Raw genomic sequence first — 135,156 nt, 5'->3', positions numbered from 1 at the left:
CCCCCCCGCCATCATCAGCCAGCAAATATTAATAACAACCCCAGCAATAGCCTTTGCTTTTATTCCCTCGCTTTGCTGGCCCCCGCTCTGCTGATCTCAGCTCCTCCAGCTCCAAAATGCCTTTTAAAATTGCTGGAGAGTGGAGACCTCTGCAAACACTCTGCCCCCGGCTGCCCCTGCCTCCCTTTCCGTGCCGGCACCCACACCGCAGACAGCAGCACCCATGTGCCATGCGGGGAGCTGGGTGCCATCCGCCCCGGTTATTTAAAAGGCGCCAGGCTGGGCTTGATTAAAACCAAGTAAAAGCCAGAGCCAGGGCAGAGAGGGGGATTAGATCGCTCGGGGGAATGTTAATGGACTCCAGAGCTTTCTGCCGGGCTGGCGGCTGGGCCAAATCCAGCCCGAGGTGGCTGGGGACGGGCAGGCGCAGCCCTGCGGTGGGTGCGATGAGTGTGCCGGGGCTCAGCTGGCCCCTGGAGCGGGGAGCGCAAGAGGGAGCCCAGGCTGCTGCTGGCGGAGCGGAAGGAGGATGGGGGGGACACAGGGGGGGTGGAAATATCTTCCAAGGGCCTGGCCCTTCCTCTGGGAAAAGCAGGGGTGGTCTGGTCCTCCAGCTGGGCTTTGCGCCGCCCCCGCTGCCGGCACAGAGGCCATTTCTGCAGCGAGGATGCGGGCGGCACGGGCTGCCTGTGGCGGGATGACCCTGGGGAGCATCACTGTCGCCCCGCATCCCTGCCCTGGCTGTCCCAGAGTGGGGGGCAAGGACAGCCCAGGGTGACACCAGCCATGGGGGGCTTCAACAGAGCTAAAGGAGTTGTTCGCAGAGGTGCTGCTGGCAGGGAGGGCTGGTGCAGCAGCAGGGGTGTCGGTGTTGGGGCGGGGGCATTGGTGGTCCCCAGCACGAGATGCTCCCCACCCTGGCTGCCAGATGCACTGGATTGCAGGTCTGACGTGGGAAATCGCCTCCCTTCCTCGTTAGCTTGTGATTAGCATGTCAAGTGGTTGAAGTTGGTGGGTATAAAGGATGCGAGCTAAGAATAATGGCTTCAATTTTCTTCACGGCACAGCCATTAATTTGAAGGAGAAAGGGGTGTCCAAACCTCCCCAGCAGCTCCAGGTGGCTCTGCTGGCCCTGGCCCTGTGGGGTGAAGGCAGGGTCCTGCTGCTGCCCCCCATCCCCAGCCACAGGGCTGGGGTGGGCGACATGGCCCTCACCCTGCTCCGGATGCCAGTGAGCAGCAGCTGAGCCGGGTGCTGGGTGCCAGTACCAGGGTGAGCTTGGCACGGGCATCCCGTGTGCTTCCTAGTGCTGGGGTGATGGTGCAGCCAGGAGTGAGTGTGCAACATGTGTGCATCCATGCATGCTACCCTCTGGCACAGCATTCCCTCCCTGGGAACAGGGCACTTCCCCAGGCTTGCACCCCCCAGCTGTCCTCGTGTGATGGGGAGGAGGGCAAATTCCTGCCTTGTTTCCAAGGGGATGGAAAAAGTCGAAATGGCGGCAAAGCTCCCTTCCTTCTCGTGCATACCAGATCCCGGCAGCAACAGAACAAGCCTGCTTGCAGCCACGCTGCCCATGGCACATGTGGGCAAAGCTTTGTCTCATTGTGGCACAGTGGTCAGTCCTGGACCCCTCTGATGGTGCCCGGGACATGGAGCATCCCTCATCCCTCTGTCCTGCAGCATCCCTGGGCTCCGAGCACCAGCACCGGCTTCAGCATCGTTAGCACCATGAGTGGCCAGAAACCTCCTCCCAGCAGAGCTGCTCAATTAAAATAATCATTTCCATCCCAAGGAGGTGGCATGGCCGAGCAGGTACAGCCAGGCACCCAGGGAACAGGCTCTCCTTGCCCCACTTATCCTACATCCCCTGGGCACCGCGTGGCACTGTGGCCGTGCCAGGCTCACCCCAGGTGCCTCCACAAGCAGCTGCCAGAAACCTTGGATAAACCTGGGCCACACAAATAACGTAGCAGTAAAACAACCATTTCCCCACCAAATTTTGAAGTCTTTTCTCCTTTCCACATACACGCCCTCCCCTTCCCCAAGCAGTCTCTGCTGGCAAAAGCCAGGCGATGCTGGGTGCGGCAGCGATGCTGGGCTGTGCTGATAAACCCCCAGCAATCAGCCCAATCACGAGGCTTTTCAGCCTCAGAAATGGCACACGTTGCTTGATAGATTTAATTGAGTCTTAAAAAAAAAAAAAAAAAGAAAAATAAAATAAAAAAACATAAAATCAAGCTGTGCTCCAAGCAGCCGGCCATGCCCGGTGAGGTGGTGGCCTTGCCAGGCGATGCCTCCCAGTGGGATTTGCCTCCCAGTGGGATTTCTCTCCTGGCTCACCCTGGTGCTGCCAGCAGTGGTCCCATGCTCGTTTGCACCCACCTCACCCGGGCATTAATCAGGCCACAGCAGATTCCATCTTCCTTCGACACTGCTTTTTGTGTCCTGAAATCAGAGAAAAAATGGGGGGGTAAAAGAGCAAACTGGATGGTTGTGGGAAGCCTCGCGTTGGAGCCAAGGTGGGAATGGTCATGCACCCTCAAAAGACACCCCAGGAGTGGCCACGTGGGAGCTGGCTGGGGGGTCCGGCATCTGCAGGGTGGGCGCAGGGTGTGGGCACAGCCATGGCACGGGCAGCGCGGCAGGGAAGGCCGTACTCCCCTCCCCTGCTCACGTGCCTCAGTTTCCCCATTGAGCAACGGCACGGTCAGGGGTGTTTGGTGCCCACCAGGGTGAGAGCACAGCATCAGGGTGGCCCCCTCCGCAGGGTCCCCCTTTCGCCCCAGCCACGGCACTCTGCCTCGTGTGTGAGCACCGTGGCAAGGGGTGCTCCAGCCACAACCCCCCCCCCCCCCCCAACCAGCAGCCACCCAGTCTTGCGGCCACCCTGGGGTGGGGGGGACCCACCAGCTGTGGGGAGCAGCACCGCCAAGGTCAGCAACAGCTGTGGGGTTCTGGTGATGGCCTGGATGGGGCCACTGGGTGCCCAGCAGCGGCTAGCCCATAGCAAGCAGATAGAGCTCGCTGGGTGGAGCTCCAGGTTGTGGTGGTGTTGGAGGTGCAAGTGGCCCCCCAAGACCACCCAGCACCAGGATGCTCACAGCACGTGTGGCCGGTCCCTAGGTACCCATGGGACCCTAGAGTGGAGGGGCAGCATCCACTGCAGGGCATCCCCTGCATTAGCAGAGCCCCCCCAGCCCTCCTCCATCACTTCCACCAGCAGCATCTCCCCCAGCTCACTCCAAGGGTCCTGCCCGATGGTGGGGGGCACCTGGGGGGACCACAGAGGAGCAATGCCCGCCCTCCCCCCAGTCTAGCCCCTGCAGAGATGTGGTTGCCTTGAGGGACTCAGCTCATCTGCAGCAGGCACACCCCAAGCACACACCCCCCCCCAGCCAGACTGGGGGGTGGGAGGTCTAGGAGCTGGTGGCTCCCAGCCCCCCCCCCCCCCCCCCCGTAGCCCCCACCCCGCTGTGCTCAGGGACACTTGCAGAGCCTTGGGGTGGGAGCTGGAAATACAGTCCCCTCTAAATACCCAACCACTTTCACCTGGGGCACAGGGACTGGCAACCGCCCCCTCCCCCCCTTCCCAGCACCCCCGGGGTGGGGACACACACCTGTGAGCCCTGCTCTGTGCCCACCTGGGTGCCCTTCACACGCCGTCAAGGGGGGGCTGCATTGGCCTGGACTCCCTTGGTGTGTCCAGCCAGTGTGGGGGGCTTTGCTGGTCCCCCAGCCCAGCAAAGTGGGGGTCCCCCAGCATGCCCCCCCCCAGCTCTCCCTGCACAGCACCGACATCTTCCCAGGCTGCAGCAGCGCTGGCAGCCCCACTCCCCCCGCGTCCCCCCCCAGCCATCAGTATGCACCGTGTGTGCTTCTCCATAGCAACCTCCTGCCTCCCCCCCCGGCCCCCCCAGCGCTGCACAAGCACTTCGCTGCAGCAGCCCTGACCCCGCCGGGATCGCTAACCTCTCCCACCCACAGGTAGCTGGTTCCCCCTCCAGAGCCCCCCTCTCCTCGCCCAGAGGATGCTGCAGCCTTCATCTTGCCGGTCCTGGAAGTTGGTGGATTATTTTTTTTTTCATTTTTTTTTTTTTTTTTTTTTTTTTTTTTTTTTCCTTATTTTCCTCCTTTATGGTGTCGGTGCTTTTCCCATCCATCACCGTGAAGCTGCCTGCAGCCCTGTGTCCCCCCCGGCTGCAACCCAGGGTGCCCCGTGGGTGCCAGGGAGGGGTGGGCACCCATCCTGCATGGCGAAGGAAAGCCCCCCGGGATAACTGGTGCTCCCACAGCCCTAAGCACGAAACCAGTGGCGAGGGCAGCAGGTCCCTGGCAATGTGCCCCAGGACCCCCGCTGCCCCCCCCCCATCCCGGGGGAGCCGCAATGGGACCCTCCCCGCGCCACGCTGTACCCTGATTTGTACCAAAATTCACCTTTCTCACTGCAATTCCCACCTTAGGCCAGATCCTGGCATCCCCCTCTGAATGCAAGGGGGGGGTCAGCCTCCCTTCAGCCCCCCCCCCGGGGCACAGCCAGGCCGTGCCACCCCCAAAGACAAGCAAGAAAGCAGTGGGCATCGCTCAATATATAGGTTTCTTTTTAATATAAAAAAAGTGCCTATTAAAAATTCCTTCCTAAATAACACAAAAAGACCAGTTGAGGGGAAGAGCGGGGGCCGCGGGGGGCCGGGCACGGGGGGCTTGCTGAGGGGGGGCTTACCGGGGGGGCCCGCTCCGGCCAGGGCAGCACAAGCACTGCGCAGGTCAGCTGGGGAGGGCAGCACGGGGGGTGGGGGTGGGGGATGGGGTAGGGGGGGTGGCTGTTTTGACCAGGTAGGGGGTTTTCCCTTTTTTTTATTTTTTTTGCATTTTGCCTTTTTTTTTTTTTTTTTTTTTCATTTCAGGGTGTTTTTTTACTTTTTTTTTTTTTTGTTATTTTGAGTTTGTTTTGTGTTGGTGGTTTGGGGTTTTTTTTTGCACAATCCACAACGCTGTACAGAAGTTGCCAAACCCTGGGGGGGGGGGAAACACACACAGGGGACTGGGGGGCAAGGAGAGGAGTCCAAAGCCCCCCCCTGGCACCCACGCACGCACCCACACCCTGAGCTCATCACCGCCGCCGCACCGGGGGCCACGGGAAAGCTGGTGGCCCCCCCTTTGCCCTGGCCCTCCCGGCTCCCCCTCCCCACCAAGAGGGTATGTGATTGATTTCTCCTTTTTTTTTCTTTTTTTTTTTTTAATTTTTTTGTTTGTTTTTTTTTTTTTAAACTCCTTTTTTTTTTTTTATACAAATTTGGATCTTTGGGTGTGTACTGCCAAAAAAAACCCGCCTCGTTCTTCTTAATAATAATAAAAATAAAACTCAAATCATCGTCATCGTCATTAAAAAAAGGCAACGGAAACCCAAGGAACCCATGCGGAAGTTGCACACCACAAAACCACAGCAGATGTACAGAATGCAATATACAAGACACGATTTATAATAAAACATTATATACAATAAATAGGTTATTGTTACTTTTTTTTTCTTTTCTTTTTTTTTTTTTTTTTGTCGATCGATCTGTAAATAAATTTTTCTCAGTGCATACTGGTGGGTTTTTGCTCTTCTCTCCTGCATATTTGCCTCTCGGTTGCTTTAGGTCTGTTCTCGGTTGCTTTTTGATTCTCCCTCTGGTGCGTGGCTCTCCTTTTATTTTTTTTTTTGTGAATTTTCAACTTTTTTAATTTTTTTTTTTCCTTAAACCTTTTTTTTTTTTTACTTCTTTTCTTCAAAAGTATTTACAATTGCTGGTTTTGTGCAGAAAATGAAAATTAATAAAATAAAAAATAAAAATTAAAGAGTCCCTCTGCTTCTGGCCGGGAGGAGAGAGAACGCGGCGCCGGCGCCACGGCCGAGGCGGGGGCCGGCGGGCGAAGCGGGGGGCGATGGGGCTGGGGTACCCCGCCGGCAGCGGCCCCCTCCTCTCCTCTCTGCTCCGGTGGCTGGGACGGGTGGGGGGCGTGGAGCCGGGGGTGCTGTGGCTGGCGGGCAGGCTGGGGGGTAGAGGCGAGAGAGGGGTGAGTGTCCCCCCGCCACAGCACCTCGTCCTGGCTGGGGGTGCCAGGTGTGAGGCGGGGGCTCGGCACTGCGCCAGGGCACCCACTCGGTGGGGCTGGTGGTAACTGGGTGGCAGGGAGCCCTCCCCACGCCGGCTCCCTGCGGTGGGGGGATGGAGCTGCACCCCGCTGTCTGGGGTCCTACTCACCCCCCATCTGGCACCCACGTACCCAGGGGTCTGGGGTCCTGCCCACCCCAGATCTGGCACCCATCTATCCAGGGGTCTGGCACCCATGTACCCAGTGGTCTGGGGTCCTGTGCACCCCCAGGCTGTTACCCACATACCCAGGGGTCTGGAGCACCCCACCCCACTCAGCTCTGACACACTCGGGCTCCAGCACCCAGCACCCCACCACCCTGGGGCCCAGCACCCCACACCCCAGGATCCATCATGCAGCATACCCAGGGGCTCAACACCCACCACCCTGGGCTCTGGCACCCCACCACCCTGGGGTCCAGCACCCACCACCCTGGGGCTCAGCACCCACCACCTTGGGCTCTGGCACCCCACCACCCTGGGGTTCAGCACCCACCACCCACCACCCACCACCCTGGGGTCTGGCACCCCACCACCCTGGGGTCCACCACCCACCACCCTGGGCTCTGGCACCCCACCACCCTGGGGTTCAGCACCCACCACCCACCACCCACCACCCTGGGGTCTGGCACCCCACCACCCTGGGGTCCACCACCCACCACCCTGGGCTCTGGCACCCCACCACCCTGGGGTTCAGCACCCACCACCCACCACCCACCACCCTGGGGTCTGGCACCCCACCACCCTGGGGTCCACCACCCACCACCCTGGGGTTCAGCACCCACCACCCACCACCCTGGGGTCTGGCACCCCACCACCCTGGGGTCCAGCACCCACCACCCTGGGGTTCAGCACCCACCACCCACCACCCTGGGGTCTGGCACCCCACCACCCTGGGGTCCAGCACCCACCACCCTGGGGTTCAGCACCCACCACCCACCACCCTGGGGTCTGGCACCCCACCACCCTGGGGTCCAGCACCCACCACCCTGGGATCTGGCACCCCACCACCTTGGGGTCCAGCACCCACCACCCCAGGCTCCAGCCACCCACAGATGCTGGGGCAGACGGGGTCCCCAGTTTGATGCTTGCCAGTGGGGCAACACCTGGGGCAACTGCTTAGAGCCCAGAAGGGTCCATGGGCACCCAGTGGGTGAACCTCACTGGGTGCATTTGGGTTAGAAACCCCACCGGAAAGCGCGAAGCACCCACTGCACCCCACTGCCCACCAGCATCCCGGCCCCCAGCCCCACCCCCCCCCCCCCGGGGAGCAAGCATCAGGTGGGGACGGGGCTCAGATGGCACTTACCGGGCGACAGTGGCGTCTCCGAGCCCTGCTGGCGAAGCTGCCAGAGCCTGGTGGGGGTCAGCGCTCCTAAACACCCATCGGCATCCATCCGGCAAGAAAAGCACCCCCGGCAAGCGAGCGGACGGGGAGGGAAAAGAAAAAAAAAAAAAACCAAAAAACCAACCCCCAACCAGACACCCCGTCCCGGGGCGGCCAAGGGGGCTGCCCTCACCCCCCGGCCAGGCTGCGGGCAGGGGGGACCCCGCCGCTGACCCCCAGGCCCCATGGCCGCCTGCTGCCCTCCCTGCCTGCGCCCCTGCCCTGGGCTCGGTGGGGGCCAGTGCCGTCCGTCCGTCCGTCCGTCCGTCCGTCCGATTGTCCTGCTGCGGGGCGGGAGGTGGGGGCACAGTCCGGGAAGCAGAGCCAGGTGGTTGGCAGGTGGAGCGGGTTTGAGTGCGGAGTGGGGAAAAAAACAGGGCTTTTCTTCGTCCATTATTATTTTTTTTCCTTTCGTTTCACTTATTTTTTAACTTTTTTTTCCTTTTTCTCCTTTTTTTTTCTTTTTTTTCCTTTTTTTTTCTTTTTTTTAGAAAACAAACAAACGATTCCAATCCCAGTTAAATACAGAACTTGAAAAGTGTTCCAGAAAAAAGTGCTGGCTAAATTACCTCTGAAAAAAAAAAAACACAACACGGAGGGGGGGGAACATGATGAGAAAGGGGCCCGGGGGTGCCCCGTCCCCCCTTGCCACCCCCTCCCCCTTGCCCCGAGGGGCTCCCCCACCTACCCTGTAACAAAACCTCGTTGTCCGGTTGGCACGTCAGCAGACACTACAATGAGGTGACCGTAAAAGTGTCCTCGGGGTGTTGTTGCTCTACCATGGGTCCCAAAAACCCGCTCTTCTGGGTGGGGGCCATGACGGGGTGCCCTTGGGGTGCAAAACTGGGGTACCTGTAGTTGTCCTGCAGCTGCAGCATTGAGTCTCTCGGTACGGGGGAGATGTTCAAGTCATTGATCAAGGGACAAGCGTAGGGTCCTCGGTGGTGAGCCCGGGACATCTCCAAGGGCTCCTTCTCGCCCTTGGAGGGGTGGGTGCCGCTTGGGCTGCTCAAGTGGGGGTTGAGACACGAGGGGTCCGTCCTGCCCATGAAGTCTACCAGCATACTGGCCCCCGCTTTGCCGTCGTACGAGGGGCTACGGGTGCTGGCATTGGGGGAATACCAGTACGGGGGGTTTTTGCAGCTGGGGGAGTCGTAGTGCGGTTGAGGCATGGGGAGATCGCGGCAAGCCAGGTGGGGGGCGTGTGGCAGGGCCCCCCCCTGCATGCTGTGTTTGAGCGAGTCGCAGGCAGGCAGCTTACGGATATTGCCTGCCCGTAGGTCCTCCTTGAAGGCCAAGGTTGGGGAGCAGTTGGGCGAGAAGGCTTTCTGCAAGCTGGCCTCGAAGACAGTCTGCTGCCCGGGGGCTGCCAGCTGGTGCGGGAGGGCAGGGAAGTGCTTGCTCTCCAAATCCGGCTGCCCCAAGCCGGGGGAGTCGCTCTGAAAACCCTGGACGAAGGTCCCGTCTGAGGGGGTGGAGGGGTTCATGGAGTAGGGGCCGGCGTAGTCGCAGGGGTCCCGCTCGCCCACCCCGAAGCCCCGGGACTGGGAGGGCAGAGGGGACATGCTGCTGTCCCCGCTGTAGTAGTCCAAGCCCAGGTCTGTGCTCTCCTGGAAGAGGGGGTTGACCGCCTGCGACTTGGTGGGGAACTTGGTCTTGCCCGTCCCCCTCTCCTTCTTGGAGGCACAAGCCCCCCGGGAACCCCGGGGCTGGCGGGGTCCCGTGCTCCTCTTGGAGGGATACACGGAGGAAGAGGAAGAAGAGGAGGAGAAGTTCAGGTGAGAGGTGTCGAACATGTCCACCTTCTTCCGTCGGCCTCGACCGGGCTTGGAGTTGCTCTGGAAGAGGACGCTCTGGTTCCAGTTGTAGCCCGGGGCGGAAGACGCCTCATTCCAGTCCATCATCAGCTTCTCCAGGCTGGAGAGACTGGACTGGCCCTCGCTGGAGGAGGCCTCGCTGTTGGCGCGCCGGTAGCTGGCCGGCTGGTTGAACTGGGTGCTGTCAGAGGAGGATTCAGAGAAGGTCTCCGAGACCGTCTGCTGCTTGGCTTTCTGTGGGGTGTAGTTGGAGATGTCCAGGATGACGTTGGGCTCGTTGAGGTGGCACTCGAAGCCCGGGTTGTACAGCTGGCTGAAGGCCTCCGAGCTCCAGTCCAACCCACCATAGCCTTGCCGGAAAGCCCACGGTGCGGCGCTGGGGAACTGCCGGCAATTTTCGGGCGAGGGCTGGAAGGAGGCCGAACCCTTGGGCACCATGTAGCCGCCGGGCGAGACGGTGCTGGCGCGGCTATCGCAGCGCAAGGGGGTGTGCGCCGCGCTGGAGAACTGCCCGCCTTGCTCGGCGCTGTTGAAGAAGGCGGCTTTGCCCAGTGGCAGGCTGGGGCCGGCCGTCGGCGGCGCGTAGCCGGCGCTGTGGGCGCTGCTGGGGGAGGACGGGAGGCTGCTGCCGCTGCCATAGGCGAAGCTGCAGTCCTTGCTGTTGGGGCAGTCCTGGGCCGACGGGTACTGCTTCCCCGGTGGGAAGACGCTGGCGGGTGCCACGCTCTGCCCGGTGCCGTAGCTGCCGTACGGGGAGTAGCCGGGGGTGCCGCTGGCCGCCGGGTGAGTCGTGGGCGACCGGGAGACAGCCGAGGGCGGCGCCAGCTTGGGGAAAGCCTCGGCCCCCCGGCACTCCGAGGACCCTTGGGCCACCCCGTAGCCAGCAGCGGCGGCGGCACGGCTGGGTGGGAAGGCGGGCCGGCCCTGCATCGCCGCATGGAAGGCGGCCTCGGTGCCGGGGGTTGCCGCCGCCACCTTGCCACCCCGGGCCGGGTAGGCGGCCAGGCCACGCTGGCCCGGCAGGGCGGCCGGAGGGGCCGTGTAGGCGGCCGCCGACTTGCGGGACTCGGAGCGGGAGGCTGAGAGGGCGAAGTCCAGCAGGTCGGAGGAGTCGTCCGAGTCCAGCAAGGAGCGAAAGTAGCCGGTGAAGAGGCTGTGCCTCTCCGGGCCAGCCTCCGTCTGCGAGGACGGCGCGCTCCCGGCGTAGAAGTTGGCCCGGCTGGAGGAGCCCGACTCCAGCCCTGCGGCGTGGAAAGGTCTCGCCTCGGCCCCTTGGTAGCCACCATTGCGGCCGGCCTGGCCACCAGGGTGGCCATGGTGGGGGGCCCAGGGGCTGCCCTTCTCCCCACCAGCCCACTCAGCAGCGCTGTCGCCGAAGCTCTGCCCAGGGTTGGGCTCGGGGAAGAGCGCCCCGTTCTTGCGGGCCCGTCGCTTTCGCTTGGGTTTGCCCACGGGGTCGGGCTCCGGCCGGCCCCGCTTGCGCGGGTGCACGGGGTCAGCGTGGAGGGCGGCAGGGGCTTTCTTCTTCTTCCCGATGCCCTCGAAGAAATCGCTGAAGGAGCAACGGGCGGCGCGGGCGGCGTGCCCCCCCCCGCGCCCGCCGAAGCCCCCTGCCTTGCCACCGCGCCGGCGGAAGCCCTGGACGCGGTGCAAGAAGTGGGAGATGCTCTGGGTGTCGGGGGCTTGGTGGATGGACTCGGGCTCACTGGGGGTCCAGCAGCGGGGTGGCGAGCAGCGCCCCGAGGACTGGCTCTGCCGGTTGAGGAAGGCCAGCTTGGCCAGCACATCCGAGTAGTCGGCCTTGCTGTCGTTGGTGTCGGCGATGTAGGAGGGCTGGGGCGAGGCCAGCTTCTGCTTCCTCCTCCTCCTCTTCTTCACCTCCGGGGTGGGCTCCTTGGGCTTGGCTTGGCCCAGCAGCAGGTTCTTGGGAGGCCGGCCTCGCTTACGCTTCAGAATGATGGGCATCTCGCCGGGGGGGAAGACCACCACCACGTTGCGCCCGTTGTTCTTCATCTTGAGCAGCGGCGTGGGCTCCATGGAGCTGCTGGCCGCCAGCTCCTTGCCCTCCAGGTTCAGGTTGCTGCTGAGCGATGACACCTTGTAGGTGGTCTTGTTCCTCCTCCCCAGGGACACAGGGATCTTGGCCATCTTCACCACCATCTTCCTCACCCCCCGGCACTTGCTCTTCTTCCCCGTCGCAGGGGGCTTGGGTACCTCGTCGGGGTCCAGGGTGCTGGGGGGCGGTGGTGGGGGGGCCAGCAGCGGTGTGCTGGGCTCCTCGGGCCCAGGAGGCACCTCGGCGGGCAGGGCGAGGGGGGACAAGACGCGGCTCTCGGGGGTGACGTCCGCCCGGCGCCCTCGCCCTGCCCTCCTCCGGCGGCACAGCATCTTTGGCTTGTCTGTCCGGCGCAGGGCATACTTGCGGTGGTCCTCGCCACACCGCCCGGCCCCCCGGCCCCCGCAGGGGCCCCGCTTCACCACGCTGCCCAGGGGACACCCCCCTAGCCGGGGCTGCAGCCCGTGGGGCCGCAGCGGGTCCCCGGCACCCGGCTGCGCCTCCAGCAGCTCCGACACGGGCCCCAGCGTCTGCGGCTCCAGCAGCGAGGGCTCGGCAGGCAGCAGTGGGGGCTCCAGCGCCCCGGGCAGTGGCTCCAGCGTCTGCAGCCCCAGCGGCTCTGCCAACGGCTCCAGTGACTGCAGCTCCAGCGACTCGGACAGGGGCTCCAGCGACTGCAGCTCCAGTGACTCAGAGAGCGGCTCCAGCGACTGCAACCCCAATGGCTCCAGGTTTTGCAGCTCCAGCGACTCCGGCAGCGGCTCCAGGCTCTGCGAATCGAGCAGCTGAGGCTGCGACTCGAGGGACTGGGAATCCAGCAGCCGGGACTGGGAGTCCAGCTCTTGGGCTGGCAGCAACTGGGGCTGCGGCTCCATCGCCTGCGACTCCAGCAGCTGTGTCCCTGGGCACGCCAGGGAGGCCAGTTCGTTAAGGATGTCCGCCTCGGCCAGGTCCGAGTAATCACCGGCATCAGGCTGGGAGCAACCGGCTTCCTCTGCCGGCGCTTTGGAGCTCCCCCCCACACCCCCGCTGTGGCCGGGGGGCTGTGGGGCACTCCCCCCACCGCCATCAGCTTCTCCATCACGGGCCGGGGGCCGTGGGTGCCGCGAAGGCTCGGTTTTGCAGAGCACTCCCCGCTCCTCAGGGCTGCGGATGCTGTTGGCCAGGGAGGGCGAGGAGAAGAAGCTGTACTGGAGGTCACGGTCGGCGGGCAGGAGGCGGCTGTCCTCGTGGCCACCGCCGCCACCACCGCGGAGACTGCCGCAGTCCAAGTGCACCCCGCTGCTCTTGAGGTCCTCGGAGAGGCGGTTGAGGTCCTTCATGATGTCGATGAGCTGCACCACGGGGTGGAGGTTGATGTGCCCGTTGCCGCACTTGCTCCGGAGCAAGGCGAGGATGCTGTCGATGTTGCAGCGGCCCGAGGCCAGCGTCGCGTTGGGGAAGGTTTTAGGCGCCCGATCACAGGCGGCTGCCTCCTCCGCGCTCCCCCCCAGGATCCGGGGCTCGCCGGCACAGCCCAGCAAGTCCTCTGCTGCCTTGGTGCCCCCGTGCAAGCTCTGGCACCGGTCGGCCGGGTCGCCGTGCAGCAGCGAGCCTGCCTGGTGCTCCCGGCTGAGCGTGGGGCACGAGCCCTCAGGGAAGCTCAGCACGCTGCAGGATAAGGCCTTTTCCGCAGGGCAGGCCGGGGGCCGCTGCACCGGGTGTCCCGGTGGGTAGAACTTGGGCTCTCGGACGTAGTCGGGTGAGCCACGCACAACGCTGGTCGTTACCACTGGGCCCGGGGGCTTCACGCGCATCCTGACCTCCTCCTCCCCCGCGTGCCGCTTGGCCGAGCAGTTGCTGACATGGGGGTCAGGGAAGGTGAGACCGGGACCTGCGTGGGGCAGAGAGGGGCACAGTGAGGCTCCAAGGGCACCACCGGCCTGGAGCAGCCGGCAGTGCCTCGCTCCGTCCCCACCGGCCTCAGAGAGAGAGTGCCCACACTCGTCCCCTGGCTGTCGCCCCTGCCCTGTCACCAGCCAGGACCTGGCTGGCACCACAGCAACCTGCCCTCTTGCCCGCCGCAGCGGTGGGGAAATGGGGTCTGGCCCCCTCCCCTACTCAGGGGGGGCTGGACACCCACCCCACAGCAGGACCAGCCCCCGCCTTGCCCCAGCGCGGAGCCACCTCCGGGGGAAGCGGGGTGGCTGGTGCCCGGGGGGTCCGGGCTGCCCCGTCCCCCCCGTGGCGCAGCGCTGGGGGGTCCAGGGGCATCCCGGGGCCGGGGCTGGGACTTACCCTCTGCTTTGCTGCTGCTCCTGCTATTGCACTTGAGCTCTCTGCAAAGGAAGGGGGGCGGAGGGTTAGCCCCGAGCCGGGGGGGGGACCTGGGTGCCCACCGCGCCCACCGCTTCTCGGCAGCGCCGGTCCCTACACGGGCCATACCAGGGGCCGGTCCTCCCGAGCTCCCACAGCCGAGAGGGCAGCGCCCGCCCATCACCCTGGCGTCGGGGCTGCGAGCGGGGCGGGGACGGGGAAAGAGGGGGGGAGGCTGCCTCCGATCTGGGGGACAGAGGGGACAGGTTTACCTCCCCAGCCCCCCCAGCCCGCCCCCCCCCAGCCCCCTCCTTTCCTCCTCAACCCCTCCGGTGGGGCGGGGGGCCCGGGGGGGCGAGGCGGGGGCCCTGCGGCCGCGCTGCCGCTAGGTGTCCCCGGTGAGCCGCGCTCCCGCCGCCCCGGCCCGGCCCCAGCCGCCCCGGGCGGGGGGGCTGCCCGCCGAGGGGGCTCAGCATATTCCGCCCCCCGCCCCACCTCCGGTCCCACCCCACGCACAGCTGCTGCCCCCACCCGATGTGACACTGCCCGGTTGCCAGCAGCCCCCCCCCTCCTCCCGAAACCTCCCTCCCTTCCCCCGCCCCCCGCCCCCCCCCCCCCCCCCCCCCCCCCCGCCGCAACGCTCCTGCCTCAGTTTCCCCTGGCTGGCAATGGGGTGAGGTCTGTGGGGGGGCGTATGGCACCCATGGGTGGGTAAGGGGTGTCTGGCACTCAGCACGGGGCCCACGCACCCACTGCACAGCCCACCCCGCACACCACGGCGGGAGGGCTGCAGGCACCCCTATGCAGCCCCCTCCCCGCCCCGCCAAGCCAAGAGCTTTGCAAAGCCACCAAGCCCCACCCCACCCCCCTCCAGGGATGCTGTGCAGCCCCCCCACCCCCGCCAAAGCAGGGACAGGCAGAGCAGAGCAGCAAGATTTGCTGCCAAGCCCCCGACCCAGTGCAGCCCCCGCTCCCCGCTCCCCATTCCCAGGGCGGGGGTCCCCCCGGGTACCTGGGCCGCGGGTGCTTGCAGTGCAGGTTCACTCTGAAGCTCCTGCCGTCGCCGTCGCTGCCAGGCTGGCGGGGGCCTGAGCCCTGGGCGCGCGGGAACCACTCGGCTGGCGGGCTGGCACCGTTCTCCAGTGCGACGGGCTGGCAGGCGACCGAGCTCCCATCTGCTCAAGCAAGCACAGAGACCCCCGCGTGTCAGCCCGGCAGCCCCCTCCCCAGGGAGCACCCCCTGTCCCCTGGGTGCCCGCAGGGCTGGGCATGCTGTGTGCCCCCTGTTCACGCCTCCCCCCTTGAAGCCACAGCCCACCTGGGGACCCATGCTGTCCCCTCTGCCCCACAGGATGGGGTCCGTCACAGGATGTATGGGGTGGCATTTTGGGGCAGGACACCTCTTTTCCTGCCACTGTGGCCATGCCTTGAGCTGGCAGCTGCCCACCCAAGGCAGGGCATCTCCCCACCAGGCTGCGGGCACGTGTGTGCGTGCGCACAGGGATGTGCGTGTTGCACACATGTGTGCGTGCACCTTTGCCTGCTCTGGCCCCCCACTCCCCTGCATAATGCCAGCGTGCTGGGGGTCCAGGCACGCGCAGCAGCTCCCCACTCAGCACAGGGGTGCACGGTGGAGCCCCCCCAACCCATCGCAGTCCCCCAGTGCCAGCACGTCCGCCTGTTCCCCCCCCAGAGCCGCGTGTGATCCCTGCCTGTTGGCTCCCTCCCCCAGCACACACCCGCAGACACACACACGCAGCCGCTCGGCGTGATCCAGGCTCTTCCCGGCGTCTGGATTAGCGTGACAACTTATCAACAAGGCAGGGAAAGAGAATTCAAACCTGTCAGTCCATCCGCATCCCCCCCCCCCCCCCCCCCCCCCCCCGCCTCTCCCCATCTCCCCCCCAGCCTTTGGGCGCAGCGCTGGCATGGAGGCGATGCGGGCACCTCGCTGGCAAACGCCGTGTTGCCTGCGCGGTGTTGAGTTACACCAAGGGCAATGTGGAGCAGGAAAATATGTGCTAGAAAGACCGGTCTAGTCTCTGATGAAGCTGCTAATGTGCCCGGAGAGCTGTTGGAGGGGAGGCAGGCAGGAAGGAAGCAAACGGGAGGTTTTCCAGAACAGCCGCTGGGAACCGGTCCCCGCCGCACACGCTGCGCATAGCTTGACGGGGAGGACCAGGGTGTCGCGAGGCACAGGCTCCCCCCCTGCTATATCTGTGCCGGGTGTCCCCCCTGCGTGGCCAGGGCGCACGGAGCTGTGGATGCATTGGGAAAACCTGTGGGATGCCCGTGAGGTCCCCAACGGGGTGCATGGCACCCGCCGGAGTGCACCCATGGGTGCCAGAGGTGCTGGGCACGGCCCCCCTGCCCTGCCCTGCCCGTCCAGCCAGCTCTTACCCCACACTGGCCAGTGTCAGGCTCCTGCCCACGGACCCGCTCCCGGCCCCACCAGGGCCACGTGTCCGGTGACAAGGCGGGGGATGCTCCTCACACTGTGCCAGCGCTCCTCCCTCACCCCAGCCGAGCCACCGCCAGCCAGCTGCCCCCCACGGCGGGGACCACCTGCGCCCCCCACCCGGCACCCACTGCAGCCCGCTACGGGGACTGGCGGCACCCACTGTCCCCACATCACCGCCCACCTGCGGCACGGGGCGCAGGATGGGTGCCCGGCTGCGGGCGCTGGGGAGGGGGCTGTGGGGGGGCAGCCGGGCGCGCTGGGATGCTCGCCGCGCCGCCGCGCTCACTTTCACCTCCCTGCTCAGCCCCAGGCAGCGGCCACATGTTTCGCATTAGGCTCTCCGGACTTCGCCATTCCTGGCTTGCTCGCCAGGGGTAGGGCCTTTTTCCTCCTTTTTTTTTTTCCCCCTTCTTTTTTTTTATTTTTTTTTTTAATTTTTTTTTTTCTCCTCACTGGTTACAAAACACCAGCCGAGACCACACAAGCGAAGAGGGATGGAGGGAACGAAATGAGAAGGAGAGATAGATGGGCGCCGCGGGCGGGGGAGAGGCGGCGAGGCCGGGTGCTGCGGCGGGGCCGGGGGGTGTGCGGGGAAGGGGGGGGATGCAGGCGAGATTGCAGTCACCTCCGCTTCCCACCTCCTGACCCCACAGCCCTGCAAAGATAACAGCCCCCGAAGACTGCTGACTCGCCTCGCAGAAATCCAATATCCTCGCCTGGTGAACTAATCGACTACCTGGGCTCGCCACCTCCCCTGCCCGGGCTTAATCCTGCTGCTGCAAAGCTTTAATTAGTTTAACGGTTTCAGGCTTGACAGAGGTTGGCGGTGAGCAGCACGGCCCCCCCTTCCCTGCACCCGGCCAGGCTCCCAGGGGGCTCCCGCTTGGGTGGCAGGGGTGCCACGGGGAGGGAGAGGTGGCACCATGAGGATGCAGGGGGCTGCAGACCCCCCAGGTCCTCCTGAGGCTGCTGGCACCCGGCCCCAACCCCCAGCTCTGCCAGGGGCGGGGGGGGAGGGAGCACGGAAGGGCTCGCTTGGCACCGGCGTGGCGGCAGCTTGCAGCAGAGGGATGGCCCCGCAAGACACGGACGTGGTTTGGTGCCCAGCTCTGAGGCCACCCAGACGTCAGGGTGGGGCCGGAGATGCCACCGGGAGACAGGCAGGCGGCAGGGACCCAGCTGCCACACAGACGGGGACACGCCGGCCCGCTGCCTCCCACCCCGCTGGGCACTGTGCCGAGCTGCCTGTGGCGGCAGAACTGGGAATGGGGGGTCCTCCCCATCACCCCACCACCTCCTGGGACCCTGGGCACTGCAGGGTGCTGGGAAAGGTCAGGATGGCCCTAAATACCCCCTCGTGGGTGCACTGGGGTCTCTGGACACCCCCATCACGCGTGTCCCGCATACACAGCTGTCCCTTGCGTGTGCACAGACACACATGGGACACGGCAGAGGTGACCCCCCTTGCACACGCACACATGATGTGGCATCAGGGGGGTATCCTGCTCCTGCATCCACCCTTGCACAAGCCTGGGGCCGCTGTGGCGGTGCCTCTCCCTTGCACACTTGCACACATACACATGCACATGGTGGGGGCACGGCGGTGGTTTTCCTCCCTTGCATGCACACATCTGCGGGCGCCACGGAGGTGCAGCTCCCTTGCACGTGTACACACACCTGGGGCACCAGGGAGGTGCCTCCCTTGCATGTCCCCCTGCTGCCGCTGTCCCCGCTGTGCCCTGTCCCCTTGCACGCTCCCACACCCCCCTTGCTCACTCACACGCACTCGCCCCCCCTGCCCCATGAGTCCCCCCCGAGCCTGTCCTGCGCCTGCTGACACCAATGGAAAATCCCCTCCAGTGACAGCTTCCTGGCAGGCGCTTTCCGAGGGTTTCCGTGTTCCCCAGCCAGGCCCCCCCCCACCCCCGGCCACCTCCTCACTGAGCCACGTGGGGGGTCGGGCAGGCAGGAGGAACCCCCCGCCTTCGCCCTTGCCATCCCGACCTCTGCACCCCCTCTGCCCAGTTCAGCATCACAGCCCCCACCCCAAACACACAGGTCCTGCTCCCTCCTCTTCCTCCCTGCAAGACGTCACCCTGCCTGCACCCCACGTACCGGGCATCCCCTGCCATGTCCTGCCCTCCTCCGACACAGGGGCACCCAGCAGCACCAGGGCTGGTTTGGGTTCCCAGCTAGAAACCCCCTGCCCTGGTACCACTGGCAGCTCCCAGGGCACCTACCCACCCCGGGGACCCACCGCCCTGCGATGCCACCAGCGCACGCGTTGGGAGCAGGGCAAGTGCTGGGGGTCTGGAGAGGTAGGTGCAGATGGGTGCTGGGGCACAGGGAGCTCACAGGCAGCCTTGACCCCTCCTTCCACTGTCACCCCGCTCCCACCATGGTGTGAACCGGGCTGTCACCATGTCCCCCCACCGCCCTGCCTTCTCTGCCGTGCTTGTAATTAGGAGACAGAGCAGATGGCGCCTGGGTTTCATCTTAGGTAACGGGTCCAGCCAAGCTGCTTGGCCGCCGACTCCCTTCGTGGGGCCGTTGGTCGTCAGAGCAGAGGTTTTTTGGGTTCCCCCCCCCCCCGCCAGGCTGGGATCTGGTGGGGGAACACCCCCCACAATGCAGTGCCGGGATGTGGTGCCACTGCGGGAGGAGACAGAGGTGCCGGAAAAGGCTTGGCTGGCGCATGGGGAAAACACACCTGGGACATGTGGCTGCAAGGGAGTGCTGGGGCTGGGAGCCACCCTTCCATGGCAACCTGTGGTGCCCCAGCCCCCGAGCAGGCTCAAGCACCCACCCTGGCACCAGGGAGGGGGGACAGGGACCACTAGGCTATAAGCAGGGGGTGCTTGCAGGTCTTGGCATCCCCATAACCACCCAGCGCTGCAGCAAAGCAGGGTGGGAAACTCACTGCCAAAGCAGCGCCGAAATCCCGGCTGGCCCTGGCAGCAGGGACCCTGGGGACACTCCTGGGGACAATGCTGAGTCAGGGACACAGCCCTTCTCTTGGGCCTGGCCTCAGGTGTGCTGCTGCCACTGGGGTCTCCTGCAGCACAGCCCCCAGCCTGGCTGGTGGCATCCTCCAGGCCTGGTGGTCCAGGAGCTGGTGGGACCCTTGATGGGTTCAGCCCTCAGCCCTGTAATGTGTCACAGTGCTCTCAAGGTGGGCAGTGGGGGGGGTGTCTGGTCAGGCCCCTATTCCTGCTGTTGCAAGAAACCATCTCCCCTGCAATGACCATCTCCCATGCAACAACCATCTCCCCTACAACAACCGCTGCCTCCACAACATCCATCGCCCCTGCACCAACCATCTCCCTGGCACCAACCATCTCCCCTGAACCAACCATCTCCCCTACAACCGCTGCCTCTTCAACAACCATCTCCCCTGCAAAAAACATCTCCCTTGCAACAACTATCTCCCCCCCAAGAAACCATCTCCCCTGCAACAACCATCTCCCCTGCAAGAGCCATCCCCCCTGCAACCACCACCTCCCCTGCAATGGCCATCTCCCCTGCAAGAGCCGTTTCCCCTGCAACCACCATCTCCCCTGCAACGACCATTTTCCCCTGCGACCTCCCCTTGCAAGAAACCATTTCCCAGTGCAAGGACCCTCCCCTCCTACACCACAGACTTGGGTGGCCACAGCCTCCGCGCAGGGCGCATGCTGCCCTCCATGCCCAGGTGCCCCCAGCCCCAGCGGCATCACCCAGCGCAGATGCAGCCCCCTCTCACACCCCAACCCCCTTGGCCCCAGAGGGGTCTGACCCCCCTCCCTGGCTGGGGGGGGGGCAGGAGGCAGCGGTGGGGTCGGTGGGGGGGGCGGGGGAGGTTGGGCCGTGAAACCGCTCGACAGATGGACTGCAGAGACTGTGGCACCTCGGCCGGCTGGAGCCCAGAGCCGCAGTTCAGAGCTAGCAGGGAAACGGGCTAAATTTAGCTGCTTTCCTCGGTGCCAGCTTTGCTCCCCCGCCCCGTCGAGCCGGCGCAGGAGGCGAGCAGCCAGCCTGGCCCCCTCCTCTGCCCCTTCTCTGCTGGGGGGACACACAACATACCAGCACCCACCCCTCGGGGTGCCAGCTCGGGGTGCCAGGGGCTCCCGGGGGTGCCGGGGTATTTTGGCACGCACACCTCCGTGCGATGGCTGTTCCCGGTGCTGCCAGGGGGTGCTTCGCCCCAGCGTGGTGAGTGCGCTGCCGAGGCCCCCCCATGAGCCAGCAGGCCTGAGGCTGCGCAGACGGCCGCGGCCCCCCTCTCCGGGCTCCCTGTTATAGCCACAGCATGAGTCACAGCCCCGGTGTGTCCCTGCCCAGTGCCGGCCATGCCGGGTCATGTAACACCCGCAGCCGCGCCGGCGCGCAGGGGAACTCCATCCCCTGCCCACGCCACCCCCTGCCCGCAGCCCACGGCACCCAGGGCAGCTCTTCAGCCCCCCCAGACCCTGCTGGGGGACTCCTGGGGACACACACGGAGGTGATGCGCTGCTCCCCCGGTCCCCAGCCGGCTGCAAGGCCGCGGTGCGCTGCGGGTTAACGCCAAGCGGGGCCGGGATCCTGCGAGGCCAGTAACATTTGGAAGGCGCCAGATGGACGCGTGCCAGTGCCGAAGGCTCGCTTGGCACAGCCATGCTCCCCCGGCGCTGGGGCTGGGGGGCTGCCCAGAGCAGCAAAGGGGCGCCCGCTGGGATGCAGGGATGCCGACCATGTGCCCACCGGGGTCCTGGACCACCCAGCACCCACCCACATCAGGCACTACCATGGCCCCACTCGCTTGCAGTTCCACCGAGGGTAATGGTGGCAGCGGGGATCCGGAGCAACACCACTGCACCCCTTCGGTGCGGACACCACGCCGGGGTGGCCAGGTGGGGACCGGGGGTCTGAGCAGGGGGAGAGCAGCCAGTTGCCTCCCTTGGCCAATTTTAGAAACTGGCTAGACAAGAAAAGCAGAATGGGCCGGGCAGGATTAAGGGCCGGGCTGGTGTCAGGGTGGTTTTTTTTTTTTCTTTCCTTTTTTTTTTTTTTTTTATTTTTTTTTTTTTTTTACTGTGGGAGGCACACATGAGTTGAGCGGAAACTCCTGGCTGCGGATCCTGTTTCCTGGGAGATGCAGTGCAGTGCAGGGCCGGCTGGGGCCGAGCTGGGGTGTGGGAGCCACTGGGGACGATTCCAGCACTGGCATGCGAGGGCATGGGTGCAGGGAGGGGGGCAGCCCCACGGAGTGGGGCACACCAGCAGCCTGGCACCCCACACACAGGTGGGCATGGAGGGGATGCACCCACCAACACATATGGGTACAGGGGTGCATGTGCATGGGGCTGCACGTGTACAAGACGGCTGCGCACACGTCGGTGTGTGCACAGGTACATGCATGGCAGGAGGATCATGCACCCGCAGGTGCACCCATGAGGAAGACTGTGCACACATGGGTGCACCCTTCCAGACAAGCACAGGTACAGGTGCATGTGTACCCCTACATGGGTGCTGATGCACGCACGGGTACAGGAACAGGCACAGGCACTGGTGTGCACGCAGATGGGTGCACATGTGGGTGCACACACGTGTGTACACATACAGATGTGCCAGCATGTGGATGTGCAGCACCCGCCTCCCATGCACACACAGGATCACATCCGGTGTGCAACGCAGCGACAAGCACCACCGTGGTCCTGCACCCTCCCACCCACACAGCACTGGCAGCACCCATGGGCTCCCACAGTGCGGGGACCACTCAGGCCCCTGAGATGGCCAGGCCAGAACCGCGGACCCCCGTCCCACACGCTGGCAGCGGCAGAAGCAGGAGCCCATTGACAGCTCCTGCCAGGGGCCATGCTGGGTTTTGCCTCCATCAGACTGGGTGACCCCAAAACGCAAGTCACCCTTCGCCCTTTGCGAGGCTGTGGTGGCCCTCAAAAAGCTGGAGGTGTGGGGAATGTGCAAGCCCAGGGAAAGCACCCGGGGTTCGGCCGCGATATGCAGCGGGGGCATAGGTATGTGGGGGGAAACTGAGGCAGGGAGCAGGGCAGGCGGTGCCCGGGGTGCGGATGGAAACAGGGAGCTGCAGCCAACTCTCCCAGAGGACCCAGACATCCTGCGCCACCCCAGCCCCCTGCTCCGCTCCCACCCAGCTGCCCTCCCAGCTCCAGTTACAGCGGCTGGGCCAGGCTGTGGCATGGCGTGTCCCGGGGACGGGGGATCAGGGCACCCAGCTCCCCCTGCACCCAACCACGACCCACCGGCATCACTGACCCAGCCACGGGGGAGCCTCAGAGCACGCACACCTATAGATACACACCTATCCCCCCCCCGCCCCACCTCGCCGGGGAGCTTTCCATTAAAATTGCAAGAACACAACTTGCCGGCAGAGCCCCGGCACGGATCGTACACAGCCTGTCACTCACACATCACTTTGTAGATGCCCATAAATTGCTTCATTACCTCTTCTAATTGAGGAGAACGCAGCTGCTGTGGGGCGGTGACAGAGCGCCTTCCCTTTGAAGGATGCCTCGCTCTCCAAAGACGGGTCCGGCAGAGCCGCAGAGCCCCACCAACATCCCAATAATAATAATAATAATAGTAATAATAACGATAATAACAGTATCCAAGCAAAATCCCTTGGCAAAGGGCAGCAGGAATCATGCGTGCTAGAGCCCACTTGCAGGAGGGGGATGAGGTGCTTGGCAGGCCCTGCACCGGTGGGGAAACTGAGGCACAAGGGACGTTGCACCACGCATGGGGAGAGGGCAGGGATGCAAAGCCCTGTGTTGCACCAGGACCCTGTGGGGGACCATGGTGGTGACAGCGTTTAGGGTCAACCCCACATTCAGGGGGGCAGAGGATGGAGCATCTCCCTGGCCCATAGTGAGGATCTGGGGGGTGAGGGGGTCCACAGGGCACAGCGCTGCCAAAACTCCCTGGGGAACTTCCCACCCTGGTCAGGGGCTACATCCTCCCAGCTTCGCCGGCACGAAGCCAGGGGTGCCTGCCACCCTCCCACGTCCCTGTCCCTTGCGCCCCGTCCCCACATGGGCCCCCCGGCTTTGTCTGGCAGGCGGCGAGCGGCTGCGGCTGGGCTCGGTCCCCTTGCAGGATACTGCAGAAGGATTTACTGTATTGCAGCTTGTGCTGGCTGCAGCCCAGCGCACAATAGATTAGCTGTAGCCCAGGGCAGCACGTTGCGGGGGGAAGGAAGGTGGGATTCATTCGGATGCAGATTGCAGGGCATTTGCTGCAGTATACTGCAGGATCCGGCCACTCACTCGGGACCCCCCATCATCCCACTCCAGCCCTGGCAGAGGGGCTTCGAGGGGCTCATGCATCCCCTCCTTGTCCCCACGCCGTCACCCCTGCCAAATTTTATGGTCTGGATGTTTGCTATGGCCATGGGTGCCCATGCAGGCTGGGGGACACCCCACTTGTCCCCCATCCCTGTTCCAGGGGTCCGGAGGGGCTGCAGTCCCCAACAGCACCCGTGTGCTGCTGGGGATGCCGGGGCCCCCCTCACCGGGTGCGACGGCACAAAGCTGGTGCAGGGAGGAAGCCGGGGACTGCAAGCAGCACTAATTGATCGCAATTAATTCAGCTCCTACCTCCCCGGGTGGCAGGGAGAGATGCTGAGACACAAACCCAGCCCACAGAGCTCCCCAAACAGGCTCCACTCTCCCCCGTGCCCACTCCTTCCCCCAGCATGGGCACCCAGGCTTAGGGGAGCCACACCGCCTGTCCCGGGGGATGCGGGGGGGTTCTGGTGGGTGCCCAGCTCCTGCTGCTGCCCCAGAGGTGTGGGGTGCCCATGCATGTGGTTTTGGGATGGGTCCCTGTGGCGGACCCACCTCCCCCAGGGTGCCTTTGACTGCTGGTTGGGTGTGTGTGTGTCCTGCTGGCACCCCACATCTCTCCCCACCCCGCTGGGATGCAGGGATGGAGGCACACCAGGAAATGATGCGCAGGCGATGGCACGGGGGAGCAGATGTGATAGAGGTCACCAACAGCCTCATGGTCACACCGTGGCACCTTTGGCAGTGTCACCAGCTGGTGGGTGCAAATCAGGGGACCTAGCAGTGCTGCTGCCACCTCCTCTGGCACCCAGTCTCCTCCCCAGCAAGGACCGCAGCATAGGCAGGCACCCCGTGGGCAGCTCCGCTGTGGGCACCGTGGGCGGGGGGGCTGGCATGACAGACGGGGGGGGGGGGGAACGGGACACCCCAGTGGCCGTCTGGATTTCGAGGGGACTTTGGAGCCTGCGGATTCAGGCTCCATAATCCTACGTGGGATGCAGTTTCCACAGCAACAGCGGGTCAGAGGGCAGCGAGGGGAGCTGGCTGCTCCGCTCGGGATTGCAATTGTGCCGCCGCTGCCGAAAAGCCGCCAGGGCGAGGTGCTGGGGCGAGGTGCCGGGGTGGGGTGCTGGGCTGCATGGCAGGGCTGCATGGCAGGGCTGCGTGGCGGGGCTGCATGGCGGGGCTGCAGTGGTGAAGGCAGGCGGCGGTGCGGGGGCCGCACGGGGCGCGGGGGCGGCCAGGCTGGTGCTGCCGGGGAGGCAGCAAGCGGCTCAGTGTGGCGTTGTCAGCAAAGATGTCACTAATTGTCTGCAGGAGCAGCAAACTCTCATTAACCCTTGGGCAGCCAGCGGCGGGTGTGCTGCTGAGGCTGGGGGCACCCAGGGACCCACTGCTGAGCACCCCGTGTCTGTCCCACCTCTGCCACTGCCCCGCTTGCATGGCCCTAGCAAGTCATCGTGCTGCTCCCGCACCCACCTTCCCCCAGTGCAGCTACTGGGACTCCAGTGCGTCCCAGCTGGTGACCACAGGCAGCAGGGTGACCCCAAGCACCCCCTTTCCTTGCCCCACAGGTTCTGGTTTTGTCCCCGCTGCCTGCGGTTGCAACAGCACTTGGCCAAGCATGAGGACAGAGGTGAACGCTGGCAGTGCCAGGGCCACCGGGACAGGGCCACCTCCACCCCTGGTCACCTCCATCCCCAGCCACCTCCATCCCTAGCCAGTGTCCCCCCAGGCACACCCAGTGAGCACAGTGGGGTGCGGGTGCAGATGGAGGGGGGCGCAGCACCCACGCCACGGCCACCACCCAACCTGCGCCACGCTCTGCACCTCACCACGGCTCCATCCCCATGGGAAAAGGGCACATGGCCCCGCAGTGACACTCGGGGACAAGGCATGAGCACCCACCCTGCCCCAGGAGGCTTTTGCTATGGCGTGGCAGAGGCAGAAATGGCTCTTCCACCTCCCAGCCGGCTCCTCTACCTGGGAGCGCTGCCGGGAAGCGCTGACGTCGGCAGGAGCGGGTGGGGGTGGTGGGGGGAGGCCGGGGCTGGGGCAGCCAGAGCAGGGTCAGCAGAAAGTCTCTGGCTCTGCTCGCCCCTGCCAGCCACCCTGCAGACCTTTTGTTCCCATTCAGCACCTTTCCCAGCACCTCCTGGCTCCTGCCGCCTCCTGGGGCTCCTCTCTGTGGGGGGTGCTAGCACAGGGTCCCCCCCCCAGTACCGTGGGTTTCGGTGAGCAGATGGCTCCTGGGCAAGGCAGGAGGTGCCCAACAGGGTTCACGGCACAGGGAACCCATGCGGTGATGGGGATTTGGGCGCATTCTGCCCAAAGATGGGGTGACTGGGAGAGGTGGGGGCTGCTCTGCGTGGGGGATCTGAGCACAAATCAAAAAACCCGACACCCTCGATCGCACTGGGATGCGGCGGAGGGAGGGGGTGAGGGGAGGAAGGCAGCACGGCTCCCCATCCCCATGTCCCTGAGCATCACCCGGGTCCCCAGCTGCTGCTGCAATGCACAGCCAGCCCCCTGAGCCCAGGGGATGGTACCCCGGAGAATGGGTACAAAACCAGTGCTCCCACTGCAGACAGACACAGGGACTGGGAGGACACAGGGCACAGCCCACTGCCCCCATCCCCAGCACCCCAGCAGCACGGTGGGGACACTGAACCGCCACCCCCGGGCAAAGCCCATCTTGCAGGGTGACAGCGCCCAGGACCCCAGGAGAGCCATGGGGGGTGCAGGTCTCCCGACCCCCCCCCCAGTTGCCGCTGGTGCCCGGGGAGGAGCCGAGGCTGGGCAGGTTTGTACAAGGCCAGGGACTCTCCCAGCCTCCAAGGACTTTCGGCTGGGATTTCCTGAGCAGGACACGGGTTTGCGGATGTCGCAACGCTCCGCGATTTCTGCTCCATGAGCTCCTCAGACCCACGCACACAGTCAGCCTCACGGGTGCCTGTCGGCAACGAGTCCCATGGCTTGCACCCACAGCCACCCAGCCTCCCCCCTTTGCCAAGCCCCTGGCCCGGCACACTGCCCCTCGACCTGGCTGCTGGGGCCTCGCAGAGCTCCCAGGGTAGCACTGCCAGACAGGGCCGGGACAGCAACACCCTGCCCGGTATGGCTTACTGGTCATACTGGGCATCCTGCAGCTGGCACCAGCCCTAAGCAGTACCCCCAGTTTCAGCACTTCCTGGGGACCCACTGTCCCTCGGCATCCCACTGTGCGCCCTCCAGCTGGGGTGCAAACCCAGCCCTGGGTGCAAGCCTGGCCACAGGGTGCTGCACCCCGTTACATCGCCTCTCAGCCAAGCCCCAGCACCCTTCTCCTTCCCCAGCTGCCCCAGCCCAGTGCCACCCCGTGCCCCCACGAAGTGCCGCAGGTCCCGTCCCCCCCCCCCCCCCCCCCCCCCGCTGCCAGCCTCGCCCTCCGGATACAGCAGACAGGTCTCTTCCCCCCAGGCTCCCTGCTCGGCGTCTGGCTGAGCTAAGCGTATTTAGCGCTTTTAATTGTTCTTAATAAATCAATCCCGCCAGCCCCTTAAATCATTTTTGTGGCTTCCCTCTCAGCCGTCCCCGCGGCCATGCTGGTGCGGAGCCTGCTGTCTGCAGCGCTGCCGGGGGCTGGGGGGGGCTGGCTGGTGTTGGGGGGGGGGGCTGGGATGCACCCTGCCTGCCCCAGCACCCACCTCACTGCTCCTCACCAGCCTGGGGTGGCTGCAAGGCTCCAGCAAGCACAGCACCGGGGGACAGGGTGCTCTGCCTGCCTGGTGGGTGCCTGTGCCTCAGTTTCCCTCTCTGCAAGGGCTGCTTTGGGGACGTGCTGGCTGCTCGCCTGCTCCCTGCTCGGTGGGTTCAACCACACCAGTATCACCGTGTTTTGGGGAACACTGAGGGAGCACAAGCCCCTTCTCTTGCCGTGGCCAGGGCTCTGCACTCCATGCCTCTCAGGGCTGGGTGCAGCGGGAACAGCCCTCTGCTGGCCTCTGCCCGTGCACCACGTGCCTCAGTTTCCCCAAAAGGCACAGCCCTGACAGGAGAAGCGCTGGGGCTGAGCAGGGGCTGGGAGGCGGAAACGCAGTGCAGCAGGACCCCAGTGGGTCCCTGGCCAAAGCTGAGCCTGTGCCCAGAGGTGGTGACAGTGGATGTCACCAACATGGCCCTTCTGTCCCAAGCCAGCACATGGTGGTGCCGGGCTTTACCAGCATAGATGGACGCGTGCCTCCTCCTCCTCCAAGCCCACCGGTGCCACTGCAGAGCCCAGGGACACGCACTGTCCCCCTGCCCATGCCCAGCCATGGGAGCACCGAGGGTGCAGGCTGAGGCCGGCCCCGCTTGTGACACCCCAGGTGGGATCAGCGCAGCCCCCAGCCACCTCCTGGTGACCTCCTAGGGCTCGGTGCGACACAGGGGTGACGGTGACACCCAGCTAGATGACAGCACTCCTATTCTTGGGCACGCACCACGCACCCACCCCATCACCAACACCCCGCAGCATCCCCAACCCACCAAACCCTGCATCCCCATCCATCCCAACACCCAACCGCACACCCCATCCATCACCCCACCAACCGCTCCAGCCCCACTGGCATTTTTTATGGAAGGGATGAACACCCAATACCCACGCCGGCTGCTGGGGGGATATGTCACTGAACAGCCTGTGCTGGCTTTGGGCGAAAAACAAACCCGGCAGGGCTTGGAGGGAGAGAGCTAACCTTGACACAGTTGCAGCAGTCACTAATAGCAGGCAATATGCCTGTTCTTGGGGGACTGTTGCAGTTGCTAAGATACTGGCAGCCGTGTGAATGGAAATGGGTCAGTAAACCTGTGGAGAGATAGTGTGACACTGTAACCGGCACAGCTGTTGCAGCCTACATCGAAATCCCACCCTTTTAATATTTATCACTCTCCGCCTTCGGTTCCTTCCTCCCAGCAATTTTCCACGTTTGTTTTTCCCGGGGTTGGTGAAAGCACCCCGAAGACTTTAATGGGAAGAGAGGTGGTAGAGATGGGCGATGGGATGGGGTGGGAAAGGCGAGTTGGTGGTGGATGAGGAGGGAAATTAAAGCCCCCTTTGGGTGGGTGTTGTTCCCCCACCCCCCCACCCCCCCCCGCACCACTCCATGAGCAGGATGGAGCCAGTTCTAGGAGAGATTTAACAGGAAACAGGCTATAATCCCCCTGGTAGGAAAACGGGTTAAAAGGTCAATTTACTTCTGTCCCTCGTTTAGGCACTGTGGTGAAATTACACACTCACAGGAGCCGCTGCACATGGCTGGGAGAGGAGGGAGCAAGTGGTCGCGTCCACCCTCGGCCGTCCATCCCTTCCTGCCCGCCACGCTCCTCGTGCCTTCCCGAGGTGCCCCGGAGCACATGGCTGGGAAGACATTCCCGCTGGAGCGCGAGCGGTGTCCAGGCGGCCTCACAAGCAGCATCCGTGCAGCCCAGCGCCTCGCCCCGCGTGGCTCGACACGCGCGTTGCACATGCACATGCACCCGCAAGGGACCCGCATGCACATGCATGTCCCGAGGGACACACATGCACACGCATGTCCTGCCCCTACCAGCCTGCCCCGGCACTGGGGCAGGTGTAAACCAGCAAGGAGCACTGTGCGTCCCGCAGATGCTCCGGTAACGCCCCCCAGTGCTCCAGCACCCCCACTTAAAATGCTAAAGCACCTCCCCAAATGCTCCAGCAGCTTCCCCAATGCTCCAGCATCTCCCCAAGGCCTCCAGCACCCCCACACCAAATACTCCAGCACCTCCCCAAATGCTCCAGCAGCTTCCCCAATGCTCCAGCATCTCCCCAAGGCCTCCAGCACCCCCACACCAAATACTCCAGCATCTCCCTAAATGCTCCAGCATCTCCCCTAATGCTCCAGCACCACCCCTCCAATACTCCAGCAACCCCCATTGCTCCAGCACCCCCCCACCAAATACTCCAGCATCTCCCCAAATGCTCCAGCATTTCCCCAAATACTCCAGCACCCCATCCAATGCTGCAGCACCCCCAACCTCAGCCGCTCCAGCATCTCCCCAAATACTCCAGCATCTCCACAAATGCTCCAGCACCCCCACCCCAACTGCGCCAGCATCCCCCCAAACGCTCCATCAACCCCCAAACACGAAGCCCTGGTGCTGCAATCCTGTTCCCGACGCGCTGCCCCACGCACACACCCCGGGATCAGCTCCCCACTGCCTTTGGGGCTGTCACAGCCCAGCTGGGGCAGGATGGGTTGGTACTGGGGAGCACTGGGAGCCAGGGCCCGGCCACATGGGAGGACGCCGTTAGCTGTTCCATTCCCCGGCCGCCGGCCAGGTGCGGGGCAGGGGGGATGCCGGCAAGGCGGTGTCCGTCCCGGTGCGGCTGCGGCGAGCTGGCTCTGGCCCGGACCTCGCCGGGGGGAGGAGGGCGAGAACATCTGGTCGCAGGGAAGAGGGACAGTCCGGGAAAATGTGCAGAGCTGTTGGAAGAGGCCCTCACCGCCAAGGCTGGGGTGGAGCGAGCCCCGGCATCCCTCCTGCGCTGCAGCTGCGCCGGCGCTCGGTGGGGAGCGGAGGCGCCCGGCGGGCGCGGGGGGCACAAGCCCAGGTAGGGGCTCGCTGCGCCCCAGCCCCTCGCTGCGGGGAGGTGAAACTGAGGCACGACGGAGCCAGATGATGCAATTTGGAGTTGTACGAGCCACCAGCGCCAGGGTCACCCCTGTCTCCCAAGCACATCCCGAGTGGCTGGAGGAGCATCAGTTAGCGCCTGCGCCAGGATTTATAGCCCGGGGCCTTGTACCCCGGGGGCGAGCAGGGAGGGGAGAGGGAGGCTGTGGCAAGCGAGCGGCAAGCGAGCAGCGAGCTCTCCTCTCTCCTCCTCCCCAAAGGCACTCCCTGCCACCACCACCCCCCCACACACCGCAGGTGGCTGGAGCAGAACGGTTGATATGGAGACAGGGAAGCACAGACTGTCTGGGTAAGGTGACATTCGACAGATGCCAGGTTCAGACTCGCTCCAGCCAGTATCCCCCCCTCCGCCCCAACATCGCCTGCCCGCAGCCCCCACGCCCGGGCGGCCGCCCTGCCAACCAGCCCCCAAGCAAAGGCATGTGCAGGCAGGGAGCCGGGGGCCAGGGTGGGCAGGGGGAGCTGGGGAAGCGGGGGCACCCTGGCATCTGCTGGTAGGGTTTTTGCACAGTGAAATGCCACCCTGTCCCCATCCCGAGGGCACCCTGCCTGTCCCCGGCTGGCGTGCCCCGGGGGAGGAGTGGCATGCTCGCAGTGCAGGGCAGGGTGCCACGTCCCCTGTGGGCACTTGCACCAGGATCCCACCCAGAACGATGGGAGACCCTGCCCCATGCCAGCTAGGCATGACCAGGGGCAGATCTGGGGGGCACCCCTGGGGGAAGGGACCCCCCTGCCATTGCACAGCTTTGCAGAGGGGCCAATGAGCAGCTGATGCCTAATGAGCAACACCCCAAGCTTGGGGTGAGCAAGGGGCTTCACATCTCCTGCCCAAGCAGGGCGACATGGGCACGGCAGCCCCTTGTCCCCAGGTTCATTAGCCAGCGGGGGTCCTGGGGTGCCTGACCCCCCCACCTGGCTGCTGCCCTGGCTCTCTGCACCCCAGCTGGGCCCCTCTCGCCCTCTCACCCCAGCCGTGCCAGAGATCAAAGGGCGGCTGCCGGCTTGGCCAGCAGGGCCAGGAGGGATTCCTGGCATGCAACCGGCCGAGAGAGCCCCCACTCCATGCTGGGCAGGGAGGGACCAGGCACCAGCATGCCGGGGGCGGGGTGGGGGGGCACGGGCACCCCCCTGCACCGAGACCATGAGCTCACGGGCTGCAATGAAGGAAACCAGGTGCTTTGGCAGGGAAGGGGCGGGGGGGAGAGGGAGGAAAAACCGCAACGGGGTGCAGCGCTGGGTGGGGGGCGCCCCTGGGGAGATCCCCATGCGGTGATGCTGCACCCCCACACTGGGGGACAAGCACGGCAGGAACCGGGATGGCTCACAGGGCCCAGGGAGCAGCACGGCGGGGGGCCACCAGCCCACACAAAGCACCTCCAGCCGCGCTCCCCGCGCCCCCGGCTGCTGCTCTCTGACCCCCTGTGCTGGGGAGCCTGGAGCCTGCTAATGAGCTCAGCCCTCTCTCAGCATCCCCATCCCCGGCGGGGCCCTGGCAGGTGTGGGTCACTGATCGCCCCGGGATGGCAGGGACGCCGCGGCCTGGAATCGGTGCAAACGGGAGGCACTCGGTGAGGGGGCTGCAAATCCTTCAGCATCGCCTGGCCACACTCCAGCACTCGCTCAGGGGCTGCTGCCTCCTCTTCATCCCCCTCTGGTCCCCCCAAATGCCGCCAACCTGACTCATTGTGATGCTCGACAGAGTCCTGGCCGGGGCACAGCATCCACCTGGGGACACCCACTGCCCCAAGACTGGGGGGGACGCAGCCCCTCTCCCTCCTGCTCCCTTCATTGCATCTTTCTCCCTCCTCCTCCTCCTCTCTGCCCTAAAGCAAGACGGATTTCACTGCTCTGCTGAGCTCCAAACTCCACTTCCAGATTTTCAGTGCGACCTTCTGGCTACCTGGATCCAGCACTGCAAGATGCCCCCTCTGATCTCCCCTCCCCTCCGGCCCCCCAGCATCCCCGGGGGAGCCGGGGCTGGATGCAGCCAGGAGCTGGATGCAGGGGGGAGCCGGGGTGGCCGAGGAGGAGGGAGAGGTCGGGCTGCACCTGGATGCAGCGCTGGCCTCGGGGGCTCGCAGCCTGCCTGGGGATTTGGGCTTGTTGTGTTTAACCCAGCCTGGCCCAGGGAGAAGCAGGAGAGTGGCCAAAGGGCACCTGGCAAACTCATGGCATGTGTGGGAGCTGCGGCCATGGCTCCCCGGGCAGCGCCTGCCCTCGCTGCCTGCACGGCGGGTCCCCCCCGGGTCCCGCTCCCCCCCCCGACACCGTCCCACAGGGATGTGCCTGTTCTCCAGGCTTCTCCTGGCTCCCTCAGCCCGGATCTGGCCCCAGGGGAGAGGCAAGGGTCGGTGGGATGCCCCGCCCCGGGACCCCTGGCCGCGTGCGGGATGACCGAGGCGGAGAAGGGAGGGAAGGCGTCGAAACCCCCAAACACAGCAAAGCCCGGCTCGGGCAGGGAGCAGGCAGGGGGGAGTGGGGCCTGCGGGCGCGGGCAGCACCGCGGGGCACCTCCTTCAAAAAAGCAGCAAAAAAATAAAGGCAAAGAGATGGAAAAAGCCCCGAAGCGCCAGGTTCCCCCCCTGGCACCCCCCACCTCGCTGCCCCCTGCCCTCGCTGCTCTCCCCGCCAGTTATTTCAAGCCCTCTGCATGCTCACCCCCCCCCCCCCCCCCCCCCATTCCCTCCCCGGCACCCTGCTCTCCTCCACTCGCTCTTGCATTCTGGTATTTGGTGTGTTCCTCAGCTGCAGGAAATTCCTGATGCTCTCCATCATGCAGCCTGCGCTCGCATCCCCCGCCCTGCCGCGGCTCCCCTCCAAAGGACAGCCATGTGCTGGACAGCCAGCACCACGGCCGCCGGCATCGCTCCCCTCCCCGCCGGGGATTTGCTTCTCCCTCTTCGCCTTCTCTTTCTCCTTCAGCCTTTTTATTTTAAACTCTAACCCTGCAAAACGAAGCCCCCTCCTTCCCTGCCGGGGTCTGAGGCCGCCCAGCCCCGGCCGTTCCCCTGCCTGCCTTTCCCTCTTCGTCTTCCTCTCTTCGCAAAACCACTCCTGATCTTATTTTAATTCGTCTCAGACGGTGTTGGAGTGTTATTTTAAGAGAGAGGATATGCACAGACATTGTGTTTTCTGCTTTTTCCTGGCCCCAAGCCAGGCTCTCTGGGCTGTCAGCTACCCACTGTGTTGCAGTCACGTGTGGGAAGAGGCAGCCAGAGCCAGCCTCACAACTCCTGGTAGCAACATGGAAATCAAGTGTGCACTTTCTTCCCTCTGTATGTGTCTGTATTATTAATAGCGTCTCTCTCTGTGAGTTATCCATAATGTATCTTAATACCTGTCCGTCTGTAAATGATGTATTACGGTGCGCACACACAATGGCAGTGGTGCCCGCACCCACAGCTCCGCGTGCTGTGGGGGTGAAGGCGTCGCGATGGTGCTGTCATCACCCCCGGGCTGCGACATGGGGATGGGGGACGGGAGAGAGGGATGGGTGCTAGGATCCGGTAGCCATGAGCGGCTCCAGCCCTGTCCCAGCCTGCTGGGAGCACGGTGAAATTGGCTTGTGGGGAGTGGTGGGATGCTGCGGGAAGGATGGGGCCAGCTGGTGCAGGGATGGCGCTGAGTGATCCCCATCACCGGTCAGAAGGTGCCAGGTGACACCGATGTCCCACCCCATGGACACCGATGCCAGCTCCTACAAGCTCATGCAGAAACATGATGTGTCACCACACACCCGAGGGACCAGGGGGTGAGGCTTGCACACACGTGTGCGAGGTGAGCACACGCGCAGGAGGTCGGTGGGCAGGGGAGAAGGCGCAGGCTGGATGGACACGGGACAGCGCAGCGCAAGACCCAGGGCTCGGCTTTGCAGGATCCAAGTGTATCCCGCAAGGCTCCGCTTCGGCTGGGAAGGCCGAGGTGCCCGGAGCGGTCCGGGGGGCTCCCAGCCCTGGGGGGCTGAGCAGGGCTCCCCCCCACAGCCATGCACCTGGGTCCGCCTGCAGCACCTAGGTGCCCATGGGCAGGGACAGCTAGTGCTGCCCCTCGTCAGGCTGCTGGGGTCCCCTGTCCCCTCTGCATCCTGGGGACAGAGGGACATGAAGGTAGGGATGGGATTGGGAAACACCGCAGGACTGGTGTCCTCCCAGTGCACACCAGTAACACTGAACACGCAGCCCATACATTATTGATACGTACTGCGCCTACACCCTCCTCTCACATCTACAAAGTGCATGCATCCGTGCAGGAGCACATAGATATGTGCATCACGCCCACCCTTGTGCACCACCTAGATACACAGATGTGTGCAGATGTTGTCTGAACTTGCCTGTGCATGGTGCTGCCTGCAATATCCCCTGCCCGTAGGACCCCCTGCCTAATGCACAACACTGCTGTGCACACCGGGCACATCCCCATACACCGCACACCGTTCATGGGTGCTGCAGCATGCAAGGGCATAGGAGCACCCCAACCCTGCAGGGTGCCCAGGCGGGCCAGCACTGCACCCCGACATGCTGTGAGCAGCGTGGGTGCCCCATGGCCAGCACCCAGCCGGCCTCCCGGGGCCACGGGGAGCAGGAATCCAGGAAGGCAAACTGGAGCTCAAGGCTTCGCATTTCTGGATTCTGGTTCCCGTTTCTGCTCCCGGCTGTTTCCATGGAAACTGGCGTCGGACCTGGGAAAATAAGGTTAGGGTTTGCAGAGGAGGCCCTCCGCCAGCGCCTGCCCACCTCTGTGCCCTGCCTGCCCTGCCACCCCGCCGGGGGCACGCGCCCGGGCACCCCCTGCTCCTTTGCCCAGCGGCGATGCTCGGGTCCAGGGGCTGAGCAGCCCTGGTACCCTCTGGCATCCTCCATCCTTCTGCCTGGTGACCCCTGAGAGCCCAGCACATGCTGGGTGATTTGGAAACCAGCACCGCCATGCTGCTCCTTGGCACCCTGGCAAAGGGCACCCCTCTCCCTGGGTGCAGCCAGCAGTGGCACCCACCGGCCCCACGGCCATTCCCTGCCATCCCACTCTCCTCCCCGGTGCTCCGAACCTGGCACAGCTCAGCCTCAGCGGGAACTTTCCGATGATGATGCTCATGCGCCTGCGACACCCTACCAGCCCCACTGGGACAGGGGACGCTGAGACGGGCTCCAGAAGCCCTGCTGCCACGTCCCCAGCTTTCACACAGAGCCAGCGCCTGCCGGCAGCGTCACCCTCCCCTTCCCCGGCTCAGGATCCCCACTTGCTCCGGGGAAGGTGGGGAGTCAGAGGGGGGAGAGAACCAGGACACGACACCTCGGGGGAGCCGTGAAGACTAATGAATGGAGGCTTTTAAAAAGCACTTTGAGTGAGAAGTGCTATAGTAGGAACTAATTATTCCTCCCGCCTGCGCGCACACTCGTACGCACACGCGCGTCCCGCTCTCTCCCGGAGTCACAGCTGCAAAATCGCAGCCAGCCCCGGCACCCAGCACCACGGCAGCCCCTGCCTCGCCAACCAGCACTGCCGCAGCCGGGAAGATGTCCTCCAAAGCTCTGGTTCTCCTCCTGCCCCCCATGCTTCTGTGCCCCCAGCGTGGCCACGCACCCCCCTTTGCTGCCACTGCCCCCCCTCCCCGCCCCCAGCGAAGCCGGCACAGCCCCAGGCTGGGAGCGTGGGGAGATGCTCACCCTCCTCCTTGTGCTCGGGTTTTGGGAGGGTTTCCTTTGCTATTAAAAAGCCGCCATTTTACAGCAATGGAAGGCCAGGCGGCCGGTCCCCGGGGCTGCCTGGGGATGGACAGCACCTGGCGCGGCAGGGTGGGCAGTGGGGCTGGTGCGGCCCCCCAGCCCCTCGCAGGTGCGACCCTGAGCCCCGGCACAGCCCAGCCGTGCCAGGCCAGCGGGACCAGCCCTTTGCCGACGCAATTAGGGGCTGGCTTGGAGCGCAGCCCAGCTCCCAGCAGCGGCCGTGGGCAGCAGGCAGCAGGCAGGCACGGGGGCTGAGCCTGCCCCCCACACACATCGTCCTTCATCTTTGGCCCCACTGAACATGGAGGATCCCCATGCTGCTGACTCGGGGAGCCCAGAGCTTTGGGGGCAGCATCGCCATTGCACCCCATCCCTCTCCGCTCCTCGAGCGGGACCCAGCGGGAGCCCATCCTGCTGTCCTGGCTCTGCCCGCTGCACCATTTTGCATTCTGGTGCTGGCCGGCCCCGCTGCCCTCCCACTCCCACCCCCACCCCGGGCTGCGTTTCAGCTGTTCTTGAAATCTGTCCAGGCTGGATTCATCACAAGAGCCCTCAAGCGGCTGCAAACAAACAGAAAAAAAAGCGAGCAGGAGCGAGCAGAGCGATCGATCGGCGCTGGGGGGGCCTGAGTCCCTTCGGCGACGCCAAACTGGCCCCAGATCCACCACTTCGAAAAGAAAAGGGGCTCTGGGGATGAGGGGCTGGGAGAGGGGGATGGAGAGCACAAGGACCACCACCCCCGAGACCCTGCCGGTGAAGCCCCGCGGTGCAGTGCTGCGGTGATGGGTGGCAGCGTCGCGGCGGCTCTCCCTTCCCCGTGGAGCTGGGCTCCTACCGCTCCAAAACTTCCCTCTTGTGGTTACTGCAGTTAAAAAAGCAAACAGGAGGCTCGGGCGTATTAAGAAAGAAATAGGAAATCGCACGGGGCGAATTGGGTCGGAGGGTGGGGGCACCCGCGGGGACAGGGGTTACCCAGCACCGATGGCGCTGGGGCTGGGACGGGTGCAGGGTCAGGGTGCCCATCCCTGGGGCTGGGGCACCCTGGGGCTGGGCCAGGAGCGAGCCCACACGCCAGCACTGCAGAGGGGACCAGGCAGTGGGGACATGGTGGCACATGAAGGGCAGCCGTGGCCCTGAATCCAAGCCCAGGGGTGGAGGGTAATGGCCAGGGAAGTGAACGCCGACACTGCTCCGGTGGGAATTACCGCCATCAGAGCCCGCAGGGTCGGGTTGCTGTGCCTGGGTTTTTAAGAGGGGCTGGATAATTTTTACCATCACTAACGATCCCATCTGTGCCTGACACGCTCCAGCTCCAAGCCCAGCACTTCGGCAGGGCTCCCCCACCTCCCTGCCCAGCCACGTTGATCCGCCTCCCCTTGCCCCGACTGCTGATGGCTCAGGGCACCACGGCTATGTCCCGTGCACGGTGCCGGTGGCTGGTCTGCGGCACCGATACGGCAACGTGCCGGCCACCGGGCGGGAGGGCGGCTGCAAAGGTGACTTCAAACAGCATGCCAAGCCCAGCTCCTGCAGGCTGATGAGCGGAGACACACACGAAGATTTACTGCTAATTACCTGTGCCGTGGCTGTGCTCGCAGGCCTGGGCAGGATCAGAGCATGGCGGGGCTGGGGGAGGCACGAGGGGAGGCTGAGCCCTGGCCAGGCACATCACGTTTCTAGCATCTCCTGGTGCCACCGCCATACCCACCCATGGTGCTCCCAGGGATGGCGAGTGGCAGCCGTGGGGTGGCCATGAGGTGTGCAGTGCCCAGCGGGGATGGGGTGGCAGTGACAGGGGACACCGCACAGCCTGGGGATGCCGAGGGACCTCTCTGGATCGCACACGTGGGAAGCAGCTAACAGGATTTTTTTGGTGGTGGTCCCTTGCAGGGGTTAGCAACCCGCTCCCACGGACACATGAGGGGCTGCTCAGGGACCGATCCTGCCTCCTGCCCACGGCCAGCCCTGCGCCGCGGCTCGGCCGGCTCGGGTTCAGGGTGCCACAAGCTGCCCCCCCTGCCCAGGAACAAGGAGCCCGGGATGTGCTGGCGGCAGCCGCCCTCCTCCCCGCTCCGAACAAAGACCTGCTGGAGGACACTGCCTTTTGGGGAAGGGGTTTGAAGCATCCTGCAACCCATCCTCCCTGCAGGACCCCCCCCAGCCCACCCAGGCAGGAGCAGAGGGGCGCAGGGCCGGTCTCTGCAGCACAGGGCTCCTCTCCCTGCAATGTCAACCTGCTGCTCCGCATCCGCCAAGGCTGCCCTTGGAAAAGCTGTCGGCTGCACTGGCTGGTTTGCCAAGCCCAGGACAAGCTCTTTAGCTCGACTCTGCCAGAACAGATGCCTGGGCGACTGTAATTCTTCCTAGCATGGATGGGGGGGTGGAAAAAAACCCAACCTCATTTAAGCATTGCAGTGGCTGCTCCTCCCAACCCCACCCGCTGCAGTATCGAGGCTCCACAGAGGGTCCCCCAAAAGCTGGGGGGTGAAGCGGGGTAGTGGTGGGAGGCTGGGTGATGCCAGGAGGGGAGGCGATATGGGGTGGGAGGACGGCGTTGCACGGCACACACTGGAGCCAAACACAGCTCTGCTGCCAGCTGGGGAGGAGAGAGCGACCCGCTGCAAGGACAAGTGGGAACCGCAAGCTCCGCGTGCCACCGGTGTCCTTGCAGCCGCTCGCCTGCTTCGTGTCGATGCTCCCCACAAAACAACGATCCTGTTCTCATGGCAATGTCCTCTGCAAAGAGCACGGTGCCAGGAGGACAACACCGGAGCAGCAGTGGCGGGCACTGAGCTCGGGAGGGTCCACGCTCCTTCTCACGCTCGTGGCAAGTTTCTCCTTATGCCAAAAGTCTCCCTCTGCACCCGAAACCCCCCAAAGCTGCCTGGGCGCAGGGGCAGGAGCTCCCAGCCCAGCCGGCCCTGAAACAGCCATTGCACTGTGCGGAGGAGGCCAGCAGCATTTCCACACAGATATTTTCTTCCATTGGCTGCAGTCTGGGGCTGCCAAAAGCCAAAACAAGAATGGAAACATCCCATTTTTTTGGCAGAAATTCAATGCAGGGGTTTGGGTTTTTTGGGTTTGGGTTTTGTGTTGTGTTTTTTTGTGGGTTTTTTTTGTTGTTGTTGTTTTGGCTTTTTCTTTTTTCTCTTGTCTTTGGTTAGGAACGGAAATTCCCTGCCATGAAAACATGACGCAACCCCAAACCAAAACACAGCTCGGACAAAACCTTCACCTGAGTCCCCGAGGATCCCACGTGGGGCAGGTCCCAGGGCTGGGGCACCCCCACATGGCCCTGGGACACAAGACTGAGCCCGGACCCCAACACCGGCACCAGCCACATGCAAGGCAAGGGGACATTGTGCTCCTGGGATCTCTCCGGCAACCCGATGTGATTCCCCACTTGGGATGCACCATTTCCCAGCTCTGCTCTGCACCACCCTGCCTCCAGCATCAGGCCTGGCAAGGCACCAGTTTGCCCATGGGAAGTTGGTCCCTACACATGGAGCCAGGCAGGGACTGGGCACATGGTGCCAGCGGCTCCGAGTGTGGCGTTAAGGCAGCATTTACTCACGCTGCCGGAGGGAAGGTATTGGTGCCTGGCTGCCCTGAGCTCCCTGTGGATCCCGGAGACCTCTGGGCTCCTTTGCAAGAGCAGTCACTGGGAATGGCCTCATCCAGCCTGTCCCAGGGAGTCCGGATCCGGCTGAGCCCCAGGGCTCGCCCCTGCAGCACCCCTGGCGTTCCCGCCCCCCAGCCCTGCTTTCCACCAGATGTTGGGGCCGGAGGATAAAACGGCTTTTCCCACCCCAGTCCCTGCCGTGTCTCTCTTCGGCTCCCGTTCCGGAGGCTGGATCTGGCCACGCAAGCTGAATAAGGCTCTGCCTTTGTCCGGCTCCCCCCACCGCGCTTCCCCTTATCTAGCCCAGCCGCCTTGCCAAGAGCAGGCAGGAGGACGGCAGCAACGCCGAGCTGGTGAGGGAAAGGCCTTTAACTCTTCTCCTCCGGCTCCAGAGCCCCTGGGGCCACCGTCACCCCTTGCAATGTGCCGCCAGCGCCTTTCCTCCATCCCTGCCTGCTCCCCAAAACAGGGGGACCCCCCTCATTGCTCAGTGCTGCACCCCAAACCACCTGGCTGGGCACAGCAGCATCCCCTCTGCATCCCCCATCTGCTCCTCTACCCCGGGGGTCCGAGCATCCCTGGGGGGCTGCAGCCAGCGCAGAGGCTGGGCAAGGCGGGTGTCCTGGGGGCAGCGCGGAGCCAGGCTATCTGTCTGCAGAGCTCCGCGCGCAGCAATTAACCTCGAAAGAGCAGCCGCGGCTCCTGCCAAGAACCACATTAGGTGTGTGTGGCAGCGTCTAGACATGCGAGAGACCAGAGGCCTTGATCTGGAGGAAGGCAGCTCCATCCCTTCCCCCACCTTGCCTGCCTCCCCCCGAGGACCCCCTTGCAGGGGTCCGGCCAGCCCTGGGGCTGGAGCATCGAGCACTGGGGACAATGCAGGATGGGAGCATGAGGTTGAGCTCAGCCTCCTGCATCCCTCTGCGTGGGTGTGGGTCGAAACAGCACCATGCTGGGTTTTTAAACCGGGGCTTTGCTGCTTGACAAGCATGGCATGGCATGGCACGGCACAGTACGGCACAGCGCAGCCGCACCACCACACATTATCCCCACAGACGCCAGACCCCCAGGTCACCAGCCATTGGTGGGAGGAAGAAGGTTGCTGCAAGTGGTACCCAAGCCATCTCCAGGAGATGCAACAACCATCCCAGGGAGCCAGCAGCAAACCCCGGGATGAGCCCTGGAGCTGGGACAGAGCTGGGAAGACACCTGGCTTGCTGCCTCCTGGTGCCCATCCCAGCAAGCGGGTGGGTGGTGACAACCTGTTTGCCTGGGCAGGTCAGCGCAGGTGTGGTGGAGCCAGGTGGGCACTGGGGGGCTGGGCAGCCTCCCCGCCAATGCCCCTCACGCCTGCGACACCCCCTTGCTCTCGCCTCCCGGGTGCAGCCACCCCAGACGGCTGCAGGATGCTCGGGAGAAGAGATTTTCCCGATGTTAATTAATTAAAATAAACAGCAAATTAAATACAGCAAAATTAAAATAGCTCCGGAAATTAATTTTCAACAAAACCCACCTGGAAAGGCTGGATATTTAAAGAATTAATGGAGCCCTCTGAGACCATAAAGAACCGCTGAGCTCCCGGCATCCACCAGCCCCCTCCAAACCTGCTGGGGACCCGGGGCCGTGAGGAAGTCAGGATGGGACCCCCCCGATCAGGGCCCACCCGCGAGCCCAGCTCCCACGTCCCCATGCCAGACACCTCCTCCGCATGCTGCCTGCGTGTCCCCACCGGCAGCCGCCTCGCCTCGCCGCTGCCCGCACGTGCCTGCATGCTGCCATGCCAGCGCGCCGCGGGGAGGGAGGGATGCAGGCGAAGGATGCAGGCACGCTCACCGCAGTCCCACTGGAGGGAAGCAGCAGCCCCAGCCTCGGCACAGCTGGGCACAGGGCTGCCAGCCCCCTGCCCGGGGAGGCTCCGCAGGGATGCTGGGCTCCCACCTGCTTCACCCCATGGCGAGCCAGGAACAAACGCCAGCAGTGCCTGGTTAGCAGGATCCGCTCTGACTTGAGGACATCCCCATCATCCTCCCGGCCAAAACTTGCTGCACCGAGGGAAACCCCGACCTCCAAGCGCTGGCTGCCAGCCCCTGGGTGCTCCGGGCCCCCCACAGCTCTCCCCACGCGTAATCTCCCTGGCCGAAGCGGGATTACCATGCAAACCGGCCGCACAGCCGGGCAAAGCTCCTTACCAAGCACGAAAGGCAGACAGACAGGCTCCCGAGGGGCCTGGCGGGGCGCAGGCGGAGCGCTGGGTGGGCAGCAGAGGTGGTGAGGTGGTGGGGAGCATCCCCACCCCCCACTGGGCTCCAGCCCGAGCCCAGGCACAACTTGTTGCAGGGTTGGGGCACGTCAAACCAACCACGGCGGGAAGTCCCGTCCAGCGCACGCCAGCCCCGCCACGGCACCGGCGGCGTTTCCTCTCCCTGCGCACGGGTGTGTGCACAGGCGCAGCGACAGAGACACCGGCGAGCGAAAAAAGGCTCCGGAAGGAAATGGAGAAAGCAAGAAGAAGCTGGCAGGTGGAGAGCAGGAGGGGCTGTGGCTGCCCCCACCCTGGCACAGGGTGCAAACGGGCATCCGGGGCTCCCCACCTCGCCAGGGTGCACGGCCGCGCTGCCAGCACCGCACTGCTTTGCAGGCAACTCCCCACCTGGGGAAACTGAGGCATGGCAGCAAGCAGGGAGCAAATCTGCACCCCACGGTCTGTGCAGAGCCCCCCACCCTCCCGGGGAGGGAAACACTCCCCCCTGCCACGGCCGGGATGACACCAGCTCCCCGGCCTCCTCCCGCTCCACCCTGTTCCTGCAGGAACCCAGGAGTCCGGGCTCCGGGCAGGCAGCCAGCGCCTCCCTCCTGCCTGCACCTCCCGCCCTGCCTCCCCTGCCTGCACCACGAGCGCCCGGGGCTGGCTCTGGCCCTCAGCACCCGCATCCCCAGCCCAGCTCGCACCGGCCTCACTCCCCAGGCGCGCACCTTCCCATGGCATGTCACGGCGACCTTGGAGCTGTGCCGCGGCCACTCCGCGCCAAACTTCCCTGTACTCAGCGGCGATGCCCGTGGCGGAGCTGGGGGTGATGGATGGGAGGATTTTTTCCCCCCGTTTATTTATTTGTTGGGTGGTTTTTTTCTCCTTGCTGGAGACAAAGGCAGCCTGTGCGCCCAGCCACAGGGTTCGGAGGGTGCTGGCAGTGCCGGGACCCGGTGGCAGTGCCAGGCCAGCCGCGCCGGGGGCTCTGGGTGGCCAGTTTCCTCCGCACACAGATGGCTGTTTCGACTCAGTCGAGCGCTTGACCTAAATCTCCTCCTGATCCACGGGAGCTGCAGTCCCTCGGCAGCACAGCTCAAGGCGAGGAGGAGGAGGAGGAGGAGGAGGATGAAGGCGGGGGGGGGGGGGACGACGACCAGGGCCAGCTGCGGACCGGCGGGAGGGTCGTGCCGGAGGGCCCCCACCCCGGGTTTGGCAGCAGGGCCAGCGGAGGCGGCAGTGGAGGGAGGGAAGGGGGGGGAAAAAATCTCCCACGCTTCAACCTCCAGCGCCGGCTGCCCGCGCCTGCGTGCTGCACCCACCAGGGCTGGGGCAACCGCCCCACCGGGCTCGACGCCCCGGCAGACCACTTCCTCGGAGAGGGGCCCTGGCGGAGGAAGCTCCAACGGCTTGAAAGTTTCGACTGTGACTCAACTGCTGGCTGGGGTGACTGAGCGGGCCCTGGCAAGGGGGGGCTCACAGGACCCCGGGGGTTCGGGGCACCAGGGTGGGGGATTTTATTTTTTTTTTTGGGTTCCCCAGACGAGGGCTGTCTGCGAGGCATTGTGCTCCACCCCCAGCATCGGAGCAGCCCAAACCGGCTTCCCAGCGACAGCAGAAAGCTTTTAAAATCCCCTACGCGCGGCATGACTCACTCCAGAGCCAGTGCCCAAAACAAGCTCCGACACGGAGAGGAATGGCGAGAGCAGAGATGCTGGGGGCGGGCAGGAGGGGCTGGGGAGGGCCGGGGAGGGGGAAAGGGGGAGACAGAAGGAGGGAGAGAAAAGAGAAGAGGCAGAAATAACAGCATCTGAAACTCTGCCTGCTGGAGGCTAATTGGTTCCGGCACAGCCTGGTTTGTTTGGCAATGTTTCCTCTAATCCTTCAGGCTCCGCGCTCCCAGCCCCAGGGACATGGGGACATCTCGCCGCCCGGCACCGACACCCGGCCAGCGCCTCTGCAGCACTCCTGGCTCCAGTCCCCCCCGCCCGGGATGCAGCGGGGTGATGCTGGGACCCGCTCTGCCCACCCTGGGGTGCCCCTGGGGCCGCACCCCACCGCAGTGACATCCTGGGGACGGTGTCCCCTTGTGCAGCACTGGGTGTGAGGATGCTCGGAGGCCCGGGCATGTGATGGCTGAGGTGGCGGAGGGAAGGGACAGGAAGGGAGGGGAAGGGAAGGGGGGGGCCCCACGGCCCAGCATGGCCGAGCCAGAGCACTAGCCAAGAGTCGGCAGCTTTGTTCCAGGTGCCGGCTCCCTTTTTTTCATTAGGCTAATGGGATGCGGATGCATTATTCCATTCCACATGCTGCTAATGAACCACTCAGGCCAGTGCATTTGCATTAATGTGCAAAGCACTGGAGGAGGGTGGAGTGGCTGCATCTGGCCAAGGCTGACCTTCCCCGCGCCGCCCAGTCTCCCTGGCACACGGTCCTGCAGCCCCCGAGCCATGCCATCCTCCCGCCGCCCCACCGGACCCTTGATCTCCCCGGGATGGCTCCAACGCACGTTCCAGGACACCTTAACCAGCCCTGAGCAAGCCCCAGCCCGCCCACCCCCAGCTCGCTGTGCCTGCTGACTGTGTTGCCCTCTTGCCTGCACCATGCCTGCTGGCTCCCAGACCCCTCACCACGTGGATCCTGGACGATGCCCCGCTGCCGGCCCCCCCTGCCACACCCCAGCGCTGGCACCCCATAAGCAGAGGGGACCGCAGCATCCCTCCTGCTCACCCCAGAAAGCGATCACTCCCATGACCCGCAAGGAGACCTGCTCGGTGTGTGTCCCCCTTCCCAGTTATTTTTACTGTGACCGCCCAGCACCACCCCCAAGCTCCCCTCCAGCACCCCAGGGGGCCACCTCCCAGGGTTGTCGTCGGTCCCCCCCCCGTCCCCCCCCCCCCGGTGCTGGCAGGCAGCGCCGGGCACGGGCGTCATTGGAGCCCTTGGATTGTTTGTTACGGCTCCCAACTGCCTCCGTCCCCGGAGAGGTTTCGAAGGCGAGTGACCCACGAACTGGAATGCGCAAAGCCTCCAGCAAACAGAGCCAGCTGCCTGCGCCCGCGCAGGGGGGGCGGCAAGGGGAGAGCAGCCGGCCTCACGGCACTGCACGGCATGGCACAGCACGGCACGGCACAGCACGGCATGGCTGTGTGCACGCGGATGCACGGCCCCGATGCGTTCTCCCAAGGTGGGCAGCCGCTCGGCTGGGGCGAGATGAGAGCGGTCCACTGGCCTTGTCATGTCTCCAGCACCGCCGGCCATCGCAACAGGCCCCCAGACCCCCATGTCCACCTCCCCGCCTCCCTCCCAGCCTGTTTTTTTGGCAACCTCCCGACACGGTGCTGAGCTGCATGGGAGCTGTGCCAGAAGGATGCTTCACCCCTTGCCCAACTGCAAGATGTGCATCCTCGGTGGCCAATGGACCTCTAGGACAGGGAACAGCACAGTGGCAGCGCCAGGCCCCCACCTTGGCCAGTGCCACCATCCCCAGGTGCCCGGAGGGCTCCCAGCTGGTGACTGCAGGAACAGGCATGGCCAAGCCTGTCCTGGGGGGCATGGCGGGGTCTCAGGCAGCTCTGTGCCCAGCGAGTGTGCAAAGCCCCCGCGCCCAAGCGCGTGCACGTGGGTGTCTGGGTTTGTCACAGCCTGGTGAGCAAGTTAATCTCGGGCTCCCTGACACGTGGAATAAAATCGCGATCCCGTAATGGAATTCATTCATCTTCCTGTCCAGGCAAAGAACAAGCCCCCCACCACCCGCCAGGGCTAGGGCTGGGCCAGGGCAAGGCAGCCGGTGGGCCAACACCCAGCTGGGGGTCCTGCTGGCACCCACCCTCCTCCCTGCAATGGGACCCAGCTGGCACGGGAGGGACATTCCTGCGAGCTTCTGCCCAAGGATGTGCAAAACACTGGGTGCTAGCATATGTCCCCTTCCCAGGGGACCTCAGCCACGTCCGTGGGGGCAGCTGGGATCACCAATGGGGGTTGAAGCTCCGCAGGATGATCCTGGGTCCCACCGTGCCAGATGGCAGCTACACTGCTCACAAGGGGGGGGAAAGGGAAACTGAGGCAGGCAGTGGCACTGGGAGAAGGGCAGTCCTGGCAACATGAAGAGGACAGGGGAAAATGTCCCTCCATCCCCGTGATGTCCCTTTGTACCCACAGTTCCATTCCTACTGCCAGAGCCTTAACCAGCCCCAGCAGGGAGGACCCACCCTGGGGACCCTGCAGGGGCAGCACCAGCTGGAGCACCCATGGGGAAGCCCAGCACGTCCCCAGGGACCGGCTGATGGGACCTGGCCGATGCTACGGGTGTAAGCAACGGAGAAAAACCCTTGCAGGAGCCTGAGCGGGGCAGGAGGCCACGGGGCTGCCAAGCTGCCTGGTGCCTCAGTTTCCCTCTGGCACCCACAGTGAGGCCACCCCCAGGCGGGAAAGCGGCCCCACGGCCAGGGGAGGAGGAGGAGGAGAAGAAGGAGGAGGGCTGCTCCCTCCCGGGCACACAAAGCCCCTTTCATAGGGGCCGAGTTTGGATTTCCTCCGCCAGCCCAGCACCTCGCTGCCTCCTGCCCTGCCAGAAACGCTGCGGTCGGAGCAGGGGGCTGGTGGGTTGGACGCCTGGAGGGGGCACAGGGACCTTTGGGTGGCTTCATCCCTCACCCCGGCCCTTGCCCCGACCATCCCCGTGATCTTCCCCTCCTGTCAGCTTTTAATTATACCCCTAATAAAAGTCACTTTGCAGGGAAACGGGAGCTTTGTTGCTCAGGAGCTCATCTGCTCCTGCTGCTCCTTCCCCGCTTTAAACCATAATCCTCAGCTGGGGACACTGCAATTAGCCACCACGGAGCCGGGCACCGTGTCACGGAGGATTAGGGCTCCCTTCGGCAGGGAGCTGGGGGACCTGGCCCCAGAGTGGGTCAATGGCTCTGTGTGGGATGGGCTGTCGCCCCCTGCAGCCCCGAGGGAGGGGGATGGGCCTAAGGGCACCCCCCAGCCAGGCAGCCCCCAGCCCACCTTCTCTGGCGTACCCACAGACCTGCACCCCCGCACTGGCGTCAGTGCCACTGGGCTATTTTTGGGGTGCACGGGAGCCACAGGCCCTCAGCTGACCCCCCCGGAGCCCCCTGTGCCGACAGATCCAAGGAGGGCTTCCCAGGGGTTGGGCGGCTTTGCACGATGCGACTACGGGGACAAAAATGGAGCTGGGAGACCAACACGAGCCTCAACGCACGTCCCCACACGCCCGCGCAGCCCCCACGCCTTCCCCCAGGGCCCTGTGTCCCTGGGAGGGGAAACGGAGGCACAGGGCACCAGGTGCCCATGACACACACCTCACAGCAGCCCGGGGAGAGATGCGGTGCTGCCACGTCCATGCGCTCCTGGAAGGTTGGTGACAGCCCTCAGCCCTCTCCCCAGGTACGGTGCCCCACTGCAAAATCAGGCAGGGAGCCCCCCACTCAGGCCACAAGCCCCCCCGGTGCTCCCCAGGACTGCGCTCGTGGGCCATCCAGCACCAGTGCGGTGATGGTGATGTGGGACCCCCATGGACGGTGCAAAGGCCATGTCCGTGGCATGGCAAAGGGGGCAGGGGATGTGGCATCACTCAGCCCCCTTCAAGCCCCCGAAAGAAGCCCGTGCATCGCTCCCGGGTGCCTGCTCGCCAATCAGCCCCTTCCCGGGGCTGGGAGCTCGTTAGCAGCCGCTCATTAAGAGCCCTCCGGGAGAAGGAAGGTACCCGGGACACCTGCACCTCTGTTTAATGAGCTGCAGCACCGTTAAACGCTGGAGGGGACCTTGGGCGCGGTGGAGCTGCTGGTGGGGAGGGTTGACCCCCACCCTGACCCCCACCCAGATCACGGTGTGGGTCCCCGTGGTGTGGCTGGGGGAAAGGGAGGGACGCGGGGAGTTGAGTCATGGTGACAACTGCAGGCAGTGGCGGTGGCAGGGCTGCGCAGCAGCTGCTGCCAGGAACACCCCAAGCTCCCAGCCAGCCCCGGGGGGCACCCAGCCGCGGCTGCATCCCCCCACCCCTGACACCTGCACCCATGGGTGCTGCAGGGAGAGGGGGATGGTGGCCAGGGCTGGACAGCAGTGCCATGCACTGCACCGGTGCCTGTGCAGAGGCAGGACAGGACCCCGGGTCCTCAGGGTGGGGCCCTTCCCACCGTGGGTGCCCCCGAGCTGGGAAGGGGACACGGATGGTTGTCCCCAAGGACCTTGCCCAGCATCCAGAGCTCCCAGTCTGGCCATTAAAGCACAGCCTCAAGCAGCGCCTAGAGGGGTCCCAGGCAGGTGGGGCGATGCTCCTGCGTGCGCCCTATCACACATGGACGTTCCTATGAACCCACAGCCCAGCACCCAGCCCGGCAGGACGCCTGGGTCCCCAGGCCCAAGCGCCGCAGCCCCCCACCCTCCCACCCACCCCGCGTGGGGCTCTCCCTCGTTAATGTTTACTCGGGTTCGTTAGCGCCGGCGCATCGCCATGGCAACCATGCAAGCTGCGCGCCGCCATCGGCGCCACCACCACGAGGCGGGGACATCCCCGCGCGTGGGGTCACCACGGCCACCCGCCACCGCCACCACCCACCCTGGGCGCGTGGGGCTGGGGGACAGCATGGGGAGCAAAGGGGTGCGGGGGTACCGGGGTTCGCCTCCTCCCCACTGGGATGGCACGGCTTGGTGTCACCCTGATGGGGTGACAGCACCCGCCGCTCGCCCCCGAAGCACCCGCCGCCAAGCCGGGGTTGCAGGCGTGTGCGTGGCGCTGCCAACACGCCTCGGTGCTGCATTATTTATAAACCGGAGGAGCAGAGGGCTGGGCAGCAGCTGCAGAGCCCTTGCGGGCCACCCTGCCTGGTGTCACGCAGCCACCGAGCCCGCTGGCATGGTGGCACCGCAGCCCCAGCAGCCAGGAGGGACAATGGGGACGAGGCTGCCCGTGGGGCTGGCAGAGCCACAGGGTGCCCAGATGCCACCCTGGCGTCCCCTTGGACGTGGCACGCGGCGGGTGCAGCACGCAGGGATGTCTGGTGCGTCCCCGTGTCCCCCACACCAGCGCGGCACCCTGAGCTGCCTCCTGCCACCACACGAGCCCATTGCAGATGGGTTTGGGGGATGGCACCAAAGGGGTGCCCCCACCCAAGACCCAGCCAGCCTACCCCCGCGGCACACAGCAAAGTCGCAGCTGTACCACAGCACCGTTCACCAAGAGCAGGATGCGGCCCCGGTGTTTTCTCACACCGCCGGGCTCCGTTTGCTACAGCAAACAGGTTTTCCTTAAGCTTTGCAGAATCCTCCTGCCTCCTCCCTCCCTACGAGTCCCACCTCCGGGCTGGGGAAGGGGCGCGGGGGGGGGGGGGAAGGCTGAGATGGGGCTTTTAATTTTTCATTATTAATTTCCCATCGACGCTGAGAGGCACCGGGGCTCGCTCAGCCGCCCCCAGCATCGCCCCCCGCGCTCCCGCGCGCTCTCCTGGAGCTCTGCACCGGCTGAAGCCGAGCCAGGCTGCCGATAGGATTAATTCTGCATGACTGCCCATCTCCGCGGGGGGATCTAAGACCCTCAGGCCTGCAGCAATCTTTAAAATTCCTCCAGCCCAACTTAATTCCCTCTTCCTGCAGAGCTGGCGCATCTGCTGCAGTCAGGCACAGAGAGAGAGGGAGACGGAGCGAGAGGGGGGGACGCCGGCACCCAGGACCACCACCAGCTCTGGCGCCAGGCGTTGGCTCTGCGATGGTGGTCGCGGTACTGCATTGTCACCATGGGGTCACCCAAAGCCACGCTGGTCACCCATCCTGGCCCCGCGGGTGCTGGCACAAGGAGAGGGTTTGCACTGGGGATGGGGGAAACTGAGTCACGCTGGGGAGGGTGGCCAGATGCAGCCCCCTGCGCCGCAGCCCCGGCACGGTGTCACTGCCCCCCGCCCCCGGCTGGGACTCCCCAGACCAGGAGGCTGACTTAAAACCAGGCTTTTTCAAACACCTACGGGCTCTGCCTCTCCGAGGGGGGCTTGTTGAGCCCCTCCAGCCCCCGGCCCTCCGCAGCCTGAGTGGACAGACCCCCACATTCAACATTGTCCAAGGGCACTCAGGGTCTGGCATCCCTGGATTTTGGGATGGCTCATGGAAATGCAGCAGCTGCTTGGGAAACAGCCCCGCACCCCCTCGCACAGCCTGGGGGCAGAGCCCCCCCCAGCCCTTCTCCCAGAGAACAAGGACCCCAGCGTCACCCTGTGGGCTGCGCACACCCAGAGCCGGCACTGTGGGACCCCCTGCCCACATGAGCCGCCACCAACCAGCCGCAGGTCGAGGAGGCCGGCCAAGCCGGGGGTGCTCCCCCCCCCCAAACCCCCACCATGCACCGCGGCAGCCTGGGGACAGTGGCATGTCCCACGCTTTGAAGGCTCAGCCACCACCACGCCGAGGCTGGCAGCCGGCAGGCAGAGCTAACCTTCAGGGGGGCGGTGGGGAGAGGCAGCGGGGGGGACAGATGCAGCCACCATCGTCCAAGCAACCCCTGCCTGCACCCACCGGCCGGCAGCACGGCCACCCACCCGAGGTGTCAGCAGCAGCCGGATCCAGGAGAGCCATCCCTCGTCCTTCTTGCCTGCAACTTGCCCGGCTCGCCAGGCAGCTGGGAGGAAGGCGAGGAGTGCAGCCCAGCCCAGCTGCTGGCGGAGCTGCGGATACATGCATTTAAATCACTTATATCTTTACTTTCTCCTGCGCTGGCTGTGAGATGGGCTTTTTTTGCATGCGTAATTAGGGGGTGGAACAGATGGCGGAGGGTTCGTTTAAAGTAATGCATCCATTAAAATAACCTTCGCTGTCGGGGACTGCGCTCCGACAGGGGCCTGTTTCACCGGGGGCGGGGGGGGGGGGGGCTTTGTTCTGCAAGGAGGGGGGTGTTGGACTTTGAGAAGGCGGCCGGGGGCCGGAGCGCATACTCCCTCTGGGATGCATCATCCTGGATGGCAGGACGAAGGGGTGAAGCTGGTCCCGATACACTGACCTGTATTGCTCCAGATGGATTGGGCATGTGAGCTAGGGCCAAACTGGGACCAAACTGGGGTTGAACCGGTCCTCTCCCGGGCTCAGTTTCCATAGCAATAGGATGGCAGCGAGATGGCAGGGACGCAAAGCTCAGGCTGGGGAGGATGCCACGGGGCGGGCATGGTCCCCGCGATCCCTGCGAGGGGCAGCTCCAGCTGGGGGTACCCACGGCTGGAGCTGCCCCTTGCAGGGACCGCGGGGACCGTGCCTGCCTCTGTCCCCCACCCACCCTAGAAACCCAAAATAGGCTGGAGGAGGACATTTCGTCTTGCCACGCAGCACCAGCCGCCTCTCCTGTTTCAAACCCTGGGTTCCCGGGAGAGGCAGGAGGGCTTTGTTCAGGCACCGGAGGAGTGGAGGCCAGAGAAAGCAGGAGTGCCCTGCCAGCTCTTGTGTTTCACTCCCAAGGAATGCCGGGGAGGGGAGGGGAACACTGTTTCCCCCCCCTCCCTGCCCCAACAGGCGCCCGGCCTGGCTGCAGGGTGCTGAGGCAAAGAGGATGAGGAGGGGAGTATGCAGGGATGAAGGATGGGGAGGCGGGCATCGCGCGGATGCCGTGGTACCACCACGTGCGGCCGGGGCTGGCGGCGGGTGGGCTGGGGGACACACACACACACATATGATGACACACACCCGGGGTGGCACAGCAATGCTGAGCACGGCACTGGCTCGGTCGGAGCAAAGCAAATAATCCAGAGCAAGAGCTGCTGAGCAAATATTACACCCCTGGCTTGGAGGAGACGAGGAGCCTCCAGGGTACCCTCTAAATTTGGGGGCTCCAGAGAGGCAGCTGCTGGGGAAGGGGCTGGAAAGGGCGAGGGCAGCAGTGAAGCCAAAGCCACCCATGCGTGTTCAAACATTTAGTGTGCACTTGCTAAGGTGCTTCTGCTGCCTTCAGGGCATCCCTGCGTTTGAAGCACCAGAGAGGTGGGAACGGGGGGGGGGGGGGGGGGGGATGGGGAACAAATGCCAGGGCTGCACTGGAGGCAGGGGGTGTCTCTCTTTTCCAGCTGGGCGGGGGGGGGGGGCAAGGCTGGCTCCCAGCTACAGCACAGGGAGCCCAGGGAGGGGTGGGACAAGCTCAGCTTCGCCCCAAGTCGTGCAGAGGCCCCTGCCTCACCACCCCCTCCCCAGCCACAGCCCCGAGACCCCACAGGGCTGTGTGTCTCTCCCTCCTCCTCCTGTTCCTCCTGTTCCTCCAGCCCCTACGTGCCTCGCTGCTCCCCTGCACTCCAGCTCGTCGGCACCCTGGGGTGTCCCCAAGCTCCAGCATGGCCCAGGGGACAGCTGGTGGCTGCGGCAACGCAGCGGCTGATGCCAACAGCGGGATGGGGCCACGGCTCTTGCCAACGCCTCCGTGCCCGACGCTGGGGGCAGAAAGCGAGATGCTGACAGCAGCGGCGGTGCCAAGGGTGGCGATGGCAGGCGCTGGGGGTGAGGGACCAAGGGGACATGCGGGAATAGCGGCGGTGCGCTGGGGGCTGCCAGAGAGAAGCCAACAACCAAGAGAGGAACACAGCAGGACCCGGATTGCGGGGTGATAGGGGTCCTTGGGCCAGCAAGGGGAGAAGCCCCTTCATTTCGCCCTCCCCAGCCCCGTGCACGCGTCGAGGAGGAGCCCCTACGCCTGCCAGCCGAGGGACACCGGGCTTTGCCCTGCCACCACTCACACAGCCCCTTCCCCACGCCATCCTCTGGCCACTGAGCCCCCGCTCTGCCGCCCCCACCCTCCCACCCTCCCGCTCGCTGATCCCCAACTCCCCCGGCTCACCTGCCATCACCCCCCACCCGCCCCTTCGTCTCCCCCGGCGTTTTGGCCTGTCCCTTTGGCGCACCCCAACACCACCAGCTCTTCCCACTCCCCAACCAGCAATCTGCTGGGAAAACCGGTCCCAAAAACCCTTCCCCGCATCCGCGCCAGCTCTGCAGGTCTGGGGGGGCCGCGGGCTGGCCCCCCGCTCGCCAAGAACAATAGCGCCTTGTTCCAGCCCAGCTCGGTCCTCTCCTGCCGGGCTGCAAACACCTCCCTGGGCAATGCGCTGGCCACTCTCACCTCTACGTCTCTCTCGCTGTTTCCCAGTTCCCTCCTGACAAATCCCCGTTCCCGATCGCTTCTCCTCCCCGCGGGTCCATATTAAGCTACATTCTCCTTTCAGCTGGGTGGAAAACAGCAGTAATAACCATGTGGAGAGAGCCGTGCCCCCCACCTCCACTTCCCTCCCACTTTGGGGTTCAAATTTCATTTCAGCAAAAAAGCTTCCCCCGCCTCCAATTTCTTCCCCCAAACCGAGTCGCTGTCGTCTCGTCTGATCTCGGCAGGGGCCGTATGGATGCTCAGCTCCTCCTGGTTCAGGATCTGCTGCCAATCTGGACCTCGCAAACTGGTTCTCACACAGCTCCCGCCTAGCACCTCCCTCTCGGCATTTATTGTCCCTCCTCAGCCACCCAGCCCCAGCTTGCTCCCCTGCCACCCTGCTCCCCTGTCACCCTGCTGCCCTGTCACCCTGCCGCCCTGCTCCCCGGTCACCCTGCTCCCTACCACCCGGCTGCCCTATCACTCTGCTCCCTGCCACCCTGTTTCCCCATCACCCTGCTCCCCTGCCACCCTGCTCCCCATACCACCCATCCAGCGATGCACGAGGTGCCGCGCTCCCCTCCTGCCCCTGCTTCGGCTCAGGCGCACCCATCCCAAACCGAGCCACTGAGTTCACCAGGAAAAATTCATTCCCAGCAAATTCCCAGGGGACCCGCAGCCGGCGGGGAGCAGAGCAGCCCTGTTGCCTCCAGCTGAGCAGCCTCCCTCTTTCCCGCAGCTGAAGAGCTCATCTCCCTCGCCCAAGGCGCTCCGTCCTCCTCCAGATATTTTAGGCCCAGGTTTTGCGAGGAATGTACAGGCGCCGAGCCCAAGCCGATGCGCTGAAGTCAGCAGGAGGCAAAGAGTGTGCGTGGGGCTCGGGGCCCCGGGGGCGGCAGCAGTGGCGGCACAGGGATGGGATGGGATGGGATGGGATGGGATGGGATGGGATGGGATGGGATGGGATGGGATGGGATGGGATGGGATGGGATGGGATGCTGCTCCCTCCGCCTGGAGCTCGTTTAGCGGCGGGAAGGGCAGAGGTTGGAGCTGGCGGATGCCAGAACTGCTTTGCTCTCCCTCTGAGAGGATCAATAGCACATTTCGCCGCTCCCCTGTCTCCCCGCATCACGCCAGGCCAGGCTGCATCAGTGCTCACCCGCCTGCACGCCTGCGCGGGGTGGGCTTTGGCATGGGGAGGGGGGTCCCTGCCACTGTTTGTCCCCGTTCCCATCACCGAGAAGGGGAAGGAGGTGTTTTCACCACGGTGGCGTGTCCCCTGCCAGCACCTGCCCAGACCCACCTTCACCCCCCGGCTCTGCACGCCAGCGCCATCCATCCCTGCGCACCAACCTCTGCTGCACACGTGCCGACACCTCCCGCTAACACCCCCTCCCGCTTGTCCGCACCCTGCTGACCCCCTGCACCCCCGGCCACCGCAGCACCCCCTGCACCGTGGCAGCTCATCACACCTCCCAGCCCAGCTCAGCATCCCCGGGGGGGCTTTGCCCTGCCGCAGAGGGAGTCCCTGGCGTGGCGGCGCGCACCCGCCCTTGTCACGGCCCCGCTGGCATGCAGGCATCCTACATGCTCCAACAGGTGAGCCCCCGGGGCAGCGTTCCTGCCTGGGCTGGGAACTGTCCCCACCGGGCAGCCAGTTTGCAGGCATGTTCCTTCCCAGCACGTCCCTCCCTTCTTCCCCTTCGTATCCAGCCTCCCTCGGCCGGCAAAAGGGGGGAGCCGACAGATTTTAATGAGCTCCCCGGAGGCATCGTTCTGCACCCCCCTCCCTTCCCGCCTCTTCCCGCGCCCAGGAACCGATGCTCTGAAACACAACCCTCGGTGGCAAGCCTGGAAAAAAACCACAGGGCACATTTCTCCCCCCCCCCCCCTCCCTCCTTTCCCTCCTCGCCTCCCCCAGCTTTTTGCTCTCCTGCCGATGCCAAAGACCCAGCCGGGCTCTTGTGCTTTCACTCGCAGCTGCAGCTGCCGATTTTCGCTGTAAGCCCTTGTGCCTAGAAGGCCCAGAGCGAGGGATTCTGGGACGCGGTGATTGAAGACAGCACCAGCGCGGAGACCATTGCTCAGACTTTCCCTGTCTGTCGCCCCAACACTCAACCCACAGAGAGGGAGGGGAAAAAAAAAAAAAAAAAAGGAAAGAAAGGGGAAAAAAAAAAAAGATGGAGAGAAGAAAAAATAAAAACGGACTGGCGCTCGCCCCTTCCCACCCACGCAGAGCGGCACGCTGCACTGTGCTGCCACAGAGCACCCCAGCCTTCACCTGGGTCAGCCAGCCCACAGGGCCAGGGTGAGCTCCCCAGCACCGCGACACCCCCCTGAGCTCCTGGTTGCTTTGCTTTGCCACGTCAAATCCCACTGGGCACGCGCTGGATCCCTCGTACCCTGCAGCCCACCAGACATCACCTTAAAAACTCATGGCGGGCACCGTAGCAGCACCCCATTTGTGTCCCCTCTCTGTTATTTCAAAAGGAAAATAATAACGCAGCTTTTGAGCCACCGTTTGCAGCACGGAATAAATACTGGGGCGCGGGTGTGAGGGGAGGCGACGCCACGCACGATGCCGGGTCCTCACGCAAAGCTGAAATGCTCACCCGTGGCCGTGGGACCACCAGGACGCAGCCCGGAGCCAACCAAACACCCTGGGCACATGTCATCACGTCCCCTCCACATGCAAAAGCCCCCGAGGGAGGGGGTCCCCAGCACCCTGGGTGTCCAGGCATGGCGAGGGAAGGTCTCACAGTACCAAATACTTGCCCTCCAGCACACACACTGGGCCAAGCATCGCTCAGTGTGTGCCCTGAGGCAGAGCAGGAGCAACTCCAGCCCGGACAGATGGACGGACACACAGTGAGGAGTGGGGGAACCAGGCTGCGAACCCGCAGAGCCCCGTGCTGGGGAGAAGAGGGGGCCTGGCGAGCATCCCCTGGCCAGCTGAGCCCTCGCGCCCCAAGAACCGCCCCCGGCATTGCCAGCTCCCTGAGGACCACAGCCAGCCCGCGCGGCACACCCCAGCCCTGAAGTTTGGCGGGCGGTGGGGCTGGGGAGGGGATGGTGGAGGGGGGGGACAGGGACATCTGCGACGCATTCAGGGGCCATCCCGCATCCGGGCAGCCCGGCCACAGCCCAGCATCCAGCCAGCCGGCCCCGGGGGGGAGCCCTGCCCTATGGCCAGGCAAAAATCCCCCCCCAGTCTCTCCTGCTCCCCCCACCACGCTCCCGTTAACGAGCCCGGAAGAAGGAAACAGCCCTCCCCACCACTGCCCTGTTTACCAAGAGCTGGTTCCAAGCACTCGGGAGAATAGCAGGAGCATTTCAAGGCCCTGTTTCCACTCGGCTGACACACACTATTTATAGAAGCCCACAATTCTCCCAGAGCTTTCCTCGGGATCTCAGCAGAAATAGCCTGCCCCAGGTCTCTGCTGCCTCCTCTAAGGAGGCCAGGGCAGCGCTGGCCCCCCCAGGCTTCCCGTAACCTTCCACGGGTTTCCATCGCTTCTCCTCTACCGGCCGCCCCATTCCCGCCGTGTCCTTGGCTACCCCATCCCCATCCCGGTGCCAACCCCTCGCCTCTCCCCCCGCCACCAAAACCCCGGCCACCTCCACCTCCTGCCCGCTCGTGTCCCGGCGGGCGCACAGTGGCTCTGGCTGGCGGCGGCTGCTGCACACCGGACGGCGGAGGGAGGGAACCGCACTGTGGTTGATGGGGTGCAGAGGGGTGCGGGGGGGGGGGGGGAAGGCCAGCAGCTGGGCGAAAGCCACCTCCTGCCTGACTGCATCGGAGCGCGGCAGAGCCCCGAGGGACTCGCACCGGGGATGGAGTTGGCCTATTCAGGTTACAGAGACATGGCAGAGCGGAATTTGGCGCCATGCCATCCCTTCTCCAGCCCACCCCCCCACCCCGCCCCCCCTCGCTCTCCTCTTCCCCCCCTCCCACCACCACCACCACCCTCCCCTGCAAATTCCTCAGCCCAGCAGGAGCAGCCAGTGTAAGGGGACACCTGGGGGGGCGAGGAAAGGGCGAGGGGGGGGGGAGGCCTGGGGGGGCCCCCAATATGGACCACGCGCCCCCAGCGCCCGACAGCGCCTGGGTCAAAAGCGAGCGGGCAGGATCCGTGCCTGTCGCCCTGGGGGTTCGCTTCTGCTCTCTGTCACGCCAGGATAAATCTGGAGCGACTCCACCGTGGCACACAATGAGCTCAGCCCGCGGCTTTTGGGGGCTCTTCTGGCAGCCACGGGCCGAGGGGCTGGACACACGAGGCCACCTGGTCGCAGCTGGGGCCATGTCCCCCTGCCAGCACATAAACAAGTGGGGGGACCCAGGTGTCTCCACCTGCCCTGGCCTTGGGGACACCAAACACATCCCCAGGGTGGGGAGAGGGTCTGGCGTTAGCGTGACCCCCATGGGGTGATGGCACCCCCTGCCAAAGCCACTGCTCCCCTGGGGTCCCCATTGCTGTGCAAGCACCGAGGGGCCGCGCCAGATCGCGGAGCGGGGGGGGGGGGGGGGGGGGATTTAAATCAGCTGATCGATAAAAACAAATCAGAGGGGGGATGACAGGCACCGAAGTGACAACCGCTCACCGAGCCCCGCACCGCGGACCACACAACTTCGCCGGCGGGATTGGGGTGAGCCCCCCACCTCACCCCACGCACCACCACCGACCCCCGCCCCGGGGCAGCCCCCCCGCGGGCCCGCCCGCCGCTCCAGGGGGCCGGGCTGCCAGGGAAAGGGGTTGGGATGCTGTGCCCCGGGGGGCCCCCCCCGTCCCCCGGGAAGCCCGGCTAACCCCAAACGTCGGTGAGACGCGCGGCTCCGGCGGCGGCCTGCCTTCTAGCGGAGAGAGCCCGCTCTGACAGCTGTCACTCAGCGCTCGCAGCCGGGGGGGGGGGGGCAGGCGGGGGGCGGGGGGGGCGGCCAGGGGGAGGCGGCCGAACTCGTGGAGATCGCAGCACCCCCCCAGTCGGGGGCTCGACCCGGCCCCCCCCCCCCCCGCCCGCCCCTCCCCGCCCCAAGTGCCATTAAACTCCTGCAATTTGGCACCAACTCGCCGCGCAACTTCAGCGGAGGGGACGGCGGGGGACACGCCACCGCCTCCCCCCCCTTCCGCTCTGCCCGAAGGGGGTGTCCCGTGTGTCCTCCCCCCCCAAAACCTTTCCCCTCCCGCCTCCCAGCCCCACACAAAGGCGGGGGGTCCCCGGTACTCACCCGCCGGCTGCTGCGCTCCGAGCCCCTCGGAGCCCGCCCGCTTGGGGAGGCTCCTGCCGTCCGGCGGGGCTGCCTCCTGACCGGCCGCGGGGGTCCCGGAGCCCTCGGCACCGCTCGCCACCTTCAACGAGAGCATTTCCAGCGCCTCCTGCTCACATTCTCCCCAGGCAACTCCGCTCCTGCCAGCCCGCCCCCTCCTCCGTCCCCTGCCTGCTCTTTCCTCTCCGCTTTCCTCCTTCCCTCTCCCCCACCTCCACCCCTCTATTTTATTTTTTTCCGGGCTTTTCTCTCCCCGCTACCGCTTCGCTTTTTTTTTTTTTTTCCTCCTTTTTTCTCCTCTTTTTTGCCCCCCCCCTTCGCCTCTCACACACACAAAAGGCAGCGGAGCGGGAGGCGGAGGGGAACCGACCTCCCCTCTGCGCCTCCGCCGCTCGCCGCCTGCGGAAAGCAAAGAAAGACACAGCGCAGCAGAGCCCTGGCTTGCCGCTGCCTCCCCCCTTCCTCCTCCTCCTCCTCCTCCTCCTCCTCCCTCCTCCTCCTCCTCCTCCTCCTCCTCCTCCACCTCCTCCCTCGCTCTTGCCTTCTGCCGCTCCCGGCTTTGTGGGGGCTGGGATAAGAGGGGGGGAGCGGAGCCGGCGGCGAGGCGCGCCCTGCCCCTCTCTCCTCTCCGTGCGCGGCGGGGACCGCGGCTCCGCTTCGCTCCGCTGTCAGCGGCACGGCCAGCATCCGGCACCCCGGGGAGCCGTGCAGCACCGCCGGGGCATGCCGGGCCTTGTAGTCCTTCCTTTCCCCCCCCCCCTTTTTTTCCCTCCTTCCTTTCCTTCTCCCCCCCCCCCCTCCGCCCCTCTTTCTCCTCCCCGTCGCTGCGAAGCGCGCAGGGAGGGGCGCAAACGGGCGCGCCTCCGTTGCGCGCTGCTTGGGGAGGGGGATACTTATGGGGGGGCACCCCGGCGGGTGGGGGGACAAACCACGGTGGTTTGCCCCCCCCCCCACCCCCGGGATGCCCGCCCCCCCCCCCCCCCCCCGAGGTCCCAGTGGGATGCGCGGGGCATTGCTGCCCTCTCCCGGGTTGCACCCGCACTGCGCACCCCCCTCCCTGAGGATGCAGGCTTGAGGGGGACACACGCACAGCCCCTGCGGCCCCCTGCCACAATCTGGGGTGCGCACCTGAACATCATCACCCTCTCCAGCTCAGCACCCCTGCGCCCTCACGCACCCCTAAGGAGCGCCCCCCCCCCCATGTCCCCCCCCCTTTTTTTTCCCCCTCCACTTTTTTTTTTTTAAGCAAAAAAACCTGGAGACCTGGAAACTTCCTCGCTGTTTGATATCATCCTACTCCTCCACTTTCTTGGGGGTACAGCACTGCATCCCCTCTCGGCCAGGTCCCAAAGGGGATGCCAGGAGGGCAGGTGGTGACCAAGGCCCCTTGGGACAGTGGTGGCAGAGCAGGGAGAAGCCCCCCAGCCCCCTGAGCACCCCGTGACCTTCCTCCACGGAGCATCCCCCTAGCACCTTCCCTCCAAGTCTCCGCCGATGTTAATGTTCCCAGAGCTGGGTAGATACAATATAATTAAAGTAGATAATACTACTGATGTTTGTTATGACATTGTGTTTTTGTGAGTGACGAGTGAAGGGTTAACTCCAGGGAATTGGGAATATTGCTTGGCTGCTAATAACACGTGAGTCATCGATGAAATAACACATGGGTGCAGGGAGAGACACAGCACCTGGCTTTACAGCAGCCCTCCGCCTCGTCTGCGTGGTGCAGGTTGGGGTTTGGTGTGTGTTTTGGGATCAACAGGCAGCAAGGAGTGAAGCTGTGCTCACGATACGCACTGGGAACCCCAGCTTCACAGCCAGACTGGGATGTACTGGTGAGCTGGGGTCAAGCTGATAGCTATCTTCCAGCAGGGACCTATTGCACCTGAAAAGCTGGCAGCTCTGTCCCTAGAGTTCCGTGTACCCCAGCGGGATCGGTGGGGATGGATCAGGGGCTGGCTGGACTTTGCACACCCCGGATGAGGATGGGGACCGGTCTGCATTGCTCCTGGAAGCGGTGCGGAGAGGAGGCCTGGGCTTCAGCCCGGTCAGCAGAGGAATCTGCACACGCAGACAGGATCGCTGCAATTGCTGGTGGCTGAGTGAGCAACTTTGCAGGCTTCCTCGTCCCCTCGCCCTGAATGTCAGCTTTGAATTTTCTTGCTATTTTTAGGGACGGTTCAAAAAACGAGGAGGATCCCTCCCTTCTTGCCTTGCAGGGCTTTGCGCCCTATGAATATTGCAAAGCTGTGTATTGCTGTACCTGTGTGTGCACCAGGGGAGCGGGACGGAGGGATGGGTCAGCTGTCTTGCATGGGCAGGGAGAGAAGGAGGTCGTACAAAAAACATTACATTGCAAGCAGAACGGGTTAGAATGTAAAAGATTTATTAATTTAATCCAAAGCATTAAAAGGTCATGTATTAATCAAAGAGATGCTTAAAACTGTCAAAGTCCTTTGTCAGGTTTGAAGTGCATCTCTATAGTTATCATAAAATATATATATCAGTCTGGCATGGAGCCCTCGGCAGGGCTGGCAGCGGGGATGAGGAGCAAAGCGAAGAGGCACTTTGCAGTGAGGTCCTTGCAAAGAGGCACCCACACCCCAGCCCTGCCAGGCTCCCATGGGACCCCCACGCCGAGCTGGGTGCCCTGTGTCACCCCAAGGCCCCAGGACAAACCCAGTCCCCTCTCAAGTCAGGCTTGTGCCCCACAGCTGTCCCCAGCTCAGCTGCACGGGGTGGGTTGGGGTGGAAACGGGGAGATGGATGCGATGGGTTTGGGAGTGGGGTCCTCCCCGCACCCCCCGTTTGGTGCCTCGGTGGCGTCCAGCCGTGGCAGGGGGCATTGGCGCAGGTGAGCCGTGCCCCTGCCACCCGTGTCACAACTCCGCGGGTGCTCAGCCCCTCCGCTCTCTCTTTTTCCCTGGGGAGATGGGTGGTGCAGGCGGGTCCCCAGGGCCACCCGGGTCACCCGGGCACCCTGTCCCCGCTCCCAGCCAAGTGCTGTGTCAGCAGCGTTGGCGTGGACTTACGCTACCATCTAGTGGCTGCTTTGCCGAGCCGGGGCCACCGCTGTCCCCAGCCCTCAGCCCGTGTCCCCGCACCCTGCGGGCAGCTGACCCGGAGAGTCCAGCCCCCCCCTCCGCAAACCCGGGGGGGAAGGTGCTGCTCGCCAGCACCCTTGCCAGGATCAGGCCAGCGGGTGACCTGCCTGGTTTGTCCCCCGAAAGCTCGGGTTGGCTTGGCTGGGGGGTGGTGGCAGTGGGCACCCTGAAAGCCACCGGCTCCCTGGGTGGGAGCAGAGGGCTGGGAGGCAGCGGGGTGCAGTGCGGTGCTGAGGGGGAGAGCTGGGGTGCACGGGCACAGGGCGGCGAGGAGGACAGTGAAGGGTGTTTGATGCATTGCTGGGATGCAGGAGCTGCCTTTGTGGAGAGCATGGTCCAGAGACCCCAGCTGGGTTTGGGGTGTCTGCAGAGGATTGGGGCCAGTCAGATTTTACCTTGACAAATGTAACTGCGGCAGAAAAGACCCATCCATCCCCAAATTCCAGCCCCGTGCTTCCCCACAGCAGCAGCAAAACCATCCCAGATTTCTCCCCAACGCAACCGTTTCTGAGCAGCCCCGAGCAGCCCTGTGCCCCGGGCAGAGCAAGGTTCCTGCTGTGCCTCCTCCCCATCTGCGAGTGTCTGCGTGACCCGACTGTCCCCACGCCTTGCTTCGCCCGAGAAACCTCTGTCACCACATCCTGCTGCTCCCCCATTGCTGTCACAGATGCTGCTGTGGCCAGTACGTGGCTCTCCAAATATCAGTTGTTTTTCCATGGAAGAAGGTGTCCCCTCCCAGTGACTCGTGCTGAGCTGCTGGGTGACTGCCGATAAATCCCTCTTTGCCTCAGTTTCCCCTTTGGGGACACAGTCCCTGCAGGCCTGGACCAGCAGTTCCAAGCCTGGTCAAGCCTAAAACCACATTTTTGGCCACTTTCCACTGTTGTCTGGCCACTGCTGCCGCTGGGGCGCGGCTCCGATCCACGACCCAGGAGCTCTGCAGGCTCCACCGGTCCCTGGGGAGCTTGGGCCAGAGGGGACAGGGACAGACCCCGGGCTTGTTTTGGGTGGGGATGGCTCCTTCCCGGTCACAAGGGAGACATGGCTCCCGACAGCAGCTCTGGGAAAGAGGACCCCCGGGGAGGGTGGCAGCGCGGCGGCTCCCTCATGCCAGGGTCTGCAGCGCCGGCCATCTGCAGTGGTCTCACACCTGCGCCCACCGCGCGCTTGGCACCGGGTGGGCATGTTCTCTCCAGAACCTCCCGCCCGCGAGCTGCCGCCGCGCTCGTGTGGACCGAGGCTGGCACAGGCGGGCAGAGCAGCCAGCCGGAGCGGGACCGCGTGGGCTGGCAGGCACGGGCAGGGTTTGCAGGCAGGAGCAGGGAGGGCAGGTCTGGGCACGATGGGGATGGGGGTCCTGAAGAGCAGCAGGGGGACCTGATGCTGCAGCCTCCTGCTGGATTCGGCCCTCAGCTGCAGGCAGGGTGAGGGCAGGGAGGTGGTGCTGAGCTGCTTTTGCCTCCTCTCCAGAAGATGCTGCAGCCAGGGCTTGGCTCTGCAGCACTGCCTGTGATGCTGCAGGGACTGGCCAGCTGGGAGGGGAAGGGGCCAGAGCCCCCGGGTCTGGATGATGAGCTTTGCCCTCCCCAGCACCCACAGCCGTGTTCCCTTCAAGCACCCAACCCAAGCTCTGCAGCAAAAATGAACCCTGCAGCAGCTTTAGGGGGGGGTCCCATTCTCCTCCCCAGTCTCTCCATCCCTGCTGGCTGGAGGCACTCAGGGTGGACCCTGCCCTGGGCTGCCGGGAGCTGCGGGGACTCTGGCGGGGTTGACCCCAGAAGCGGGCAGGCGGCTGTGCCCCCCCAGCAGCAATCCCTCCCTCCCCCCATCCCTGGTCGATGCAACCCAGCATTCGCATAAAATCAATGCCCCCTCCCCTGCTCAGGCTGCAGCCACCCCAGGGCGAAACACTTTAACCCCTTCGCCCCTGCCTCGGGGCACCCATGGCGGGAGAGGGGGAAAGGACAGGAGGACGGAGGCCAGGATGAGGGTCCCTGCCTTCAGCCCCTTCACACCGGTCCCTGCAATCCTGGGCCCCGCTCTCTGTCCTCGAGAGCTTTCACGCTCACGACACTGAAGGTGAGAACTGGGGACAGACTGCAGTGACGTGACCGTGGTCCTGCAGGGATTGTGGCAGCCCGACAGCATGTAAAAGCACATGGCCAGATCCGTGCGGGCCCCCGGGACACGGCACGGTCAGCACAAACCCTCTGGCTCAACCCTGCCCCACTGCTGCCACCGGCACTGCTGGGGATGGGGGTCCTCAGCTGGGGACACGAGGGGGGGTGGCATCGTTTCCCATCGGGAGGGCAGGATTTGGCCCAAGCTGCAGGAAGGTGAAAGCGGAGCATGAGGAGGGCAGTGGTGGGGAGTCCCCATCGCCACCCTGCCCCTCCACACCAGGCCAGGTCCCAGATTTGGTTTTATTCCTTTTTAAGTGAATTTTGCGCTGGAGGGAATTGCCAGGTTGGCAGCCAGCAGAGCACAAGGGTCTGATCCTGCTCACTGCTGCCCAGGTGTCACCTTGCTGGGCAGCCGGAGCGTGGTGGGATCAGCCCCTCCGCGTGCCCAAGCAGGCAGGAACAGGGATCAAGTCAGGGTTGGCACAGCCAGGGCTCAGCACACCAGGGTCCATCCGGCAGTGCCCATCAGCCCATCGCATCCTGGATGGAGGGGCTGCCTGTGGACATGGCGAGGGTGATGGTGAGCCTTCCTCCCCACCGGTGCCCAGCTGCTCCCTCCTCCCACCCGGCTCTGCTTTCCAGCCTTCTTCTCTCCACAGGTGCCCGCCACGGCCGTGCAGCCGCATCCATCTCCTTCCCAAGCCAGCGCCCAGCAGCTGCTGCCTGGCCCCCCCACCTCGGCCAGGGCGCACAAGGTCGGGGTCCCCATAGCCCCCTCCGAGCCAGCCCTGCTCTACGAAACCTCCAGTTGCAATTAAGTGGGAGACTTTAATTACCAGGGCTGAGCTGCGGATGGATCCTGCCCAGCACTGGTGCTAGGGGGCACAGGGGGGGACCCCAACCCTGCAGTGCTGTGCCCGGCTCAGGGAGCAGGCTTGAACCGGGGTGCTCCCCCCAGCTGGAGGGCCCTGCCACCCACATGGGGCTGGGGAGGTACAGCATGTGTGTCCCCGTGGGCCTGGGGACAAGGGACACATTGCGTGGGTGAGATGTGTGCACCCTACACAAAGGGAGAGCTGTTTTGGGGTGCTGGGCATGTGTCAGAGCCTGTGTGCACTGAATATTAGAGTGTGTGTGTGTGTGCACACGCGTGCATGGAGCAGGGCTGCACTGAATGCACGCGTGTGCACACCCAGGACAGGCGGCGTGCATGTGAACACGTGTGCACTGAACACATGGGTGTGCACGTGTGTGCACGCCAAGCACGGGGGTGATACAAAGCGGGGGGCAGACGGGGGGGCAGAGCCAAGGGGTGGCACAACCCAAAGCCCCAACCTCCCCCAGGCAGGGGGGTGTGATGAGGATGCTGCCGTGGCCGTGGGGTGCCCCACGTGGCCCTCACCCCCCACGCCTGTGTGGCCCTGGGTGCCCAGCCCCAGGCATGGGGCAGCCGGAGCCGGTGGCTGCAATCTGGCACCAGGGCTCTACCCGCTGCGCTCCGGTGCCAACCGCCTCCTCGCCTCGGCTGGCGGTGCCACGCAATCTGCTCTCCTCGCCTGGCCCCCCCAGCACCGGGCACCGTGCCACGCTGCCCAGCCAAGCCTGGCTGGGGGCCTGGCCCTTCCCGGAGGGATTTTTCCCTGGGATGGGGAAGGGGTGCGGCTGCATCCAGCCCTGCTCCACTGCGTGACCCTGTGCCCAGAGGATTTGCAGCCCTTGTAGGAGTTGGGGTGAAGCGGGAGCTGGGGAGGTGCCCAGGGATGGTGGCATGTCCCCAGGCCCCCCAGCGTATCCCCAAACCCACTGGCACTGGCCTCGTGCCCCTCTCCCCACCTGCCCAGGGCCTCCCCCCTAGCCTGAGCCCCCCCTGGATGGGGCCAGGGCCAGTCCCCCCTTCCCACCAGTGCTGGGGAATTCATTAGCCGCCACAGCTGGGCCCTGCTGGGGAGGCCAAGCTGCAAGGAAAATTAACCTTTTCTTCCCCAGCCTCCAAGCACAGGACCCCCCCACTGGCATGTCTGCCCTCACACGGAGGAGGGTGCCAGCATTTTCCCCTGGCCAGACACCCCCCCTGCTAATTAAACCCAGGCTGCTGCCTCGTTAACGCACATGCCTGCAAGCTAGCAGGAGGGGACAGTGGGGATGCTGGGTGTGGGGGGGGACTGCCTTGTGTGGGGGCAGCTTTGCAAACCCAAATGCTTCCCAGCCCTGCTTTTCCAGGCTTTTCTTTGCAAGGGGAACTGACGCTGCAGCCTTAAATGGCTGGAGGGGGGGTGGGGGCAGGGGGGCCTTTCCCTGCTTTCCCCCACGGGGGTGGCCCCCCCAGCCTGGGCTATGTCTGTGCCCTGGGCTGGAGAGGGTGAGGATACAGCTCCCAGTCCTGGCTTGGCTGAACCTGGGAGCCCCCCTGCATGGGGATGGGTGTCCCCACCCCAACTCCTGCAGTGCAGGGTTGCCCCCCCCCCCCAGCTCTAGCCACCCCCCAGCCCACCCTGCCCACTGCCTTATACCCACCTGGGGCAGCTCCTCAACCTGAGGGGGGGGGAAAAAGGACTCAGGTTCCCCCCCCCCCCACACTTGTTAGAAAGGTTTTATTTCTCTCTATTTACAGACTGGATTTAAAAAAAAATAAACAACAAATCCCTCCCCTCCTCTTCCCTCACCCCCCCTGGATGGCACTGGCCACCCACAGCCCTGCCCCATGGGTGCTGGGGGGCTCTTGGCCATGGGGAGCAAGGCTGGGGCCAAGCCTGGGACTACAGGCACCCCCCTTTAGGAAAGGGGGTGCCCAGGGGGGCAGCCGGCCCCCCAGGAGCCAGCTGGCAGGGTGGCATCCCCCCCCACCCCAGCACCATCACATTCACATTGTGCCCCGAGTCCCCCCCCAGCCCCCTGTAACGCTTGCCGCAGCGGTTTGAGCCAAGCTGCAGTGGGGACCCCCCTGAGCGCCGTGGGGGTAACCCCATCCCGTACCCCCCTCCTGCCTGACATGGGGCAGCAGGAAACAGCCCCTGGGGCAGAGCTGTCCCACCCCAGCCTGGGCCCCCCAAGGACCCCTGGCCCCCCCGGGACCCCTTGTTTCCCCGCCAGTGCAAGCAGAGGTTTATGGCTTTCAGGACTTGGCTCTACTATAAGGAGAGGAGATAAAAGGGGGGAGCAAAAGGATCCCCCCAAATACCCCAGGGATTCCTGACGGTGAGATGACTGCTGGGTGAGGGGTATAAAATCTTATAAATTAAAGACAATATAACGGGGGGGGGAGGGGGAGGGAAGTTGAGGTGATCTTCCCCAGGTCAGCACCAGGATTTGGGGAGCTGAACCCCCCAAGGTGTGCAGAGCTGAGCTGGAGGAGAGGAGATTGGGGTTGGCATGGTCCCCCCTCCCTGAGGCTTCTGCTGCTGCAGGTCTAGGGGTGTCTGGGGGGAGCACAGTGGGGTACCCCCCCCTCCCCCACAGCCAAAGCACTTCTCAGGTTCAAAGCTGGGTGTAAAGGCAACAAGAGAGGGGTAAGGGGGGCTGGGGGGGGGCACAGCTTTGCCCCCTCTCTGAGTCCAAAATCCTTGTGCAAAGCCGGGGGCACCCTGAGCATCCCCTGACAGGCATTATTTTTTTGAGGGGGGGGCCTGCACAAGCAGACGGAGCAACGTCCCCCTGCAAAAAGGGGGAGGTTTTCCCAAAAGCCACCCCAGAGCCCGGCTGGGGGGTGCCAGCAGCAGGTCACTGGTTGTCCCCCGGCTGGTACTGGGGCTCGGTGGCAGTGAAGTAGTCCTCGAGGAAGGACTGGAGGTACTCGAAGGTGGGGCGCTCCTCGGGCTCCCGCTTCCAGCACTGCACCATCACCTCGTGCAGGGAGGGTGGGCAGTTGCTCGGGCACTGCATGCGGTACCCCCGCTCCACCTGCTCCAGCACCTCCCGGTTGTTCATCCCTGCGTGACAAGGACCCCCAGCTCAGTGACCAGCACCCCCACAGGATGAGCCAGTGGGGAAACTAAGGCACACCAAGGGACACAGCAACGTTGCCCCGTGGTTTGGATAGGAAGCCTGGCGTAGCGCTGGTCTCTCTGATGGGGAGACTGAGGCATGGGGCAAGCCTTGCTGGTGGCAGCCGGGGAGGGTCAGCCCCTGCCTGGCCTGCACCCTGCTGCCCAGCCCACCCCAAGGGTGCCCGCTGCCATACCTGGGTAGGGCACCCGGCCTTTGGTCACCAGCTCAGTCAGGAGGATGCCGAAGGACCAGACGTCTGACTTGATGGTGAATTTCCCAAAAAGCGCGGCCTCGGGGGCCGTCCACTTGATGGGGAACTTGGCACCTGCAAGAGGAGGCAGGTGAGCCATGGCCGGGGCACCCTGCTGCACCCACATCCAGGGCCAGCACTGGGGACAGCCCGCAACTGGGACACCTTGCACTGGGGACATGCTGCACCCTGTACTGAAGGTGTCCTGCACCCAAGGTACCCTGCACCGGGAGGATCCTTCACCAGGACACCGTGCACCAAGGGCACCCACCACCCAAGGTACCCTCTGCCTGGGGTACACCACACATGGGGCACCCTGAACTGGGGACACCCTGTACCTGGAGTACCCATCCCCTGGGACACCCATCCCCTGGGGTATCCATCACCCAGGATACCCATCCCTGGGGGCACCCAGCCCCTGGGACACCCATTGCCCAGGACACCCAGCACTGGGGATGACCAGCTCCGGGCCCAGGGTGGGATGCAGCACAGAGGGGACAGGGCAGCCGTCCCCACAGCAGCAGGGCACCAAACCGGCTCACCCTGGCGCGCTGTGTACTCGTTGTCCTCGATGAGGCGAGCGAGGCCGAAGTCAGCAATCTTGCACACCAGGTTGTCTCCCACCAGGATGTTGGCAGCGCGGAGGTCCCGGTGGATGTAGTTCATCCGCTCAATGTAGGCCATGCCCGCCGCGATCTGGCGGGGGTGGGAAGCAGTGAGAACCCCCCAGATGCAGCCCCTGGGTGCACCCCCACCCTGTGCCAGCATCCCCGGTACCTGGGCAGCCATGTCCACCAGCTGGGGCAGCTTCAGGTAGCGGCCGTCCCCATCCTTTAGGAAATCCAGCAAGCTGCCTGCAGGCAAAGGGTGCCAGTCAAAGCGCCTGAGAACCAGCCGTGCCCACCCAAGGGTGCCCACCCCCTGCAAGCCCCCAGCCCTGGGACCAGCTCCCTGCCCACCCCAGCTGTGCCCAGGCAGGGTGAGGCTTGTAGAAGAGCTGGAGGAAGGAATGCTGGGGGGTCCCACGGGCAGTGCTCCCCCCTCACCCTGGCTCATGAACTCGGTGACGATGTAGATGGGCTCCTCCGACACGACGGCGTAGAGCTGCACCAGCTTGTCGTGCCGCAGCCGCTTCATGATCTGAGCCTCCTCCAGGAAAGCCTCGGGTGACATGGTGCCCGGCTTCAGCGTCTTCACCGCCACCTTCGTGGTGCCATTCCATGTGCCTGGGCCGGGGACACAGCGTCACCGTGAGCTCAGGGGACAGCCAGCCCCAGCAGGACCGGACAGAGGAGTGCGTGGATGGAGGAGGGTATGTGGATGGAGGGGTGCATGCTTGCATGGAAGGATGGATGGATGGAGGGTGGGAGGGATGCATGGAGGGTTGCATGGGTGGAGGAACAAGGAAATCAGGGCAGGGCAAGGAAATCCCACCCAGGACAAGGAGTCCCCCTCACCCCATGGCATGGGGACAAGGCACCTGTGAGTTCATCTCCTAATGCCAACCTCACCCCATTCCCCATCCCTCCACGGGGGAGCCTGTGCCAAGCTGCCATCCCCCCCAGCAGTGGGTACCGCTTGGCATCCCGTGATGCTGCCTGCCAGGGCAGGACCGGACTGCTCCTGCCCCCCCTGTGCCCCCCACCCACTGGCCGGCTGGGCCAGCCTTACCCATCCACACGTCTCCGAAACATCCCATGCCGAGTTTCTTGTCGAGGCTGATGGATTCCCGCACTATCTCCCAGGCGTCCTTAGCTAATCCCAGGGTCTGGGGCTTCATAGCGGGGCACGCGCGGGTTAGCAGATGGCACAACCCGTCGTTATATTCTGCGGGGGGGGGGGCAGGGAAGGTAGGAGGGAGGGAGGGGGTGCGATGGGATGAATGCAGCATGCATGCCGAGCGGAGCGAGCATGGGGCACTGGAGGAAGAGGATGGCAAAAAGGGGATCCCTCGGCCTGGTCTTGTGCTCCCATCTGAAATGGGGGGCTGCTCACCCATGCAGGGACATCACGTGGACGCCCGGGGTACCTGTTGTGACCCCAGAGCAGGACACGGGACTTATCCCCATGCCGTCAAACTGGTGTCGCTCAGCCTGCCCCAGCAGGCAGGAGCCCCTTCCCCAGGGGTGGGGGGTGCCAGGCCTGGGGGTGCCCCCGCCATCCCCCCCCTCCCGCTCTCCCCAGCTTGCCCACCAGGCCCTACCCATCCACACTTCCCCGAACTGCCCGTTGCCCAGCTTCTTGAGGAGCTGGAGCGACTCGCGGGGGATCTCCCACACGTCTTTGGTTTTGACCGAGAGGTCGGCCAGCCTGGGGGTTCCCTTGTGGCACGGCACGGCCAGGCGGCAGCACAGCCCAGCCGCCCGCTCTGCGGCACCGGGGTGGCAGGGGCAGCCGTCAGCCACACAGGGACCCCCGCCAGCCCGCTGCACCCACCCACTGCCCCAGGCATCGCCCAGGCTCCTGCGTGGTCCAGTCAACCCCTGACATGCTCACATATAAATGGGGTTCACCCCCCTCTGCCTCCCCCGGGATGGCCCGCACCCCCTCGGGCTGTGCTGGATCCCCAGTTCCCCTGGCTGTGCCCATGGCTCGTGCCCACCCAGACCCAGGGGCTATTTAACAGCTCCGGAGAGCCTGGGTGCTCCCTGCACCCAGGACTCAGAAGGGGGGCACCCCCGGGGGGTCCCCTAATGCCACCACCAGAACAGCCCCCTCCTACCGTTAAACCCAGTTAGCCCAGATGGCTATCTTTTGCCAAAGGGTAACCTGGGCTCTCCCTACCCCTCTCCACGCCACCCGTGCCCCCCCATCCCACCCTACCTATATAGTGCTGGACCAGCTGCTGGACGGTGTCAAACTGGGCACGGGTGGTGATGTAGTAGCCCCCATTGTCCAGTTTCCGAATCTTATAGTGCTTCACGTGGTCTCCCTTGGCCTCGTCCCAGTCCCGGATGGAGAGGGAGTAGGCTCCTATGTGGGAGCACAGGTCAGGGTGGGTCAGGGAGGGACACAGGGCGCAGCCCCCCGGTGTCCCCATCCCTGTCCCCGTACCTTTCGTTGTCTCACTCTCCCGGATGAGGAAGGTGCCCCTGCAGTTGCCATGGCACAGGAGCTGCCGCTCCGCATCCTTGCGCCCGATCTTCCCAAAGTACCACCTGCCATGGGGCCAGGCTCAGCGCCGGGGGGGAACCACCGGGGGACACCCACCCACGGGCCCCCTTGCCAGCACTGCCAGGGCTCGCCGGGAGTGCCAGGACACCTGGGTCCGAGGCAGATGGGGTTGGGGTCTTCCTCCACCCCTGAGCCCCCCATACTTACTCTTCTGCCTGGATAGAGTCCACAGGGGCCACGTAGTTGCTGGGGATGTAGCCCGTGGTGCCTGTGCTCAGCGACCTGGCCTCCCACCAGTCACCCTCCCTGGGGAAAGAGGAACAAAGAGTGAGGAGGAGGGACAGACGGAGGCACCTGGCTGTCCTGCCCTCCCCACCCCGCACACAGCACCCCCAGATCCCGTTCTCCCCCAGCACAAGGCCGCTCAACACGACACACGTGGCCCTGGCTCTCTTGCAGGTACCCAGCAATGGAGCCGCAGCAGAGCTGGGGTCCCCAGCCTGGGTCCTGCACGGGGTACCCATGCACGGAGGCACCTCCCCAGGGTGGCACTGGGGTGCTGGGGGTGGCAGGGGCCTAGAAGGGCTCACGTGTTGTTGATGATGTGGAATTTCTCCCCTTTCTGGAAGGTCAGGTCGTCCTCTGTCCTGGCCTCATAGTCGTACAGGGCGATGAAGAGCGTCACACCCCCACCTGTGGCGCACGGAGGGGGCTGCAGTGAGCCCCCAGGATACCCCCACACCCCAGCACTGCAGGGGTGCAGCTGGACAACCCCCCCAGCACCCCAGCCCCACTGACCTGTGATGCCCCCGCTCCGCATTTGCAGCGTGTTGGAGGTGCAGAGCCCTGGCCCCGTGAAGGATGGAGCCGAGGGCACTGCCGTGCCGTGGAAGTTGTTGAAGTCAGGAATGCGGGTGAAGATGGCGCTCGGCTGCGTGGGGTCGGGGTCGTACTGGGAGGTGAGAGGTGGGGGGGTGCCCACCTCGCCCCCCACCTGCCCTTTGCCAGATCCCTTCTCTTTGCAGTGCACACAGCCCATCCTGGGCACGGCCTGCGGGACAGAGGGACCATGAGTCCCGTGCTCCCCCCAGCAGGGCACATGCACGTGCACAAGCGTGTGCACACCTGGTCCCAGTTAGAGGCACTGGGGTGCATGCATGGGCCCCTGCCCACCCCCACACTCACCCCAGCCCCAGGAGGAGCGGGGTGTTGCCACCCCCTGGCACAGCAAGCTGGGTGCCTGGGCTGTGACATCAGGACTGGGCTATGAGGAGAGCTGTGCTGCCCAGGGGGACCCTGCTACCCCTGGCACCCATGGGGTGCTCCCATCCATGGCGACCCTACTCACTGCGATGACTCCTCAGGTCACTTCAGCTGCTCCATGTCACCTCGGGGAGAAGAGGCACCTGTGGACACCAGGGAGGGCATCAGGCAGAGGGCAACACCCCTGCACGGGCTGCAACACCCCTGCACGGGCTGCAACACTCCTGCATGGGATGCAACACTCCTGCATGGGATGCACACCCCTGCACGGGCTGCAACACCCCTGCATGGGATGCAACACCCCTGCACGGGCTGCAACACCCCTGCATGGGATGCAACACTCCTGCACGAGATGCAACACCCCTGCATGGGATGCACACTCCTTCACAGGCTGCAACACTCCTGCACGGGCTGCAACACCCCTGCATGGGCTGCAACACTCCTGCACGGGCTGCAACACCCCTGCACGGGCTGCAACACCCCTGCATGGGATGCAACACTCCTGCACGGACTGCAACACTCCTGCACGGGCTGCAACACCCCTGCATGGGCTGCAACACCCCTGCACGGGCTGCAACACCCCTGCACGGGCTGCAACACTCCTGCATGGGCTGCAACACCCCTGCACGGGCTGCAACACCCCTGCATGGGATGCAACACTCCTGCACGAGATGCAACACCCCTGCATGGGATGCACACTCCTTCACAGGCTGCAACACTCCTGCACAGGCTGCAACACCCCTGCACGGGCTGCAACACTCCTGCATGGGCTGCAACACCCCTGCACGGGCTGCAACACTCCTGCACGGGCTGCAACACCCCTGCACGGGCTGCAACACCCCTGCATGGACTGCAACACCCCTGCACGGGCTGCAACACCCCTGCACGGGCTGCAACACCCCTGCACGGGCTGCAACACTCCTGCACGGGCTGCAATACCTCTGCACAGGTGGCAACACCCCTTCTAGGGCTGCAAGCTCTTGCACAGGCTGCAACACCCCTGCATGGGCTGAAACCACATCCTTGAGCAGTTTTTCTCTTTTTCTCCTGCTGCGTCCTCAACAAACCGACCGCCTCCCACCAAGGGCAGACATGTCCCCCAGCTGCCCCAAAGCAGGGCGAAAAGGAGCCTTCGGAGTTTCCCCATCCCCTCTGCTCAGCCGGGGAGCCGGTGTCCGGCGGCATGAGGGGCCCTTCTGGCCTCGCTGCGGTCGGGGCCACTCTTCCGGACGGGTCACATGTGGCAGCCAAGGTGTCGCAGGAGAGGAAATCAGTCCTCCCCTGCCATGGCTGCAAGGGGACATTTCTGTCCCCAGCCCTGTCACCTCCCCTGGGTGCTGCACGCCCACCCACCCCAGTCTGCCCAGTTTGGACTGGGCAAAGCTTTCTGGCTGAGGGCTCTGCAGCAGTACGGCAGAGCTCACCCCATCGCAGCCCAAGAGTGGAGGGAAGGTGCTGAGCAGCAGCCCTGCGCCCGCTGCCCATCCTGGGAGCGCAGAGGACACAGGATTTGGGGCAGATGAGACGTTTCAGGCATGTTTCCCCTGTCACAGTCTGATTCACTTTCCTTTCTCTCAGCTGGGAGTGGAAAGGGACGTCCCTCCCCCTTCCACCTTCGCTTTCGACACCAGCAGTGTGGCAAGGCCACGGCCGTTGCGGACGGGGCAGTGTTGCCAAATCCGAAAGGGCATGCCCCTGCTCGGGGTTTTTATTTTTGCTGACAGCAAGTGGCTATTTCAGCTGACTAACACCCCCAGCTCTCGCAAATCCCGTCCCCTCTGGGTGGGAATCACCCACCCTGTTGCCAGCATCACACAGAGAAACTTCTCATTTTGCTGAATTTCTGTGCTGAGTGTGGTGGCAGTGCTGTCACAGCGGCCGACAGGGATCAGGCGGGCACGGAGCATCTTCTAGGCAAGGACAAACCCAAAATATCGCTGCACCATGGGCTCTAGCCACTGCTTGTGCCATGCTTAGCTGCCACACAGCAGCATTGCACCCATGCTTCCCCTTCTCTGGGCACCCACAAAATCCCCGAGCTGGTCCCTGCCACCTCCTAACCAGGCAGGGTGGCACAAAAACGGTCCCTTTGCATCGTCTGTGGGGACGGGATGCAGCTGGCCCCATGTCTGATGGCTGCGCGCTGGCATCTGGCCCCAGCTCTCCCGAAAAGGTGCTGCTCGGAGTCTGGGAGCAGATGGCAACCGAGCCCTTCCCACACCGGCTCTACCGGCACCAGTCCCAGCCGAGCTGCCAGCTCCCGCCCTGCGCTGAGACCCAGCCAACTTGTCACCCCCGCCGCTGCCCCCGCCCCGCCGGGCACGGCTGGGCACGATGCAGCCGCATCCCTGGCCGCCTGTCCATCTGCTCCTGACCCCCCCAGGCACGGGGCAGTTCAGCCCCACTCCCAGCTCCCAGCCCGGGTGCCATGTCCTGGTGCGCAGCAGTGTCACCCTGCCTGTCACCCCCGATGCTGAGGCACCCCGTGGGTATCGCCCTCATCCCCTGCCGCCATGCTGCTCTGGAGTATAACAGTGATGGAGGGGTCAGGCGCTGGGGGGATGCGGAAATACAGGGGCTTCTGGAAACATCACGCACCCTGTGCCATGGGGACGAGCCAGGGTGACATCTGCCAAGCTGGGGGTGGGCCCCCGGCACCCAGGCACGCTATGGCTCCCCAAGGAACACGCCAGCGGCAGAGGGGCAGCTGCCAGAGGAACCCAGCCGGCACCTACGCAGTGGGAGGAGGAAGCAGCAGGAGCACGGCATGGAGAAGGAGGTGGAGGAAAAGGATGGTGCGGCAGCCACCAAGGGGAACCCCGGGGCTGGCAGGTTCCCAGGCCTCGGGGACGTGGCAGCCAGGGGGGCTGGGCAGGGACCACAGCAGGGCTGAGCAGCAGCTGCAGCCCCTTGGGTGCTTTGTGCCCCCCCCCGCCTTGTCCCACCCCCTCCGCCCTGCACCCCTCTCTGTCCTTTGCCTGTGGCCCTGCACGCCGGTGGCTGTCACCACCCGCCTGCAGCCTCCCTGGTGGAAGAGGAACTGAGACTGCTGCACAGCCCAGCACGGAGCCCGCCCAGGCTCCTCCATCCATCGCCCTGTGGCTCTGGACCTCCCTGGTCCCAGCGGGGAAACCGAGGCATGCAGCAGCTGCAGCGCAGGAGGGGAAGGCGCCTCATTTTGGGTGGCTCATTGGGACACATGACCCCAGGCCATGTCCCCATCCCACACCCAGGACCCCCACAAACCTGGGGAGGGGACAAGAGAACACATCCCTCCTCTCCACCTTGCTCCTTGGCCCAACACAGTGGCAGACGGTGGCACGTCCCTGCTCCCTCCCCGCTGCCCCCAGTCCCAAGCCCAGCAGTCCAGAGCCGAGGCCCTGGGGTAGAGCCCTGCCCCTGCTCCAGTCCCCCCAGTTCACCCCATGCCTGGCGAGTCCTCTGCAACTCCCAGCGGGGCATGGCAGCCCCTGGCCCAGCTCAGCCCTGGTGGGAGCAGGTTCCCCGAGGACAGTGGGTGCGAGGAGGGATGGGAAGGGTCCTGCTGTGGCCGGAGAGATCCACACCACGAGCATATGGCTCCAGAGCCCGGCGAGACACGGGGACGCCGGCAGAGATGGCGGGATGGGAGCAATGCTCTGCTGGGGACGTGCAGACGGGGTGACCGCTGCAAGAGCATCCCCCGAGCGTGGGTTTCCCAGTGGGGCATCCCACCCCAGTTGGGAAACCAGCAGGCTGGGAGCACTGGCGGTGCCCATCAGCAGCGCGGTGGCGGCCCGGTGCTATTCCCGGGCACTCTCCAGCAGCGATGCCTGCAGGGACCCCCCCTCCCCTGCCTGCCCTCCAGCAGGACAGGGTTCAAAGGGGACCACTGCCCCCCAGAACCAACTGTGCTCTGGCTAGGCGTGGCCACCGCCCAGCTGGCATCATCCCTGTGCCAGCCCCAGGAGGCGGCAGGGTGCTGCCCCCTCCCCAATACCCCGGGGCAGAGGAGGCAGGACTTGCCACCCCCCCAAAAGCAATCTGCCCCCACAAGCCCACCCGGCAGCCACCAGGCCCGTGGCAGGGGCTGGCCCCTGGCCCCCTGTCCTGGGAGGAGATGCCCCCCTCGGCCTCCCAGCCCCATCGCTGGCTGGGAAAGCAGGATTTCCGCTGGAAGAAGAGCAATTCCCGGATCCGAGGGGCTGCAGGGGCGGAGGGAGGGAGCCGGCCAGGGCTCCAAATACAATGTCCCGGGAGGAGCGGGGCGGGGAGGGAATTGTGCAGGGCAGGAAGCCGCCAGTTCCTGTCCCTCCTTGGGACACACCAAGGACTGGGACCAGGCAGAGCTGCAGGGAGCGGGGGGAGCACCCACTCCGGCCAGGGTCTGAGCCCCCCACAGCTGCCCCCAGCCCTGGCAGGGCAGAGCTCAGCCCCCAGCATCCCCCCGTCAACACCTGCCAGGCTGGCATGCCGTGGGCACCTGTGGGGCTGGGGGAGCAGGCGTGTGCCCCCCATCCCAGTGTTCCCTGGGGTGCCATGACCTGCCCCCTCCCCAGCGCTTGGGTCGGGCACAGGCGAAGGCACCATTTGCCTCCGCAGCCTCCCCACTGCGGCGTTGCCACCGATCAGTGCCGGGGGACGAGCTGGAGCAGGCGGCTGCCTCCAGCCCTCCCCACACTGCCGCCCAGGGCGTGCTGCCCCTCGCTGACTTGCTGCCCCCCGGGACAGGGAGGACAGGGGTCTCCTGCCCGCCCGCCCCCAGGCTCATTGCAAAGGCTGATGTTGCCTAGGGGGGAGCGGTGAGGGCAGTGCCCAGTGGCAGCCCCCCAGCAGCCCCACGGCCAGGGGCATGGGACCTTCCATCCCCACAGCTCAGCGCCCCATCCCACCCCAGTCCCATAGCCAGCCCACACAAGGGGAAGACAACTCTCAGCACCCCCCCAGCACATGGCAAGGGGATTGAGAGACCCCTCCCCAAAGCGGGGGGCCGAGCACCACCACCACCCAGCACCCCACACATCCCCATGCATCCCTCCTACCGTCAGCCCTCCTGCTCCGGCTCGCATGGACCCCCGCTCCCACGCCGCACCCGGCTCCCGACGGGACCACAGGCCAAGGTGCCAGCACAGCACCCCAAACCGCCCGGCGTGGGGGGCTGGGGTGGCAGGGTGGGTGGCAGGGCAGGGCAGGGTGAGGTGGGCGCTGCGGGGAGAGCGGGGAGCGCCTGTGCCTGTTTCCCCTGTCTCTTCGGCAGCTCTCGCAGCCGAGCAAGAGCTTCCCCTCCCCTCGCCCCCCCTTCCTCCCCGCGCTCCCAGCAATGGTTCATTGTACCAGCCAGCCCAGCCGGGGCGGCCGCCGGCTCACCCTCCGGCATCGCTAGCCCGGGCCCACCGCCTGCCCATGGAGGTGGCACAGGGTGGGACAGGTTGGCATCGGGGGTCCCTCGGTGGCCGGCAGCATGGGGGGACACCGCTGTGGCTTCCCGAGCTCTGCCTGCTGGGATTTACAGGGAGTGCGTGGGGATCTGTGGGATCCAGAGGCAGCCCGCGCCAGGCTGGGGTGCTGCCCGCACCCATGCCAAGGCAGATCCTGGCATTGCCCCCCTGACCCCCCTCCAAGCCAGCACCCCCGGGGACAGCACAGGGACAGCATCGCACACGGGGGGCTTCGACCCCGCCGGGGGCAGGAGCAAGGTGGCCGTCTGATGGCAAAGCACAGGCAGAGCCACCCGGCTGCCTGGCACAGGGTCTCTCCGCGATGGCTCTGCGGGGACGCGGTGAATCCGCAGCAGGGCAGAGCTGTGGGGGGGGGGGTGGGGGTGGGCAGCAGCCCACCTTGCCCAGCCGATGGCAGGTAGCTTGGGACCATGTCCCAGGGGGGCTCCCGCTGTCCCCCAGGCTGGGGTGCAGCTCCTGGCCAGCTTGAGCAGTTGCTGTGGCCATCGATAGCCCACCAGATCCTGGACCCCTTATTTACTCCTTGTCCTGATAAAGTTGCTGGTGGGAAAAGCCCAGGATTTGGCACGGGTCACACCAACCCACAAACTCTGGTGAGCTCTGGGGGAGGGGGTGAGACCCTCAGCACCCTGTCTGAGCCCCCCCTGCACCCTGCCTGGGCCCCCTCCCAGCACAGGGCGCTGAGGCACCTGCCCTGCAGACAGAACCTCAGGCTTTGGGCACCCTGACCCCCCCAGTCAAGGGGGTCTCAGTGGGGCTTCCTCGCTGGGGGAACCCGCCCTGCAAAACCGGGGTGCAGGGAAGCCACCCCTCCAAGGCGCGCACACACACGCGCGCACGCACACAGACACAGACACACACACACACAGACACACACAGACACAGACACACACAGACACACGCAGACACACGCAGACACACGCAGACACAGACACACGCAGACACACACACACACAGACACACGCAGACACAGACAGACACAGACACACGCAGACACACACAGACACATGCAGACACACACACACACACACACACAGAGACACACGCAGACACATGCAGACACACGCAGACACACAGACACACACACGGCTGGAAATACCCTCTCCAGCTCTCCCTGGGCCCAATCCTGCACAGCCCTGGCCCCCAGCCACCCTCTCACCACAAGGGACAGTAACAGTGAGGGGCTGGTGGTATTTTTATGTGCCCCCCCCCTTCCCCCCACCGCAGTTTCCTGCATAGGCTGTGCTCTGGGAGGGGGAGGGGGGATGATGAGGGTGCAAAGGGAGAGTGGGGGGCTGCGGCCACACTCCAGCCTAGAGCTGGCTGCATCCCAGCTCAGCCGCCCCATCTCCCTGCAGAGCCGGGCTGGATTGCATGCTGGTGGATGGGGGTCCTTGCCCACCTCTCCAGAGCCTTCCTCCTCCTCCTCCTCACCCTGTGGCTAGCCCTCAAAGACTGACCGCTTTCCTGTGTGACGGTGAGTCTGGCCCCAGCGTTTCCTTTTCTCACGGAGGGGGGAGGCAGGGCTGGCAGAGGTCCCAGGTCCCCACCAGGATGGGGACCTGCCCCCCAGGCTGATGCCACACTCACCTTGTCACCCCCCAACTTGTCTTGGGACCACAGCTCCCTTTTAATTCCAGCTTTGGGGGTTTTCGGGGCTCTCTGAGCCTTGCTGGGGTGGGGGATCCAGCCCCTGTCAGGGTTGGAGCCAGCCCCTGTCACTGTGGGCACAGCAGGGACAGGGGCTGTCATCAGCGGCCACCTGCAGAGTGCTGAGCCCCTCCAGGCTCCACCTGGGCTCCCAGGACCCATCCCAAATCCTGGCCCCAGGTGTTTCTGCCCAGCTTCAGCCCCTGGGAGGGCATTTGCCCTCCACCTTGAAAAGAGCTGGCTCAGCCTTGTGTTGTTGTCTGTCCCTTGTCCCCCCCCCCAGCTGCCTGTACCCCAGCAGGGTGCTCTGGCACAGGACAGGTGCTGGGGTGCCGGAGATGCTGAATGCCCACCCCCAGGGAGCAGGCAGCATGGGGCAGGGGGCCTCGTGGGCTCTCCCATCCCTTGGGATCCCTACCTGGCATGGGACATCCCCCTGGGCTGGGGAGTAGCCTTGCCAAGAGGGCTCCCAACCTGCTACCTGTGTGTGGATGGAAATTGGGGTGGTGGCATGTAAATCCCCCCCACAGGAGTGTCCCCATCTCTGCCCCATTGTCTGAGGGGGCAGGGGACCCCCCAAAGCCCTCAGAGGCAGGGAAGCGTGTGGGGGAAGGTGGGTGGCTTCCCTGGGTTGGAGGTGATGCTCCCTTGCCTTGCTAGACCAGGCTCTCTCTTTCAGCCCAGCTGCTGCCCTGTGCCTCAGTTTCCCTCGTTGCAGCCAGAGAGGCTGAGCAGCAAGGGGTGACATGCATCATTTCTAGCCCCCTGCCCAAACTCTGGGTGCTGGGGTGGCTCAGCCTGTCCCTTCAGAGCTGGCTGTGGGGTGCTCACATTTCCCTGTGCCCCATGGCCAGCTCAGCCCTCCTTTCCCTGCAAGCCCCCCAGCAAAGGGTTCCCACTGCTCCCAGTCTCGGTAACGCCAAGCTGCTCACAGCCCTGCTCCCCTGCTGCGGGCACTGCCTCCCGCCCATCACTCCGGCATCGGGGCTGCCTGGTGAAGAGCTCCCCAGCCTCAGGGAGGCTCCTCTCCCTTGCACCCCTGGACAAGGAGGTGCACAAGAAGGGGACACGCAGCCCCAAGCACCCCATTGCATTGCCGGGGTGGGGGGTGGGGGCATGGATCCGTCCATTCTGCACCCCACCACCACGCTGCTCGGGGCTCATCAGGGCTCATCCTGCACCTCCCGTCCCCCTGCAGCACCCAGCATTGCTCCATCTCCCTCCGCAGGCACCCTGCCGAGACACGCTTCCCACCAAGCACCCCGGGGTGCCCGGCCCCCTGCGCACCCCGCCAGGCACCACATGATGCTGGTTCCTTCCCTCCTCTGGGGAGGGCCCTGGCTTCTGCTCTGCTTCCACCGCCAGCTCTGGCTTAGAGGTGAGAGCTGGTGCTGGGCGAGCCGGGGCGGCGAGGATGGGTGTTCTCCGCTGGCTGGTGGTCTCTGCGCTCTGCGCCACCATCTGGGGTGAGTCTGTCCCCCGTGGCACTGTCCCTGCCGAGCACCCTGGGGATGGGAGTGGGGGTCACCCAGGCAGGTCTTGCTTCCCTGCTGCTGCACCGCTGGGGAAGTGATTCCTTGCTTGTTGGGTCCCCAGATTTGCAGTTTCGCCAAGACAGAGGAGAGTTGCAAGGGGTGGCGAAGGGGTGGGGTGGGGGGACGCCCCTTGAGGGCTCAGCGGGGCTGCGGGGGTGAAAATAAAGCTAAATCGAGCCAGATGGGCATTAACCTGTGCACAAGCACAAGCTGTTGCCCTGGCTTTGCTGCCTGCGAAGAGCGGGCAGGGGGGGCGGGCAGGGGAGCCAGGCAGGCTGTCACTGGCAGCAGCAGGAGGAGAGGAGACAGGGTGGGGGGTACAGACCCGTACCCCCGCAGGGTCTATGCTGGATCTATCGCTGCTCCCCCTGCCATGGGCACCACCTGTGGGTGCCCAGCCCCGGGGTGCGACAGGCACCCATGGGATGGGATGGGGCGCAGGCAGCAGGGGCTGCCAGTCCCTGCCCCCCCGGCTTTCAGGTGCAGCAGCAGGGGCAGGTCTGGTCCCAGCTGCCCGGGGCTGAGCACGGGGCAGACGCTGCTGGGTCGCTCCAGGGGAGAAGGCAGACGCTGACGGAGAGAAAAGGCCCATTCCCAGTTGCGGGTGTGTTGGCGTGGGGTTGCACAAGCTGGGAGCCCGGAGGGAGATTGGGAAGGTCACTGGGAGATGCCAGCGAGGACCAGCCAGCTCCCTGGCACCTTTCAACTATGCCTTGCCTGTCAGGGGACAGCTTGGCTGCATCCCCCCATGGCAACATCACCCAAAGCCATGGCCATGTCACCTTGGGGGTGACACTGCCTTCCACAGGGACATTATCCCAACAGCCACCTCAGCAGCTGGGGCTCCCTGGGGGTGCAACATCACTGGGCTCACTCCAGTGTAGCAGGAGGTCATGGCGCAGTGCTGACCCTGGATCTGGCCCTGGAAGGGTGTCAGTGCATCAGTGCCCTTTCCATGTGCCGCTGGTGGGCTCGGGGAGCTGCTTTTGGCCAAGCCCCCCTGCCCTGAGCAGAAGGGGCTGCAGGGAAGGGGAGCCCTGGCTTGGGCAGCCTCCTGCCCTGAGCACCCCATCCCCAGCTCGGCCATGGCGGGGGGGCAGCCCCCACTCACCCTTGCTCCTCTCTGCCTTTCAGGACAGGACTATGGGCTCTCCCGGCCACCTCCTCATTTTGGTTCCATCTACCATGTCCGAGGTAACAGGACCCCACAGCACCCTTTGCTGGGGGTGAGGGGAGCGGAGGATGCTCAGCACTGGGCAGGACCAGGCTGTCCCAGTGCCAAACTGGGGCAGCTTCCCACAGCCGAGTGCCTCCCCTTGACCTGGCACCCACGGGGACAACAGCTCTGCTGGCTGCGGGTCCGCATGCTCTGTGGGTGCTGGGGGACTCGGGGAGGGGTGCTGGGGTGCTGAGTCCTTGGGGCTGACCCATGTCGCATGCTGGGGACCTCGCAGGTGTCATTAACCTGCCCTATGCCGAGATCGAGGAGCCCTTCGAAGCCTGGTACAACCTGACGGGAAACAAGAGCCGGATCCAATATTATGGGGGTAAGCAGGTGGGCGTCCATCCGCTGTGGGCTGTGCCTGCCCTGCACGCCCCCCTGCGCAAAGGCAGGGTGCAGGCAGGACCACCGTGCCTCAGTTTCCCCTTCTCACCGGCACAGGGCAGGTGATAACCTACCAGCTGGCAGCGGTGAAGCCCTATGGGATGCGGTACAAGATCACGCCAGAGACCACCGAGAAGGAGGTGAACACCAGGAAATGCTTCCAGCTGCCCGGCTCCAAGGAGGACGTGGTCAAGGCTCAGAGCGTCTTCCCCAGCATTGATGGCTTCAAGGTGAGAAACGCCAGAGCCTGGATCCGACCCGCTGCCCGGAGCATCTTCAGGCTCTGGGTGGGGTGCTGGGCAGCTGGGGGTGCTCCTCTCCATCCCAGGGGCTGCAGGGTGCTGGGACAGGCCAGAACATGCCCCTGCACCCCAGGGCACAGGGAGGGTCACTTCCCCACCCGGATCGGGGCCGGACTCCCGACTCCTTTCCCAATCTCAGCAGCCGTGTTGGAACGTGTCGCAGCCCACATGAACACCGGGGTTTGGGGATGGCTCAGGCAAGTTGCTACACGGCAGCTCAGCTCCTGTTGGCCCCAGCCTCCGGCAGGGCTGGGGGCAGCACGTGAGCAGCAGGGACAGCAAGCTGTCACCAAGCCAGACACGTGCCCGCAGGTCGAGGGCTTGGGAACACCCAGAGCCTTTTGGAGAGGGGGTGCAGACAGGCTCCCCCCCACTATGGGTGCACATACAGCACTGTGCGCACTGGGGTGTGCCCAGGGATGGATGGGGGGGTCTGTCCTGTGTTGCACCCCAAATCCTCGCCCTGCTTTCCATCCCGTGCATGTGTGCTAACGGCCATGGAGCCACTTGATCAAGCCGGAGATCCCAGTGAGGGCTGGTGCAAGGCGCTGTATGTGTGCTGGGAGCAACAGGATCCTGCAAAAGGGCTGGATGATGGGGAGCAGGGGGGGATTGTGGGGTCCCCACCCAGGTCCCCCTCTCCCTGACACGGTGTCCCCCCCAGTTCCTGCGTGAGGAGTACTACCGGGGCCGGTACTGTGCTGTGTGGCAGAACGTCACTCGCTGGGCGCAGAAGAAGAACGTCTACACCCTGTGGGTGACCAACTCCAGCTGTGGGGTGGCCCCCGTCCACTACGAGATGCGGGGCTACAACAGCCTGCTGGGCTCCCACTACGACAAGTACGAGATCGCCTACAGCGACTTCGACAACAGCTTCCCCCCCTCCGTCTTCGACATCCCCGTCAATGGTGAGCCAGGAAGGGGCCCCCCATCCTGCCCGTGGGGCTCGGGCTGATGGCATCCCCTCCTTGCTCCCCAGAGACCAAGAAGTGTGGGGTCCTGCCGGGGAGCGTGGCGGAGCACCGGGTGCTGGCAAACCCCATGGAGGATCTGGTGGGACGGCACCAGCCCTGGGCCCACGAGGTTTTCCACCACTACCGCAGGCGGCTGGGGCGGCAGTACGGCTCCGCGCGGGAGCTGGAGCACAGGCAGAGCATCTTCGTGCACAACATGAGGTACAGGCAGACGAGGGGATGCCGACACCCCAGGGGTGCTCCTCGTCCCCGCGGGGTTTCACCGCTGCTGCGGTGGGAGATGGCATCGGTGCCGGCTGGTGCCATCCCCGTCGCGGTGGCAGGTTCGTGCACTCGAGGAACCGCGCCGCGCTCTCCTACACGCTGGCGCTGAACCACCTGGCCGACCGCACGCCCCAGGAGCTGGCTGCCCTGCGGGGCCGGCGCCGGAGCGGGGCTCCCAACAACGGGCAGCCCTTCCCCACCGAGCTCTACACCGGCCTCATCCTGCCTGAGAGCCTCGACTGGCGCATGTATGGTAGGTGCAGGGGCGGCGGGACGGCAGGGTGCTGCGGGATGGCGTGAGGCTGCGATGTGGAGGCTGTGAGTGCTACTCATCCCGGCCAGCGCAATGTCCCACCGAGCCACCCTGCTCTCCATCACCGTGCTGAGGAGCCCGTGGGGCTGCAAGGTCCCCTGTGGTCCCCATGTCCCTGTGGCCCCCGCTCTGCTCAGCAACTGGAAGAAAGAAGCGGGGCTTATCTGTCAAAAAGCAGCTCGGTCAGCACTTGGCCCTCATTCAGTCTGGTGCCTATGGAACACATGTAGCATCTGAAGCCACATCTGGTTTCGTCCATGTCCCCATCAGCTGGGAGGGACCCCCCCAGAGCTTGCCCCAACCCAAGGGCAGGGATCCCCCCAGTTTGCTGGTACATTTTCCCCCACCCTGATTAGCACCAAGACCTGGCTGCGCCGGCTCTGGGAGCACAGCAAGTCCCCAACTCCTGCCTTGGTTTCCCTTCCACCTGCCATCATCCCCCAGTGCCGCACCAGCCTCTCACCCCCCTGTCCCGCTGTCCCCAGGTGCTGTCACCCCTGTGAAGGACCAGGCTGTCTGCGGGTCCTGCTGGAGCTTCGCCACGACGGGTGCGATGGAGGGTGCCCTCTTCCTCAAGGTGAGAGCGGGGCTGTGCCCCGTAGGGATGGCCAGGGTGCCTGGAGGGTGCCTGTCCCCATCCCTGCAGCATGTGTCTCCCCACAGACCGGCGTGCTGACCCCCCTGTCCCAACAAGTCCTCATCGACTGCTCCTGGGGCTTCGGGAACTACGCCTGTGACGGGGGCGAGGAGTGGAGAGCCTACGAGTGGATCAAGAAACACGGTGGCATCGCCAGCACCGAGTCCTACGGCACCTACAAGGGGCAGGTGAGGGTGGCCCCGTGTCCCTGCCGGGGTCCCCCAGCTCTCAGGATGTGTGTTCTGGGACTTTAAAGCCACGATGGGGCTGCTCAGGATGGGTCAGAGGCACTAATGGGCTCTGGAGACGGGGATGTCACCTTGTCCCTGAGGCGCCAGGCACCCTGCTGTTCAAAGCACAGTCCAAAGCCAAGCCCCGGGGCTCAGCTGGGTGGTTTCATCACCACGTGCCTCAGTTTCTCTTCTTGCAAAACAGGGACAAGGCTCCTCCGCCCATGGGTGATGCCATGGGTCCCTCCATACCCTGGGGTGCAGGGATGGAGCAGGGCTTCCCTGGGACGGGGACCTGGCTGCAAAACATGGGCAACAATTCCCCAAAGGCTTCAGGTGCAGGGCCAGCTCCCGGTGCTGCATGTAGGAAATGCTGTGTCCCTGCAGCAGCCAGGAAAATGCCCCCACCGTGGTGGGCAGGGGATGACAGAGGGGTCAGAGCTGGGATGCTGCCTCAGCCTGAATCCTAGATCACTCCCTGCATTAGAGCAGAGCTGCACGGGGGCAGCGTCCTCGTGCGGGTATCTGGGGGCTCCTGATGACACAGTGTCCCCCCTCTGGGTCCCACAGAACGGCTTGTGCCACTACAACCAATCTGAGATGCTGGCCAAGATCACGGGCTATGTCAACGTCACCTCAGGCAACATCACGGCAGTCAAAGCCGCCATCTACAAGCACGGCCCTGTGGCCGTCAGCATCGACGCCTCGCACAAGACCTTCTCCTTCTACTCCAACGGCATCTACTATGAGCCCAAGTGTGGTGAGTTGGAGGACACACAGGGCACGGGAGCACCTGGGTGCCCAGGGAGATGCCAGGACACCCATGTTTCCCTCCTTGCTGTCAAGCAGCTTTGGCAGGGGTGAAGGAGGGAACCGGCCCCGCAGCCCTCCGCGGCGCTGCAGCAGCCCTGGGAGCAGGGATGCTCACGGGAGCAGGGATGCTCACGGGACAGGGATTTTCTGAACGAGCCATCTCCTGTGTTGTCCCCTGCAGCGAACAAGCCTGGAGAGCTGGACCACGCAGTGCTGGCCGTGGGCTATGGGGTCCTGCAGGGAGAGACCTACTGGCTCATCAAGAACTCCTGGTCCACATACTGGGGCAATGATGGCTACATCCTCATGGCCATGAAGGACAATAACTGTGGTGTGGCCACCGAAGCCACCTACCCCATCCTGGCCTGAGCCACCTCTCAGCTCTGCAGGGAGAGCCCTCGGTGATGCTTTCGACACGCATCCCTGGAGCAGCCCTTCAGTGTGAGCCATCACGCAGCAGGAAGCTGGGCACACAGTGGGACAGGGCCATGGGGTGCTGGACAAGGGGCAGGATGGGGACCCAGCTGTGGGCTTGCCAATAAAGACCTTGGAAAAATACTGGTTTGCTTCTACAGCAGGGACTCAGTCGCTGGCTGCCCAGCTCTGCCCCCTTTGCAGACCCCAGTGCCTGCAGCATGCAACACATCTGTCCCCTGCACAGGTCCCTGTCCCCCAGCTTGTTTTTCTTTGTCCTGTGGGACCACAGGGGCCTCCTGGTGAGGGGACCACTCCGCCTGGCAGAGCCAGCTGGCTCTTGCAGACAGTCCCAGACACCCAGGGCGAGGGGAGCGGCTTTTCCAGCCCTATCTCTCAAGGTGGAGCACAAACAACCCCAGGGACTCCTGCTGAGACAAGAAATTCCTGGTGGGGTGTTGGGGAGGGGGGAAGGCAGCCACCCTCTGCCCCACTGCCCAGGTCCCTGTTGTGGCTATGGGTGGGGATGTCACCGGCGGTGTTTGCCAGCGCCACGAGCCAGGCTCCCCTTCACCCTGTGGGGCTGCCCCCATCCAGGAAAGGCACTTTACACCATGGCCATGGCTCACCTGGGTGCTCCTCGTTCAGAATCGAGCCCTCCTGGGAGAGCAGGGTCAGCGCATGAGGATCCCGCAGATGGGGTGGGAAGGTGCCTCTGTCCTGACCCTGGTGGTCTCCTGTCTTCGCTGGTACATCCCTGGGGCAGGATGCATCTCTGCATGGGTTGGGGCGCTTTGACAGTGGTGGTGCTGGTCCCTGGGGAGGTGCTGCAGTACGGGGTGCATCAGCCCAGCCCTGCACCCAGGGGTACAGCTGAATTGGACCCGAAAGCCCGTGGCACATGCAGCCAGGCTATGCCAAGCCCTTATCGGCTTTGTTTTGGGCTCAGGCAGCCCCACAGGCGCTCGCTGTCACCTTGGGCTGGGGGCCAGCTGGACGCGCAGCAAGTGGGAGGGGTGAAGGCCACTCTGCTGCAGTGACACCGCTGCTGTCCTCACAGGGTCCGTTTTTCCATGTCACTCCTGACATTTCATCTGCATCTTTCCCCTTTTTCCAATTAACCCCCCCCCCCAATTGCATCCTTACCCCTGGTGGTGTATGCAGAAGGATGCAGGGATGCCAACGGGCCCCATCTCCCCACCACTGCCCAGCGCTGCCTTTGGTGAGACACCTTGGCTCCTGTTCCAGGAGGGCAGGGAGCACCCAGAGGGGCTCTGGGGTGCCTGGCAGGGTCCCATTGCCTTGGGTTGCTGCCGATGCTCCCCCTGCTCGCAGCACACTGATTGCAGCAAAGCCTGGCTGCAAACTGCCATGCAGGATGGGTGGGAGCAAAGGGACCCCAGCACCAAGCCCCCGATCCCTGGGGCACCCACCCTTGCCCCAGGGGATGGCCATGCCATGGGGTCCCACAGGGGTCTGGGTCCCATCCTGCTCCCCCTGCCCCAAACCCTGCAAGCACACAGCATCAGCACCCACCCTAGTATGGGTGAGAAAGACACCCATGGGTGCCCATGGGGGGGCAATGTAAAGCCACACCTCCTCCTTGGTCTAGCCCCAGCCAAGGGAAGGACGGGGCTCTGCCTGTTGGCTGCCTGCAGCTCTTTGCCCACCCACCAGCCATATTTAAGCCACCCATGGGTGCAGGGCTGGAGTGCGCAGGATGGAGGGGCTGGGGTGGCTGCTGGTGCTGGGGGCCGCCACGATGCTGGGTAAGCACCCACCTTGGCCAAGCTCGGAGGGGGGAACACACCGAGGCCGTGCCCCCGTCACAGGGGGATGCCATTGTGCCCCTTAGCCTGGGCACTGTGGTGGTCCTGGGCTGCTGTGGGGTCCTGGCCTTGGGATGGGGCTGCCCTGTCCCTATCCCTGTGCCTGGAGTAGTGCAGGGACAGTGGGCACACTCTGCGTGTGCCATATGGGGGTGCATACAGTTGCCCCTCATGTCCTGGGGTGTGCATGGGGGCTTGGGGTGCCCCTGAGCTGGCTGCACCCCAAGGAGAGTGGGGGGTGGTGGTGGGGGTGGCTCTGGATTGGCCAGAGAGCTGGTGGAGAAGCAGGGAGCCCCGGCTTGCAGACCCCTGTTCTCTGCACTGCCCAGGCAGGTGGGAGCCTTCCCAGCACTGCCACCAGCACGTGCTCCCCTGGGGCTGTCCCCCTCTCCGGGGGGACAATGAGCCAGGGACCAGCACTGCTGCCAGCCCCTGCCATGGAGAGCTGGGTAATCAGCAGTGTAAAGGGGTTCGGGGTTTGTTTCTGTTTTTCTTCTAGAAGCAGAGTGCAGAGCTTCTCTGGAGACACCCACGTTTGGGGACATCTACCATGTCACAGGTAGGGCTTGGGGACAGGGCACCCCACTGGGATGGTGCCATCGCTGCCATGCTGCCCGAGGGGGTCCCTCGGGCACCTCCAGCCACCAGCTCCCATGTGACGTGCCCAAGCCGAGGAGGCTCCAATTCCCCCACGAAACCCAGGGGCTGGGGTGCATCGCTGCCGTTGGGTGCTGCCGGTGGTGGCCAGGGGTGGAGGAGGGGGGTGATGCTGTGGGGCTCTGGGGTGCTCCCTGCCCACCCTGTGCTCCCCTCTCAGCCACAGGCTCGGGGCAGGGGGATGGGGGATGTCCCCGGGGATCAGCCCCCCGCAGCCCCCCGAGCCCGGCCCCTCTGTGTCCGCAGGAGTCATCAGCCTGCCTTACGCAGAGATCAGGGAGCCCTTCGAAGCCTGGTACAACCTCACTGGTGGGAAAAGCCGCATCGAGTACTATGGCGGTGGGTGCAGAAAGGGGTCCGTCCCCTCCATCCCTCACCCTCCTCCTGCCCCAGGACGCTCCTGTGCCCTGGGAAAGCCCTGGCAGCCATCACCACACCAGGACCCGGGGGCTTGGCTTGACCTTAACGCTGTCCTCATCCCCAGGCCAAGTGGTCACCTACCAGTTTGGCTCCATCGAGCCCTTCGGGGCCAGCTTCAAGGTGACGCCTGAGACAACGGAGACAGAGGTCAACGTCCGCAAGTGCTTCCGCATCAATGGCACCAACAGGGACCTTATCGCCCCGCAGAGTGTCTTCCCCAGCCTGGACAACTTCAAGGTGAGCCCCGGGCACAGTCCTCCAAAATGCAGGATGGGGCAGGGGAGGGGACAAGGGACACCCCCATAGGTACAGGGCGTTTGATGGCTACCTCTCTACAAGGGCGGAGCAGCCTTCCCTGGCTGGGTATGGGTAAATACAAGGCTGGATGAGGCCAGGGGTGATGGAGATGGAGGGGTTACATCCAGGGTGGCATCACGCAGGATGGGGTGCCATCACTGTGGGGTGCCCCAGCTCACTGGGGGCATGGTGCCGGTGTGGCACCCTGGTCCCTGACGCATGCGCTGTGCCCAGCGGGTGCGGGAGGAGCGCTTCCGTGGGCAGCACTGCGCCGTCTGGCAGAACGTTTCCTACTGGGGTCACAAGAAGAACGTCTACACGCTGCGGGTGGGCAGCTCTGCCCACGGCCCTGTGCCCCTGCACTACGAGGTGCACGGCTTCAACAGCCTCCTGGGCTCCCACTATGACAAGTACGAGATCGACTACTCCTCCTTCAGCCACCGCTTCCCTCCCAGCGTCTTCCATCTCCCCGAGGGTGAGTGTCCCCAGCCACCGTGCCGCCCAGCCGGTGGCTAGTGTGGCCACCAAAATGCAGCACCCCTTCCACCGTTTGTTTTTGGTTTGTGTTTTTTTGGTTTTGGTTTGTTTTTTTTTTTTTATAAGACTGATAATTTGGGTGAATTGCTTTGCTTGGGAAAACAGCAGGGGAGGAATTTAATTAATGTCGATAGCTGGGGTGATGCAGGTGCTTTCCTGCTGTTGGCTCCCCCGTGCCAGAGCGCAGGGTTCTGGGTGGGATGGCGGGTGCTCGGGAGCGGCTCTGGAAGTGTGGATGCAGATCACCCCCGCACCCATGTGTCTGTACGGGATGGGCAGCCCCAGTGGTTTTGGGGGTGACCACGCTGTGCACCACGGCTGGGGGGCTGGGAGGGACTGTCCCTGCTCAGGAGGTGTCCGTGTCTCATGGCAGGGGTGCAGTGCAAGCAGTGGCCCACAGCCAGCCCCGAGCACCGCATCATGGCCAACCCCATGCAGGAGTTTGTGGGGAGGGCACCAGAGATGGACCATGTCCACCACCACCTCTTCCACCACTACAAGGAGCGGTTCGGGAAGAGCTACAACAGCGAGGAGGAGCACGAGCATCGCAAGCGCACCTTCATCCATAACATGCGGTACAGGATGCCAGGGGGACAGGCTGGGGGGTGCTCAGGGTTGGGGTGGCCAGCGTGGTCCCTCGCTCCCCTCTCGCAGCAAGTCTGCTCTGCTGCAGGTTCGTGCACTCGAGGAACCGCGCCGCGCTCTCCTACACGCTGGCGCTGAACCACCTGGCCGACCGCACGCCCCAGGAGCTGGCTGCCCTGCGGGGCCGGCGCCGGAGCGGGGCTCCCAACAACGGGCAGCCCTTCCCCACCGAGCTCTACGCCGGCCTCATCCTGCCCGAGAGCCTCGACTGGCGGCTGTATGGTGAGGAGGGAGCTGGTACCACCAGTGTGCAGGCCTGGAGTGTGCACGGGGGTCAGCTGTGCATGCCAGGGTTTGCGGAGGGACAGGTAGCATCCTTCACTGCTCTGCTAAATGTGTGCCCGTCCCGCTGTCCCCAGGTGCTGTCACCCCTGTGAAGGACCAGGCTGTCTGCGGGTCCTGCTGGAGCTTCGCCACGACGGGCGCGATGGAGGGTGCCCTCTTCCTCAAGGTGAGAGCGGGGCTGTGCCCCGTAGGGATGGCCAGGGTGCCTGGAGGGTGCCTGTCCCCATCCCTGCAGCATGTGTCTCCCCACAGACCGGCGTGCTGACCCCCCTGTCCCAACAAGTCCTCATCGACTGCTCCTGGGGCTTCGGGAACTACGCCTGCGACGGGGGCGAGGAGTGGAGAGCCTACGAGTGGATCATGAAGCACGGTGGCATCGCCAGCACCGAGTCCTACGGGCCCTACCTGGGGCAGGTGAGGGTGGCAGTGTTGCTTGGGGGGTGCAGCGCTACCCCTTCCCCAATCCTTCCCCCCAGGCGCTCCCAAATCAGCCATCAAGCCTCCGGCAGTGGATGGAGGCTCTACTTTGATTTATGGATGCTCCATCTGAGCTGACCCTCTCCCTCCTTCCCCCTGGCTGGGGTGGGTCAGACCCCCCCACTTGCCCTGCTGACACCCCCGCCTCCCCCCCCTAGAATGGCTACTGCCACTGCAACCAGTCGGAGCTGCTGGGCCAACTCACCGGCTACGCCAGCGTGGAGCCGGGCAGTGCCACCGCGCTGAAGGCTGCATTGGTCAAGCACGGCCCCGTGGCCGTCAACATCGACGCCTCGCACAAGTCCTTCACCTTCTACGCCAACGGTGTCTACGAGGAGCCCCGCTGTGGTGAGTCCAGCCAACCCAGGGGGCTCTGTGTCCCACTCATGGGAGCTGGGATAGGCAAAAATATTTGCCGGGTGGTAGTTACCTCCCCGCTGAGCTCTGAGCCAGGGGATATGGGGCCACTCGCTGCATCAGGAACGAGCTCCAGCTCCAAGGGATGGGGAATAAGATGGCTCTGTTTTCTTCTCTCCTCCTGGCCAGGAAATGAGACATCGGCGCTGGACCACGCAGTGCTGGCCGTGGGCTACGGGGTCCTGCAAGGCAAGAGCTACTGGCTCATCAAGAACTCCTGGTCCACATACTGGGGCAACGATGGCTATGTCCTCATGGCCATGAAGGACAATAACTGCGGTGTGGCCACTGCCGCCTCCTTCCCCATCCTGGCCTGATGAGACACGGCCCCACATGTGCCCTGTCCCCTCTGTGTCCCCTTGGGCAGCTCCAGCTGGATGGGGGCTGGCAGAGGGATGAGGGGCCCTGGGAGGTGTTTGCGGGGCTGAAGGGGGCAGCTCGGACAGGAGGTCGGAGGATGCTCTCAACCCCCTGGAGAGATATTTTACCATTTTGGCCATAAAAGCCTGTAGAAGTGATCCTGTCTGTCATGCTCAGGTGTCTTCCACCAGCCTTAGCCCCCCCCACCGCCAGCCACAGCCCTTGCCATGGCTGCCTTCTGCAGCCCTCTGTGGGATGAGTTTCACCCAATGCTCAGCCCAGCCTCACCCGTTTGGGTTGTGTGCCCTAACACCAGTTTTCAGTGCCACCCCCAGAAGTGCCAGCACCCCCTGCCCCAGCAGGGAGCCTGAATCCACTCTCAGAGGCTGGGCTGGGCTCAGAGCCCTCCTGTGCCCAACTGCACCACCCCATCCCTGCTGCCGGCATCACACAGGGAAGCAGGGAGCTGCCCCCCACCAGGGCAGCCCCCAGCACCCAGTGTCTCTTGGCACACCTGGATCCTTGGCTCAGCCTCTCCCCAGGCTCCTGCGTGGGCCAGGGCTTGGTGACTCAGTTTCCCCACGCATCTGGGGGGAAAAGCAGAGCTTCTGAGGGTTTCCCTCCCGAGCCCTTGGGATGGAGGGAGCCCAAAGGAGACCCAGCTCATTCCATCCAGGACACATCAGGGGGGCTTCTCCAACCTCCTGGGGAGCAGCTGGGCTTGGAGCTGCCACCCCAGAGCTGTTGTGCTCCTTTTGTCTCCACTTGCTCCAGTGCTTTACCCCAAAACCTGCATGGCCATGGGGCAGCCTGACCAAGAGCTGAGGGGCTAACGAGGCTAGTGCTGCTCTTGGGGTGTCCAGGCTGGGTATCAGGGTAGTGTGAAGGCTCATTTCTGGGGGTCTGATCACATCCACCCTGGCAGGCAGCCCAGAGCCCCTAGGTGAGAGCTGCTGGCACCACCAGGCTCTGCCTTCCCAATTTAAGAGCCCAATTAGCAGCCAGGCAGCTGCAAGGGGAGCCTACAAAAGGGGTATAAGCCTGGCTTGTATCAGCATGTGCACAGGCTGCATCTTCCCCCGGAATGGGCTTCTGGTGGTTGAGAAGTGACATCCCCCCATGGCTCCATGGCTACACCCTTTTTTTTAATAGCAAACAGCCAGGGTCAGCCACCGCGCTTCCTCACTGCAAGCACCGGCCGGCAGCACCCAGGGAGCAGCGCTTCCTTCCAGGCGATGTGATTGCTCCCAATTGAGGGTGGCAGGTCATAATATTTTCTTGTTTTCTTTCACTTGTTCACCTGCTTATTTTACAATTTGCTGCACTGATTTCTGAAGTGGTCTTTAATCATTCTCAGCAGGGGTGCTGACTCGAATTCGTGTCTGGGAGAGAAATGATCACTGCACAGGAATAATGTGGTTTATTCTGTGGGAGTCCAGGTCTCCAGATCTTTGATTCTCTTGACTGCAGTCGATAAAACATGCTTTGACTTTCAGGGAACCGTGACTTTCAGGCTCCCTTTGGATAGGTGATGTTCTGAATTTGCTGCTGAACACGCAGGTGGCTTTGAGAGCTGGAGGCTTTGCACCCCCCGGAAGCATTTAGCAGGAGCCTGAAATTTTGCATTTGTGGCATTAGGGATAGCAGTTCTGAGCGTGGGTAGTTAAGGATGGCTGGGAACTTAAAAAAAGATCCATTTATTATATTTGAAAAAGGAGAAAATGAGAAAGGACATACCTGAAGAGACGTTTGATGTTTCCATGCTGTTTCCAGAGCCAGCCTCGGCTTCTGGCTCCCAGCCCGGGTGAGCTGCAACCTCCAGACTCCCCTCGACAACTGAACCTCAGAGCTGCTCCAGGTTTTACAGAGCGTAGCAAAGAACAGCCACTCTGAGTCCTGCTTTTTATTGAAAGCACAGCTGGCCCAAAGGTATGCATTTAAGGCTTCCTTCAGAAAAGGCACATTGCCTGCATACCCTGCATCTCTAGCTTGCCAGCTTATGCAGGCAGCTCCCCAAATGTGATGCCTTGATGGTGAAATATCAGCTGAGGCTGGTGCTTTATGGGGAGCGAGCACTGCCTGGAGAGTGAAAGCTGAGAGGATTTGGCATCTACCTCCCATATGCCCCCTTGAGAATCCCATCTTCTTGGCCTGCAGGGTGAAGCAGTTCCAGGTGTCTCCTAGGTCAGCTTCATGCAGAACACACAGGACCAGAAGTAGTCCTCGGTATTTCTGAGAGTCCTCTGCCACCTTCAGGGTCTCCTCCTTGTTCAGCTGCTCCTTCTTGGCATCTGCCAGCCAAGTGTTTGGTGCCCAGGTGCTTGAACTGGGCATGGGAACGTCTGCCTGCAAGCTGATCCCTCTAGAGGCTGTCCAAGCTGATGGTGGCTTCCATGCTGGAGGTGGGAGTCCGTCTGGCACCCTTGCAGGCTTTCCTGAGCCTCCAACAGCTCCTTTGTCCTGCCTGATGCTCTCCTGATGCTTCTTTAAGAATTCATCCGTGAAGATGCTCACCAAGTGGTCATCACCTCCCAGGGGAGTGTCCCTAACTGCGGCTTTTACCTCAACAACCTCCCTGTCTACAGTGAAGATGCTGATAGCCCTCAAGGTGCATGTTAAAGCTGAGGACATTGTGCTCTCCATCAGGGCGATGGAGGCTGTAGGCCAGGGCTGCTGACATCTCCTCGAAGCCCCTCAGCACAGCAATGACGGCAATAACCCCGGCACCTTTGGTGGCCCGTTCTGGGAGCTGCCGGGACAAGCTGGCACAGGGATGATCGTTTCTCCTGGCTGCCCCCCATCAACCCTGGGACGGCAGTGGGAACCTTGGGGCCATCCCAGCCCCACGCTGAGCTCTGACCCACCCGCTCTCGCAGAGCTCAGCGCCGGCCAGGACACGGGATGCAAGCTGAGGCAGAGCACGCCGCCACAAACGGCTCCCGAGAGGTGTTTTGTTTGCAGTGAAACGGCCTTTCTGTGGGTGAGAGCATCCAGATCTGCGGGATCAATCTGTCCACACATCCAGAAATTCAGGGTGGGCTGAGTTTGCCAAGCTAAATTATTCTCCGAGGAAGGGCGGCTGGGATTTCAGCTGGGTTTGGTTTCTCGCCCTGCCCTCGGCTGTCCTGGATACTGCGCTTCCCTCCGGAGGCAGCTGCGCTCCAGCGCAGACCTCTGTGCAGCAATGCCAGGTGGCCAGAAAATGTGCTCCAGCCCAAAAGCTGGCTGCCTTTCAGTGCTGGATGAATTATCTGTGAAAACCTCTTACGGCTCGCACAAAACAAGGTAATTATTCAGAAAGCAGGGGACATGGAGAGAGCCAGAATATGAAAATATTATCTGTTAGTGATTTACAGAGAACCACAGACGGTGTTAAAGAACAGCAGCTGAATCAAACTTGCTTTGGCAACTTCTTGGCTCCCAAATGCTCCAGACAACCCAGGGTGGGGTGGGGGGGCTGATCATGAGCTCATAACAACACTCCTGCACCCTGGGGAAGGGGCCTCTGGGGGTCTGGGTCTCCAGAGCTGGGTCAGGATGGAGCTGGGTGACTCATGGAGGGAAAGGACACGTGTTACAGAGCTCTGAGGTTTTAGGATGGCAAACATAATGATTCAGGGGGAGGCCACCTCACTTTTGCTATCTAATGCAGCACCTGGAGCTTTTTTGGGGTACAAAGGGTTGCATCCAGTGTGATCTGAAGTCTTTCAGGCTCTGCAAAGCTAGAAACTGCTTTACTGCTAACGAGGCTATCCTGGAAAATCACCGAGGCAGTGGCTTTCTAAACGTTTCTTATTACACTTCCTTCAGTAGCAGCTTTACAAATGCTCTTCCTTAGCCAAATCTTTTTCCCTTGGCGGCCGTGACTGCTCTGGCAGGTTTGTTGTTCACGCTCTGAAACGAAATTGTTCCTTTTCCTTCAGCTCGAGATAATGGCAACCCGCCCCCCCCCGCCCCACCCCCGACTTTGAGGTTTTATTTCTTGCAAGAGATCGCTCGTGGTGTTTACATTTTCCAGGTGCGCTGTCAAACCCCAGAAAGCTGGGCAACCCCAGTCCTCCACCTCTGCCTGATTTCCCCAAGAACCTCTCCTCGGAGCACAGCAGCTCCTGAGCTGCGAGGAGGGTTTTGTTTAAAGCCATCCACCGCCTCTGCCAAGCTCTGCCTTCTGCTTTCACCGACTGATATTTCCCAATCACAATCTAGCATCCAGCACAATGCAACAAATTTCATGAAATTAAGTATTTCTCCTACAGACAGCATATTTGCCCGGTGATTATAACTAGTCCCCGAGGTAGCCAAGCACAGCAGAATTTCAGTTTAATATGCACACCCACGCAGCCTTACTAAAAACCCAAGACACTCCCCCGGTCCTTCTTGGGAAAGGCTGAGCACTGCAGTGAGCATCTCGTATTTCAGCTTCACCACTTGCACAAGCTAGGACTGGGAATACTCTGTCATCTGGTGTTAAAAAAAAAAAAAAAAGTGGGGAAAGAAGTTTCCCAAAGATTTCAAGGGATCTCTTATGGTCTTACAGAGAGAAAGGTGCAAGAACACAGGAATGTCAGGCAATTCAGACACAAAAGGAACCAGATCACACTGCTAGGGCTTTATTAACACAACCGAGTAGTTACTGCCTTTTGTTCACTCAATCTTGAATCTACAGAGTGAACTTTTAACTCCAAGAAGCTTTAATTCCCTGCTTTGTTTGGGCAGGCAGCATATATGTGAGCTCACAGCAGCTGTTCTGTGTCACATTGTAAAAAAGTTATGACTACTTGATTTTAAAAAAATGAGCACTGTGTGTGCGGTGGATGATCTGTCTGTGCTGCAGCAACTGGGGTCCCGCCTCGTACCTGAAACAAAACAGGGGCAAATGTTCCCAGTGTCTGGAGCAGCAAGCTCCAGCATCCAAGCTGTGGTGTAAACACAGCACTGACCCTGCCCCAAACCACAGGCAGACCCACCCATGCAAATCACGGCCCTGGCTGTGCCTGGGGCTTGCAGATGAACAGCTGCCCTAGCAGCGGGCCAGGAGTCAGAGCGAAGGGGGAAACAAGTTCACGTGAAGGTTTTCCTTTTGCTGCAGACATTACCTCCTACCTCATTCTTCCTTCCTTTTCCTGCAATTCTCTTTCCCTCAACCTTTCAGGTGCAGTTTTCCCTCTGCCCCTACCCTTCCTCTGTCTCCAGCCCTTGTGACTCTGCTTCCCCTCAGCTCCACTCTCAAGGTAGAGACACCTCCTCCTCCCCACAGTCTTCTGCTACCTCCCTTCCTCCAGGCCTGACCCTCCTTCACCCACCTCCACAGAGGCCTGCCCCTCCCTGGAGCAGCTCCCCAGCCCTGCCGGGTCCCCTCTCCCTGCCCCCAGCCTCCCCCGGGCCAGCACATCCCCTCAACCTACTCGCCCCTAACACACACCAGCTACTCCCCTGCCTTTCACCTTGCCCTGGCCAGGCTCTGCCCCTTCCCCCGGCCTTAGCCTGGCTCAACCCAGCCCAGCTCAACCCCTTCCCTTGACCCTGGCCCGGCCCAGCCCAGCCCCTTCCCTCGGCTCTGACCCGGCCCCGCTCAGCTCAACTCAGCCCCCGGCGCGGCCCTGCCCCTTCCCTCGGCCCAGGCTTGGCCCTGGCCCAGCTCAGCTCAGTCCCTTCCCTCGGCCCTGGCCTGGCCTGGCCTGACCCAGCCCAGCCCCTTCCCCCGGCTCTGGCTCGGCCTAGCTCAGCCCCCCGGCCCGCCCCAGCCCCTTGCCCCCGGCCCAGCTCTGCTCAGCTCAGCCCCCGGCCCAGCCCCACTTCCGGGTCCTCTCCCGCAAGGCCTTGTGGGCCAGCCCCCCCCCCACGCCCTTTCCCCACGCCCCACGCGCGATCTCGCGCGACCTCCGCAGCGCCGCGCGCCCCCGGGACGTCACGGGGGCGAGGGGGGGCGGGGCGGGCGGTTGCATTACGGCGGCGCGCGCAGCGCTCCCCGCCTGACGTTACCGCTTCCCCTTCCCCACCGCCCGCGGAGGGACAGGGCGGGGGAGGAGGCGGGTCCGCTCCGCCCTCTTCCCAGGATTGACGGGCCCTTGACCAATGAGAAGCGGCGGATGCGCGAGTGATGCGGCGGGTGGCCAATGGCGAGGGCGAAGCGGCGGGAGCGGGCGGGGTCGGCCGGGCGGGGCGGGCTGGGCCGCGCCACGCCTGTCAGCGGGGCGGCGGGATGGCGGCGCTGTACGCCTGCACCAAGTGCCACCAGCGCTTCCCCTTCGAGGCGCTCAGCCAGGGCCAGCAGCTCTGCAAGGTCCGGGGCGGCCGGCGGGAGCCCCTGGGGGACGGGGTCGGGAGGGGCTGTCTGTGAGGGAGCTGGGGGGTGGGTGAGGGGGCAGCGTGTGTGAGGGAGGGTGGGCAGGGGGTGCTGTGAAGGGGTCTGGGGGGCCGTCTGTGAGGGAGCTGGGGGGGGCGCTGAGGGGGCAGTGTGTGTGAGGGAGGGTGGGCAGGGGGTGCTGTGAAGGGGTCTGGGGGGCTGTTTATAGGGAGGCTCTGGGGGCGTCTAGGGAGGCTGGGGCCCTGGGGGGGCTGTTTAAGGCCTGAGGGAACGGGGTAGGCGGGTGGGGGCTCTGTGTGTGGGGCCAGTGGCAGCCTGGGGGGCTGTTGGGGGGTGCGGTATTGAGGGGCTGCTTGGGGGAGTTGTTTTTCAGGGGAACCCAGGGGCGCTGAAGGCTGTTTGGGGGTGCTGGGGGCGTTTGGAGGGTGCTGGAAAGGGAGGCAGCTGGAGGGAGATGGGTGCTGTCCATGAGGGAAGGCCTGGAGGCAACTGAAGGGCTGCTGGTGAGGGGGGCTGTTAGCAAGGGGGGAGGCCGGGGGCATTCGGGGGGTCCTGGGGTGTTTGGGAGGGGTCTGAGGACATTTGGGGGAGGCCTTAGGATATCCTGCAGGCGAGAGGTGTGTTTTGGGGGACACTCCGGGTGGGTGCGGCATTTTGGGTGGGGAAGGAGGAGATCAGGGATGAGAGAGGGAATGAGGGGCAGGCAATGGAGTAGCCTGAGATTGCTGAGGCAGGTGGGGCGAAGCAGGTGAGTGTAGGGGAAGCTCTGAGGCGTGGGGTGAGAGGAGAGCCGGGCTGGAGGCACTCTAGCCACGGGAAACTTGTGGAGGGCAGAGGTATGAATAACTGGCAGAACTCTCAGTTCCTGTCCTGAGAGGTGAGGCCAACCACCGTGACCTTTGTCTGTGGGCGTTGGGCACAAATAAGCCCTTGTTACAAATCTCATTTTACTTCTGGCTCACCTGTGACACATGCCATTCCTGTCACCCTTCCTCTGTTCTCAGCCCTTGTAAGAGCAGCGTGACTGCACAGGGAGGAAATGTTTTGAGTTTGACGGATGTGTGTGTCTGGGATTTTGGGAAACAGTGTGCGGGAGAAGCACTTGCATCTCACTGAATGCTTCTGTGGTTGCAGGAGTGCCGGATTGCACATCCCATTGTTAAATGCACTTACTGCAGGACTGAATTCCAACAGGAAAGGTAAATGCTTGCTGAACGGGGGAAACCTGTGTTTTCTTCAGAACGGATGCACCCAGGGAACCATAATGTTTTCACACCTTCGATGACTGATCCTTAACCTGTAGATTGTTACTGTGGGAGACTTGGGAGACCTTTGGCCTTCTTCAAAGAACTGCTGGGCAAGGTGGTGTGCCTCTGCACTGTCCTTAGATTTGCACCTTTTGCCTGGTTTTTAGTTTTAGTCAGTACTCAGATGCATTCTCCAGTGAAGGATCTGGGTGCATCTTCCCACGACTTCTCCTCTTATCTGATATCTGGTGTCCAAAAATTATTTCCTAACGTGTTTCCTTTAGCTGTGCTTTTGCCTTTATTGCATTTTTGTGAGTTAGGTAGCTTACAGAGGAAGGAGTGATAAACCCAGAAGCTACATGTAGCCATTGTGTGAGGTGTTCTTACCTGTGTTTGTTGGACAAATACACCTCTGTCCTGACCTGCCCTAACCTCGTCATCCAGAGCAAACCTCCTCCAGAACTGAGGATGTCACCTGTGCTGAATCATGCCTGCTGCCAATTAGCCGGTGATCAGGCTCTTATATTTGTAAGGACAAAAAACTGGTGTCATCTGGGGATGCCTTAATTAAAAGATACCTCCTAGTGATACCACTTTTTGGCAAATTATCCTCAACCAGATGGGGATAGGAAATTCACTTTGATATCTGAGTCCCTAGTGAAGATGAATACAGCCTTACCACTAGAGACGGAGCTTAGGGGAGACTGGGATGCTAACCACAGAGGTTTAATTTTCTTTGGGGAAGTGTTAATAGAATGATCTGTCCTTCTTCTTAACAGCAAAACCAACACAATATGCAAGAAGTGTGCTCAGAATGTGAAGCTCTATGGCACAGTAAGTGAGCGGGGCTTGTTCTCACCAGCCTCTTTTCCTTTCATCTTTCTTGTCTTTATACTGCTGAATCCCAGAGCAGTTTATGGACTGGCTCTGTTGTAATAGCATGACTGATCAACAATACACGGGTCCCTCAAGCGTGAAGCTTTTACTTTTTCACTTCTTTTAGTACAGAAAAAAGCAGCTCTGCATCATTTGAGGCCAGGAAACGAACTATTCGATACCCAGCAGAAGCAAGAGCATGCTTACACAAACTGTGATAGCTGCAGGAGGTAGCAACAAATCTTTTTTCCCTGCTTGTCTGAAATCTGACAAAGAGATTTGGACTGTTTCTATTTTGGTGTTACACATTTTTCTAAAGATTTCATAACATTTGATAAATGGTCAGGGTGCCATGGCTAAACACACCTAGCTGGAGACCAGGGGTCCAAATGTAGTTATGTCTCCTCGATCAGCATTATACTTAGCTTGGGACGAGGAAACACAAGTTTTGAAGTGATGGGGAGAAGGGGAAAGAACAATGTATTAATGCAATTAGAAGGCACTGCTGTATCAGTTGTTCTTGTTTCTTAAAGCCAAAACCCTGCCAGTACTGCAACATTATAGCAGCATTTATTGGAAACAAGTGCCAACGTTGCACAAACTCTGAAAAGAAGTATGGACCTCCACACTCGTGCGAGCAGTGCAAGCAGCAGTGTGCGTTTGACCGGAAGGATGATAGAAAGAAGGTCAGTGTCTCTGTAAAAGGAGGCTGAAAGGTAAAAGGGCTGATCACAGTGATTGTCTGTCCGTCTACTTGACACATTCTCTAGTGTTTCGAAAGGGGATGTCTCTTGGTTGTAAAGCATTTTTCTGGAGCTGAGTTTTGCCGTGGGAGCTTTGTTTTGGATCTGTTTAATCTTTGAGCCCTTCTTCTCCTTTGCCAGATCTACTGAGAAAGGTCTCTTGAACTTGGCCTAAGGACAGGTGGGCTATCAAAGGAGAAGGGGCCTCTGAGTGAAATGTGAGGTGCCTGCTTGAGGAGAGGGATGGGGAACGGTATTCCAGCAGGAGGAGCTGGAAGTGTCATACCTCCACCGGGAAACCCATTCCATGGCTTCTGCACACCCTTTGCTGTAGGTGCTCCCCTTAGGAGGTGTGTATTTCTAAGGCCTGATTCCTGCAGGCTATAAACATCTATTGTTTGTTTGGGATGCTGCACTGATAATCCCTGTCCTCCTGCTGATCCTCCTCCAGCAGAGACCCTTGCTGTTTTGGTCGCCAGCAACTACCCTGTCACATACCACTCCTTGGCATTGCTTTGACAGAAATCCCACTAGAGTTAGCCTGTCTGGGTGAATGGGTGCTGTAAGACTGTCTGTAAGAAGCTTGGCAAGAGACTGTAGTTACAATAGATAAGCTGCTATTAATGAGCAGTGTCTGCATTGTACCAGCCATGCCAGATGCACTTCTTACCCCTTCCAGGCACTGAAGGGATCCTTTTTTTAGTTGCTGCTTGTTCGTGTGTGATCTTAAGCCTAAAGGTGCTTCTTGACTTCTCTGGTTTGTGGGCAGGAAGCAAGACCAAAACTTCTCCCCCTCTCTTTCTCTCTCACCTTCCAGGTGGATGGAAAGCTGCTATGCTGGTTATGCACGCTGTCCTATAAGCGGGTCCTACAGAAGACCAAAGAGCAGTGCAAACACCTGAGCAGCTCTTCCCGGGCAAGCCTGCAAGAGAAGGAGCAGTACAGCAGACTCAGCAGTGGCAGCCACTATAACAGGTAACCTGCATGGGCCTTTTTGTTCTGCAGGGTGAGCTTGCCTCTGGGGCGAGCATCTCGTTAGCTGTGCTTCCTAAAGTAACTGGGAGAAGTGCCTGGGGGCTTGGTACCTTGATAATGGGGTTTGGCAGTTGTCTGTTGATCAGGAGAAATGTGGCTGAGTCAGGCTTTGCTAGTTTGCAAACCCCACTGTGCTGCAGTAGACTTGTAGTCCGACAGTGCTTCTTAGAGATTCAACTTACTGAACTTGTACCCAATTAATGCTAAATTGCATTTGTAAAATTCAATGATTGAAATGTAGATTTTAAGCATGAGTTCTTCACCTACATACTAATCTGACTGATGCATTGTTTTCTGTTTATTTTTAGTCTCCAGTTACTCTTCAAGGAATTAATTTTTTTATCATTCTTGTGCTAGGAAATATTGGTTTAATTGGGTTCAAAGTAGGTGGGAATATTTATCTGCTTCTCTGTCTTAGATTGCAAGTCATTCAGGTTCTAGCATACAATTTCCTTGTTTTTCTAGCCAGAAAACCTTATCCACCTCTTCTATTCAGAATGAAATCCCAAAGAAGAAAGCCAAGTTTGATGCCATATCTGCCAATGGTGACAGGTGAGCCTGTTACATGGGGAAATTGTGGGTGGGCGCTCTTGTTTGCTAAGTTTCATATAAGACATGGTTCTCTGTGAAAAGCAGGAAGCTCTTATGCTAGAGCAGGCATTTTGGGCTTTGGTACAACATTAGCAGCTTTCCAGAACCTGGCAGGCCAGTGTTACTTGGCATTTAGACACAGGTTTGAAGAGGAAAAGAACACCTAGCGCCTGGACCTGCTAGCATAGAAACTGCGTGTTGGCTGAGTTCCCCAACAGTCAGAAAAACTGCAGCCAGATCAGCTTTATCCTCTCTCTGCAGTTACGGGGAGAAGGGGGGCTGCTGGCTGCACTGTAGAGTTGGGGTCTGCAGGTTTTGTGCTTTCGGGGCTATCAGATTGATCTGCAGGGAGACAGCCTCAGAGGAGAGGATCAAGACCCACCTTCCATTTCCCCTCCTGCCTTCTGGGGGAGGGATAAGCAATCAAACAGCTTTTCTTGGAAGCATTTGATCCCATTCTGCTGTCACAGTTTGTGCTGGATTATGTTGACACCAGCTGCATGCACAGCAGAATGGGAGTCACTAGCAGAAGCAGGTGATTGAGATGGATTTTTATTTTTTATGGTCTTATACATGCATATTTTCATTCCTGCCTTTCCTCTCTGATTCTCAGCGTTCCTTCCTCTCCCGAGATGCTTTGTCCCCCTATCCAGAGTGCCCCGTCCACGTTGGCGCAGTGGGCTGCTTCCCAACAGAGTCTCGGTGCCCACCATTGTCCTGTTTCTCAAGGCACTGACATCCTGAAGTGAGATCACCTGTTGTTTTCTCCCTGTTGCCCTCCCTCCCTGGGAACTGCTTCATACATGGAAAATGTCCCTCTCAATGGATCTCTTTCCAAACAGCAGTGAATTGGCAGCATGGACCACAGCATAGGCTCGTTAGTGCCAAAGGGTCTGTTAAAGCCACTGGTAATTAATTAATTGCTACCTGTCTTAAATGTATTGTCTTTGAGACCACAAATCACATCCCTCCTATAGATAATACTGACACCTTGTCAGTGTTTGTTAATTCATGAATTGCTATGATGGGAAATAGAACTTAAGTAATTTTGTAGGGCGGTGGTTCCCAGAGTGGTCTACAAGACCGCTTGTCATCTGAACAGTGGTTTTGGTTAAAAGTTGGGAAAATATAAAGATTAACTGTGGCTTGGGAGCCACGGCTGAGCATGGAGTGGTCAGAGAATTCATCTGGCTGCCTTCAGTGCTGGTGGAGCCAGAGGAGAGACTGGAGAAAGGTCCCTGGTAGAACTGGTGCAGCCCATCAGTATTGCTGCAGCTTTAACGAGGCTCCTGCGCTCCACTGATGCCACTCTCCAGGACAGCACCAGGTATTTTTTATTCGCTCATGAAAGCCTGAGCTGAGACCTAACCAGTCATTCTAATACCCTTGGCTGGCTTGAAAATATCCAAGAAGGAAAAGGTTCCATGCTGTGGCATCAATTGCTCAGGCATTCGTTTGCAAAACAGGAGCATGTATTAGAGGAATCAAAAGCCTTCATTTTGCTCGTGTCAGATGTTGTCAGTCTGGCTCCTGCCAAGGCTGTGGTCCTTGCCACAGACTTTCTTTGATGAATCCCAGTAACAAACTGTGTGTAATTTTAGCAACTACTGAAGAGCTCCAGCAACGTGCTGTAGAGAAAGCAGGCTGCAGCTGCCTTAAATAGACACATGGCTGTGTTTCTTGAGTAGAATAATAATGGCGGTTCGTTAAGTGTGCTTTTTGGAGTTGCTGGGGTGGTTTTTTTGTGAGGATGAACCCCCAAAACCCTCTCCTCTTGCACCATTTTCTGTTAGATTGTCCCCCCCAGAGTCAGCCTGGAGCCTGGGTCACAACCTGAGTGTGGAGTTAGGGTCTGCTGCCGCGCAAGGTGTAGTCTGGAGTGGGGTGATATACAACCAGCACCTCTTTGCTGCTGGGATCAGCCGTGACTTTCTGTACAGTGTGGCTTAGCTCCAGCCAAACTTCTGATGCAGCCTTCAGCTGAGCAAAATTTGGGCATGCTTGAGCTCAGTTGACTTTAGCAACACCTCCAACAGGGTCCAGCTTCCAACGATCTGGAGTTATTGCTCCTTTTTGGATACAATTGGAATTCCTTTACTATGTCTTACTGAATTCCATCTGTACGTTTCTGTTTACATATTTCAGAACGGAAGGTGCTCCAAATGGCTGCGATACAGGGACTGAGCAATTTCCAGTGGTCATTTAAGGGGTGGCATTGAGTGGTTTGTTCTGGGTAAGCTCTGGGAGGAGCTAACAGCGCTGGCAGTGCTGCATGTGGAGTAGCTTTCCCTTGCAGTGACTTGGGGCACATCTTGCAGCAGACCTTGCCCTGCTAATCCTGTCCTGCCAGTGCCACTCAGTGCTGGGCCGCCCCTGTGTATGGAGCACCCTGGCTTCACAGCACTCTGGTGCTGTGCTGGTCCTGATTTTGGGCAGTGCTTGGTGTCCCTATCCTCTTGTGCAGAAGCTGCCAGAAGTGTTCATATGTTACAGATTCTGCAGATGAACACACTGCAGTCCCTTCTCCTGTGACTATAGACAAGGTGCTAAATTGTGCTTTTAACACCAGGCAGTGATAAGAGCTACTGACTGAGCTGGCTGGGGGAGGGCAGTGATGCTGGAGGATGCCGAGCAGTAAAGTTCATTTAGTAAAAAGATTTTCTTTTGCATAGCAAAGCTGTGGCTTGTGCTTAGAGCACTGGGTCTTGGGCTGAACTGCACCTACTTTTTGGTGGTGTTAGAGGAAGTGTAAGTTCAGGTTCTGGTTCCTATCGGCCTGGATGGATTTTTGCGTATGAGGGATGTTTTTGTCTAAAGTGAACTTGGATGCAGGGTCAGGCAGCCTGGTCTGTGCCTCTTTATGCTAGCCTGGCTTGAATAACGAAATCTTTAAGTTTGGCATTTGTGTTACCTAATTTCAGCCATTTAACAGGTGTGGAGTTTAAGGCAGTAATTTTAGTTTCTTTTCCACTCATTAAAGAGAGGCAGGTGTCTTTGGAAGAGCTCCATTTTTTTTTTTCCTCTGGCTCCACTGAGAGCAATGAGAGCTCATCAATTCACTTTAATTAGAGGCATGCATTTTAGACTGTTCAAACATGGAGAGCACATGTCCCCCAGACTCATCCCAAGGGGCTGGGATCCTGGATATGGAGTTTATTTGTAGGGGAAATGGCTTGGTTGGTTGGCTGGTTGGTTTAATTCTTAATCTGTTAAAGGAATGGAGCAGCTTGTATTTGGCAGGTTTCCTTCTAATTCTGGAGTCTCAGGCTGGTTCCTTAACGTGGGGTTAAAGACAGAGAAACCTTTCATTACTTACTTGTCAGTCTTTGGGGAAAAAAAAAGGAAAAAAGAAAACCCTCCTTCTTTAATTAGCACCTTGACACATTTGAGGCTGTGTTTGGCAGCAGCTGGACAGGAAAATACCCGCCTGTGCTCGCATACTCGACAGGAGGGAATGCCTGGGCCCTCTGAGCCCACCGTTACCCACTTGTGAGTGCAGACCCCCGGGGCAGGAGGAGACCCTGGAGGCCTGGGGGTCGGGTACCTGCTCTACCCGCAGCCGCGCAGGGCCCGAGCAGCTCTGTGGAAGGCTGGTGGCCCGCCAGTCCCTTCTCCCCGCTGGGTGGCAGGGCCGGCTCTCGCCTTCCCGGCTCCACAGTGTGCTCTGCAACAGCACCTGCCAGAGGGAATTTTTCCTGCTGGAGCTGCTCAGGGAAATGTGAGCGTCTCCTGGCACTCTTTATTGCCCCAGGACACGGCAGGGGGGAAGCTTGCCTGGGCAAAGGAATGGCGTAAGCAGGAGTTTGGTTTTAGCCAGAAGGAATCAGCGAGGAAGCCTTTTTCTCTGTGGAGGCTGCTTTTTTTTTATTTCGTTCTTTCTCTCCTCCTCAGCATATTTGCACTGAGTGGGAACTTAAAGCTACTGTTAGTAACATGCTTGCACACAGGGAGATGCTGGAGCACCCACCATCATCTTGCACAGCCTCCACTTGGGGAAACAGTACTTGGCAACAGTTTTAAAATGGAGGTATTCTCCTCTGGTGTGCATGTATGAACCTCTTCTGCGCTTGGGAGCTCGCTGCCCAGCATGACGCACGGTGCTAGATCCAGTGTACCCAGAGACCTGCCACATAGAACCATAGAATATCTCGAGTTGGAAGGGACCCATAAAGATCAAGTCCAACTCCCTGCTCCTCACAGGACTGCCTAACACTAAACCATATGACTAAGAGTGTTGTCCAGATGCTCTTTGAACTCTGATGGGCTTGGTGCCGTGACTGCTTCCCTGGGGAGCCTGTTGCAGGGACCACCCGTCCTCTCAGTGAAGAGCCTTTTCCTAATGCCCAGGCTGAACTTCCCCTGGCACAGCCTCGTTCCGTTTGCTGTGGGCTCTGCTGTCGGCACGTTTGAACCATGCAGGACTCCTCTGCTGTGGGCTGTCTGCTACAGACCCTCAGTTCTGAGTTTTCCTTTGCCAAGCTTTCTCGCCCAGTGCTGCAGGGCTATCCTGTGCCTTTCAGATCTGTGAAGCTGCCCCTGCTTAGTTTCACTCTGCAGATCCCTCGCACAGGGGTGGAAAGAGCCTTTTCTTCTGCACATCCTTACTAACCAGTCCAATCAATGCAGGCTGTGCTTTTAATTAGAAAGTGGACCATTTCCAGGCACTAGGGGAGATGCCTGTGTGAGGTGAGCAGCCAGTACACTCTGCCTCCGGGTGGAGAGGAGAGACTGGAAGCATGGAGGTGGCAGCATGCTCGAGAGCAGCAGCGGTTTGGGTTCAGACTGTGCCTTCCCCGGTCCACTGCAGCTCCCAGCTTTAGGACATGTGTTGACCTAGTCTGGAGACTTTAAAAAAAAAAAAAAAAAAGTCAGCCTTCAGGTAACCCTGGCTATTTATCTTTATAGCGGCAGTGCTGCCTGATAACAGCCAGACTTGCAGTAATCTTCTAGGTGAAGCTTTGTTGTCTTATTACCGTTAAATTTTTATACAGCAATTTCAGGTGTGTGTGGCTGGGACTGTACTGCCCTTTTAGCACCAAGAGATAAAAATCAGGCTTACCATTACAGCAGTAAGGAACAGAAGGCAGGCAACAATCAGGTGAGCTCCCTGGGCCTGTGGCTGCAGCGTATCCTATCTTATGATCTGAAATATTCCTGTAGCACAAGAGTGTGCTTGGCTGCCCAGATCACTGGCTGTCTTGTAGGGATATTTGTGAATTACCAGTGCAGGAGAGTGACACGTGTCCAGATAAGTTTTCAGCTGGTTGCTTAGGTTTAGAGTACCTGGTGGTGTACTCGTGATGTACTCAGCTATTTCTTTGTCTTCCTGGAGAGAGTCTTTCCTGCTCTGAAGTGGTAATGAAACTTCTTCCTAAATTGTTCTGTCATGGTGGAATTAAAATACAAAAGTCCAGCATGTCTTTTTACCCCTTTTCCCTGCTGAGGACAGTGCTGACTTTAATCTAGGTGTCTCCCTTTGCTTTGTTTGTTTAACTTGGAGGTTATTTGTTTCTCTTTCATGTTCCCTCCTTGCCAGAATGTTTGTTTACATTTAGTGAAAAGTTTTGCTGTACAACCAAGGACTGCCTGTGAGCAGAGAGAGTTCCTAAGTGGTTGCATAAAGTTTCATTCGCTCTCTGATTGCTGTCCTCAGCTCTTCCGTTTGTAAAAGGATCCTTATTGTTTGAATGGTCACTGCAGAGGCTGGCTGATGGTCCCCCGTAGCATTCCCATGTCCTCACTGATCACACAGTAATACAGCTCTACATATCACATGTAATCCCTCTTGCCTGTCATGCCATGTGTTTCCCAAATTCCATGTGGCACCCAGGGCAGGGATACAGGTAACACCTGCATTCAAGGAGTGTCTGGAGGACACATGTGTCACGAAATGATTCCTATTCTCCTTTGAGTACCATCTGTGGGAGTTTCCCTGCCTCTGTGAGGAGAAGAGGTCGTGACGAGTCTTTCCCTGTTCTTTGCTGCAGTTTTTCTCCGGACCTTGCCCTGGACTCTCCTGGCACTGACCACTTTGTTATCATTGCCCAGCTGAAGGAGGAAGTGGCTACTTTAAAGAAGATGCTGCACCAGAAGGATCAGATGATTTTGGAGAAGGAGAAGAAGGTACAGCCCTTGGCTTGCTTCCCCCCACAGCATGCTGACGTGTTCACACAGATCACGCTCCAGCAGAGCCTGGCTTTTTATCTTAGAGTGAGCAAGACTGTTTCTGGCTGTTTCCAGGCTGCCTCCTTTCCAAAGTTAAAGAGGCTTTCTGGACCTACACAGGAGATTTCATTTCATAAAGGGCCATTTTCTGACCTCCATGTGGGGGCAAGACTGAGAAAAAACATGCTGTTCCTTGCAGAAAGTCAGTCCTGGCAGCTCCTGCTTCTCTGTGCTGCTCAGTGATACGGTTCTAGTCTCATTGCAGTCCCCCAGCATGTTTCTGAACCCATCCAGTCTCCCACAACTTCTGCAGAGGCATTTTCTGTGGCAGAGTGCGTCTGGGGCAAAGGTATTGATTTCTTCTTCCAGTTCACTTGCTCCTTACTGGTTTGTCTGCAGATCACAGAGCTGAAAGCTGACCTACAGTACCAGGAGTCGCAGATGAGGGCAAAGATGAACCAAATGGAGAAGACACACAAGGAGGTCATGGAGCAGTTACAGGTGACAGCATTTTTGTTTTAATTTGCTGAGCTGTGCTGTACCCAGGAGTGACAGAGGACACTCCTGATCACAACACCCCGTGAGCTTCTGCACACACAGCTCTGCTAATGCTTCTCAGCCCTGTCCTACAACCTCTCTGCTCTGCCAGGCAAGCCCCTCCCCAGTTCTGTACCAGGCTGCAGTGCATCATAACCCCTATTTATATCCTCCCTGCTGCTCTCTACTTGGGCTCAGACTTACTGTAAAGTGCTGTGTTGTGTCCCCTATGGACTAGACGGGAATCGTCAAACTCATTTTACCTATTGCCAAAATCAGGTTTGAACCTTTTTTTCCAGGCTGCAGAACCCTTGTCAGCTCCCTGCAACCACGTAGCTCTTAATGTGATTTATGTGACCAATAACCAGAGAGAACAAAGCTCGAGAAACAATTGGCAGTTCCTGTAGCACTGTATCTCTATAGTCCAAATAAAGAAGTCCCCGAGCTCGAGGGAACAGGGAGAGCAGGATTCTTGTCATGGCCATGGGAACACCAGGCAGACTATCAGCATGAATACGCTCTGAGCCACCAAAGAGATCAGGTCAGAGGGGAGCTGGTTACACGAAAGAAAGCAGCCACAGAAATGAACTTTGCACCCTTTAATTACTCCGGGGTATATAATGATCTAAAGCCCTAGCGATGAGAAATGGGAGGAGATAAGACAAAAGACTTGGATCCCCCCTGAGAAAACAGCCCCTCCTCCATCAGCACACACCCAAGTTAATTGTCAGTGGACGACAGGTTTCTGAGACTGCAGCTGCTGTCGGAAGGCTGGTGCCTGTGAGATCCCCTTCACATCGCACATTCCTAAGCACTGCAAGCCTGTCTGAAGGCTGGAAGAGCTGTGTGTGGTGCGCAGGGGGCTGGATGTGCTTCCCGCTCCTCATGAGTTGGGAGGCACTGGTGGTTTGTTCTTGAGGGAGTGATGACAGCCAGAGCCTTCTGTCTCTGTTCTGCTTTATTGATCCTGCACTGCCTCTGTCAGCCCAGAGCTGTTTCTATCTCGTAGCTTTGGGTGGCCTGCAAAGAATGAGTTGCTTCTTCCTCCAGTTATGAATAGACAATTTCCCATTAGCACAAACCACCACTTTTCGGTTGCCTTGACAGCCTTGGCCGTGAGGTCAAGGGCTAAGTGGGAGATGACCCCCCTCCTTGCAGTCGTTTCCCAAGGCAGGGCACGCTGGTTGCTCGCTGTGCGTGGGAACAGTATACCCTGCTGCCGCCTTTGCTGTAGCTCAGAGGACATCTGCCTCCAAAGCTGTCGGACACCTTCCAACAGCCTTAAACTGGCTCAGTTCTAAAAAGAGGAACCACCAGATCCACAAGCAGGTTTGCCCGCAGCCACCTGCCTCTCCTGGGTGCAGAGGGGTTTGCACGGCTGTGCTGTACTTGGCTCGGACCAGGACTGCCCTGAACTCGTTCTCTCTGGTGTCTGAATGTTCTACTTCAGCTGGTATTGACTGAGGCTCTGGAAACTTTCTTCACTGATTCCAAAATAAAAGTTCGAATCCTCTCGGTGTACTGTAGGTGCCTTGAAGTGTTCGTATGATTCGCTTTTTGAGCATGCTCTTGGGTTTTATTATTTTGTCTTTGTCGTTTCATGGGGGGAAGCAGGGGTGCCTGTATTCTTCCAGTCTGCAGGAGGCAAAAGAAGCTGCTTTACCACATGCAGCACTGGAGCAGAGGGTTTAATTCCCCCCGTTAACCCTTTGCCTATTCGTTCATTCACTGGAAACTAATGCAGAAGACCTGTATCTGGCTTCGCATGGGTTTTACCCTTTATCCTAAGCTATAGCATGATTTACCTCACAGGCTAGAGGAGGGTGAGCTCAGAAGTTTAGTAAAAGGGGCTAGAGCGCCTCATTCCTAAATTGCCATGAGTTTTAATTAGGTGCAAACCAGAGAGACTGTAAGTTGCTACGTGTTGGTGCTCTGGTTTGGAAGGCTAGTAGGGGTGCAAAGTCAGTACAAGAGCTGAATCCTGGTAAAATGTAGGTGGTGTGTGAAGAAACCAAGGGCGCAGTGAAGCTGGAGTCAGGGAGCTGCTCCACCCTGCTTTTTTGATATAAGCGAGAGTGTGGGGTAGGGGAAGTTGGCCTTCAGTTCACTGAATCGAGTAAGGATGGGGAGCTTGAGTCTGGAGTTTTACTCCTCTGCTTCTCACGCCGTCAGAGCATGGTGGCGGTGAAAGGGGCAGGAAGGAAAGCCAGTCCAGCTGACCTTGGTGAGTGTCCTTGGCTGGTTTGGTGCAAGTTGGCACATTTGTCACCCTTCACCGTGGAAGCTGTTAACTTTCAGCCCGCTTCTCAGTTACAGTGGTGGGACGGCAGGGGGAAGGGATGGGAAGAGCCTGTTCTAGGTGGTTGGAGATGAGGTGCTGGACTTGAGCTCATGCCATGATGCCGTGCAGCAACATCTACCTCCTTTTTCATCTGCGTGCAGGATGCCAGCAGCTTCTGCCCAAGCAATTCTAGGATCCCAAGAACTAATGATAATCCGTGCCATTAAATGCCCGTTTTCACTGTGTTTCCAGGCCAAGAACAGAGAACTCCTGAAGCAAGCAGCTGCCCTATCGAAGGGCAAAAAGCCTGAGAAGTCGGGAGCAATAACCTCCCCTTAAAACCAAACCCCCAATCTGGGAGCTTTCCCCAGCATTAGCCAAGGAGTCTAGGAGACCTGCCTGATCGCTGGAAGCCAAACCCTCAGTATTGTCACTATCCCACTGCCATGGACTCGATGGAAACGCCTGGTGTGTGTTGCCTTTCAACAGCATGCTTGAGCGTGTCTGGTTTCGATCTCTGTTGAATACTGGTCTGTGTCGTGGTGATCCACGGGGAGAGGTCCCAGCCATCCTAAACACCACCACCCCCTCCCCCTGAAGCACTGCTTTCTGGAAGAAGTCTTTTCCTAACCAGTTACTACCACTGCCAATCCTTTCTTGTTAGCAAACAGGAACCTGCTGCATTAGAGACTTCTTGCTGGTTCCCAACCTGCTGCTGTGAGGCAATAGCCGTGGCCAGTTGTTACGCAGATAAGACGGGAGCCGTGTGTGGTGGGAGCTTGATTTTTGAACTGTTCCCTCTTCAAAAGGAAGCCAGTAAATCACCAGCCCAACAGATGTTACTGGAAGGTTGTGCCACTGCTGAGAACGGTTGATCCAGCTTTTTGAAGATGCTTCCAAAATGGAGGCTGTGTATTTATCTTGGAAATTTTTTGTTTTGTTTTGTTTTGTTTTTCTTCTTTTTTGTGTTAACTTGGCAAACTGAACTGCCTGGTTTTGTGTTTTCTTGTTTTGTTAGGATAGCTTTTGGGTTGGGAGCCAGAGCATAACGATACAGACACAAACCCACCTGGTACACCACCCCACCCCCCCACCCCCCCCCCGGTGTCCTGGTTACTTGGTGACCTTTGGGGCTTTGATGAATTCTGCACTTGGTGTGATCAAGCATCTCTTACTCCATTTCTTTACATGAGGAGAGTTCGAGGCTTGGACGTTCCCTCTGCTGCCCTCAGTTCCTGGATTGAGCTCACCCTCTTCTTCCCCCTCTCCCTGCCCCATAGCTCCCATCCAGATGCAGAAGTAGGGGCCAGATTGGCTCCAGGAAAGTGCTTACTCAGGCAGCGACCCAAGCTGGGGAGTGTTCCCTGGGGCTCTCCAGGGACATTTCTCACTGCTGATTAAAAGCCAGCAGCCTAAAAGGGCTATGAAAGTTCCTGTTACAGGGATGTGCTTCTCAGAAACAGCGCAGAGACCACAGACCCTTCTGGCGAGGCCAGCGGGGCGGCTGCTCCCCAGGCTCTGTCTCTTGGGGTGGCGAGGGGGAGAATAAAAAGCACTTGGTGGCTGCAGGGGGGAAAAAGCCCCGCGCAGCTCTCGGCTGGCAGGAGCACTCCTTGGCGTCCCGGCACCAGGCTCCAGGCAGGGTGTGAAGAAACATCTCAGGGTTTGGAGACCCTCGGGGTGGAGGAGTAGGGGATGAAACCTTGGTCTGGAGCAGCACTGAAAATAGGTAGTGAAGAGGAGAAATCGTCCCTTTTGATGCAGGGCTGGCTGCTCTGTCAGGGGTTTTATTAAGCTTTTAACTAGAGATTGTGATTTTTTTTTTTTATCCTTTTTTTTTTGTTACTAAAGATGAGTTTACTCAAAGGCACTTTTTTTGATGATGTTGGCTTCCAGCACGGAAGGAGCACTCTGCAGCATCGGACACTCTGCCATGTGGTTTTTTTGTGTTTTGTTTTTTTTTTTTTAAGAGACTTCTGAGGTGAAAACAAGAAAAAAAAAAAGAAAAAGTTGTTACACTTTTCCAGAGTGTGACAGCAGGAGAATACTCATCTAATTTTATACTTCACATGTTTTTAGAAGATGAGGTGCATTGGTGGGATTTTTTTTAAATGGGGGCTTTGCTTTTTCACTTCCCTCAAAATAAATAGAGGGAGAAAGGCCCTGTATATACTATTATGTTTTTTTTTTAATTGTGATAAATTGATCATGCAGTTGAGTAGCTGATGATTTGTAGTAATAACATTGTTTCTTTGTATGTTTGTAATAATGGAGATTTTAAAAGGGATGCTTTGATTTGTACAAAACTCTTGACAACTGTAAAAGTGTTTTAAAAAATCCTCATCTGTGTCTGATACTTTCTATTTGCCTTAAAGAAGGGGGGAAAAAAGGCGACCAAAGCACCCTTCCCTGCCTGGAACTGATTTATCTCCTGCTGGCAGCTGCCTGGTCGAAGCATCGGTCGTGCTGCTCTGGGGTCTGGTGTGTATGGGAAGGAGAGGGCATTTTTCTATTGTTTGGTTCGCTCCTACTTTTGTTTCTATCTTTAAATCCTCCCAATCAAGCCTGTTGCTAGGATCCTCGTTACTTGGTTACATCCCGCTTCCCAGGACCCATCTGGCTGTATCCGACGAGCTCCATTCTCTATTTTCTTCCCCAACCACATGAAGACAGAGGACAGAAACAATACGGTCTTGGTAGGAAACAAAAAGATGAGGGTAAGGGGGTTCGTTCTTTTAAGTTACAGATGCAAACGAGGTGAGTAAACACCATTTGTGTCTCTGAAGTCTTCCCCTTATCTCAGCCATGAGTCTGGAGAAAAACCAGGTTTGGTTTTTATTTTTTTTTTAAAAGCTTCTAATTTTCCAGCAGAAATTTGGCAGTGAAAAACTCTCCGGAGGTTTCCATTTGGAAATGTCCCCATCCTTGTGGGAGCCATAGTTCAGCATTTTATGCTTTCCTTGCCTGCTGTCAGCGCAGCTTCCCGGTGAGATGAGTGCACCGTGCTCTCCTCTCGCTGCCCTGTCCTTGAACGTCTGTTCCCCCCGCACTGCCTGTAGCGCAGGGCAGGAAAGGGCCAACCCAAGCTCTGTTGGAACACCACAACAGCTTTTCCAGCTCAAAATAGTCTTTCCAGATCATATTTTTCAAAGGCTGGAGTTGTGCACAGAAAACAGCTGGTTTTCTGGGAACCATTAGTTGTGACAAATACCCAAATTCACAGTTAAATGTGGGGAAGAAAAACATTTCTATGAAATCTTTCTCATCAGCACTGTTCTTCCAATCTCTTTGTTATTCTTCCATTCTCTTTGGCTTTCTGGTGCCTGGGAGAGCAGAGGCTGACGGTGTGTGCTGCTCGGGGTTTTCACCCCCCGGGTTTGCTGGATTTCAGCCCCATGTCCCAGCCGAGAGGCCGGTGCATGAGGGACGTCCTGCTTTGAGCACTGACACTATTGCAGCCTCGCCGTGTCCCCGGGCTCACGGGGATGCCTCATACAAGTGCCTGTGCTGGGTCAGACCAAACACCTGGGTTAGCACCCCTGGCCGGGGCAGAGGCTACTGGGGATACTGGGGAGAGGTGCAAAACCAGCATGGTTTTATAAGTGTATCCCGAACACCAGGTGACTCGGAGGCTTCCTGAGCGAAGCCTTGCATCTGTGGCTTTGGGCAGCTTCTCGTGCCTCCTCAGGCTCCGTTTCAGATGAAGGTGCCCAAATCGCCCGCTCGCAGCCTGCCGCGACTGCCGGCTGGAAGCTCGCCCCGTGCGAGCTGAACTTGGCACCTCTTTCCCGGTTAGTGCTGCCTGAGCGTGCCAGTGGTGCTGAGCGTTTACAGGGTGCTTTATCTCTGCTGAGCGCAGCACAAACCTTGCCTTGGCCTGGAATGTGCCCAGTTATCCTCATTCACAGCAGGTCGGGAGATAGATGAGAGCTGCTCTGCCAAAGGCTGGGCTCCGAGTCAGCGGGTAGAGCTGGGGCCAGCCGAAGAGCCTCGTGCTCCACCTCCCATGCCATGTCTCTGAGCGGCCGCAGGCAATTTTTGCATTTTCTGGCCAGACCTCGGGTAAGAAATGGCTGGCTCCTGCCTTTAGCTGCTAGCACTTCCCTCCTCTCTGTGGTTTATCCAGTGTTTCTAAAGCAGTTTGAGCATTTGCAGAAGGATACATATATTTTTTAAAATTTATTTTGGGTTATGATTGCTTTATTTCAGTTTCAAAGCTTTAGAAAAATACGGTTTTGACAGTAACTGAACACACTTGAGTATTACATACTGTTCTCAGCCACCTGCTAGTAATGAAATCCAGGTGAAAAATGAGACTCCTAGTTTTTTGGTCAGTATTTTTCCTTGTCCCACTTCTTTCAGGTGAGTTGATGTTTGGCTGCCCCTTGCCTGCTTCCAGGAGAAATCTCTCCTGAAGATGCAGAAGCTCAAAGTACCCGGGCAGCTGGTGGTAGTTGAGTTTTCAGGGCACAATGAACACATCTTGCAGTGTCTCCTGATGTACTAACCAAGAGGACTGGATTTATTTTATTTTTTTTAAGTAATTACTTGAATAAATATCTCCTTTCCAAACTTGCAGGCCCCCTGGCAAGGATCTGAAACCAGTACGCAATTGAATATAAACCCTTGTGCAGCCTAACAGCCTGTACCCGCAGCAGAAGTAAACTGACTTAACCTGCCGGTAATTACCCACAAACACCATCCCTTCCATTCCTCCCTAATTGCTGGAGCTTTCTGGGAGCACTGGCTCAGGCAGCATGCCCTGGGGGCAGCAGTCTTTAAAACTGTCTTTAAAAAAAATACAAAAAGCAAAAAAAACCAACAACCAAAACCACTAAGGATCTTAAAATCCTTTAAAGCTTTAGTAACTTGTGTCTTGTAGCTGAGCCAGGAGATGTAAGCACAAGCCTTGTTCTGGATGCGAGGGAAGCAAGGGCAGCGGGATGAGCTGGGTAGAGAAGTGAAACGAGCTGGCCAAGGAGACTGGCTCCTCGCAGAGCCCTTGGGGGGAGCGGAGGGTGCTGCCGAGGCAAGTGGGACCCCTGCAGACAGCAGGTGGGGTTTTAGGGGTGGGAAACGTTCGGCATTGCCTGCTGATCTCAGGTCATTTGCTAAGGGGGTAAAACTGGCACTGGCAATGAGACCTGCTCCTTTGGGATGGCGCTTTTCCCTTTTTCATGAGATTTCCATGAAGAAAACTTTGGTGCCCTTTGCTTTTTCCGAAGGAAATCTCTAGAGATCCAGGAGTCCAAAGGTCTTTTGGCTGTAACCCCCATCCTTACTGGTGCCAGGCTAGCCATCCCAGCATCCAGTCCCGGCTCCTGGAGCACATGGGGATAGCAGCTCACTCCCTCCTGCAGCTATTCCCAGAGGCTCCAGAGCAATGAGGCTCACTCACCAGTACAAACCAGTACAAACCATTGTTTCTAATGTGTTTATGCTGCTGAAGCCACATCCGTCTGCCTGCAGTGCAGATACCCTGATGGAGCAAGGGGCTGAGCGTTTGCAGCTCTTGGTAGCCCAGGAGGTGCAGCAGTGCCGAGGACCACCTTGGGGGTTACCTTCCCTCTGTGGTTCCAAACGATGCAGCTACGGAGGAATTCCCTTCTCCACCCCACAGGTGGTCTGGGCTTCCTTCTTCCACACCAGGCCAGGTGCCCGTGGGTTTTCCCACCAGAGGCTGTTAGAGGGGAGGTGTGGGGTGGCCAGCCGTGGTGTCAATCCAGCTCCCAGATCTTCAGACAGGAGCGGAGCACATAAGGAAAGGAATCACTTAGTGGTGCATGTCTTATCTGCTCCAGGTGCCCCAGGGGCTCCCTGCAGAGAGTCCCTGCCTGGTCTCTGCTGCTTCCCCTTTGTCCTCGAGTCTGGGCTGGCCAAAACCACCAGGCTGGTGAAGTACCAAAAGCCAACAGTTGGACCCAGCCGACCTTGCTGTTTGCTCTAAGGGGACTTATCTTAAGCAATTGGCCCTGCCTTCCTGTTCAGCCGCCTTGCAGCACACTGTTAAACTCAAGCAACAGACTTGTACAGTCAGCATCTTGATAACTAGGGCACTGTCGATCCCTAAATAATTACTGAGCGTTACATGTTTCCTATGATTGGTGTTTCTGGGAACAGGGTGTTTGGGTTCAGCTCCTGGGTTCCTCTCTCAAGGAGATTTTGCCTTTCCTTTGCCACCCTTTTTCTGGGGACTATTGCAATGAGCCTAGCTGCAACGCTGCTGCGTGCCCAGGTAAACCCCTGTGAATTAGCCAGCAGGGAGGAACCCTCCTGCAGCTGTATTTCCTGGAGGAATGAGCACTACTGAGCAAAAATGGGGACAAAAGGTGAGACCTCAGGTGCTCTTGGATGAGGCTTGTGGGATGAAAGGATTTGAGATGCCAAAGCTGCTTTGGCATTGCCTGGTATCACCCGTTTCTGGCACACAGCATGGGAGGGGACAAGCCTTTGGCAGCTTGGAGGTGTCAGGTCATCTTCTGCCAGGCTGCTGTCAATGAGGGGAGATGCTGCTGACAGCCTGAGCCGGCTGCTACGTGGGCAGGAGCATTGCAAACAGGCCAGGAAAAGTGCTGAGGCTGCAGGTAACGTGCCGGCTGCCTTTCCTCGGCCGGGGTGGGCTGACCCCGGGCTGTGGAGCAGATGGGGGATTGTGTGCTGCTCCGTCTTGCCAAGTGAGTGCACTGCCCGGCTCTGCAACCGCCTGGCTGTGCTTGGCCCCTCCTGCCCCTGCTCTGCACACCAGGGCCACCGTGCTGGCCAGCCCTGCCAGCTCCGGGGCAAATGTCCTTCTGGCATAGCCCTCGGCGTCTTCTGATGGGATATTTTTATATGAAATATTTGGCAGCACCTCCAGCCTGTCTCTCCAGCTGGACCACTGCCTGATGCACACCCACAGCTCTGGGGTCCCCAGGTCCACCTCAACGTGTCCCACTTGTGTCCAGCACTTTCTGGGGGCAGGAAGGGGAGAACAGAGGTAGCCCCACCTCTGCTTTGCCTACACCATGTTGCCTTCCCTGCTGCAAAACAAGAGACGTGTTCAGGCTGACGTGTTCAGCCAGAGCAAACACAGAGCTCGTGGCCTCAGGTAGCTGCAGCCCCAGTGCTGGCTGGGGACCAGGCAGCATCTTGGCCCGTGTAAGGCAGCTCTGGGCTTTCTGCGGGGTGTCACAGGGCCAAAGGAGCGGGATGAGGGGGACAGGGGCTGAAACAGCATCTCTGGCCCCAAGGAGAGCGTGGGGCGGGGTTCCCCACAGAGCAGGCACCACCTGGACCTCGGAGGAGATGCAATTAAACCCCCAAATTGTTCCTTTCAAATGATACAAGAAGCAGACACCTCGGGGTGGCCAGAGCCGCCCAGACCCCACGCCCTCAGGGCAGAGCCGGGCTTGCAAAACACCCTTAAAATAGCACAGGGTGTCTGCAGGCTGTGAAGCGCCTGGAAGGGGACAAGGACAAGGAGCAGCCGACCTGGGGAGCATTTGAAACTTGCTGTGTCCTCTCTCCCCGCAGAGGCCAGTGTGGCTGTGAGAACGCTGTGGTGTGTGGGGATGGCTGTGCCACCAGCGCTGCCCAGGCGCGCTGACATGTTGCTGCATTGGCAGGAGCTCAGGACCGGAGCCGGAGGAGGCTGTTGCCAGGCAAAACCCGAGTTGTTTGTGCAGCGACTCCTGTTTGCTGGACTTTGCCATGTGCAGGCTGTCAAGCAGCACCAGATTGTTATCAGCACTGCTGTCTGGGGCTGCCCGTGGTTGTGGGGTGGGATTTCCCTCCCCCCCTTCTTTCTCCTTTTGTTGGGTTTGGTGTTTATTGTTCAAATGGACAGGAGCTGGCACGGGGCTGTAGGGGGATGGCAGGGGAAACTGCTGCTCGGTAGCTCAAGGGGCTCTGCTGCGCTGGGTTAATGAAACAGCTCCATAGGGGGACCCACGGGGAGCGGCAGGAGGAGGGATACAGCGATTCCTTATGGCCACACAGAGCCATGGGACAGGCTCCATGCACAAGGCAAGGGCAGCTCAGTGATTTTGGAGAAATACCACAGCCCCTGAACGTGCACAGGCTCCTTACGTGCCTTTTCCACGCAGTTTCTTTTCCCTTTGGCCCCAGAGGACGTTTCCCGTGACTCCCTGTGTCAAAGGGTCCTGCAAGTGCCACAGCAGGGCCGTGCGGAGGGCCCTGTCCTTACCCTCGGAGCAGAGGGGGACAAGCACAGGGGTGTGAGACCCTGCCATGACGCTCCCATCAGCCAGCACTGTCTGGGGGTGCCCGGCCATGGGTGGGGGGCCCAGGCTGCTTGCAGGGCTCAGCCCGCTCACAGGCCCCGGGGGAGCTCAGGCCGCTGCAGGCCCGGGCCCAGCCGGCCTCACCCCCACCCCGACCCAGCAACCCATCGTGAACTACACCTCCCAGCACCCCCCGCGCCGCCGCTCCCTATTGGCTGCCGTCGCGCGTTGGTCACGCCTCCGCGTTGCCACTGGCCGAGGCGGGCTGGAGGGGCGTGGCTGTCTCGGTCCCGCCCTCCCGCCGCCGCTGTGTGGGGAGCGGGCGGGCCCCGGGAGCGCTGTGGGGGCCGGGGGTGCCCGGGGCCCCCTGTCCCGCCCGGGGCCGCCCCGGGGCCGTGCCAGCCGCCTCGCCCCCGCGCTGCCATGCTGGTGGCTGGCTCGCCGTGCCGCCCCGCGGGGCTGGAGGAGCAGCGGGGCTGCGGGGCCCGGCGGGGCGGCGAGGTAAGGGCTGGGCTCGGTGCGGGCCTGCCCGAGCGGCTCCCCATTGGCATCGCTCTCCCCCCCCCACCCCGGGACGGGCGGGGTGCTGCCGCCGAGGCGTCCCGTGGGGCGAGGGCTGGCGGTGTTCCCCCTCCCGGAGCCGCTGTCCCCGTCCCCCCGCCTGTGAGACCCCCCCCTCCTCCCGGGCCGCTGTCCCCGTCCCCCAGCCCGGGGCCCCCTCCCGGGGCCGGCTGCGGGAGGACAGGGGCAGGGACACGGACACGTCGGGCCGACCCTCGTGTTCATCTGCTTTGCAACGAGCCTGACAAGAAGGGTGCTGAGGAGCGGGAGCAGGCTGGGGTGCTGGGAGCCCACCCAGGGCTCCCTGGGGATGGGGTGACCCTGGCCTGGCAGGGGGACATTGGGGTGGCTGGCCAGGGAATTCTCGGGGTGGCCTGAGCCCCGCAGGAGCTGCGGGGGGTGTGGGAGCTGGGCAAAGGCCCTGCCTGCAGGCGTGGGCCTGGGGGGAAACTGAGGCGGGGGGGGGGCAATAGGACATGCCTGCTGGGACAGGTGCTGGGGGCTGGCAGGAGGCTGGGGGCTGTGTCCAGTTGTAGAGCTTGTGCTGCTGTTCCCGGGCTGGGCATGGGATCCCTCTGATGTTCCCATTAACCCAGAGGTCTGAGAACCATCTGGCATCGCCCAGAGCTTTTGCGTTTGGAGTCCAGTGTGCAACATTGGAATCCTAAGGTGTCCATGGAGCTTTGCAGGCCCTCCCTGTCCCTCCCGGCTAATCGGACCTGTCTCCAGCTTCAGTCCACCTACAAAGTCCTGAAAAGTTGTGGATTGCTTCTATTTGTGAGACTTATTTTTCCCTCTGAAAAAAAAAACCAACAACCAGGTGCAGTTTTTCCTCTACTTCCTGCATTCCCCTTCCCTCAGGTTTCCCCAGGGACAGCAGGATTGCTCTGCAGCTCGGGGCTTTGCTTGTGGAGAGTTGGTGGCTCCCCAAACAACCGTGCCACCTCTGAGTGGCTGCAGAGATCCTGACATGGGCTGGAAGCTGGAAACCCTGGGACAGTGGGTGGGAAGGACCCCAGACAGCAGTGCCGGTGCTTGTCCTGACACGAGCTGAAGCCTGAAATCAGTGCTTTGGAGCAGGCTGGGGGGAGGCCAGCTGTGGCTGGGATGCCTTAGACCTTCGCCACCGATGTCTAGCAGGTACTGCTGAAACTCTGTAGGCTGGGACCTTTGCACCCGTCATGAAAGTGCCTCAGTTTTGTTTCTGCGTGCTGTGGCAGTGGGGTGTGCACTGCTGCAGGGCTATCTGTTCTCTGCAGCAGCAGCAACTCTGCCCTTCTCCATAGAACCTCTTTGGGTTTTCAGGATGAGGATTTGGGGATCCCGTTGCTCTCTTCCTGGAGCGTGGCTGCAGCCGGGTTTGCTTGCCGGGAGCAGGTCTGGCTGGGGCTGCTGCAGGGACAGCTTGTGCCAAGGGGGTTGCACTCACACATCGGCTCTGTGCGTCAGTGGGGCCAAGCTCTGGCGCTGCTCTTGCCCCCCAGTACAGCCCAGGGACAACATGCTGCCTGGTTTTTGGCAGGAACACAGGTTACGAGGGGCAAACCCTCTCAGCTGGGTGGCTGCAATGGTGTTTGTTTAACCTTGCCTTATCAGGAATGATTTTTCAACACCTGACTAAGCACTGGCACCAGTGGGGGGGGTGGGGGGGTGGTGTCGCTGCTCAGCACACCCATCTTCCTGCTCATGGGGGATTAACTCCTTCCCCTGGTGTCTCTGTTGGGATCCTCCACCTGCCCTGTGCCATCTGGAGCCTGGGAGCAGGTTACGTGGGTGGCATGGGTCAGAGCATCACCTCTGTGCCTCAGTTTCGCCATGAGCAGAAGCAGGAGGTGATACCCTACCCAGCAACGGTGCAGCAAGGGTTAACCGCAGCGCCCGTGAGGATTGCTTAATGCAGCAAAACATAAGGAGCCTCTGCGTAGGGATGATTAAAATGCACCTTCAAAGGTCACCCTGAGCTGTCATGGAAAAGCAGTGGGGCGGGCTGAGCTCCCCAGCTCCTTGCTGCCTTCGGGGTTGGAAGTCCTGCTGCCTGTGTCCCGTGGATTTGCCTTGCCGACGTCTCTCCGTTGCTGTCCTCTCCCAGGGAGCCTCTTGGAGCACCAAAGAAGCTCTTTCTCCCCAAACTGTGAGTCAGCGCAGAGCCAGCTCAGCACCCAGCGCAGCGATGGCATGAGCCTGCTCCTGCCCTCACCCCCATCTCGCTTCCGTGGTGACTCGGCCCTGGGGCATCCCTTGCGCTCAGCGGTCAGAGCCGTTGGATGCGGGCACTGCTCGCTTTGCCGGGGTGGCTGCAGTTTGGTGCCAGCCAGAGCCCACGGTGTGCCGTGCCCCGCTGCCTGACGCTTGGGGAAGGACATGGCTGTGCTGACAGCTGCTGTGTGGTCACCTCGTGCCACCCCACACCCCTTCCTTGCTTGGGGGAGTGCCAGGCTGCTCCCGCCATCTCAGCAGTGATTTGGAGGCAGCAGGGAGGCAAGACACGTGCCATCACCTAGGCTGTGCCCGGCTCCAGCTCTTGGGTATCTCTCCCGGTGAAGCCAGGTGACAGCCCTGGGGCTTGTCCCTTCACAGGGATGTGGAAAAGACCCCTGGAGAAGCGGTTCCCTGCCCTGTTGCTCCACGGCTGCAAAGCGGGACGTGCCCTCCTGCTGCTGCCATCCTGTGACATGTCCCATCTCCCACAGGTGAATCCTGGCAGTGGGACACTCGCTGCCACCTTGCCACAGGAGGCTGGGAGTGTCACGCCGGGTGCTGAGTGTGGGGGCAGAGCAGGTTTGGGGCCAGAGCTTCCCTTTGAGCTTCCCTGTTGTAAACGGGCTGGAAGGTGCATGTCCCATGGTGCCGTCAGTTTTGGAAGGCTTCTTGATTTTGGAAAATGTTGCTGTTCCCGGCATTGATGCTGTGGGTTTCCCTCACCTCCCCCAGCTGTGGGGTGGGGGTGTTGGGTGGCTGTGCCCTGCCCACCACAGGGGTCTTCCACAGCCGTGGATGGAGGGGGGTGATGTGGGGAGAAGCGGGGTGCTGGGAGCTGCTGTGGTGCAGCGTGGCTGATGGCACGGGGCGAGCATCTACCTGGCTGTGTGCCGTGCGAGGGAGGAGCGCAATAAAATGCGGATCATGCCTTTGCCCACCCAGGACAGCCAGAGCTGCAGGTCCTGTGGGAGCAGCAGCCTTGCAGGCTCTCCAGTGCAGCTCCTGCAGCCAGCTCACCTGGTAACTGGGTGCTGTGGGAGCAAGGCTGCCCGCTCGTGATGGGTTTGCAGGCAGCATCCCGCTCTCCCGGCTGCAGCTGAGCTGTTTTATTTTGGGTCCTGGGGGCTGGCAGGGGGCCAGGCCTGCCTGCTGGCTTTGCCTGGGCTGGCAATGCCTTCGCCTGTGGCTACTGGGACGGGGTGCCCGGCTCTGTGTCCCCAGCAGTGCAGGCAGCGGGGGGTGGGGGTGGGGTGGGGGGGGGGGCGTTGCCTGCACTGTGTGTGTCTCCTTGCCACATCTCTCCCTGCACCCGGAGCAAAGCAGGGTGCAGGTCTCCGCTGGCTAAGGCATCCCTCTGGGGTGGGCTGTGGGAGCTTTGTGTCCGACACCATGGGCACTGCTGCTGCTCCCTCCGGGTCTCCATGGCACCACTGCTCCCCGCTGGGTTTGCACAGGGGTTGTGTGCCATGGGATGGAGCAGTGTGGTTGTGGGCACCCAAGGGGGCTGAGACCCTGCCTGCTCCCTGGGCAGGCAGATCTACATCCCGGGCTCATATCCTGCCTGCAAGGTTGGTGCTGGGCTCCCGTTCAAAAGTCCCAGCACAGGTGACCGAGCGCAGACAGTGCTGGGGGACAGGTCCCAGCCTCACGGTGCCACCGTGGCTCCTGCTCAGTGCCACCGTGGCTCCTGCTCGTAGTGGGACCTGAGGGATTTCTGCAGGGAATGGGAAGAGGAGGCTGGTGCTTCCCTGCCTGGAGCTGGGGCCTGAGCACCTCCTCCGTAGTGGGTGCCGCCACCGGCACCTGTATCAGCAGCGTGGGTTGGAGGAAGCGATGCTGCCGGCGTTCATCTGCGGAATGCCCTTTCTGCTACTGCTGCCCTGTCTCGGTCGTGGTTTTGTGCAAGCACTGTGTTCCTCCTGGTTTTGGGGGGACCCTGCACCAGCCCCCCCTTCCCCCTCGCCTCCTTCCCATGGCTGGGAGCACTTGAACCTTTTTCCACCCTCTCTTCTCCCAGCAGCACACCAGTGCTCTCCGTAGGTGTTTTGGGGGGATTATTTTAGCTCTAGGGGCTGGGTGCTGCATCCCCCGTCTGTGGTTGGCATCTGTGGGTGCTGTTGTGATGCAGGCAGAGAAATTTCCCCTGCACCACTGAAAACTTGCGAGCTGGTGGGATGCTGCGGTGCAAAAATGGGGCAAGGACGGGGAGTGGGGGGGGATTCAGGCTCTGCTGCATCCCTGTGTTTCAGCTCGGGGGCTGGCTGAGGGGTCCCCATGGGCACTGAGCCACCCCTGCAGTGGGGGGACTCGGAGGGTCCTGGTCTTGTGCTCTGAACGGGGGGTCCCGCTTGTGGCACCCCCATCACTGAACCCTGGTTGGGTGCAGCCAGCCCCCCCCCGCCCCGCTTCCCCCAGCAGAGAGGAGAAAAATACCTGCTTGGAGAAAATAGAGCGTGGAAACTGCTTTTCCCTGGAGAGCTGGGGGGCAGCTGCAGCATGGGGGGGTCAGAAAGGAGCTGAACCCTGTGCCTGGAGTGCAGAGAGCACCCTGTAACCGGGTGGCTGGTTTCCGTTTTAACCGTGTTAACGGATCTGGGGAGAGGGGTAAAAAAAACCCAACTTGGCGGAGATGTTTATCGGAATTTGTGCCGGGGGGGGGCAGTTAGCGGGAACCCCAGGCACTGCAGTATTTCTGCTGCTGACTGCAAACCATAGCTCCCAGGACCTGCCACTGTCCTGTGGGCCCCCCGGGCTCTGGTTTTCCCGTGGAGGTGGTAAACCAAGGCTCGGGCACCGGGGGTGTCACCGCTCTCCCGGCCGGCGATGCCGCAGCTCGGGTGCTGTGGCATGGTCCCGGCGTGTCACACCTCCCGGGGTGCAGAGCAACACCCCTGCCTGATTTCATCAGGTGCTGCCCAGCCTGACGCAAGAGCGCGGGGGCGATGGGCGCGTGGCCCCGTGGCCCATGCGGGGTGGCTGCCTGAGTCACCCCTTCCGGTGCCACCGCGCTCGTCCCGCCGCCGCCGGCTGCTTGTCCTGGGGATGCTCGGCGGCTCCCAGCTGCCCTGGTGCTGGGCTAAAGCCATTGCTCTTTCTTTCCTAGGACAGAGGGGTCGAGGTCCACCAGCAGCTGGGGAAGGGGCCCAGCACCTTCATCCCCCTGGGAGAGGTAAGAGCGGTGAGGGTGGTCTTAGGTCTGTGCATCCCTCCCTGCTGGGGGGCTCCTCCACCCCTCCCTGCCCTGGGGGGGGGGGCCAGGGCACTGTTAAGGAAAGATTCCCACCCCCCGACCCCAACTGTTAGTGCCTAGCTGGGGTGGGATGCTGGGGAGGGGGGGTGAATGGGGAGGAGGGGTGGGATGGGGATGGGTCACCCAGCCTGGGGTATCCCTGTGGCGGGGAGGGGGGGGGGGACACGACGACTTGTTTTGGAGGAATGGGGGAGCAGTTCTGTTGTTTCACCTTGGTGTTTTCCTACCCCAAGTCCCTGCCCCGCTTGTGCCTCAGTTTCCCCACTCATCCAAACACTTCTGCCTTTCCCCTGTGCTGCAGAGGCAGCCCCCGTCCTGCCCCCCTGAAAACTGCACCCCAAAATCCCCGGGGGCTCCCTGTGCTGGGGCACCCTCAGTCCTATCTCAGCACCCACTGCTGGTGTCCCAGATGGTTCCCCCTTCGGCAGAGATAGCACCGTGGTTTCGTCACCGCGGCGGGGGTGGAGAGGCTGGGAGGGGGGAGCTGAGCCCCGTCTCCTCCCCGCTGCACACCAGTGCCCAAATAAACAACCCAACCCGCGGGCCGAGCAAGCTGGGCTGTGCGGGCTCTGGCATGGAGACCCCCAATCACCCCCTGCCCCCCCGGAGTGGGGAGACGGGCAGTGGGGGCTGCCGGCGCTGTCCGTACCGGGCGGCGGGTGGGAGGCTGGGTGCCTTCAACTGGGTGAGCATCTGATGCTGTGGGTTGGGTGCTCCTGGATGCCTGAGTCCTGCTGGCCACTGGAGCTTAATGCAAGGCGGGGAGGTCTCCCTTCTAGGTTAGGGGGGCTGTTGGGAAGAGTGGGGGGCTGCGGCACACAGCCCTTCACCACCCTCCTCTCCCCGTCCTGGCAGATCCCACAGGAAGGCGCAGAGAGCAGCCTGCGCCAGCTCCTCATCGAGGCCTTCGTCTCGGCGGGCAGGGTGGACAACATCACCATGGTCATGGGGCTGCACCCCCAGTATCTCAGCAGCTTCTGGAAGACCCAGTACCTCCTCCTGCGCATGGACGGGCCCCTGCCCTACCACAAGCGCCACTACATCGCCATCATGGTGAGGATGGGGGTCCCTGGGGGTGTGGGGTCCCTGGGGGTGACGTGGGGTCCTGGCACCGCTGCTGGGTTTTTGCCTGGAGGCGGGAAGGTTTGGGACCCCACAGATGGGCCCTCTCTGACCTGTGGTCCCGGAGCCTTGGAAGCCCCTTTGGGGTTGGTCCCGCGGTGCCCACCTGGGGTAGCCCAGCACCCCTCCGCTCCAGGGCCCCTGGGGACTGGCATTGGCAGGGGGCTGTGCAGATGTCCCTGGCTTATCCCCAGGGAAAACCCTCCAAGAGTGATGTGGGGGGGTGGGGGTGGGGTGGCTCCCTGCCTTGGCTTCTCCAAGGGCTTGTAGCAGGGTTGGGGTCCCCTGGGCAGCGCTGGGGGCTGACTGCCCAGCTTTCCCCACAGGCAGCAGCCCGGCACCAGTGCTCCTACCTGGTGGGTTTGCACATGGGGGAGTTCCTGCAGGCAGGGGGCAACCCAGCGTGGCTGCAGGGGCTGCACTGTGCCCCTCAAAAACTCAGGAACCTCAACGAGATCAACAAACTGCTGGCCCACAGGCCCTGGCTCGTCACCAAGGAGCACATCGAGGTGAGATGATGCTGCCGCACTACAAAACACGCTGGGTTTGGGTGCTTGACCCCAGGGGCCGCATCCCTGCTTGCACAACCCTCCCAAGTTGAACCCTTTTAGAGCTGGGGGAGTCTGAGCTGGAGGGCAGGGTCTGTGTTGCTCCCAACAGACGGGAAGGGGAGACATGTCCCCCGTGACTGGGGACTGTCCTGCTGACAGCGGCTGGTCTATGGGGAGAGGCACATCCCAAACACCCTCCTGTCTCCCTGCCCTTGGCTTACCACAGCTCTGGGGTGTGGTGGGGGGTACGGCACAGCGAGCTGGGGGGCTGGGGGATCTCTCCAACCCCTCTGCCTTGCAGGCTCTGCTGAAGACGGGGGAGCACAGCTGGTCGCTGGCGGAGCTGGTGCAGGCCCTGGTGCTCCTCACCCACTACCACTCGCTCGCTTCCTTTGTCTTTGGCTGCGGCATCAACCCCGAGGAGGACCAGGATGGGGGGCACAGCTGCCAGCCCCCCTCACCCCACAGCGACAGTAGCCCAGCCTCCGACGACAGCCTGGGGAGCTCTGGGGTAAAGGGGGAGCTTTGCCTTGTGGGGGTGTGGGTGGAAAGAGAAGGCGTGGTGGGTGCTGGACTGCTTATGGTGCTTCCCCTGGGAGTCACCCCAGGGCCTTTTATTGGGAACAGCGGATGCTTTAGGGCTGTGCAGTAACATCCTCTGTGCGGTAGCATCCTCCACAGGGCTTCCCCTTCCTCCTGGTCCCAGGGACAAGGCGTGGGAGCAGATGGGACCTGAGCAGGACAAATCCAGAGGCAAATGCTCTTTAGAGCAGCCCTGGGGCTGTTCCAAGTGACAGCAGAGCTGAGAGTGGCTCTGTGCTGCTGGAGGCTTGCAACCCCTCTGCAGCCGTTTGCAGCCTGGGGCAGGGTTGACTCTGTCCTCTGCTTTGCCAGGGCAAAGATGCCATGCAGGAGGTGGAAGTGCTGATGGAGAGGATGAAGCTGCTGCAGGAAAGCCAGCTGGAGGAGGAGGGTGTCACGCAGGAGGAGATGGCGACACGCTTTGAACAGGAGAAGACTGAGAGTTTGCTGGTCGCTCCCTCGGGTGAGGAGGTGCAGGGATGCAGCCGGCTGGGGACGGGGTCCCTTTGGGCCTGGGAAATCCCAGGGAAGGGGGGAAGGAGCCAGCATCTTCCCAGGGAAAAGCAGGACTAGGCCCTCAGCTGCAGGGCTGGCTCTGTCTGGGGTCACACCACATCACTCATGGCCACTGCGGTGGTGCCTTGTAGATATTGTGGATCACTCCCTGCAGTCCAACGTCCTCTGCTTCGTGGAGGACCCCGAGTTCGGCTACAAAGACTTCACGCGGAGAGGCGAGCAGGCACCCCCCACTTTCCGTGCGCAGGTGGGTGTTGGCAGTCCCACGCCAGCAAGAGGGGAAGGGGTGGCAGGGTGCTGGGTGGCAGGTCCTGCTTGTCTTGGTGAGGGGACAGCGGGGCGGTTCCTGGGGCCATGGACAGCGTGGGTGCAGAGGGTGAGGGCCTGGAACCAGGCTGGAGCTGCCTGAGCCATGCACCGAGATGGTAATAGCTGCGGGGGGGGTGGTGGTGGTGTGTCAATGTGCGTGGGAGACCCCAGCTTGTGTCCCTGGCTTTGAAGGGACCCCACATTTCCCCATCAAGCCCCTATCCCAGCAGGATTTCTCCGGCAGGATTACACCTGGGAGGACCACGGCTACTCGCTGATCAACCGCCTCTACCCTGACGTGGGGCAACTCCTGGACGAGAAGTTTCAAGTCGTCTACAACCTGACGTACAACACCATCGCCATGCACTGTGGCGTGGACACGTCCATGCTGCGCCGGGCCATCTGGAACTACGTCCACTGCGTCTTCGGGATCCGGTAGGTCCCTGAGCCACAGCTGGAGCCTGGTCTCTGCCTTGGTGGAGCCCATGAGCAGGTCCAGCCTGGGAGCCTGCAACTTGGTCTTGGTGAGGCTGTTACTGCTGCTTAGACTAAGGCAAAGTGATGCTGTTGGGGGGCTCGGCTTAGGTCCAGGAAGACCCCAGGGTGTGCGAATGGGCAGGGGTTCTGCCTGGAGTAACGTGCCCTCCTCTCTCCCCCAGCTACGACGACTACGACTATGGGGAGGTGAACCAGCTCCTGGAGCGCAGCTTGAAGATCTACATCAAGACGGTGGCTTGCTACCCTGAGAAAACCACCAAGCGGATGTACACACAGTTCTGGAGACACTTCAAGCACTCGGAAAAGGTGCTGCCCCATCCCTTCCCCTCCTGGCAGGGTACGGCGGGGTGCTGAGCCCCCCATGCCCTGACCACCCCGCTCTCCCTGTGTAGGTGCACATCAACCTGCTCTTGCTGGAGGCTCGGATGCAGGCAGCTCTGCTCTACGCCCTGAGAGCTGTCACCCGCTACATGACCTGACCGGCCTCTGCTCCCTTCTCCTCCTCCTGCCCCAGGTTTGGGGGAGAGGCCAGGGGGGAGCTGATACCCTAAAGAGTTTGCTGGAATATTGTCTTCCCCGCTTAAGGGGCCTGGAGCTGTGAAAGGAAAGGGGGGGCTTTCTTGCCGCTCATCCCAGGAGAGGGGACGCCCAAGAAGCCCTGGGTGCCAGGAAGAGCCTGGCCTGCTGTCCTGGGGCTCAGAGAGCTGGGGGTGCTCGACTGCTCCATGCCTTTCTCGGAGTGAGCCTGAAAGAAGCCAGACTGGGGTGCTGTGGGTGCTGCTTTCACCGTGCGGTGCTGGTGTTACACCTCTGTGCCACCTCCCGGCACCAAGGCTGCCGCCGTGCAGGATGCTTTTCGTGCCAGAGATCACGAGAGGGTATCGTATCGTGGGCTTCGCCCCTGCTTCTTGGGGTCTTGTCATGCTGGAAGACAGGCAGCTGCTGGCAGGGATGCTGCCCTGGCACCCCCTCCCCCCCGCTGCAGCTCGCACCCAAGGATGGCACCACAGGAGTGGTGGGAAGGACCCGGCCGCCCCGTTGCCCAGCCGGACAGCCCCCCGTGCCACCCGCTTCCGAGCTGAGTCCCCCCGTGTTGTGGAGCCGCAGCCTCTTCCCCAGCCATGCAGACCCCCACTCCTCCCTGCCCGGCCTGGGTGTTTCCACTGCCTTCAGCGTCCGCTGTGACACGGGGTCCCCTCCGTGGCTGGGGGTGTGCGCAGCCCCTTGCTGCTCCTCCCCGTGGACCCTGGCACGGCCAGACCCCAGCCCAGCCCTTGGATGGGGGCTGGCAGGGCTGCGGGGGGGGTTAAGCTTTGCCTGCCCAAGCCCCCTGCAACTGGGGATGTGAAGTGCCTCTTAAGCTGGGTCCCAGGGCAGGAGCAGGGTGTGTAGTGCCTGCGGTGTGTTTTACACTTTTTTGCGTCATTTTCCAGCCACTGGCACATCTCTGCTGCCTCAGCCTTCGGGGTGAGGCGGGGGGAGCTGTGCTGGGGCATGGGGCTGCCTGCGCCTGCCCATCCTGGGGTGGGATGGGGGGTGGCCATAGCTTTACCCAGATGTGCCCGAGCATTTCCCAGCGGTGCGGGTCGCCGGGGAGGTGCCTGTTTGGGAGGGCCCCGGCTCCTGGCTCTGCTGGAGCAGGGGTCAGGGTCCGGCAGCATCACCTGCTGCTCAGCCACTCTTGGTTTGTAGCTCCAATTAAGTTATTTCTGTATTTTTTTGGGTGTATTTAATCCTGACTGGGCATGGAAATGCCACTGTGGCTTTGCTACAGATTTTGTTTTGAAAAAATAAAATTGTTCTTTTTTTTTTTTTTTTCTTCTTCTTCTTCTTTTTTTTTCTTTTTTTTCTTTTTCCTAACGCCTCTGCAGGACAGCGCTGCCAAGCAAGTGTGCGTGCGATGCAGTTTCCCTTTCCCTTTGCTCAGCGCTAGATCCTGCATAGTGCAGTACGGGGTGGGGGTGTCCCACTGCTCTGGGGGTGGCTGGGAGCAGCCCTGGGTTGTCCAGGAGGGCACGTGGGGGGCCCACGCACTCCCCATTTGCCTGAAGCGGGTGGGCTGGGCTCCAGTGCACCCTCCTTGCAGGGACCATTGCCAGCCCATCCTGGGTGCAGCACCCTCCCAGAGAGCTGGGATTTGGGGCGCCAACACTCATCCCAGTGTGGGTGTCCCACGGGATGCTCCGGTCCTGCTGCTGGGATGGAGCTGAGTGGGCTATAGTGGAGCTGGGGGGGTGGAGCAGCACTGGGGGCATCTCAGCCCCGTGATGTGGAGCTCAGCACTTATCAGGGTGCAGGCAGGAGCCCCTGGCAGCTGCCGATAAGATCCCCGAGGAGGGGACAGCCCGTCCCTTTGCTCCAGCCCCACGCCGGCAGGGCGAGGTGCATCCCTGTGCCCGAGGAGCTGGATCCTGGCTCTGAGGCTGTCTGGACCCTCCAGCCCCTGCAGATGGGTGGGATGGACCCACCGTGCTGCCCCCCCGGAGTGGGGATGGGGGGCTGGATGGGGCTGGGGCACCACCGGCACGGCGAGGGTTTGCTGGGGGTTTGTAGGGCAGAGCCTCTGCGCTGCGCTCCTGGGGCAGCTCAGGGGCGCGGGGGAAACTGAGGCAGGAGGGTGGGTCTCCCTTGACTTTGCTGGTCACGGTCCCCATCCAGGTCCCCTTTGCGCAGCTGGCGACTCCGGGAGGGTTTAGCGAACACCTGGCAGAGGGGAGCTGCAAACCCCGGGTAAGCGTTAGCTTAATGCTTACAAGACACCAGAGACCCCCCTGGGGGGCGGGGGGGCCCTGCCGGTGCTCCTGGGCTTGCACGAGGCGCCAGCCGGGGCTGAGCCGTTTTCCTGCGCTGAGTCACAGCCTCCAAATATTTCCCAGCGTGTTTTTCCAGGCCTGGCTGAGGCTGAGCCTTCGGAGAGAAAAGCAAAGCCTCCCCTCCACACGCTAAAGTTTTACGGTGTCACCCTGTAACACCCAGCCAGCGAGGGGACAACACCGTCTGGGGACCTGGGGGTGCTTGGGGACCCCCGGGATCCCTAGAGCAGCCCCCAGCCCCTGCCAGGGTGGCAGCTCCCTGCCCCAGGGGGTGGCAGGATTATTCCCTGAATATACCGGGAATGGCAACCATAAGCTTATTTTTAAGTGAGTCCTGCATGATTTTAGGGAGGGTGCTTGGAGATCTTTAGTGCTAGTGGCTTTTGTACCGTACCTACGGAGGGGTCTGGCCGTGGGGTCTCGGGTACCCGGTGCAGCTGGGGGATCCCAGCAGGGAGCACTGTGTCGGCTTTTCAAAAGAAATGAGAAAATGTCCTGGGGAACCGAGGCAGCTCAGACAATCAATGGCAATCGTTGGAAAAATGTCAAGTTGACAGGGAGATTCTGTCAGAGGGATTTTTCCTGCTGCCTTCTTGGCTTTCTTTGAGGTATCTGAAATATTTTGTTCAAATGGAAGAAATCCTCCAATAAAGGCACCATTTCTGGTCACAAAGCCATGCTGGGAGCAGCTGAGCCTTTCAGAAAAATAAAATTAATAAAAAATCCTTCTTTGCTACAGTTTCACCCTGGCACATCTGGCAAAAGCAGCACCAGCATCTTGTGGGGTCACTGCTCTGCATCCCCGCTGCTCCTCGCTTTTCCCTGCACGGTCAGATAACCGGGATGACACAGTCCAGCCGGGTCCCTGGGCACCCCTGGAGCAGCGATGCCCCCCCAGCGCCCAACCCCCAGCCCTGCAGACCCAGGCTGGGCCGATGTTTAAATCCCGGTGCCGGGGTGAGCAACTGCATCGGCAATTGCAAACCCATTGGGGATGGCGACCAGTTTGCAACGCCGCAGCAAGCGGTGCCCAGCGTGAGTCAAAGCTTTGTGGTGGTTTTCTGGGCCCTGGGTGCCATGGGTCAGGTGGGAGGAGGGCTGTGGGCAGGGGGCTGCGCTGTGGCCGTGGCAGGGTGAGGTTTTGCCTTGGGCAGGGCTCCAAGCAGCTGGCTGGGGCTGGGTGCGTTGCTCACCTGCACGGTGCATGCCTGCATGGTGCCTTGGCTCGGGGAGCAGAGGGCATGAGCTCAGGTGAGCTCCTCTGGTGCTTAAAAATACATATATATTGCATTTTTTCATGTGTATACACACACAATTTTTATATATAGATATATATATAAAAATATATATATACACAGTGCTTTCAGAATGGCTGGCAGCAGTCTGAGCACCAGCACCCCTCCGTACCAGCCCAGCATCCCCAGTGCACCAAGGTTTTCTCCCCAGCACCCCGCAGCAAGGACAGGGCGATACCTTTTTGTGTTAGTTTCTATTGTTTCTGCCCATCCCCTGCTGTGTTTGCAAGAAGATACGGAGTGACCAGGGCCGGGTGGGTCCCAGGTGGTCCACCCCACCTGTGCTGCCCCAGCACCCAGCAGGTCCCCTCTCCCCAGGGCGCACCCGGGAAGGACCCAGTGCCTGGAGCCGGCGTTGCCCTGAGCCTTGCTCAGGGAGCTGCAAAGCGGGAAGGTTCTTGAAAATTTTGGGTTTAATCCCTTTTTTCCTCCCCTACAATCTTGCAAATCTTGGCCTTAGCAACAAGTGCTGGGTTGGGCTCCAGATTTTCCTCCCCAGTTTTGTTTTAAATACACAAATGATTTATCATGGGCACCCAGCGCTTCCCACGCTCCCAACAGCCAGCCAGCAGCAAGCGCCCCGGTGAAGGACCCATCCTTTACTTTTTTCTTCTCCCCATTTTCCTACCACACCATCAAATAATTCAGGGCTGAGCTGGCACCATGAATCTCCTTTAACTCATCGCCTGGGTCATTGCATCAATTTAACCCCCTTCCTTCTTTTCAGGTGGTCACAATTATAAACCAATAAATTCCTCACCCTGAGTTTTACCAAGGCCGGCAATTTGTCTGCACATATATAATTTATCGGCAGCTTTCATTGTCTGCCTTGCAAGGCAGAAGGCGTGTTAATAATCTCCCTACCTGCAGCCGATAGTTATGATCCCAATGTATGCAATTTTTGTGCACTACAGTTGCCCTCGACTGAACAATAGAACGTGTTTGTGGTGTTTGACATGCAGCGATGTGATGGGAAAATGACGATAATAATCGCGGCCTGTGCTGAACGAGCGCTTTAAGGCTGAGGGAATCAAAAGTGCTTTGCAGAACGGGCATTACCGGAGCTGAGCTGCCCTCACTGCGCCGTGTCGCTGTGCCCTGTCGTGACATGGGAGGGTGCAGCAGCATCGTGCCATGCCAAGGGTTGTCTCTCACCGTGCCCAGCGCCTGGCCCAGCTGCAGGAGGGATCTGAGCAGCCGGGGAAGTTCCCAGTCTGGCAGGTGGCCGGGATGGGGCTCAGCCCGTGCAGGGTTCGTGCGGGGTGGGGGGTGAGGAGGAATATCCGTGGTCCACAGGCTGCGTGTGGGTAAATTCCGGCTGGAAACGAAGCGGCTCTTCGTGGGTGGACATGGAGGGTCGGCTCAAGCGAGCGGTGGTGGTGGCCATGTCTGCACGGCTCCGGGCAATCCCGTGTCTCCCGTGGGATCACGTATTTCCCAG

General features: G+C 61.7%; 6 protein-coding genes and 1 long non-coding RNA gene across 16 annotated transcripts; 4 read left to right on the top strand and 3 right to left on the bottom strand.

Annotated features, from left to right (window-relative positions):
• Positions 1-8,005: 8,005 nt before the first annotated feature.
• On the bottom strand, positions 8,006-58,529 carry AHDC1 (AT-hook DNA binding motif containing 1). 3 transcript variants are annotated; one of them, XM_037381496.1, is made up of 5 exons: positions 58,039-58,529; positions 14,705-14,867; positions 13,675-13,715; positions 8,213-13,270; positions 8,006-8,095 (listed from the first exon to the last, which is right to left on the bottom strand). In XM_037381496.1, exons 1-4 carry the CDS (start codon positions 58,172-58,174, stop codon positions 8,256-8,258), a joined length of 5,355 nt encoding a protein of 1,784 aa, XP_037237393.1. In that variant the 5' UTR covers positions 58,175-58,529; the 3' UTR covers positions 8,006-8,095; positions 8,213-8,255. The 3 variants fall into 3 exon arrangements, with proteins under 3 accessions (XP_037237393.1, XP_037237392.1, XP_037237394.1); XM_037381495.1 differs by lacking the exon at positions 58,039-58,529 and adding an exon at positions 52,791-52,999; XM_037381497.1 differs by lacking the exon at positions 58,039-58,529 and adding an exon at positions 13,822-13,938 and having other exon boundaries at positions 14,705-14,819.
• A 7,417-nt stretch (positions 58,530-65,946) lies between these two features.
• On the bottom strand, positions 65,947-77,152 carry FGR (FGR proto-oncogene, Src family tyrosine kinase). Of its 3 annotated transcripts, none has more exons than XM_037381679.1 (13): positions 76,937-77,152; positions 72,001-72,058; positions 71,451-71,703; positions 71,243-71,345; positions 70,860-70,958; positions 70,593-70,696; positions 70,362-70,511; positions 69,742-69,906; positions 68,585-68,764; positions 68,316-68,392; positions 68,081-68,234; positions 67,482-67,613; positions 65,947-67,230 (listed from the first exon to the last, which is right to left on the bottom strand). In XM_037381679.1, the coding sequence occupies exons 3-13, from the start codon at positions 71,689-71,691 to the stop codon at positions 67,022-67,024; spliced, it is 1,614 nt and encodes a 537-aa protein (XP_037237576.1). In that variant the 5' UTR covers positions 71,692-71,703; positions 72,001-72,058; positions 76,937-77,152; the 3' UTR covers positions 65,947-67,021. The 3 variants fall into 3 exon arrangements, with proteins under 3 accessions (XP_037237576.1, XP_037237577.1, XP_037237578.1); XM_037381680.1 differs by lacking the exon at positions 69,742-69,906 and adding an exon at positions 69,210-69,365; XM_037381681.1 differs by lacking the exon at positions 69,742-69,906.
• A 3,197-nt stretch (positions 77,153-80,349) lies between these two features.
• LOC119144921 (digestive cysteine proteinase 2-like) lies at positions 80,350-86,173 on the top strand. The gene is made up of 11 exons (XM_037380882.1): positions 80,350-80,469; positions 81,673-81,732; positions 81,993-82,085; positions 82,202-82,374; positions 83,111-83,354; positions 83,426-83,621; positions 83,744-83,937; positions 84,483-84,574; positions 84,661-84,822; positions 85,435-85,624; positions 85,859-86,173. Exons 1-11 carry the CDS (start codon positions 80,418-80,420, stop codon positions 86,044-86,046), a joined length of 1,644 nt encoding a protein of 547 aa, XP_037236779.1. The 5' UTR covers positions 80,350-80,417; the 3' UTR covers positions 86,047-86,173.
• A 1,680-nt stretch (positions 86,174-87,853) lies between these two features.
• LOC119144568 (digestive cysteine proteinase 1-like) lies at positions 87,854-91,972 on the top strand. Its single transcript, XM_037380068.1, has 11 exons — positions 87,854-87,860; positions 88,420-88,479; positions 88,824-88,916; positions 89,062-89,234; positions 89,529-89,769; positions 90,205-90,406; positions 90,505-90,698; positions 90,836-90,927; positions 91,014-91,175; positions 91,397-91,586; positions 91,785-91,972. Exons 1-11 carry the CDS (start codon positions 87,854-87,856, stop codon positions 91,970-91,972), a joined length of 1,602 nt encoding a protein of 533 aa, XP_037235965.1.
• A 4,637-nt stretch (positions 91,973-96,609) lies between these two features.
• LOC119144898 lies at positions 96,610-97,732 on the bottom strand. The gene is made up of 2 exons (XR_005103248.1): positions 96,983-97,732; positions 96,610-96,871 (listed from the first exon to the last, which is right to left on the bottom strand). It is a non-coding gene; the product is annotated as an uncharacterized LOC119144898 (long non-coding RNA).
• Positions 97,733-98,171: 439 nt separating this feature from the next.
• Positions 98,172-114,135, top strand: FAM76A (family with sequence similarity 76 member A). 4 transcript variants are annotated; one of them, XM_037379417.1, is made up of 10 exons: positions 98,172-98,298; positions 99,457-99,521; positions 100,349-100,403; positions 100,979-101,131; positions 102,006-102,163; positions 102,689-102,775; positions 103,428-103,559; positions 108,802-108,937; positions 109,379-109,480; positions 112,050-114,135. In XM_037379417.1, the coding sequence occupies exons 1-10, from the start codon at positions 98,218-98,220 to the stop codon at positions 112,134-112,136; spliced, it is 1,056 nt and encodes a 351-aa protein (XP_037235314.1). In that variant the 5' UTR covers positions 98,172-98,217; the 3' UTR covers positions 112,137-114,135. The 4 variants fall into 4 exon arrangements, with proteins under 4 accessions (XP_037235314.1, XP_037235313.1, XP_037235316.1 ...); XM_037379416.1 differs by lacking the exon at positions 112,050-114,135 and adding an exon at positions 109,816-111,029; XM_037379419.1 differs by lacking the exon at positions 103,428-103,559.
• Positions 114,136-120,419: 6,284 nt separating this feature from the next.
• Positions 120,420-131,424, top strand: SESN2 (sestrin 2). 3 transcript variants are annotated; one of them, XM_037379415.1, is made up of 10 exons: positions 120,420-120,520; positions 125,883-125,948; positions 126,885-127,082; positions 127,478-127,660; positions 128,004-128,213; positions 128,597-128,747; positions 128,932-129,047; positions 129,354-129,544; positions 129,769-129,913; positions 130,000-131,424. In XM_037379415.1, exons 1-10 carry the CDS (start codon positions 120,443-120,445, stop codon positions 130,084-130,086), a joined length of 1,425 nt encoding a protein of 474 aa, XP_037235312.1. In that variant the 5' UTR covers positions 120,420-120,442; the 3' UTR covers positions 130,087-131,424. The 3 variants fall into 3 exon arrangements, with proteins under 3 accessions (XP_037235312.1, XP_037235311.1, XP_037235310.1); XM_037379414.1 differs by lacking the exon at positions 120,420-120,520 and adding an exon at positions 122,315-122,711; XM_037379413.1 differs by lacking the exons at positions 120,420-120,520; positions 125,883-125,948 and adding an exon at positions 126,534-126,714.
• Positions 131,425-135,156: the final 3,732 nt, after the last annotated feature.

Source organism: Falco rusticolus, chromosome 3, assembly GCF_015220075.1.
Source record: "Falco rusticolus isolate bFalRus1 chromosome 3, bFalRus1.pri, whole genome shotgun sequence".
Classification (NCBI taxonomy): Eukaryota; Metazoa; Chordata; class Aves; order Falconiformes; family Falconidae; genus Falco; species Falco rusticolus.
Note: the sequence above shows the minus strand (reverse complement) of the source record. Positions and strands in the feature narration are given on the sequence as shown.

What these genes read in the sequence shown, in the direction of transcription:
- AHDC1 (XM_037381495.1), bottom strand. Translation starts at nt 52,980, where the DNA reads ATGAAATTTGAACCCCAAAGTGGGAGGGAAGTGGAGGTGGGGGGCACG. An exon ending in TGCAAGCACCCGCGGCCCAG is followed by an intron (nt 13,716 to 14,704) that starts GTACCCGGGGGG and finishes CTTCCTTTGCAG; the next exon opens with AGAGCTCAAGTGCAATAGCA. An exon ending in GAGCAGCAGCAAAGCAGAGG is followed by an intron (nt 13,271 to 13,674) that starts GTAAGTCCCAGC and finishes TGCCCCACGCAG; the next exon opens with GTCCCGGTCTCACCTTCCCT.
- FGR (XM_037381679.1), bottom strand. Translation starts at nt 71,691, where the DNA reads ATGGGCTGTGTGCACTGCAAAGAGAAGGGATCTGGCAAAGGGCAGGTG. An exon ending in GGAGAGTGAGACAACGAAAG is followed by an intron (nt 70,512 to 70,592) that starts GTACGGGGACAG and finishes GCTCCCACATAG; the next exon opens with GAGCCTACTCCCTCTCCATC. An exon ending in CACCGAGTTCATGAGCCAGG is followed by an intron (nt 68,393 to 68,584) that starts GTGAGGGGGGAG and finishes CTTTGCCTGCAG; the next exon opens with GCAGCTTGCTGGATTTCCTA.
- LOC119144921 (XM_037380882.1), top strand. Translation starts at nt 80,418, where the DNA reads ATGGGTGTTCTCCGCTGGCTGGTGGTCTCTGCGCTCTGCGCCACCATC. An exon ending in GCTCTGCGCCACCATCTGGG is followed by an intron (nt 80,470 to 81,672) that starts GTGAGTCTGTCC and finishes TCTGCCTTTCAG; the next exon opens with GACAGGACTATGGGCTCTCC. An exon ending in ATCTTCGTGCACAACATGAG is followed by an intron (nt 83,622 to 83,743) that starts GTACAGGCAGAC and finishes TCGCGGTGGCAG; the next exon opens with GTTCGTGCACTCGAGGAACC.
- LOC119144568 (XM_037380068.1), top strand. An exon ending in GGACATCTACCATGTCACAG is followed by an intron (nt 88,480 to 88,823) that starts GTAGGGCTTGGG and finishes CTGTGTCCGCAG; the next exon opens with GAGTCATCAGCCTGCCTTAC. An exon ending in ACCTTCATCCATAACATGCG is followed by an intron (nt 90,407 to 90,504) that starts GTACAGGATGCC and finishes GCTCTGCTGCAG; the next exon opens with GTTCGTGCACTCGAGGAACC.
- FAM76A (XM_037379416.1), top strand. Translation starts at nt 98,218, where the DNA reads ATGGCGGCGCTGTACGCCTGCACCAAGTGCCACCAGCGCTTCCCCTTC. An exon ending in TTTTGGAGAAGGAGAAGAAG is followed by an intron (nt 108,938 to 109,378) that starts GTACAGCCCTTG and finishes GTTTGTCTGCAG; the next exon opens with ATCACAGAGCTGAAAGCTGA. An exon ending in AGGTCATGGAGCAGTTACAG is followed by an intron (nt 109,481 to 109,815) that starts GTGACAGCATTT and finishes CTTTTTTTCCAG; the next exon opens with GCTGCAGAACCCTTGTCAGC.
- SESN2 (XM_037379414.1), top strand. Translation starts at nt 122,547, where the DNA reads ATGGAAAAGCAGTGGGGCGGGCTGAGCTCCCCAGCTCCTTGCTGCCTT. An exon ending in GCCACTACATCGCCATCATG is followed by an intron (nt 127,083 to 127,477) that starts GTGAGGATGGGG and finishes CTTTCCCCACAG; the next exon opens with GCAGCAGCCCGGCACCAGTG. An exon ending in TTTGCTGGTCGCTCCCTCGG is followed by an intron (nt 128,748 to 128,931) that starts GTGAGGAGGTGC and finishes GGTGCCTTGTAG; the next exon opens with ATATTGTGGATCACTCCCTG.